Here is a 144,179-nt window from a genome sequence, read left to right as displayed (position 1 = left end):
AACGCAAAATTTACTGGTATATATACATCTAATACATTAAAATACACTCCTGGAAATTGAAATAAGAACACCGCGAATTCATTGTCCCAGGAAGGGGAAACTTTATTGACACATTCCTGGGGTCAGATACATCACATGATCACACTGACAGAACCACAGGCACATAGACACAGGCAACAGAGCATGCACAATGTCGGCACTAGTACAGTGTATATCCACCTTTCGCAGCAATGCAGGCTGCTATTCTCCCATGGAGACGATCGTAGAGATGCTGGATGTAGTCCTGTGGAACGGCTTGCCATTTCCACCTGGCGCCTCAGTTGGACCAGCGTTCCTGCTGGACGTGCAGACCGCGTGAGACGACGCTTCATCCAGTCCCAAACATGCTCAATGGGGGACAGATCCGGAGATCTTGCTGGCCAGGGTAGTTGACTTACACCTTCTAGAGCACGTTGGGTGGCACGGGATACATGCGGACGTGCATTGTCCTGTTGGAACAGCAAGTTCCCTTGCCGGTTTAGGAATGGTAGAACGATGGGTTCGATGACGGTTTGGATGTACCGTGCACTATTCAGTGTCCCCTCGACGATCACCAGAGGTGTACGGCCAGTGTAGGAAATCGCTCCCCACACCATGATGCCGGGTGTTGGCCCTGTGTGCCTCGGTCGTATGCAGTCCTGATTGTGGCGCTCACCTGCACGGCGCCAAACACGCATACGACCATCATTGGCACCAAAGCAGAAGCGACTCTCATCGCTGAAGACGACACGTCTCCATTCGTCCCTCCATTCACGCCTGTCGCGACACCACTGGAGGCGGGCTGCACGATGTTGGGGCGTGAGCGGAAGACGGCCTAACGGTGTGTGGGACCGTAGCCCAGCTTCATGGAGACGGTTGCGAATGGTCCTCGCCGATACCCCAGGAGCAACAGTGTCCCTAATTTGCTGGGAAGTGGCGGTGCGGTCCCCTACGGCACTGCGTAGGATCCTACGGTCTTGGCGTGCATCCGTGCGTCGCTGCGGTCCGGTCCCAGGTCGACGGGCACGTGCACCTTCCGCCGACCACTGGCGACAACATCGATGTACTGTGGAGACCTCACGCCCAACGTGTTGAGCAATTCGGCGGTACGTCCACCCGGCCTCCCGCATGCCCACTATACGCCCTCGCTCAAAGTCCGTCAACTGCACATACGGGTCACGTCCACGCTGTCGCGGCATGCTACCAGTGTTAAAGACTGCGATGGAGCTCCGTATGCCACGGCAAACTGGCTGACACTGACGGCGGCGGTGCACAAATGCTGCGCAGCTAGCGCCATTCGACGGCCGACACCGCGGTTCCTGGTGTGTCCGCTGTGCCGTGCGTGGGATCATTGGTTGTACAGCCCTCTCGCAGTGTCCGGAGCAAGTATGGTGGGTCTGACACACCGGTGTCAATGTGTTCTTTTTTCCATTTCCAGGAGTGTCGGTAATCCTCAGCAAGAGGCTTGCAGAAATTAATTCTAAGCACTCTTTAACACCGTAAGGCAGACACGGACCAGCTCTACTGACCCGCGGACCTGATTCACATACCTGTGTAAGCTCGAGGGCTGCATCGTTAAGACGCAACAGCAGCGCTCCTAGCGCATGAAGTCGAAACTGTAGAGTTCGTGCCTGTAATGCTCATGCGGTAAGGCACTGATAACAATGATACGCCTTTCCCGACACACCACGCCAACAGAACTCGTGTTTTTGAGGAAACGTTCGTTATAGGTTGACTCGGAATTTCTTCAGCTGGCAGGATTAAAACCAATCGCGGGTCGGATGCGGCCCGCGTGCCGGCGGCTGCCAAGCTGTGCTCTTTAGCGATGAAATGTCCTCATGCATATTAATTACAAGTTCGCAGAAGTGTCCAGGCAGAGATTTAAGTCACAAATATTAGAGCTGTATGACAAATTTTCATCACCAAAACATAACCAACTTTTGCTAAAATAATAAAATCAAACTGACCCCCGCAGCCTAATACGAAGTGCGTAGTGTTGAAGCGAATATGGAGCGCATACACTGAGATGACGAAAGTCGTGGTATAGCGATATGCACGTACGCAGATGGCGGTGGTGTCACGTACACACAGTATAAAAGGGCAGTGCATTGGCGGAGTTGTTATTTGTACTCAGGAGATTCACGTGAAAAGGTTTCCGACGTGATAATGGCCACACAACGTTCATTAACAAACATTGAGTGCGGAATAGCAGTTTTAGCTAGACACATGGGACAGTGCATTTCGGAAATCGGTAGCGAAGTCAATATTCTGACAACCACAATGGCAAGATTGTGCAGAGAATACCAAATATCGGGCATTATCTCTCTGCCTAGACACTTCTGCGAACTTGTAATTAATTTGTTTGAGGATATTTCATCGCAAAAGACATTTCCAGGGACAGATGTGTACTCTGACCACAATCTATTGGTTATCAACTGTGGGGTAAAACTGAGGAAACTGCAAAAAGGTGAGAGTTTAAGGAGATGGGACTTGGATAAATTGAAAGAACCAGAGGTGGTACAGAATTTCAGGGAGAGAATAAGGGAACAATTGACAGGAATGAGGGAGAGAAATACAGTAGAAGAAGAATGGGTAGCTTTGAGGAATGAAATAGTGAAGGCAGAAGAGGATCAAGTAGGTAAAAAGACGAGGGCTAGTAGAAACCCTTGGGTAACAGAAGAGACACTTAATTTAATTGATGGAAGGAGAAAATACAAAATTGCAGCAAGTGAAGCAAGCAAAAAGGAATACAAACGTCTCAAAAATGAGATCGACAGAAAGTGCAAAATGGCTAAGCACGGATGGCTAGAGGACAAATGTAAGGATGCAGAGGCTTATCTCATGAGGGGTAAGTAGATACTGCCTACAGGAAAATTAAAGAGACCTTTGGAGAAAAGAGAATCACTTGCATGAATATCAAGATCTCATATGGAAACCCAGATATAAGCAAAGAAGGGTAGGCAGAAAAGTGGAAGGTGTATATAGAGGGTCTATACAGGAGCGATGTCCTTGAAGACAATATTATGGAAATGGAAGAGAATGTAGATCAAGATGAAATGGGAGATATGATATTGCGTGAAGACTTTGAGACAGCACTGAAAGATCTGAGACGAAAGAAGGCCCCAGGAGTAGACAACATTCTATTAGAACTACTGACAGCCTTGGGAGAGCTAGTCGTGACAAAACGCTACCATCTGGTGAGCAAGATGTATGAGACAGGCGAAATTCCCTCAGACTTCAAGAAGAATATAATAATTCCAATCCCAAAGAAAGCAGGTGTTGACAGATGTGAAAAATTACCGAACTATCAGTTTAATAAGTCACAGCTGCAAAATACTAACGCGAATTCTTTACAGACGGATGGAGAAACTGGTAGAAGTCGACCTCGGGGAAGATCAGTTTGGATTCCGTAGAAATGTTGGAACACGTGAGGCAAGCAGTAAAGGAAACAAAAGAAAAGTTCGGAGTAAGTATTAAAATCCATGGAGAAGAAATAAAAACTTTTAGGTTCGACGATGACATTGTAATTCTGTCAGAGACAGCGAAGGACTTGGAAGAGCAGTTGAACGGAATGGACAGTGTCTTGAAAGGAGGGTATAACATGAACATCAACAAAAGCAAAACGAGGATAATTGAATGTAGTCAGATTAAGTCGGTTGATGCTGACGGAATTAGATTAGGAAATGAGACACTTAAAGTAGTTAAGGAGTTTTGCTATTTGTGGAGCAAAAGAACTGATGATGGTCGAAGAAATGATGATATAAAATGTAGACTGGCAGTGGCTAGGACATGTCCTGAGGCATCAAGGGATCACAAATTTTGCATTGGAGGGCAGTGTGGAGGGTAAAAATGGTAGAGGGAGACCAAGAGATGAATACACTAAGCAGATTCAGAAGGATGTAGGTTGCAGTAGGTACTGGGAGATGAAGGAGCTTGTACAGGATAGATTAGCATGGAGAGCTGCATCAAACCAGTCTCAGGACTGAAGACCACAACAACAACAACTCCATCAAAGGAAAAAAGAAGCCAGAAGTCAAGAGCAACAACGGTCACCTACTGGAAAAGTTTTCCTACCGTTCATTAATAAAGTCACGGACCGTATCGGGAAAATTCTGGCCAGGTAAGGGATTGAAACAATCTTCAGACCCACCAAGAAGATTAAGGAATATTTAAGAACTGCAAAAGACGCCCGACACCCCATGGCAACACCTGGGGTATACAAAATTCATCTACATCTACATCCATACTCCGCAAGCCACCAGACGGTGTGTGGTGGAGGATACCTTGAGTACCTCTGTCGGTTCTCCCTTCTATTCCAGTCTCGTATTGTTCGTGGAAAGAAGGATTTTCGGTATGCTTCTGTGTGGGCTCTAATCTCTCTGATTTTATCTTCATGGTCTCTTCGCGAGATATACGTAGGAGGAAGCAATATACTGCTTGACTCTTCGGCGAAGGTATGTTCTCGAAAAATCAACAAAAGCCCGTAACGAGCTACTGAGCGTCTCTCCTGCAGAGTCTTCCACTGGAGTTTATCTATCATCTCCGTTACACTTTCGCGATTACTAAATGATCGTGTAACGAAGCGCGCTGCTCTCCGTTGGATCCTCTCTATCTTTTCTATCAACCCTATCTGGTACGGATCCCACACTGCTGAGCAGTATTCAAGCAGTGGGCGAACAAGCGTACTGTAACCTACTTCCTTTGTTTTCGGATTGCATTTCCTTAGGATTCCTCCAATGAACCTCAGTCTGGCATCTGCTTTACCGACGATCAACTTTATATGATCATTCCATTTTAAATCACTCCTAATGCGTACTCCCAAATAACTTATGGAATTAACTGCTTCCAGTTGCTGACCTGCTGTATTGTAGCTAAATGATAAGGGATCTTTCTTTCTGTGTATTAGCAGCACATTATACTTGTCTACATTGAGATTCAATTGCCATGCCCTGCACCATGCGTCAATTCGCTGCAGATCCTCCTTCATTTCAGTACAATTTTCCATTGTTACAACCTCTCGATAAACCACAGCATCATCTGCAAAAAGCCTCAGTGAACTTCCGATGTCATCCACAAGGTCATTTATGTATATTGTGAATAGCAACGGTCCTATGACACTCCCCTGCGGCACACCTGAAATCACTCTTACTTCGGAAGACTTCTCTCCATTGAAAATGACATGCTGCTTTCTGTTATCTAGGAACTCTTCAATCCAATCACATAATTGGCCTGATAGTCCACATGCTCTTACTTTGTTCATTAAACGACTGCGGGGAACTGTATCGAACGCCTTGCGGAAGTCAAGAAACACGGCATCTACCTGTGAACATGCCCTCTGAGTCTCGTGGACTGATAGCGCGAGCTGGGTTTCACAGGACCGTCTTTTTCGAAACCCATGCTGATTCCTACAGAGTAGATTTCTAATCTACAGAAAAGTCATTATACTCGAACATAATACGTGTCCAAAATTCTACAACTGATCGACGTTAGAGATATAGTTCTATAGCTCTGCACATCTGTTCGACGTCCCTTCTTGAAAACGGGTTGCAGTTGTGAACAACGAAAAGAACTATAAACACCCACTTAGCCGAACATAAAAGAAACTTTCACTTAGGACACATCGACAAATAGGCCGTGCCTGAGCAAATTTTTCGAGATGGGAACCACGAAATTAAATTTAATGAGACAAGCGTTCTAGCGCGAACATCCCATTATCATGCACGCATGTACAGAGAAGCAATAGAGATTCACAAACACCATATTTTGTCCAAAGTTGGACAAAATATGGATGTCCACGCCGTGCCAACAGAATGACAATTTATTACTCTTAATCGAGAATGATGACGCCTTCCACAGATAGGCATATCGTCGGCATCACGTGACTAATGGTGGTGGCCTCTACAGATGGAGACGAAACGTTAGGTGGAAATTTTATACATCGACCACGGCCTCTCAGCCAGGAAGTTTCAACTGAAGACAACAAGGCCGTGAAAGCCTACGTTGTATGGTCAGGTATGGACGGTCACTGCACAGTTACCTGCGAGACAGGCTAAGAAAGGAAAAGACGATAAAGAGTACGTATTAATCAGTAACATAATCTTCTGATGGAATAGGACGTTTGAGAAGATAATTTTAAGTTACACAGAAAATGACTTAAAATGCAGACTGTTTTGAGACCACATATGAGAACGCAACAGAGGCAGACCATTGTTTGGTGTACCATCGTGTTTTTCTTTTCTTTTTCTAGGTGTTATTATTAGCATTTTAGGCACCCGAGAAAGAATGAGATTTTCACTCTGCAGCGAGTGTGCGTTGATATGAAACTTCCTGGCAGACTAAAACTGTGTGCCGGACCGAGACTCGAACTCGTGACCTTTGCCTTTCGTGGGCAAGTGCTCTACCAACTGAGATACCCAAGCACGACTCACGCCCTCTCCTCACAGCTTTACTTCCGCCAGCTTTACTTGCTCGCGAAAGGCAAAGATCCCGAGTTCGAGTCTCGGTCCGGCACACAGCTCTATTCTGCCGGGAAGTTTCATAAGAGAAGGAGATGATGTGCTTTGCGTATTCATGAATAAGCATAAAAATCTGTAAAACCTTGTAATTCTTATTTCAGTTCAATAAAAGATTTAATTAAAAAATGAGATTTGAATCGGACTGTAGAACCTTGCAAAATGATACCAGGTTTGGAGAGAGACTGGTTCGTCTGTATTTTAGTCCATAACCGACGAGAGCGTACTGTCGTCCTATGTGCAGTGCGGTGATGTTGCTCTCCAAATGAACCAACGAAAAGGTATGCAGAGAAGCGTGCCAGATGCAGTGTGCGTGGCGTTTCAAAGCAAAACATCCACCTGTTGGGTATGGGAACTGTTGAGCCTTTCAGCTAAGCAGTACTTAGCAGGTGGATAAACTAGAGACAGTTCTGTTGTTCCCAAGAAAAGACTTATCTCCCCGTCTTTTGAAATAATTTTACGAGTCCGAGGTGAGGAGCTTTGCTGGTGATGGGCGACTGAGAAATTTACGTGACGCACGGTGAGGGTTTGGCCTATGAGGAGGCAGCAGTCGTGACCTATCCGTCCTGCCTGTTAGCATCCAAGTGCAGACGGGCTGTGAAGGACGCTCAAGGTGGAGCGCACGCGACAAACATGCACGTTGAGGATGACGCGGCTATTTCCATAGAGATGCGCCTTCTCCACTGCGCCGCCTGAGTTCCTACTATAAAGGGTGCCCGCACACACTCAATATCTATTGCGGAATAATCTACAGAATCGATACAAATAAATACATGGGTGCGAGTAAAGCGGAGCGACAATGCTGTAGCTCATCCCTTGCGCTGTTCAGTATTTATGCTGACAGTGCAGTTCGCAAAAGGAATTCTACAGGGTGTTTAAAAAATGACCGGTATATTTGAAACGGCAATAAAAACTAAACGAGCAGCGATAGAAATACACCGTTTGTTGCAATATGCTTGGGACAACAGTACATTTTCAGGCGGACAAACTTTCGAAATTACAGTAGTTACAATTTTCAACAACAGATGGCGCTGCAAGTGATGTGAAAGACATAGAAGACAACGCAGTCTGTGGGTGCGCCATTCTGTACGTCGTCTTTCTGCTGTAAGCGTGTGCTGTTCACAACGTGCAAGTGTGCTGTGGACAACATGATTTATTCCTTAGAACAGAGGATTTTTCTAGTGTTGGAATTCCACCGCCTAGAACACAGTGTTGTTGCAACAAGACGAAGTTTTCAACTGAGGTTTACTGTAACCAAAGGACCGAAAAGCGATACAATAAAGGATCTTTTTGAAAAATTTCAACGGACTGGAAACGTGACGGATGAACGTGCTGGAAAGGTAGGGCAACCACAGAGTGCAACCACAGAGGGCAACGCGCAGCTAGTGCAGCAGGTGATCCAACAGCGGCCTTGGGTTTCCGTTCGCCGTGTTGCAGCTGCGGTCCAAATGACGCCAACGTCCACGTATCGTCTCATGCGCCAGAGTTTACACCTCTATCCATACAAAATTCAAACGCGGCAACCCCTCAGCGCCACTACCATTGCTGCACGAAAGACATTCGCTAACGATATAGTGCACAGGATTGATGACGGCGATATGCATGTGGGCAACATTTGGTTTACTGACGAAGCTTATTTTTCCCTGGACGGCTTCGTCAATAAACAGAACTGGCGCATCTGGGGAACCGAAAAGCCCCATGTTGCAGTCCCATCGTCCCTGCATCCTCAAAAAGTACTGATCTGGGCCGTCATTTCTTCCAGAGGAATCATTGGCCCATTTTTCAGGTCCGAAACGATTACTGCATCACGCTATCTGGACATTCTTCGTGAATATGTGGCGGTACAAACTGCCTTAGACGACACTGCGAACACCTCGTGGTTTATGCAAGATGGTGCCCGGCCACATCGCACGGCCGACGTCTTTAATTTCCTGAATGAATATTTAGATGATCGTGTGATTGCTTTGGGCTATCCGGAACATACAGGAGGCGGCGTGGATTGGCCTCCCTATTCGCCAGACATGAACCCCTGTGACTTCTTTCTTTGGGGACACTTGAAAGACCAGGTGTACCGCCAGAATCCAGAAACAATTGAACAGCTGAAGCAGTACATCTCATCTGCATGTGAAGCCATTCCGCCAGACACGTTGTCAAAGGTTTCGGGTAATTTCTTTCAGAGACTACGCCATATTATTGCTACGCATGGTGGATATGTGGAAAATATCGTACTATAGAGTTTCCCAGACCGCAGCGCCATCTGTTGTTGACAATTGTAACTACTGTAATTTCGAAAGTTTGTCTGCCTGAAAATGTACTGTTGTCCCAAGCATATTGCAACAAACGGTGTAATTATATCGGTGCTCGTTTAGTTTGTATTGCCGTTTCAAATATACCGGTCAGTTTTGAAACACCCTGTACGAAAAACACTGGGGTACAGCCATGCAATTCGGCAAAGATACAAACCAATCCTATACGCTGATGGTTTTACACTGATTTTCTTTTCAAGAGACGATTATCTACAAAAGGAATTTATGAACTGAATAAATATGTACAGAATAAAATGTGAAACTATCTTCTGGTTAATCTAAGTCAATGGATTTCTGTGAGAAATATTCAGAGAGAACTAACTCTGTAGTTAATAAAAAAAATGATTGAAGTGGTAAAATATTTTAACTTTCTTGGACGTAAAATATCGTATGAATATGAACAAGGTAGTCATGGACTGTGCGGCTGGTCCCGGAGGAGCTTCGAGTCCTCCCTCGGGCATGGATGTGTGTGTTTGTACTTAGGATAATATAGGTTAAGTAGTATGTATGCTTAGGGACTGATGACCTTAGCAGTTAAGTCCCATAGGATTTCACACACATTTTTTACGAACAAGATATGGAGTTTAAGTGAATAGATTTGAAAGTATTGATAGAATTTTAAAGTATAAAGCATTGAATTACAGTAATACGACTGCAGTTTTATAAAACTTCGTATAGCCAACCCCATTATATAGAAGTGAATCGTGGATACTGAGCAAAGAAAGAAAAAAAGAGAAAAGAAAAGAAGAAGAAGAACTGTACGAGGAATAGAAGTGAGATGACTTAGAGCGGTGAAGGAATGTAAAAGAACAGATAAAATACGAAACGAAGATATTCAAAAAAAGTCGAAAATATGAGTTCCGAAAGAAAAATGGGATGAAAAGAAAACGGAATTAAATGATTATCTACAAAGAACGGATCCAGAAATACTGCTACGTCATTCAGTGTACTTTATTCCAAAAGGGAAAAGAGATCTTCGCAGGCCGACAAAAACATGGGAACCATAACAGGCCTAACACTGAAAGTACGGAAGAAGAAGAAGAAGAAGAAGAAGAAGCATATTGGCTGAGATCGGTATTGACGGTTTGCGAAATATTCTGAAGACTACTGCAGAGTCTCAAAATTATTGAAGCTCGTTCAATGTATTGCGCAATATATTGCAACGTGTAAAGGTGTATTGGGCAATAGGTGTCAGTCGCTGTCTAGACATACAGTTCACTCAGAACGAATTTCCGCAAAGAATTGAAAAAAGTAAATGACAAAACTCTGGAAGTGGTCTGGAAAGATGTACGAGTACATGAAAGCACCCACCATGTGATACTCTGAAAAAGTTTCTGACTGATCAGGGAATGCCAGATACGACGTTGTCCACAATAGCCACAATAGCAGATCGTAAAACACAAATAGCTCTTTACTCACACGAAGTGTTGATTGCTATCGACAAGCGATTTCAAATTGATACCGTATTTCTAGATTCCCAGAAGGCTTTTGACACCATATCTCACAAGCGGCTTGTAACCAAATTGTCTGCCCACGCATATCGTCTCCACGATTGGCTTCGTGATTTCTTATCAGAGAGGTCACAGCTCGTAGTAATTGACAGAAAGTCATCGTGTAAAACAGAAGTGATTTCTGGCGTTCCCCAAGGTAGTGTTCTAGGCCTCTTCTGGTGGTGGTGGTTAGTGTTTAACGTCCCGTCGACAAAGAGGTCATTAGAGAAGGATTGGAAAGGAAATCGGCCGTGCCCTTTCAAAGGAACCATCCCGGCATTTGCCTGAAGCGATTTAGGGAAATCACGGAAAACCTAAATCAGGATGGCCGGAGACGGGATTGAACCGTCGTCCTCCCGAATGCGAGTCCAGAGGCCTCTTCTGTTTCTTATCTATGAAAACGATCTAGTAGACAATCTGAGCAGCCGTCTTAGGTTGTTTGCAGATGATGATGTTGTTTGACATCTATTGAAGTCATCAAAAGATCGACACAAATTGGAAAACAATTTAGAAAAGGTACCTGTATGCTGCGAAAATTGGAAGTTCACCATAAATAATGAAAAGTGTGAGGTCATCCAAATGAGTGCTAAAAGGAATCCGCTAAACTTAGGTCACATGATAAATCAGTCAAACCTAAAGGCCGTAAATGCAACTAAATATCTAGGAATGACAATTACAAATAACGTAAATTGGAAAGAACACTTAGAAAGCGTTGTGGGGCAGGCGAACCAAAGACTACGTTTTATTGTCACAAGACTGAGAAGATGCAACAGACCTGCTAAACAGACTGACCTTCCTCTCTGTGTTGAACGGAAAACATCAGTTGGTGTTGAACTCGCTTGAGGAGTGAATATGATTTTGATTTTGTTGCAAGCTTTCGTGTGCAAACATAAACAAAATTCCATACTATTTAACAATGATCTGTTGCTGTAATTATTAATGAATTTGCGTTATTCATTTTGAAAAGCTTTTAAACTTGTAACTATGATACAAAATTTCCATCTGCATGATGAAACGTTATGCACGTGTAGGCGAGCTAACTGTCCGCCTACAACTGCTACGATGTGAAGTGAATTTATGTTTGAAGCTGAACGTTGGTAGACAGGGTCGCCAAAGGGCAGCATCTGGCCCTGCTGCAGCGACCATTACTCTCGAGCCAAATTGAGGACAGAAAGGCTTGGCCTGAAATGGGGAAAACACCGGTACAGGTAATCTGGACTACCCGTCGATTGTTTAACATGACCAGCTTGCTCCAGCAATGGCGAAGAATCAAACAAGCAGGAAGATAGCTTCTTACATTTCTTTGAAATTCGACAATAAATCACAGTTTTATAATTAAGCAAATCTGAACACATCATCTCAGAAAAATTACGTATATCCAATGACACAAGAGAACATCTATAGCTTAAAAACTACGGAAGTTAATATTTTACAATGACTAAACATTATCACAATGAACATCTGAATTAACAACTTTTAATATTTCAAGTGATTTCAACAAATGATATTTCAGGTGATAGCACTGTACGATAACTGTCATCCTTGGAAGCCGCTCATCTGTGTTTATCTTTTTTATCGACTTTTTATTTTGAAAATGTCTGTCAGAACATCATATTCTCTGCACTAGCACAGCAAATGAATGCAGCATGAATAATGGCTCAAATGGCTCTGACCACTATGGGACTTAACTTCTAAGGTCACCAGTCCCCTAGAACTTAGAACTACTTAAACCTACCTAACCTAAGGACATCACACATATCCATGCCCGAAGCAGGATTCGAACCTGCGACCGTAGCGGTCGCGCGGTTCCAGACTGTAGCGCCTAGAACCTCTCGGCCACCTCGACCAGCGCAGCATGAATACCTCATAACTGATCATACGTGTGCATTTACTTAATGGATATTTTACTATTTTGCCAGTAACTTTATTTAAATATTAGTTAAAGGTTGCTTGTGTTCGCTGACACCTCTGTTAAAAAGACTGCCACAAGTCACTTATGTCAAGCAGGCATAAATAATTGTTTGAACAATATTTAACAAAAATTCATTGTTACTTAACATGAACATACTTGCTCAAGAATACTAGCTTATTAATTTATGAACAAACCTTTATCTGTAATTATTGTATACGATCTGAGTGTGGCTGAATATTTATGATATTTCTTTATGTAAATATTGTTTTAATATGTTACTTTTGTGTGGGAAGTGATCAAATTTAGTCAAATCATGTCTGTAGAACTTAGGAACCATGTATTTGGGTGTGGATAGCCATCACCCAACGGAAAACCAGACAGTAGTGGAACACCAGTGGAATAAAATGCAGAAAGACACTTTTACGAGTGAAGAGCTCAAGGGAGCGAATGAAAACACTTTTCGCTGAGATCTTGAAGAAGAGACCTTCATGAAAGTTCTGGAAGAAGGCAAACCTGACTGTGGTAACAGGTATTATTCAGGCATGAATGTGACTGATTCTGGGCAGTGAATGGCCACTAACATACTTTGAGAATATATGATGATATATAGAGCAGAAGTTTCTACTCAGCATCTCATGTGCGTTAATTTGTAACTCATCATGCTGAATCTGAACTGTTGTGAGCTGGTGAATATTTCGTGTAGTGTGATCGTGAAATGGACTTAGTTTTGCGAGACTTTGATGACCATTTAGCTTTGGGATTTTGCTACCATTCTCGTAATTCTCTCGATGCAACTCTACTGCATGTGATAAGGTTAATTTCTATCTGTATTTCAATTAGAGATCGTAGGACCGCTTTCTGTTTATTTGAGATGTATTTTTTCAATAAATATTACCCAGTATCATTCTCTTTCATGAGTTACAGATGTCAGAATAGAATCCTCTTTATTAAATTATTCATTTACCTTTTATTTTATACTTCTGTATATTTTATTAATTCGCAATTCTAGCTAATGCATAGACTACTTCATTGCAGGGTTACACCTACAGATTATTATTTGATGCAAGTTAGCTGCTGGGCATGAAAGCACACGTGCATCGCTCGACCTTGTGACTACATCGTGCTATTATTTTTGACAGAAAGCCAAGTGTAGCCCAACTACCTAAGATGCAAGTAATGTAAGGTAAAATCGCAACTGGTTTGCTCGTATGGAGTGCTGGTCAGAGAGAAACCACTCAGCAGAAGAAAACAGAGGTAGCAACATAAGGACGTTCATGTTAAGTTGTTTTACACTGCTGGTACAGTGTTTAAATACCTGAAATTAAAACAGGTCTTGTTAATACAATTGCAGGATATATTAGAATAAAGACCATACCAGAGTAGATGGGATGCTACACCGCTCTTATACCCATGATAAAATGGAGTTACATTTAAAAGAAACACTTTAAAAAAAGCTGAGTGAGTGAAGGGACTACAATTAAAGACTGAGCGTGGTGGCGCAGTGCTTACCACAGTGTATGTGTGTTCGGGAGGATGATAGTTCAAATCCACGTCTGGTCATACTGATTAAGGTTTTCTGTGATTTTGCCAAATTGCTTTCCCATCCTTGAAACAATCCAGTCTCGTGCTCAGTCTCTAATGGGAGATGTAAAATCTTAATCTTTCTCTGTTCCTTACAGTTAAGAATTTAGTCAATTTTGGCAAATCTGGGGTAGAAGTGAGTTGCATAATAAGAGTTGAGAAACTATGGATTCGGTCTAAATAAAGAGATAATCTTATTTACAACAAATCTGATGTAGTTTGGAAAATTCAATGGCCATTTAAGGAATTATATTCTGCAAAAGAACTTCAAGATGTGTGGGGGCGAAATGAACAATTGTGTCACTTATTTCTTTAGCTATCAGTATCTGAATTTCATAAATTGTAAAATAAATATATCAAACAAAGTTTTCTTTCATTTCCTACCCAAATAAATAGACATTAGAACTGTAACTATGAGCCACCAGAATCTATGTGAGAAGGACCATAGTTAGGAACATCAACACCTAATGGTGGTACAATTTTTAATATGTAATATCTGTTTTGACAATAGATGAAATGAAAAACAGGAACAACAATACTTATCGTTTCATTATACTAAACATTTGAAAAAAGGAAAACAATTAATTTGAATGTATATAATTTCTTCACGCATACCTCCCAGTTTTTTTTCCTTTTGTTTTAAGAAGAATTTTTAAGACCTGTTCTGTTCAATTTGATGACGAGGAACCCACGCCGCAGTAGCTGAGAAGTTGTGTCACGCTGCTATGTGGTGTTTATTACTGCTTATGTGTGTTCCTGACTGCTGTCATACTCGAAAATGAAATTTTCGCTCTGCACCGGAGTGTGCACTGATACGAAACTTCCTGGTAGGTTAAAGCTGTTTGCTGGACCGAGGCTCGAACTCGGGACCTTTGCCATTTGCAGGCAAGTTTTCTACCGACTGAGCTACCCAGGCACGGCTCACAGACCGCCCTCACCACTTTACTTTCCTTCCACCACTACCTCGTCTCCTGCCTTCCAAGCTACACGAAAGCTCTCCTGAAAAATTTGCGAGACTAACACTCCAGCAAGAAAGGAATCTCCGGAGATGTGGCTTAGCCACAGCCAGGGAGGATGTTCCAGAATGAAATAACCACTTTGAAGCGGAATAATGAATTCACTTCAGTTAAGAGTCTCGACATACTGAAAAATTAAGCATAGAGTTAGATTTCTGAAATAAGAATACTTTTCAGAATAAGATTATCACTCTGCAGCGGGGTGTGCGCTGATATACTTCAAGATTACTTTTTCTTGGCATTCGAACACTTCCTATCTTCACGCCAAAGAGATAAGAAAAATCTTAAGGTGACATAATAAAGCGGAAAGCGAAGTTAATGTAAGGTATCAGTGGATTATTAACAGACAATAGCAGTGAAACATACCTATGAGCAGTAATAAACAAGACATAGTGACATGACACATTTGCAGAATAAGCCACCTGCAAGACTGTGTGGTGCCCGCTCGTATTGTGACTGACCCCTACTTATGTCGCAAGTGATTAAAGGAAACCGTGGGACAACTACGGGGTGCTTTAAACATGTAAAGCAACACATTTTTCTCGGCCAGTATCGGAATTTGTTGTGGGACCTTGAGGAATATTCCCGTGTAATTTCATGAAGTTCTGATATATGGCGGGTCTATACTCGTATTTAGCATTTGTACCGGAGGTGCATTTCAAGCAGAGAGTTGCCATTGAGTTTCCTTCGGCAGAAAAGCAGAACGTCTCAGCGATTGATGGGTGCTTGCAGAATCTCTAAGGAGGCCTGGTAGCGAACAAAAGCACAGTGACTCGTTGGGTGATGTGTCTATCATAATCGCAACAAGGTTGTGCAAACCTGTTCGATCGCCATGTGAAGGAGGAGTAGGAGATTAGTGTTCAACGTCCCGTCGACGACGAGGTCATTAGGGACGGAGCGCGTTAGGGAAGAGTGGGGAAGGAAATCGGCCGTGCCCTTTCAAAGGACCCATCCCGGCATTTGCCTGAGGCGATTTAGGGAAATCACGGAACATCTAAATCAGGATGGCCGGAGACGGGATTGAACCGTCGTCCTCCCGAATGCGAGTCCAGTGTGCTAACCCCTGCGCCACCTCGCTCGGTTCCGTGTGCCATCGACTCCTGCAGTGCTGGGACGTGTGGACACTCTCATTTGAGGTGATCGACGGATTAAAACCAACACAAGGTCTCACACAAGTGTGCACATCCAAGATGAGCTCACAGAACTTCATTGGACTGTTCTTCCTCATTGTCCTACGGCCTGGCTCTTGCACCCTCCGACTTCCTTCTGTTTGGCCCAGTAAAGGATGCCCTCCACAGGAAGCAGTATATGGGGGCTGGGGAGACGGGGAGGCTACTGTCGCAGCAGACGTTGGCTCCAACGCCGACCAGTAGAATGACACCATGTGGGCATTAACGCTCTGCCAATAAGGTGTCAGGCCCTAGCATTTAATGGAGATTATGTTGAGAAACAGGGTTGTGGGCTATGGGTTATGTAGCCAAAAGTGTGGGTAATAATATAGTGTACTGGAATCATGGATAAAACCAACCTGCTTTCAGAAAGAAAAATGTGTTGCAGTTAGTGAGTAAACACGATCCTGTGTTGTCTGAGGAGCTGGATGGTACATCAAGAAACTGATTTTTCTTAACATGGTTTTGAAGGATTTTACAGAACTTCAGGAAATGGATCACTCCAGATTCCGACTCATGGTTATATCCTACTTGTTTCTTTCCTGTGCTGCATTGTTCACTGACAATCAGACAGCAATGCGTCCTTAAATTCCCTGTCCGATGTACATTATATTGCTATTAGTCACATTCTCGTCACTGTTTCGCCCTCTAGGTATCTGCACAGGAATTCCAATCGTTGCCTCGGCCGCCACGTAGGAGGCATTAAGTGTCAAACTGCTCAGTCCCGACTTTCAGGAGTTATGCAGTCACTTATCCCTAAAGACTTGAAATTTCTGCTGTGTTTGTAGTCAAAAGACTCATCTTATTGTGACCACATTTGACAGTTGCTTGTCGTATGCCGTTCATCCTCACACCTGCGCGATATGGAATAATATTCCTTTCCACGGCTTGTTTCTTGATCAACACGTTCCGTCTTACGTGCACATTTACCTGAAAGCTGCATACCCTTACGTGCACCATTCGTCTTCTCACCAGCCATTCACATTCATTTTTCTACGCCCTCATCGCGTCTCTCTTGCTCCTGTTGCCATTTTGCTATATGTTGATTTGTTGCTCCGGGATTTTGTTCCATTTGAGTCCTAGTTTCGAGAAAAGGCGCCTCTACGTGTGTAGTGAAGCAATGAGTGTTTCTATCGATTTGAACTGATGATATTAATTGCTGAATCAGTGTGTGAGTAGATTTATGTAGATGTTGGTTAATCAAAATCTGAGGATACTTTTTTATGTTTCGAAGGTAGAAGTATTTTGATGGGTGTTGTGTGGTTTTTACGTTCGTCATGGCCATGATGTACTTTTGTCTTCATTCTCTGTGTCTAGAAACCTATTTCTTCTACTGTTATGCCAATTATAATAAATGTCTTGTTAATTAGATGAGATGTTCATGTGATTAGTTCTGGGTTGTATAGTTGTGGATTTGATAAATAATGTGATTTTTCTTGCTTAGGCATTAATGGCAATTTGTGGTGAAGAGTGTAACATAAGAGCGGTCGAAACAGAGTCAGTTGTTTCCTTTACATCATGCTGTGTCCGTCGCATCAACAGTACGAAACCTTTTGCTGAAATTAAAGCCTTTGAGAGTGTGGGAAAACAAAAGCGAAATATTTGATATAAATACTACCTGTCTTTAGCGTTTGGATTTTTTTGTGGTTTGGCGGGTGGAGGGGGGAAGGAGAGGTTGAGGACTCTTGTAATCAATTTGTATTTGTGGCTCTGTGACTGAAAAGGTGGAACTTTATTGTGCGTTTTGATAAATCATTGAGATACGAATTTTTGCCACTGCATTTTCTGCCCTGTGCATCTTATGGTGCTTTCTGCTAGATCTGTGTCTTCTGGTTACGTCAACTGGAGTGTCATGATGCATTAATGAAGAGCCCAATTTTCTCTTATTTTTTGGTAAGGTTGGTAGGTGAATAGAGGGTCGAGGGAAACAAAGTGGGATGGACGACTACGAGCTCAGTGCCTAGTGAATATTATGTTGACGGATGATTTCACGAAAAAAGTGAAGATCTGCTGTGATTTTGCTGTTTTTCAGATGGATTGTCGGTGTGGTGAGGTAGTTTCCATTTTTCAGTATGGTGCCAGGCTACAAAATTTCTTTGTCTGTGATATGCTTAGATGTAGGGAAGAGTTATGTTACGTTGTCATTGTTCAGAGAATGAAGTGAGGCTCAGTTTTATTAATGTCCACGTCTGATGAGCATTTCGAACTCCTATCATCAGATGAATTACACAGCACGTCCCAGATCCGTCAGGACTGTGGTTGTGAAAAATACAAGTCATCCATTATGTTCGCGAAATCATGGTATTTATTCAAAATGGTCTCCCCTGAATCAAAATACAACTGAAATCGCTTTTTGGGATGTGGTGCCGCCATGGAGGAACATCCAGGAACATTGCACTCAGTATTTGGGTCGAATTCGACGAATTCTCGCCCAGAAACGGTGGATGACTCAAAAAACTTGATGTTGTCTCAGTGCTCCAGTGCCCTTTTCCGACGACTGTTAGACATGTACTGTCACATTCGTGGCCAGGATGTCTGCTGCAGCAATGCTAGCGCTTTGACTTTCTACTTCAAGGGCATCGTGGTGCTATGTTTTTCACCCACTAGCCCTCCAAGAAAACAGGGAAGCCGAAATGGTGAGAGATAGCCATCTCGTTGCATTCGTGTAGGAAGTTATGTACAATCACTGTTAGAAAAACTTTATTCTCTTACTTCTGCAGGAGATTTGGCGACATCCAAACACCACACCACGTGGATTGCAAATATCTCTCTCTCACAATGCGGGAAGACAGCACATTAGTTCACTAAAAAAAAATGTCAACTAGGTGGGAATTTTGAACTCTGGTCCAAAAAAGTTTATGCACAGGGAGGCGGCTAATTGAGTGACTAAAATGATACCCGGTAGTTGGGGTGTTTGAGCACAGTTTAGATAAATGCTATTGATTAATCATTGGATCAGCCATTCCCATTGGTGGAAGCTCATCTGCGCAGATTTTTTGTGGAGCAGAGAGGAAATGTAGAATTTTTAAGACTCTGTGGAGAGGGATGCGGCAGAGGACACTGGTTTGAGGCATGGGGTCTCGTGGTGGTCAAGTGGAAGCAGACAGACTTGGCAGGGAACCACAGCAAGAACTGTAGCCTACACTATCTAGACAATCAGCTCATCATATCATTACTGAGAGGTTGCTACCACTAGTAGGGTGTAGTAGGTGAAGTTGTTGCTTCTGATGAATGTAGCTTGCAGTGTGGGTTATCATGGGAGAGTCATGATAGGTGCTTTTTGTTCATTTCACACTAAGTACGGTTGGGCAACATTGTTGAATCTAGTCTCATAGCTAAGAGCTCTCCCATGACCAAGTGGTTGTAGGAACTTTTATGTGGTACCTACATCTGGTTTTTTCTGGTTTGTTCAGTGCAGTCATTGCACGTCCACCTGTGATTATGAATTTCAGTCAATGACCTGTTGCAATGATGGTCACTCTCGCATTCCCCGCTCTCCCTTGAGCGCCATGCCAAACAGATCTAATGTTCAGTCAAATCATACCTACGTTCTCTGTTTGTCGATATTTTTGTTTGTTTTTATCCTTGCAATTCTTATTAATGTGTAGACTTTCCCTTTTTCATCTGTGTGCTCAAGAAGAGTGAATAACTTTGCGGGTATTTTGGATCGATTAGATCAGTAGACTGTTGACTCCTTCAAATTAATAATCCTGGATTATTTTGCGAGAACTGACACCCACGACTCATTTACAATGGCAAAATATTTCTCATTATTCAGTGCGGTCGCACAACAGGTCCATTTTCATATTTGAGTTCATGGGGTGCAATCTGTCTCTCAACTGGTCCAGCTGAGACAGGCTATAAAAGCGACCAAAAGGATGGCTATCTTGAGTATGTGTCTTGCAATATGTTCTGCAAACAAAATGAAAAAAAAAACTGTGTAAATTGGACCGTAGATATGGGAAATTACTGTATGAACAATTGCTGTCGAGTCTTTTCTACTAACAACGGGGAAATATGGTCCTAGAAGCTTGTTGCTGGTTCATGACGACCATTGCCAGCAACTTGTGAAACTTACGAATAATCTGTCATATATCTTTTCCCTCTCTTCAAACACTCTGTGACGTTATTTTAGGGCCAATAAAATCTCCCAAAGGTGACATTGGTGGTCTAACGACACCGTTGGAAACGTGATATATTGTAGCATCAACTCACCAACTAATCAAATTTTGACCTGAGGAGTCCGCCTCCGTAGCTCAGCGGTAGCGTTACCGCCTACCACGCAAAGGAGGGCCCGGGTTCGATTTCGGGCAGGGGTCTGGGTGTTGTGTCCTTCATCATCATTTTCATCGTCACTAACGCGCAAGTCGCCGAAGTGGCGTCAACTAAAAAGACTTACAATACGTCGGCCGAACCCCGAAACTGATATCCCGGCCAATAAATGCCATACCATTATTTTATTTATTTTTTGGCCTGAGGAGGGCTGATTTGGACGAAAAGTCGGTTCATTTTAGTATCACACTTATTTTAGTGTTCTAAGTACTTTATGAGATGATGTGGCAGTACATAGTAGAGAAATAGCTTGAAGGTTGTTCAATGAACCCACTGCCAGGCACTTAATTGTGAATTGCAGAGTAGTTCTGTAGACGTAGATGTACACTCATAAGGATTTTAATGGAACTGACTCTGGCTGCCGAAACCTATGTATTTATATGAAACAGTTCGTAGTGCTGACAACGAGACAGAGTGTTATATGGGAGCATAAAAGTTCATGTTATTCCCAAAGTGGGGACTGCACAGGCTCCTTAAGTGGAGACTGTGGTATATGGCAGAGCGGGTCTAGGCACTTCAGTCTGGAACCGCGCGACCGCTACGGTAACAGGTTCGAATCCTGCATTGGGCATGGATGTGTGTGATGTCCTTAGGTAAGTTAGGTTTAGGTAGTTCTAAGTTCTAGGGGACTGATGACATCAGATGTTAAGTCCCATAGTGCTCAGAGCCATTTGAACCACCACCATCACCATTGCTACCAGCATCACCTATCACCATCATAAACCATTTGACAACCAGTGCTGGCTGTCATATCGATCCTTTGTTATTACACTGAATCCAGCTGACACCTACCTTGGCCCACCAGCAATCGTCCACTTAATAGCTACAAGTCTCGCCCACCTCACTTCCATTTTCATTTGCAGATATAATCATTTCTTGCACCCCAGTCTGTTCCATGGTACACCTTTCTGTGTTCACTCCTCTCTCTCAGTTACTCTTAACATGCTACTGTGTGGTGCTCATCAAGAAACCTCCATGATATGGTCCTACTCAAGTCTAGATTTATCGTTAATTAGGAATGGGAGTGGGAGGGCTAGACCAAATTCCGGGGGATCAAGCAATACAGGCCCCGACAGAGAAAGCGAGTGGCGCGCCTCAGAATAGGCAACTCTCTCTCAACATAAATACGCGCCCAAGATACCGGGTACAAGATCACGATTGGGTGCAGAACATCGGAGACCATTGTCGGCTCTGCAATGATCATAAATACCAACGTTTCTTGTCTTCCCAAACCGTAAGTCGGAAGAATGTATATAAAAGGCTATACCAAAATTATGGTCACTACGCAATCAAACCAACAACAGGGGCACAATGCTCAATAATGAGAGATTCATTCTCAGACCTGTTGCGACCAAACATACACTCCTGGAAATGGAAAAAAGAACACATTGACACCGGTGTGTCAGACCCACCATACTTGCTCCGGACACTGCGAGAGGGCTGTACAAGCAATGATCACACGCACGGCACAGCGGACACACCAGGAACCGCGGTGTTGGCCGTCGAATGGCGCTAGCTGCGCAGCATTTGTGCACCGCCGCCGTCAGTGTCAGCCAGTTTGCCGTGGCATACGGAGCTCCATCGCAGTCTTTAACACTGGTAGCATGCCGCGACAGCGTGGACGTGAACCGTATGTGCAGTTGACGGACTTGGAGAGAGGGCGTATAGTGGGCATGCGGGAGGCCGGGTGGACGTACCACCGAATTGCTCAACACGTGGGGCGTGAGGTCTCCACAGTACATCGATGTTGTCTCCAGTGGTCGGCGGAAGGTGCACGTGCCCGTCGACCTGGGACCGGACCGCAGCGACGCACGGATGCACGCCAAGACCGTAGGATCCTATGCAGTGCCGTAGGGGACCGCACCGCCACTTCCCAGCAAATTAGGGACACTGTTGCTCCTGGGGTATCGGCGAGGACCATTCGCAACCGTCTCCATGAAGCTGGGATACGGTCCCGCACACCGTTAGGCCGTCTTCCGCTCACGCCCCAACATCGTGCAGCCCGCCTCCAGTGGTGTCGCGACAGGCGTGAATGGAGGGACGAATGGAGACGTGTCGTCTTCAGCGATGAGAGTCGCTTCTGCCTTGGTGCCAGTGATGGTCGTATGCGTGTTTGGCGCCGTGCAGGTGAGCGCCACAATCAGGACTGCATATGACCGAGGCACACAGGGCCAACACCCGGCATCATGGTGTGGGGAGCGATCTCCTACACTGGCCGTACACCTCTGGGGATCGTCGAGGGGACACTGAATAGTGCACTGTACAACCAAACCGTCATCGAACCCATCGTTCTACCATTCCTAGACCGGCAAGGGAACTTGCTGTTCCAACAGGACAATGCACGTCCACATGTATCCCGTGCCACCCAACGTGCTCTAGAAGGTGTAAGTCAACTACCCTGGCCAGCAAGATCTCCGGATCTGTCCCCCATTGAGCATGTTTGGGACTGGATGAAGCGTCGTCTCACGCGGTCTGCACGTCCAGCACGAACGCTGGTCCAACTGAGGCGCCAGGTGGAAATGGCATGGCAAGCCGTTCCACAGGACTACATCCAGCATCTCTACGATCGTCTCCATGGGAGAATAGCAGCCTGCATTGCTGCGAAAGGTGGATATACACTGTACTAGTGCCGACATTGTGCATGCTCTGTTGCCTGTGTCTATGTGCCTGTGGTTCTGTCAGTGTGATCATGTGATGTATCTGACCCCAGGAATGTGTCAATAAAGTTTCCCCTTCCTGGGGCAATGAATTCACGGTGTTCTTATTTCAATTTCCAGGAGTGTATATATATACGTACACAAAACTAGAAAAATGTAATCAACCAAGCAACAAGCCCAGGATACTACAGCTGATGGCTGTAAGCTACCAGATAAACCTGCTGCGGGTAAGATTATTAAAAGCCCAGAATTATTTCACATTTTAAATATTAACAGACATAGACAAAGGACTACAACAAGATAATCGTTGAAGCAACAAGTAGCAGGTGTTACAAACAACAGTAATACTTAGTCGCCAGACCTGCTGTGACCCAGCATATAGATACATTAAAAATAAGGGAGTTTAAATCAGTCTCCATACCAGACCTATATATGTTACAAAAAGGTACGGCCAAACTTTCAGGAAACATTCCTCACACACAAAGAAAGATAATATGTTATGTGGACATGTGTTCGGAAACGCTTACTTTCCATGTTAGAGCTCATTTTATTATTTCTCTTCAAATCATATTAATCGTGGAATGGAAACACACAGCAACAGAACGTACCAGCGTGACTTCAAACACTTTGTTACAGGAAATGTTCAAAATGTCCTCCTTAGCGAAGATACATGCATCCACCCTCCGTCGCACGGAATCCCTGATGCGCTGATACAGCCCTGGAGAATGGCGTGTTGTATCACAGCCGTCCACAATACGAGCACGAAGAGTCTCTACATTTGGTACCGGGGTTGCGTAGACAAGAGCTTTCAAATGCCCCCATAAATGAAAGTCAAGAGGGTTGAGGACAGGAGAGCGTGGAGGCCATGGAATTGGTCCGTCTCTACCAATCCATCGCTCACCGAATCTGTTGTTGAGAAGCGTACGAACACTTCGACTGAAATGTGCAGGAGCTCCATCGTGCATGAACGACATGTTGTGTGATACTTGTAAAGGCACATGTTCTAGTAGCACAGGTAGAGTATCCCGTATGAAATCATGATAACGTGCTCCATTGAGCGTAGGTGGAAGAACATGGGGCCCAATCGAGACATCACCAACAATGCCTGCCCAAACGTTCACAGAAAATCTGTGTTGATGACGTGATTGCATAACTGCGTGCGTATTCTCGTCAGCCCACACATATTGATTGTGAAAATTTACAATTTGATCACGTTGGAATGAAGCCTCATCCATAAAGAGAACATTTGCACTGACATGAGGATTGACACATTCTTGGATGAACCAATCGCAGAAGTGTACCCGTGGAGGCCAATCAGCTGCTGATAGTGCCTGCACACACTGTACATTGTACGGAAACAACTGGTTCTCTCGTAGCACTCTCCATACAGTGACATGGTCAACGTTAACTTGTACAGCAGCAACTTCTCTGACGCTGACAGTAGGGTAATCGTCAACTGCACGAAGAATTGCCTCGTCCATTGCAGGTGTCCTCGTCGTTCTAGGTCTTCCCCAGTCGCGAGTCATAGGCTGGAATGTTCCGTGCTCCCTAAGACGCCGACCAATTGCTTCGAACGTCTTCCTGTCAGGACATCTTCGTTCTGGAAATCTGTCTCGATACAAACGTACCGCGACACGGCTATTGCCCAGTGCTAATCCATACATCAAACAGGAATCTGCCATCTCCGCATTTGTAAACATTGCACTGACATCAAAACCACGTTCGTGATGAAGACTAACCTGTTGATGCTACGTACAGATATGCTTGATGCAAGTACTGTAGAGCAATGAGTCGCATGTCAACATAAGCACCGAAGTCAACATTACCTTCCTTCAATTGGGCCAACTGGCGGTGAATCGAGGAAGTACAGTACATACTGACGAAACTAAAATGAGCTCTAACATGGAAATTACGCGTTTCCGGCCACATGTCCACATAACATATTTTCTTTATTTCTGTGTGAGGAATGTTTCCTGAAAGTTTGGCCCTACCTTTTCGTAACAAATGGTTCAAATGGCTCTGAGCACTATGGGACTTAACAGCTATGGTCATCAGTTCCCTAGAACTTAGAACTACTTAAACCGAACTAACTTAAGGACATCACACAACACCCAGTCATCACGAGGCAGAGAAAATCCCTGACCCCGCCGGGAATCGAACCCGCGAACCCGGGCGCGGGAAGCGAGAACCCTACCGCACGACCACGAGCTGCGGACTTTTCGCAACACCCTGTATATATACAGGGTGTCCCAGCTATCTTGTCCACCCAAAATATCTCTGGAACAATAACAGCTATTGGAAAACGACTTTCACCGGTATCAATGTAGGGCTGGGGCCCATGAATGTACATATTTGGAAACATTCTAAAACGAAAGCATATGTGTTTTTTAACACAAACTTATGTTTTTTAAATGGACCTCCTATATTTTTTCTTCAGCAATGCATAGCATGACAAAGCACATACACAATGGCGTTGATTGCATCGCAATATTCCCATTACATCCCGAGATATTGAGACGCGAAGTTGACGCTTGAAATACACGACATGCGCTGCTAGCGTACGTCCTGAGGCTCAGGCGTGAACCCCATGCTGCCCGTAATCGCGATGTGATTGTCATGTGTAATCACACCTCGATACTTATCAAGAGGTCCGAAACGAATAATACGGTCTGCTGTCATCAACTCTCATAAGCACATGATGGTTTCCCCTCTCGCACGTTTTACGTATCTACGTACACAATATGAACCAGTACCGATCGGTGTACACCCATCAGGTTATCTTATTTATCCTGCACACCCAAAATGAGGTTTATCTAATGCGTTATATGACCCACTGTGCCTGTCGCGCAGGGCCTGGCTCTACCTAGTCAAGTGTCCAACGTAGTTCCCACTACTGCCACAGTTACCACTTCCCCTTGTTTATGATTTGCGACCCATGCAAACTCCTGTACTCCACCACCCTCCGAGCATCCCATTTGTTGTTGCTTTGGCGTGCAGTACACCGCTAGCCAGTGTAGTCGTGCATCAGAGTAATCTAGTGACGACACGGAGGTAGTAAACATTGTGAATAAACGTTGTGTTGTGGAACTTAAACTGTACAGTATAATGTACACACATGAAGATATGGTAGAAATGCTGCTGATGTATGGAGAATGTACGTTGACGGGAAATACGTTATGACATTGCTTGTTTGTTGATAGTACTGTTAGCGAACATTATGACTATTAAGTAAATATGTCTGTTTTCTATCCTACTCTACATACCTGTACTGTACCCTGTTGTAGGTGGACGAAATGCTGTTCAGGCAGAACGACTGTACAGAAGACGGTTCCCTGACAAGCCATCGCCTTCGCGCCGGATGTTTGGTCGTCTCACATCTCGTCTACGTGAAACGGGAAGCTTAAATCCAAGACCTCGACATCGTCCTAGAACACGCACAGATGAACGTGCTGAAGTTGATGTGCTCGCTACCATAGCTGTGAATCCTCAAATCAGCACACGTCAAATTGAACGTGAAGTTGGTGTGTCGAAATCAAGTGCACAGCGTATTCTTAAACGTCATAAATTTCATCCTTACCATGTTCATTTACACCAGGATCGTCATGGAAATGACTTCCGCAATAGGGTAACATTTTGTCGGTGGGCTCAGCAAAATCTTCTGACTAATCCATTTTTTTTTTTTTTTTTTTTTTTTTTTTTTTTTTTTTTTTTGCGGATGTTCTCTTTACCGACGAGGCATCATTCTCTCAACAAAGGAATTGTCAATATGAGGAGTATGCATTATTGGTCCGCAGACAATCCAGAATGCCTCCGTCAGGTAGAGCATCAACGTCCGTGGATCATTGGAGATACCGTTATCGGACCTTTCTTTATAAATGGCATCCAAAATGGCAGACAATACTCCAGATTTATACGACACAATCTTCCTGTTCTCTTGGACACCATACCTCTGAACCGGAGAATGGTCATGTGGTATCAGCATGACGGATGCCCTGCACATAACGCCTTACGAGCACGACGACTTCTGAACCGTAAGTTCCCTGGTAGGTTGATTGGACGAGGTGGCCCAGTTAGATGGCCTGCCCGATCTCCGGACCTTACACCGCTGGTTTATTTTCTTTGGGGAGCAGTGAAGGATGCTGTTTACCAACGTGAACCAACAACACCAGAGGACATGAAACAACGCATTATTGATGCTTGTACAGCCATCAAAGAGGAAACAGTAGCACGAAGTAGGGCATCCTTCATCCGCAGAGTGACCCTATGTATGCAAGCCAATGGGCATCACTTTGAGCATGAGATGTGAACGCTATGTGTATGTACTGCTGGTATCACAGCGGAAGTTTGTACAAAGGGCCATTTTACCCAGTGATGTTAAGAAACATTAGTTTGCAACAATTTGTCATTTAACGCATTAGATAAGCATAACATTGATTATTATGTGATAATAAAACTAATTGGTTAATATGTTTACATTCATCTTCTATGTCCTACCTGTACTTCCCAAATCAAAACATTTTTACCTGAACAACGGCAAAACTTTTAGTTCACTTGCTCGCTTCACTAAAACCATCAACATGAATTTTACTATTACGAGTGAATTATTAACTGTCACTTGCGCTAGATCTACAGTAAACTAAAGTTTTAACGTTGAACGGCATTACCTTTTTAGTAACGGATTAACTATAAGCGAAGTTAACTTTGTGACTAACGTTGCGGTACACAGATATGTTACAGAACCGCATCACCCCTTGCCTATGGGAAAAATACCTGCTGGAATGTACGACGTTAATGCAGGATGGCAGCAGACCGTATTATTCGTTTCGGACCTCTTGATTAAGTATGGAAGTGTGATTACGCATGTCAATCACATCGCGATTACGGGCAGCATGGGGTTCACGCCCGAGCCTCAGGACGTGCGCTAGCGGCGCATGTCGTGTGTTTCAAGTGTCAACTTCGCGTCTCAATATCTCGGGATGTAATGGGAATATTGCGATGCAATCAACGCCATTGTGTATGTGCTTTGTCATGCTATGGATTGCTGAAGAAAAAATAAAGGAGGTCCATTTAAAAACCATAAGTTTGTGTTAAAAAACACATATGCTTTCGTTTTAGAATGTTTCCAAATATGTACATTCATGGGCCCCAGCCCTACATTGATACCGGTGAAAGTCGTTTTCCAATAGCTGTTATTGTTCCAGAGATGTTTTGGGTGGACAAGATAGCTGGGACGATATATATATATATATATATATATATATATATATATATATATATATATATATATATATATATATATTAAAACTATGTAATCAACTAAGTCACAAGCACACCGAGCGAGGTGGTTAGCGCACTGGACTCGCATTCGGGAGGACGACGGTTCAACCCCGCGTCCGGCCATCCTGATTTAGGTTTTCCTTGATTTCCCTAAATTACTCCAGCAAATGGCGGGATGGTTCCTTTGAAAGGGCATGGCCGACTTTCTTCCCCGTCCTTCCTTAATCCGATGATACCGCTGACCTCGCTGTTTGGTGTCTTCCCCCCAAATAATCCAATCCAATCCAATCCACAAGCACGGAGTACAACTGCTTGTGGCTGTAAAACATTTGGTAATAACAGTATTTTCAACTGTACACTGATTGAACACTCAACGGTGCTCTGTAGAAAGGCACTTCTTGGAGCTTGCCGTTAAATAAATTGTGATTCAACGGTAAATGTTAACAACAACAGGAAAATTCGGGGAACACTACAAGAAAGCCACGACACGAATCCGCAAGATGCGAACTTGCGGATCAAGTTGACAATATACCATTTAACGGTGATCACACACACACACACACACACACACAGACACACACACAAACACACACGACCACAGGCAGATTCAAACTCGTCGCCTCGCCGCCCTTCTCTCTGCGAAGGCCGCCAGCGATTGCACGCTAAGCACCGTGACCCCCTCTGGCGATGCGCCAGAGGAAGGAGAGCACGGCTCACTCCGGTTCTTAAACGGTTTATTTCAATTAAAAGAGCATTACCACTACCATAAGTCTGAACTGGTAATACAAACCTGGTAAAAGTGCAATTAATGGTTTCCACAGCCTTTGTGTAGCGAGCTGCTATTAGTAACAGTTTGCGTGATAAATGATGGAAAGTGAACATGACGAATCATGAGTCGCCTATGGGTAGCTAACCACATTGCATTTTCATAATTTCTTTTGATTCATAAATGAATTTAAGTAGTATCTTGTTTCGTTTTCAGCACTTTAAGATGTGCAGTTGGATCCCAATCTAATCAAAACCTCCAAAATCATAATATATTTTAACACCAGAAAAACAGCCTAGGATTATGAATACTGTATCTGCCTCCCTAATCAAAACTACAGAAATGGTGACATATTCCGAAAAAACAACAAAATATTTCCAACAAACAACGTTATAGGACTGAGTGATTCTCATAGCTTGCTGTATATTATGACATAATTGCCCACAACTGACAATAATGAATCGTCAACAGCTGCATGGAGAAGCTGTGGATACTGTAAGTGGACTTTGGCCTATACACAAATTATCCTTTAGTCTTCAGGCACGATGGCAGCTTCATTCTGAAGAAGTTATTTGATTTCCAAAAAATCACTCCAACCTGTTTTTATTCTTCTGTTTTGTTTCATTTACTGCATCTCCAGTAGATGTCTTTAGTTGCCTCTTTCTTCTTTTTCTTTTTATTGCGCCTTTGTCACACATATACATGAGGTCAGAATGGTTATTAACGGTTTTGGCATGGGTAATTTAAGGGTTGATCAGATGCCACTCCTGTTGCCATTCTGTTACACTTCGGGACGTAATGTGTATGTCCCAACTGTCTTTTGTTGTATTATTCATGTGGAAGTGTGTGAAATTTTTCTAAATGTTTGTGAATCGTGTAACTCAGTTGGACATTGGGAACCACTTCAGTATTCACCCATCAGAGGTGGGTAACCATCTAAAAGCTACATCCAGGAAAACCAGCACACTGATCCTCATCACTAATCTGCTGCACACATTCGGTCTGGAGCCAGCCAACCTCATCATCCTGGAAGTGATGCTTCAACATGGGTCAGCAGATGCCTTAAGTTGCCATAAACAGAAAAAAATGTTTATCAACTATTTTAGTAATTACATTCATGAGGAGAGGAATTTTCATTTTGATGTGCTGTTTATACATAACTAGCGACCCACCCCACTTTCACATGGGTAGTGTTAAGTATCTACGTTTGGACAAGTTCTCTCCCAAGGCGGTAGTTGTATTCATAGACTACCGTGGAGAATTGTGATTAAAGTTACGACAGCAACCTGTTGTAATGACCGTCATCACGTTCTGTGACACAAATGATGCAATCAGTGCCCATCGCGAAAGTTCTTGGGAGGGACAAGCATTACCTGTTCGATATGTAACTGGTGCTTGGATTGACATCTCATGACTCTGATGAAGCCTGGAGGTACTGTAACTCCTCGTATGCCCTGTACCAGTGTACCTGTTAGTGAGAAGTGTGTCAAAATACCTAAAGCATTTCTTGCAATGAGCTTGAATACCCAGACAGAAACTGTGGTGCTGGACTTTAATTTTTAATATGTGTCGATGGGAAAGTTATGTACAGATTGTGGTGTAATAGTTTCAAATGACCCAATGGCTTTCACTTCATGTCCTTAATAGACAAAATTGACTTGTGAGACCTCAGTTTCTCTCAGCATATAATGTTTCCAAATAACTTATCGGAATGTAGCCAGGTGACACCATCGATAACTGCCGATATTTCGACAGGAGCACACCCTTCCATTTTCAAAGCACAACTGCAGCAAGTAAGCGCTGTGCAAGCATTTCACTTGATCCATGAAGATGAGCAGACACCACAAAATGTATTAACTGCATAACAGAACATGACAATAGGCCACACAGCCACATTAATGGTGTCTGGAAGTGAGCAGAGAATCATCACCACCACAGGAAACGGCAAAGAACAACCCATCACACTTTATTGTGAAGCAACAGTCCTGCTGAGAGAGATGTCAGTCGACGCTGCTCTCACTCTTCTCCACTTAGCAGTCTTGATGCAGGGGCGTGGTGTGCCTTCTGCCATTCCGACACCCATAGCGTCACTCGTCAACTATCATGAATAGGCAGTACCTACCCCAGAATTCTACTGCATTCGGAAATGCCAAAACTATAAGCAGCATTAACACAACAGCTGTTACAGGATATGAACAACGAATTCTGTATGATGAAAAAAGGGGTGGTTTCATCTGAGTAAGGTCAAAAGTGGCACAGTCACCGAAAATATCGGTAGCTTTCTGCAGAAGACCTTTCCGAATAGTAACAAATTTCCAGATGAAATGCTTGAAACAAAGGATCTGAATAACAATTTCAAAGTTAGTGTCAACTTTGAGCAAAAAGATAAAGTAATGGATGACAGTATATTACCCACAAATATTATGATACAACATCTTTTGTTCCAGGTAATTGACAACATTCCAATAAAATAGGCTCTGCACTGAAAAATAAGCAGAAACAACAAATGCCAAACAGTAAGTGCCAATGTACAATTACTGAGAACTAAATTTGATGCATTGCTATTCTTTATAGAAGAAGTGAAACTAGATGTGCTGTGTCTATGTGGGTGCTAGTTATCAGCACAGAAAGGTGAGTACTACAAAAAAGGGTGAGTACTACAATTGTATTGAATTCCATAAAGCAGGCTGACCTTGCACTTAAAAAAAAGTTCTTCTAGAGAATCGATTTTGACCAATTCTGAAGGTGTATATATGGTGAACATATGGCTCAACCATTAAACTTAACACTATTTTCCTGGAGTACACTGCCTACCAAAAATAACATTATAAATTTGGTACAAAGTCACCCTGTAGGGGAGGGTGACTTGTGTCATTGTCTTGTTCTTGTTTTTTTCCTCCAGTGCTAAACAGTAAGTGGCCTACGTGACAGCCTAGCTACAAGGAAGCTATGTGAGGATAAAAAGTAAATACTCCAAAAGAATTAGACTTTCTTGAGTATTTAATGTTTTATTACAAGTTTTGCTTTAGAAGCTTAGTGATCCCAAATTCTTTTTAACTCAAGAATACAAAAGCATTCTCCGTAATTGTTATTCACCATATAGAGAATACTTTCAGTTGCAGACCCGGCACAATAAAAAGACTGCTGTGCATTTAAACTTTTGACCAAAAGGCCCTCTTCACCTGAGCACGATCCACACTCAAGACCACTGTCTCTGGCTGCTGTGGCTGTCGTTATTGCATCCTGAACTTTCCACTGTTTGAAAGAGTTTTTTTACTCTAACTTTGGAATTTCATTTTTTGGAGATAGTTTGTGTATGTATAAAAAATTTCATCTTTTTATTTTCGCCACTTCCAAAACACACAACTTTTTTGTAGAACACTCACCTGAGCAGAGCCAGTTTCATTTCCTGTGATTTACCCAGGGTGAAACTCTCCCTCATGTTGGACGATCACACAGTCTACTGTAGACAGAGTTATAGAAGAGAGTACAGATAGTGCAGCATTACTGTAGGAGTCGTGCACAGATGGCAGACTGTCCAGTACCGGCTGTTTCAGTTTCACTATCAATGAATGAGCCACTATTCCTGTCCTGGCATGGAACATCTTCACTACTGTCACTAGAGTTGCCTGTTTTTGTTGGTCTCTTCTTTCCAGTTTTTTGATATTGGTGTGTTAGATACTGAAGCTTCTGGTACGAATGACGATTTTGTGTCTCTTACACTACTTTGCTGAACCCTGACCAACGCTAAGTATGAAATGCGCTTACCAGGAGGAACATTCAAGCGTTTCTGCATCTTCGTAGTTTGAATTACTACGATCTTGTATTATACAGATGTTCTTTGAAACTTTCTACCACCAGGCTACGAATGTTATCACCCATCAAGTCAGAAAGCACACAAGTCAGCACAACATTTCTGTCTATTGGCAAATAACAATCTTTTAGAAACCATTTTTATATTGTTACATCCAGACTCTTTCATCTTTTGTACATGTTTGCTCAAAAAGGAACAAAAGGTCTCCTCTGGAATAGCATTACATCTCAATCTTCTTGTCAAACCTTTCTGCTCATCTAAAATTTTGCTCCACTGACGTTTTAATGTCCTAAAGAAGGCAACGACAAGTGGTTGTAGAAAGTGTGTATAGAGTTGGATAGTAGAGCAATGGAAGCTACCTTATTTTCTCTGCACAACCTTAACTCATTATATCCCATCGTATACGCTTGCCCTTCTCAGGCATATGTTATTTCCGAAGCTCTTTTTCAACAACTGAAATAGTTCTTTTATGTTTTATTGTTAGTTTGAAAGTCCATCGTTGAAACTAACAGCAGCAGGGTAGTTTATTCTCTGGTGGAAAGCATTTCTTCTAGTGCTATTGACTCTGCTACTTCTCGTCATCGACAGGTGCTAAATAATAATTAAATGATGATCTCCAGGTTCATAATCTCGCTCATATTATTAAGGATTAGTAATTTTAATAGTGAAATGCAATATATAAGCACAAATTGGAAAAGAGTACTTTATTTGCTGTGTTGTGGTTCTGGCTTATATCTTTGTGTATGGAATATCATACTGCGGGCAGTAATATGTCATTTTCTCGCAGTTGGTCCGATTTATAAGTTTCTGGGACAAACTGTAGAGGTAATATCATTAAATACTGAAGGCCTTGTTGAAAATGTTACATCTTTATCCACTCAAGAGGAAAATTCCTGCTGTTCCAAATCACGATAGCGGTCTTGAGTTAGGAAAACAAGACACTGGATAGAAAGGAGACTAGACTCTCCACAAAAATTTAAGGTATATCGTGATCTAACACCTGATACAATAGAACATCTCCGCACATCAAACTCGACTCCTATACATCTTCTACATAAAGTTTTTGATGCTGATTTGGTTGAGATTCTGACGAGAGAGACAGCAAAACATGCTGCTCACAAGAGACACAACACAGAAATAAGTCATGATGACATGTACAAATACATCGTTATTTTGGTGTTATCTGGATATTGTAAGATCATGCATAGACGTTTCTACTGGAAGACCAGACCAGACACAAACAGTGCCCTTGTTTCGAATTCTATCTCCAGAAATACGTCTGACAAAATTCGTAGATTCTTCCATGTCAAAGATAATGACAGCATTGAAAAAGAAGATAATGTTTATAAAGTTTGACCACTAATTTTACATCTAAATAAGAAACTTCAAGACATCACAGAGCCTCTAGGATCAAATTCCTCCTTGGATGAGACTGTGGAGCCTTATTATGGCCACCACTTTATGAAACAACTTATAAGAGTCAATCCAATACGATATGGTTAGCTACATCTAGTGGATATCTCATCAAATTTGAGCCATACATTGGAGCAAGTCAAAGAGATTTCCATAAGCCACTGGGACATTCTGTAGTTGAAAAGCTCTGTGTGGGCTACATCTCTCACAACACCACCATGTACATTTATAGTTACTTTGCCCCTACTTGAATCTTTTACTTCAGATGGAATCAAATGCACAGGAAACCTGACAAATGACCGCTTGGGAAAGGCACCTATGCCAGATATAAAGAAGGCACCACGTGTTACATGATATGGAGAATTCTAGGACACTTGTAAGGTGGAATGACAATAGTAAACGAACTCTGGGGACAGATGTACTAGATGAAGGTCTACTAGGTGGAAGTGCTTGAGGTGAAATAGAGAATCAGGAAAGAGGGATTCCACGCCACAGCCTTCCCTTGTACAGGAATATAATCATCACATGGGAGGGGTAGATCTTTTTGACCATCTACGAAGTGTATAATGCATTCGAATAAGACCAAAGAAATGGTACTGGCCAATAATCAGGTTCTATGTAAATGGTGCTGTTGTGAATATGTGGACCCTATACTGGCAGCTGAATAACAATGTAAGCTTACTGGAATTTACCAGACGTATTATACTTTCAATTCTAACTTCGCCCAACATTGAAAAGCCGAGAAATGTGAGGTCAAGATTTCTGTCACAGGTTCAAAAGACATAAGATTTGATAATGCTGGACACATGATTGCTGAGCAGAGCATGCACAGAAGAAGTGGACAGTGTGATAAATGCACAGAATTTCCCTGTGTAAAATGCAATGTGGGACTCCATCCAAAGCGATATTTCATTTTGTATTGTCAGCACTAAGAAGACTAAGTTGTCTAATAAAGTATTATTTTTGTCATTTGTCTTTTATTATTGCAATGTCTTACTTTATTCATGTAATGCAGTACAGTTATTTTGTTGGTTCTACTACATAAGTTTTCCATGTACAATTAATGTATAAATAAATAATGTAACCTTAAAATAAAACGACTATTAACATACCTAGATATTATTATTGTATTTCTTCTGGATTTATTCGTGTAATGAATGAAAATCACGAAGAATTCAACATCTTACTTGTGATAAAATTGGGTAAGGAAATCTACCCCTTAGTGCCCATCGTATGATGTATCATACCTCATTAATTTTAATTCTTACTGCCCACCATGTGACACGTCATATGAAAAGAAAATCATGAAATTAAGGCCACCATCATAAATTAACATTCATAATGTGATTATTAACCCATGTGGATAACGGATCTGAAATTTTAATGAAATCTAAAAAACTGTTAATTCTGGTGTATAATGCGCTAAGACCTCTACCTACCACCCTGTTTCTTTAAAATTGACGAAATGCGAAAACCAACCCTCGAAACATCCATAATCGAACCATGAACCATCCTGATTTTTTGTTTGTTTTGTTATATCTGACATCAAATGCGCCGTTTTTTGCCTGGGTGGTCCATTGTTTCTCCAGTTTGTACACGGCTTGTGGAAGTGCTTGTTTCCCTCAGCGTTAGTCCACATCATTAGCAATGTACATGACTTTGTGTGTTGTATATCCTTTCAGGATATTAACACCATATTTGAGGACGACTCTTCTAGGTCCTTGATCAGCTACTAACTTTATCGTCATAATTCCACAAACGTGATGGAGGAATGCCTACTATCTCCCTTGACAAGTGATCAAAATACTCATTGACCATCCCCTCATCAATGGCTGCTCTAGTTCTTGTGACGTTTTGAGCAAATCTATTTCTTGTTTTTTCACAGTGTTGTACGAGAAGTGAGCCAGTCTCTGCCTGGCAAGCTATTTTGGAAGAATGACCATCTGCTACCATTTCGGTAGAGATAAATGTAATCAGGCAAAGAAAGTGGGAATCCATAAAAAGACATTGTCAAAATATGTGCAGCGAACTTATCCTCCTCTCCTTTATTGAATACAGTTTCTCCATCCACTGGTACATGAGATTTTCTAGGCAATTTGTTCATGACGGTATTTCTGTGAATATAATATTTGTTAGCTGCTGCACGAACTAATATTTTCTTCTCACGAATTTCTAGAAGCGTATTTTCCAACAAATCATCTATTTAGTTGGCGTAGGGACTAGGGATGGCAATTTGCTACTTTTATTACATGTTCGTAGCGTCGTCTGCATTACAATCGTATACATCAAATCAGTAGTATGAATACCGGTACAATATGAATAGGATGAAAATTCTTTTGTGTCAGTTTGCAACATTAATGTTACTTGCTCTTGCTATTAATTGCCGCAATACTAAGTATCTCCTTCTTTCTCAGACAAAAATTCCAAGTAATATTGAAAAATCTTTCAGTTTTCAACAGCCCTTGCTAATGTATAAAAACCATCAGTGAGAAAACACTCATATTGTAGCATCAGGCCAATGAATAATGTGACTAAACATTTTAATAACTTGAATTTGCTTATATTTTTCCTTCCGTGAGACACAACAGAAGTTTTCTGACAAACACGCTGCAACAGACGATTGGCTGGAATACCCGAAGTAGGACATAAATGGTGAAGACACTTGCAGATGGCAGCACTATCAAGCAGTTTTTGGCGCTTCAACGCTTCTTGTGAAGACATTTCGAACTGCTATGACGCAGCTGTACGAAAAGAAATTCGGCTTGCTCAAAGTCACCAATACTACACAAGTCGCTCCGATCATGCTAAGTACAGAACAGGTGCTGTCTTTGGTGATGTATCTATTACATGCCAACTGAGCACTCATTATCACAGAAATTGACTTGTGTGGACCTAGATTTCGAGTTGGCTGCTTTGGAGATATTAGATCTTAATGTTATTATTGTCTACTTATACCAGTGTCACATGCAAATCTCAAGGCTTTTAATCCTTCTCTGTGCACTTTAAATTTTTTTTCGTATTTCTTCTCAGTTTCTGACACAGCTCTTTCTGTGTGACACCGGGGATAGACTACATCCCTTTAACATTCCGTTCATAACTACTGCTCCTCTTTAATGTCTTTCAATCCTTATAACTTCAGTCTGATTCCTGTGTACGCTGGGAATAACATTTTGTTCCATATATTTTATCACTGCTACATTGAACATTTCAAAGAGTGTAGTTAAGTCAACACCGTCAAAATTTTCTCTAAATCTATAAATGTTATAAACATAGGTATGCTATTCTTTAACCTATCTTCTAAGATAAGTCATAGGTTTATGGACTTGGGTGTTTCTGTAATTATATTCTCAGAATAATTTAGCTCTTTTTGAGACTAAAAGCCTATAGTTCCTGAGTTGTACTAGATATTTCTGTTGGTAAATATAACACACTGTTATACTCAAGAGAACTACTTCATTCATAATAAGTGGCATCACACAACATGTGTACAGTAGATATAGTAAGGTCTCGAAAACCGAAGTACTTGTTATCTCTGTCTCCTACAAAGGCCATGTAAATACAAGAGACCAAACTTTTTGGTTGCGCATTAATCTTTCCCTCTCTCTACCATGCTTAGGTCGATCTGGAGGTCTTACTACATACTCTGCCTTTTCGTGTGACACATCATCCGTAAGACAAAAACCGAATTTCGTAAACCATTTTTCGCTGTCGCGTTTACATGTTAAGGTTTGAAGCGGATTTGCTAACCCAGCTTAAACATGGCGCCAGGCAAAGAGCACTTACAGTTTATGATTTAGTCAGCACAATCGCAATTTCTCATCAATTAGACGAGGTGTAAAAAGGTTCAGTCCTTCACTGGACAAAAAGCCACAAAATCCATATTAGCTGAAAATTTTTAATTGCAACACGAAATCTGACAGCCCAAGCACATTTCAAAACCGGTTGCGTTTACATGGGTTCAAAATGGCTCTGAGCACTATGGGACTTAACATCTGAGGTCATCAGTCTCCCAGAACTACTTAAACTTAACTAACCTAAGGACATCACACACATCCATGCCCGAGGCAAGATTCGAGGCTGCGACTGTAGCGGCCGCGCGGTTCCAGACTGTAGCGCCTAGAACCGCTCGGCCACACCGGCCGGCCGTTTACATGGGAGCGAAAATCGGTTGCGGAATTGGAAAACCGGCAACCAGAAGCGGATTCCCAGAACAGATTTTGAAGTGTTTACACGACCACCCAGAAAGCGGCATTGGGAAATCGATTTACGAAATCCGGTTTTGGGAGCCACATGTACACGAGGTGATAAACATCAAGCCCTCCAGTGGACTTGTGGTGATGCAATCCGTTTACATGCGGCTCCCAAAATCGGATTTCGTAAACCGATTTCCCAATACCGCAACTCTATGGTTATGTAAACACTTCAAAACCTATTCTGGTAATCCGCTTCTGATTGCCGTTTTTCCAGTTCTGCAATCGATTTTCGCTCCCACGTAAACGCACCCGGTTTTGAAACGCTTGAGCTAGCAGATTTCATCTTATTTTTAAAAAAATCGGCTGATATGGACTTAGTGGCTTTTGTCCAGTGGCGGATTAGTAGATATTTGGACTGAAGCTTTTTACAACTCGTCTAATTGAAGAGAAACAGCGATTGTGCTGACTAAATCATAAACTGTGACAGCTGCTCTCCAGGCGCCGTATTTACCTGGGCTAGCAAATCTGCTTCAGACCATAACATGTAAACACGACACCAAAAAACGGTTTCTGAAATTAGGTTTTCCTCTTTCAGAAGATGGGTTACATGTAAGCGTAGTGATGGACGCACACAAACTTAAAAACTTGCAACATTTGAGGTCTTTGTATATGAAGGCCAAGAGCAAGCCATGTGAGTGAGTGAGTGAGGAGGAGGAGGAGGTACACGAATGTAAGCAATATACTTTTTAATCTTATGTCCTACATCTGGGAATGCTGGAATTTGAGGAACATCTGTCTGCCCCCCGAATTCCACAGGTAAAATCAACTGCTGCTCATATATGATTTGTGCAAGTGTTGCCCCAAGATTCTCTTTGAAAGTGTAATGTACTCTTAGCAATACCCATGTAAGGTACCTTGACATTATCCACCATGGCACATCATCTGCACTGTGGTGCCACCGCTTTACCAACTCATTACTTTGAGGGTGGTAGGTGGTGGTGGTGGTGAAAATTCGTTTTGCACCGAACATTTTGTGAAGGTTGGCAAACAGTGCAGATTCAAACTGTCTGTCCTGGTCTGTTGTTATGACTATAGGGTACCCAACGCCATAAAGGCTTTTGCCGTCAATTCTGCATTAATATCTGAAAGTGGTGTTGCCTCTACTGATCGAGTAATAAAGCAATGGAAGCCAACAGACACTGATAGCAGTCCCATTAGGTCCACATGAATGTGTTGTAGCCTCCTAATTGGGATATCAAACTTGCCTAATGGTGGGTTCACATGTCTTCCCATCCTACTCCTCTGACAGTCTACACACAGCTTGAGACAATTGTCAGCAATCAGGCTTCAATCCAGGCCATACAAAGCGTTCAGTCATTAACTGAACCAATGGACACATACAGGGATGTGCCAGGCTGTGCGAACATCTGAATATAGTCGAACTCTATGGCTTAGAAATAAATGGCCCTGCACAGTCCTGCGATGTGTCACACCACAATTTACAACTCATAGTAGGTACTTGGGAATATTGAAACTTAAGAGTACTTGCATTGTCTGTTAACAATTGTCATAGTTCAACATGATTGTACTAAACTTTTGTGATTTACGCCATGTCAATAGGGTTTGACAGGACATTAATCCTTGACAGGATAAAATGACTAAATTCTCAGTCCCCTTAATTTGTTTCATAATTGTTGAAAATTGTACAATAAAATGAGTTTTCTGAAATGGCAGGGAGGGTAGTCTCTCCTTGGGTTTCTAACTGCCTCTATCAGTGGCCGGCGATCCGTATAGATCCTGAACTCGCATTCCTCTATGTCTAGTTTGAAGTACCAAATTGATTCATACAAGGTTAACAAATCTAGGTTAAATGATGACAGGTTTTGCTGGGAAGCTTCAAATTCTTGGAAAAAGCTAAAGGGACAATGTTGTCCCTGTATACTCTTATGAAGAATTCTGCCTATTGCCTTGTTGCTTGTGTTAGCTGTGAGGGTCAATACCTGTTGCATTTCTTCGATCCATTTTAAAACCCTCTTTCCTTCTGTATCCTTACCAACAAATGTATCTCTTAGCAGCATTTGTACCTGTGCTGCTAGGGGTAAGTGTTTTCTGTAAAATTTATTGTACTGAGAAAATAGTGTAATTACTAGAAATTCATGGGACATGGTATTTTAGAGACAGTTTTCATCCTCTCTGTAGTTGGTCTGATCCCCTTACTACTAATGAAGTGGCCTAAAATGTTACCTGCTCCTTAAATAAATTACATTTTTCTTTATTTACTAAAACTCTGTGTGAGTGTAGTGTGTAAAGTAATATTTGAATGTTTCTCGTGCTCTTCTGCCAACAGGGAAAAAAACCAGAATGTCATCTAAAAACAGAAACATTGAACTGATAAAATGCTGCTATGTTTGGGCAGTGTTTTTAAACCTGTATGTTATTCTAACAAATTCAAACAACCTGATGGGCAGAATGATTGCTGCCTTATCTATGTCAAGTGGTAACAAAGGAACCTGGTGATATGCATTTGTGCAGTCTACTACACTGAAAATTATTGCACCTGCTAAGGCATGGCAGAAGTCAAGCAGGTTCAGTATCATGTACCTATCTGGTACCATGTGGGAACTGAGTGCTCTGTAATGCCCCCAAAGCCTGAATGACCCATCCTTTTTTAGGACTAAATAGATTGATGAAGACGATGTACTGGATGGAGGACTCATAATTCCTAAATTTAACAGGTCTTCTGCCATTTTCTTAGCCTTTCAGAGCTTGTCGAGCAGCAGTCGGCATGCTCCAGTGAAAACTGAAAGCCTGACCACAGTTTGAATGTGACACCTTGTGTTACGTAAAACTCTGCTGCCATCCTCTATGTCTGTCCTAGCCTTGATGGCTCAGTGTTCACCCTTCTGACCTTTTACTGTTGTTGTCAATGGTTAGAAGTGACTTCTAACACTTGTGTCTCCAGTAGTTGCTGTTTCGGCCTTTGATGTGATGGAGAGCATTGCTGGCCCTGCTGAAATATTTACTACTACTGTAAAGGAGTAGGCTGCCATTGGTGGCTAGCTGCTTGGGGCACCACCAGCAGTGCCTGTGGTGTTGCTAGAGGATCTGGAGCTTGCCTCCACTGATAAGACTTGTGATGTGTTCGTAGGAGTTGTGGAAACTACTGTCTTCTGTGCTGATGTGGTGATTAATGTGACTAATGGAAACATTGCTGCTGTATGCCTTGCCCTTTGTCTTGTGATTTTTGTTGGCTAAGCTGCTGATGACTGTCAAGATTGTCCTGATCTGTGATGTATTTTAGTGCAGGTGTGGCCTTTTTCAAATCTTGCAACTGCAATTCTCGCTATAACACATCAGGGTGCGTTTTCTCAATATAATGATGCTACTTCGTGATTAACAGCCCATAATTGTGAGCTCTTGTCAACAGTGCCACTTTCTATTTGGCACATGGAGTCCATCAAACTGTTCCTGCTGTCTTGTTCTGACAGTGTATCGGTGGATCCAGCACGATTTCTTGTGTGCATTGATTTTTTGTATTCCCATCGCTCATTTCCAAGGTACCAAAGTTTATTGACAGTTTATAGTGACTAAGGAAGTCTGCACCTACAATCGAAACTGACATTTCAGTCACACAAAAATTCCACACAAAACTGAGTTGCAGTCCCAGGTCGATCGTTAAAAGTTTGTAGCCAAAATGCTGCACAGGTATGCTGCTAACAGCCCATAAGGATATTACCCCACATTTATTGCCTCCACATGACTGTCCATAGGGGATAGTGTTAATTGCTGAGCCTGAGTCAATCAGAAATTATCTTTGATATTGTGGTGTCACCTCCAGTCACCACACTTGCTAGGTGGTAGCCTTTAAATCGTCCATGGTCCATTAGTATACATTCGACCCACGTATCACCACTATCAGTGATTGCAGACCAAGCACTGCCACACGGCAGGTCTAATCTAGAAAGACTCCCTAGCACTCGTCCCAGTTACACAGCCGACTTTGCTGGTGATGGTTCACTGTCTAGATACGTTCTCATTTGCAGACATGACAGTTTAGCATAGCCTTCAGCTACATCATTTGCTACGACCTAGCACGGCGCCATATTCAGTTACTATAATCTGAACAGATAATATTGTGAAGCATGTACCGTCAAGAGTGACGTTCATCATTAATGGATTAAAGTTAAGTATCAAACTAAGTACGTCCACTTTCTGAATTCTAATTTCTTGTCACGTTCCAGACCTCACATCAGTATAGTTCTTCCCTCCTCACGCCGTCCTACGTGAGCTAAAACGCGTGCCTTTCGGCCTCCACTAGTAACACGGTTTTGGCTCTTCTGCCAACACTACAGATATACCCAGGCTCACACACAATTTCTCAGGGTCTTTAGGTGATTAAGCATCATGCGTGATTTAAGCATCATATCCTGGTAATTTGGAGTCCCATGCTGTCACATTGTCCAGTGTGTCTACATGTGGTGGTTGCATCTGGTGCAAAAAAATGCAGATTGGGTAGCATTTGTGTGCAGATGCACTAAACAATACATGGAACCAACAGAAGCATGCTGAGTGATGTTCCTCATTGTACTGCTGAGTGGTGGGTCTGGTCCCTGCAGCCAACACCCTGCATTCTAGGTCTCATACTCTTAAAGCTTTGTCTGCCTCTGGCAGTACTTGTGTAGCCTGTGTCCAGTGAACCGATCCAGCTTTGTGTGTATTTGGGAGTGGTTGGGTAACTCTTGGGCCACACCCTCTCCATACCTTGATGCTTGCACCATATTGGCGTTACATGGAATAACACGGCTACCTTAATCTTGTCTTTTTTGAAGGGCAAACATCCTGTCTGCTAAACCAAGTTTGTTGTTGAGAGAATTTCCCTGACTGATTACTAATGGTTTTTGCAGAGCCAATGGCAACTCCAGAAACCAGATCCTTAATAAAGCGGCATTGGACAACATATAAGTTTTCATAGACAGCCAAAGGTACCACCATTACTTTGACAATGCCTTATTGTTGAGCATGCTTTTGTAATGTATCTGATACACCTGTAGTTTTGCTGACTTTGATAAATGAAGTAATATGATTTTTTTTAGCACATTCATCTTGGTTGATGACAGGGGTGCTGCTAATACATCACTAACTTTATGAGGGTGTTGTGCTAAACCATTTGACGCTGTCATGAACTTATTGTCTTCAGTGATACTGTAGTTTTTTAGAATTAATTCTATTATGCAAAGCAATTTTTGTGGTTCTGAAAGCTCACAGGATGGGAATTTGGATATACCTTTCACTTTATGTTGCATTTACCCACCCATATTTTTCCTGAGATATTGGCAAACTCTCTTGAGACACTTACAGGATGGTTCAAAATGCAGGGCAACACTTATTCATCTGTGTCTGCTGTAGATATATCTTTGGACATATAACTTGTGCTTTTCTTGGTTGTACAGATACTGGAAAACCTTGGGACATTTCTTGACAATGAAAATTGAAGCTTGGCACGGTAGATCTGATGAACAGCATTCACTGATTGTGTACATAACCAGCACTGTCACAATCATACACAGTTCACCACCCGATGCCTGCGATAAAACACTAGTTACAGCTATCCATACTGGCTAAGTCAATATGTTGTATGTTCACGTCCCTATAACTGCTACACACACTTTTTTCTTGCACTCTCGAGATTCGAATTTCTGCAGTTCATACATATCTTTGGAATTCTGGTAGGTGAGATCCCTACCTTATCATAGAAGTTGATGAATGTTCTTGTGGATAGCTTACAATACCTGTTTTGTGCACTCATTGGGGTTACCAGTACAGTAAACTAATGTCCTTATTGTGTATATGCCTTTCAAGAAGCCACATTTTTTGTTTGTGTGAGGACCTTTCCCAATATCGACTACGTTTGGATTGATCATTAAACAGTTATTGCTTCATTGCTATGAGGTGTTCTTCACTAAGTGAGTTATGTAGATACAAATTCTTTTCACAGAAGCTCTGGAAGTAATCTTTGTAACTGCATACAAACTACTCGACAAATTTCTTCCCTGAAAGATACTATTCCTTTCATTACATTGTGTACTGTTAGACCAATATTTGCGTAATAATTCTTTAATTAACTCCTTATGTAACTGGCAATACTGTCCTGCTATCATTTTCCATGAGAGAGCATGCACTCCTGTTCTACCGGGACACAGTCTATCTTTCTCCTGTCATCTCATTTCTCTGGTAACACACCTTGAAACCTTTTTACAAACACCTTGGGATGTAGACTCTCTTGTGCTGTAAAATTGTGGAACATACACACCTCTAAATAGTGGTCCTCATTGCTACTGTTTTCACTGTTATTGTTATAACATGCTTTCTTAATTTTTAGTCTAACATTTCTCCTAATCTTTCACCAAAGATGTCAGTGGCCCTGGCAGTAAAATCACTGGCCTCTTGCCAAATAGCAGCTACACTGTCAAATATCTCTTTAGTATAAACTTTTACAAAATTCTGCACTGACTCTATTCTGTTAAAAAAACACTGACCCAGTTCATTGAATTTTCTGTTTAACTTTGAGACTAACACATAATGTTTTTAAATCTCACTTTTGAAATTTTCATTGGAAGTTTTAGTATTATGTTTGAGGTCCTTGCTACAGTTATCATGATTTTCAGCCTTGGTTACTCCAGAAATTATTCAGTCCAACAAATCCTTCGCTTCTGCCTCTGTTCCTCTATTATGTCCCTTATTCTCTCATCCACTTCTGTAAATCTTTTGTCAGTCTGTCTGATTTATTCCTCTAATTTATCAGTGGATCTTTTATTAGTTTCCTGAATGAATTTTGTCAGCTGTTGGTTAGTAATCCAAACAATTTCTTCTATTTTCTTATTAGTTGCATCCACCTTATCTTCTCAGTTTCTTCTAATTTCTTGTTAGTTGCTTCTAGTTTCATGTTATTTGCATCTATAGTCGTATTTAATTGTTTCTTAGCATTCCTATAGTTTCTTCCATTTTCTTTATTACAACTGTACACATTTCCTGCATATTAAATTCTGTGTACTTACTCCACATTTTCGCACAATGAAGACTTTCTTCCTTGAAGATGGGTTACCCCAGAAAATTATTCCATGTGACATTATGGAATGAAAATATGCAAATTATATAAACTTACTGATTAGTCTCTCCCCAAGATTTTCAATGATTCTAAGTGCAAATGTGGCTAAAGTAAGTTGTTTTGGGAGTTCCAAAATGAGTTTTTTCCAATTTAAATTCTTATCAATATGAATCCCCCAACTTTGCAGAACTGAATATGTTGTATCCTTTTAAAATTAAGTGTGAGACCATTCACAGAAAACCAGTCAATGATATTTTTAAGAATTTTGATTATCACTTCTGTACCTGTGCTTGCATTGATTATAATACTAGTGCAATCTACAAAACAACTAATTCTGCTTGTGGTAGACTAGATGGAAGATCTTTTAAATAATATGAGGAATAGTGATGGACATAAGATTGGTCTTTTAAGGACCCCCCCCAGTCAGAATTAAGTGCTGTTGATAAAATATTGATATATCAGTACTAACAAAACATTGATATTCAAATGGCAATATTAAGTGCTGATACAAGTGTGGTTTGAAAAGTTCTCAGAACAGAATAGAAAAAAGTACTTACATCACTGAAACTTTTTTTTTACTTTTCAATGTAGTCTACTTGTAGATTAAAGCACTTGCTCCAATGTTCTTCCAGTGTCTTGATTGCATCTTGAAAATGAGTTTCCTCCAGGCCTGAAAAATAGTTGTCAATTCCAGCTATCAATTCTTCGTTTGAAGTGAATCTTCATCCACCAAGAAAAATTTACAGTTTTGGGGAGAGACTGAAGACTGACAGAGCTATGTCAGCTAAATAAGGTGGGTGTGGCAACAATTCATACCTTAGTTGTGTAATTTTGCCGTGGTGATGGCACATATGTGCGGACACACATCAAGAGTCGCGGCACCCATCTTGCAGATAATTTTTTCATTTCTAATCCTTCAGTTAAAATGTGATATACCCTTCCAGATGATATCTGGAAACCATGAGTAATTTCACGCACTTTCAATCGGCAATCCTCCATGACCATTTTGTGCACTTTTGCACTGATTTCAGGAGTAGTGACACATTTAGGCCAACCACGAAGTAGCAGAGTCCACCAGTGTAGTCTGGAAATCAGCATGAATGTCCTTTGCTTTCATACCTTTCATTACAAAGTACGTAATTACTGCTCAAATCTCTGTTTATTCCATGTTCACAAATCAGTATGCGGAAACAACAACAGAGCCATGTCTTGCCACAGTTCTCTTCCAAGAGCATTGATGTGGCACGTGTTTGCAGGCAAAATCCTAGTGAGCATCATGCAAATAACTTGTTGCACTAGTGCTGACCTCTCGTGGTGATTCTGAGAACTTTTCATACCACCTTGTACTTTTAATTCACTTTTTTTTGTGAATATATAGAAACTGTTCTTTTTAAATTGTAGTAGAACACAATTTTACTTTCACTGAGTGAATGAGTCTTATTACTTTTTGAGCTTTCATCACATCCAGTCTCTCTCTTTGACTGTGTGAAGCAAGTATATGTGGCACAAAGAAGAAATCTAATTGCACTTCCAGATGGCAGTGTGAATTGAATAACAAGATTTCCAGTGTGAAGGAATGGCACACCAGTGTGCTCTTTCTTTACATCAATATTCTTCAAAAACAGCTGCTGAAAATGATGAACAAACATCTAAATGACAAGATTTGTCTTTGCAGTGAGTGTACGTGCATGAGGGGGAAATGCTGATACAATCAGCACTTGGCACTACCAACAGAAACCACATTTAACTTCACGATACAATTTCAACACTATGACAGCTGGGTCGCTGGTATTTGCAGAAATGAAGATACAGGAAGTCAACATGAATTGCTCTGGACAAATCCAGTTTGTAATGAAACCGAACGATGGATCCATCGGACACCTTTCATCGTGCAAGATACACACAGTTAACATTGTTAGTAAAGTGTTAATCGCCAAGCGTGAGCATGTATTGTCTTCCTTTCAGTTCTTGCTTTAAGAGGGATAAACTGGCTGCTACCTTGTTGATGAACAGAGTATCTAATAATAAATCAATACTTAAGTATAATGCTCTAGAACTGGCAATATATTTACAATCTGCAGGTGATATATCTTTAGACTGATACAGTCTCTCTGGAAAAATGCCCTGAGTTAGTGGTGCATTACATGTTGCACATAAGACTGACCTTGATACACGTCAGTGGTGCCATCTCTCAGAGTTTGCATGGATATTTCAAATGCCCCTCATAAGTTACATTACATTAGTAACTGAAGTCTTCGAGCCAGCAAGGGGGACAGATGGTCCTGCCTGCCTGGGTGAATCCTCGTACAGCAGACAAGGGATCTCAGGAGAGGACAGTGGGTTGTGAGAAGCCAGGGTAGTGGACCTGAATGCCTGTTGTGGTACGTGGTACTTTTAGTGCTGATGGATCAGTACAACAGGCAAGGGGAGAAGATTAATGTGGGTTAAGTTGCCATTGGGGGAGCTGGCTCATTTGTACAAGATACACACATTATCTGGCTGCATAACAAAAAACACTTTAGAGCTACTAATAAAATCTTTATTGACATTTGCTACCACTTCCGTATACAGGTTGATAGAATCTCCACACGAGTTGTCATCACTGACATCACAAGTTCCTAGGCTGGTCCCTGATATGTCACTGAATTCTAACGGGAGAGGCGGGGGGCCGGCTGCAGGAGGGGGAGTTGTCACACACATGACTCTGTATCGGGAATGACGCATGCACCTGTAGCACGTGTAGCAGGGGGCCGGGGGTTGGGGCTGACTGGGTGCTGTATTGGGCAGTTCTCTCAGAGACCACGCCGGTTTGAGGCAGCAGACAGATACCGTTTGAGGTGTGCCATTAATGAGCACTTCAAAGGTGTTGGTATGCCGCGATATGACTCTGTGTGGGCCCGAGTATGGAGGTCTGAGTGCCGGTTGGACAGTGTCATTGCACACAATGACGTGAGTGCATGACACTAAGTCCTTATGCAGAAATACCGGAGGGACCGAGTGCGATTGAGGTGGAGGCATGAGAATGTTAGCGATTAGCTCCTTAACATGCGTGATGAATGTTGAGTCACAGATTTGATCTGGAGGAAGTGAAGGCTCGACTACCTCTTCTGGGAGTGTGAGGGGTTCTCCATACAGTACTTCTGCCAGGAATGCACCCAGGTCCTCTTTGTACATTGCCTGAATGCCTAACACTGCAAATGGTAAGGTGATGACCCACTGACCTCTGTGGCACATCAGGGATGCTTGAAGCATTCAGTGCCAGCGTTTGACAAGCCCATTGCTCTGAGGGTGGTATGCTGTAGTCCTAAATCATTGCACCCCAAACAGTTCACAAAGCTGTTGGAAGAGGGCAGATTCAAACTGGCGGCCCTGGTCAGTAGTGATAGAAACTGGGCAGTTGAAGCGCCAGATCCACATTAATAAAATGGCTCGGGCCACTGCGTCAGCTGTGATAGTAGTGAGCGGAATTACCTCTACCCAGCGGGTAAACCTGTCAATGGCAGACAGTATGTAATGGAAGGGGCCCGAGGGGGGTAAGGGTCCAACAATATCGATGTTTGCATACTGGAATCTTCTTTTTGCCACATTGAACGTACCCAAGGGAGGGAGGGGGGGGGGGGGGGGCTGTGCATGACGTCCTACTTTCGTGCACTGACAAGCCACACATGCTCGCACCCAACTCCGACACTGTTTTATCACTCTGGTCCAAACAAAACATTCAGATACCAGATGTGTGGTGGCACGAATGGCAGGGTGTGCCAAGTCATGGATACTATTAAAAATGTCCTGGCGGAGACGTGCAGGAATCACCAGATGTATGTGTCCTGTTGAAACGTCGCACCAGATGGGTGATAAAAACCCAGGAAGTGTTCATAACTCTAGTTTGCATCCTGTTTTAACATCAATGCGCTGAGTTCAGTATTCTCTGTCTGCAATTTAGGGAGTTCACTGAGGTCCAGTTGTGAAGATAAAACCAACACATGAGATAGAAAATCGGCGATGACATTGTCTACCCCTCTGACATAACGTATGTCATTCATAAACTGACATATGATGTCCATATGCCGATAACGTCTCGGTGATGAGTCCTTGTCTGGGTTACAGAAAGCATATACCAATGGCTTGTGGTTGGTAAATACCACAAGATGGCGACCTTCGATATCGTCTTGGAAATATTTGATAGTGACGTAAATCGTAAACAGTTCCCGGTCGAAGGTCGACCATTTACGTTAGGAAGCGGACAGTTTTGGGAGAAAATTCTGAGCAGCTGTACAACACAACCCATGGATTGCTGAAGTACCACCCCCACTGCTGTATTACTCGCATCTGTAGTAAGCAAGATGGGAGCATCAGGAATAGGGTGAGTGAGTGTAACGGCTGTCTGTAAGGCTGACTTTAGGTTATCAAATGTGCAACGCAGTTCTGGAGTCGACGTGACTGCCTGAGACACTGAATTGTTTTTTCCTGCGAGAGCATCCATCAACGGAGCTTGTATGCTGGTGGCATTGGGGATGTGCTTGCAGTAGTAATTTACCGTTCCAAGGAAGTGGCAGAGGCCCTGAAAATCTTTGGGCAAAGGCACAATACTAATGGCCTCAAGGATCCTTTATTGTATGATTATATAATAGCAGAACAAACACTGGTAGCAGTTACTTCTGTAAAATACCTGGGAGTATGTGTGCAGAACGATTTGAAGTGGAATGATCATATAAAATTAATTGTATGTAAGGCGGGGTACCAGGTTGAGATTTTAGAAAATGTAGTCCATCAACAAAGGAGGTGGCTTACAAAACACTTGTTCGACCTATACTTGAGTGTTGCTCATCAGTGTGGGATCCATACCAGGTCGGGTTGTTGGAGGAGATAGAGAAGATTCAAAGAAGAGCAGCGCATTTCATCACAGGGTTATTTGGTAAGCATGATAGCGCTCCGGAGATGTTTAACAAACTCAAGTGGCAGACTCTGCAACAAAGGCACTCTGCATCGCGGTGTAGCTTGCTGTCCAGGTTTTGAGAGGGTGCGTTTCTGGATGAGGTATCAAATATATTGCTTCCCCCTACTTACACCTCCCGAGGAGGTCACGAATGTAAAATTAGAGAGATTCGAGCACGCACAGAGGCTTTCCGGCAGTCATTCTTCTCGTGAACCATACACGACTGGAACAGGAAAGGGAGGTAATGACAGTGGCATGTAAAGTCCCCTCCACCACACACCGTTGGGTGGCTTGCGGAGTATAAATGTAGATGTAGATGTAGATGTTTGGGTGGGGGGGCGGACGTCGTCGACAGAAACCCCATGGCCCAGAAAAGTGGCACTAGTGCAGCAGCATTGTTCACTGCAACACCATTTGCTTTTAATAGCTGGAACACTGTATTTAAATGGAGTTCATGTTTCTTGAGGAAGGAAGAAAAAATTAACAAAGTCGTCCAGGTAGGCATATGCAAAGTCCAGTTTTCAGACCAACAAGTCGATGAACCGTTGCCACATCTGTGCAGCATTTTTAAGGTCGAACAGCATAAACAAATACCCAAACAACCTGAATGGGGTGATGATAGTGGTTTTTTCGACGTCCTCTGGTGCCATTGGTAGTTGGTGATACACCTTGTGACAGTCAATTACATGGAAAATTTGTGCCCCATGCAGTTGGGAAGCAAAGTCTTGAATATTTGTGATGGGATAATTATCTAGAATTGTTCTGGTGTTAAGCACCCAATAGTCACTGCAGAGGTGGAAAGTGTCATCTTTCTTGGGCATCAAATGAATGGGTGATGACCAACTACTAGAAGAAGGGCAAATAGTCTTATTATCTAAAAGTTCTTGAATAATAGCTTTGGCGTGTTTAAGTTTTTCTGGATTTAAATGCCTAGCCTTTCCACGTAGTGGTGGGCCTTCTGTGGTACTGATTCTGTGGACAGTACTGTTGTTGACCGTGAATACTGATGGGGATGACGGACCCGCACCCGATGTACTATGACTAGCCTGTAATGCACACGCTTGTGTGTCCCAGGTCAGCGTAATTGGCTTGGCTGCAGTAGCGGTGCACCAGCTTCCGGCACTATCAGTGCCACTTGGCACAGTAGATGCAGCTGGCTTGGCCTTGGTCAAGAAATCAATGAATTGTGCATTCGAAAGAGTAACGCCAACAGGCATAGAATGGACCTGCGTGGAAGAGTTGACCGTAGTTGACCGATGTGTGGAGAATGACGGAGTACAGCTTCCGGGTCCCTCCCCTACAGGTGCATTAAAATTGTTAAAATCACATAATGTTTGTGGAACACATGCGATAGGCACAGCAGGGATGGCATATGCCATCGGAAACACTCCTCATAATGCATGCACCGGTAGTGTGTGTGTGTGTGTGTGGGGGGGGGGGGGGGGGGGGGGGGGGGGGGGGGAAATCCAGAGTTCTGGGATAAACATGAAATTTCCCGACTTCAGCATCCAGCTCAATTAGTACCGCCACTGATTCGGGCAGGAAGTTCACTCTGGCATTTGGGAAACCTGTAAACATAGTCACTGGGGTTTGAGCACATTGCTGAGCGCTCGGAACACGTGGAAAGTTCATATTTTATGTAAAACGTTTGCATTCAAAGTTTGGTGTGCTAAAAACGTTCTGTTGCTGCAGAACACTGCCACACGACTGCTGACTCATGTACGGTAACGGAAAGTTATTGTTCATACCTGATGCCAGCACAAATGGCTGTGGGAATGCAGAAGCACTGTCTTGTTGAATACAGCTAGTGGGTGTGTTCATGAACTGTATTAAACTATTGCGAACACAAGGTGGATAATTGGAAAACCATGCCGAAGTGTCCGTTGGGAAACTTAGTTGGCACATGTGCGGTGTAGTGGGTGGTAAATGATCCATTGTGTATGGCTCAACAGTATGACAGTTTGTTGTAGCACTCACATACAAAATTCTGGGTCACCAGTATGGGTTTTAGTGTTGTATGATTGTCGAATCCAATAATGCACACTATACCACATGTAATAAGCACTATTTTATTACTCGGAAGCACACATATACAGTTATATACATTCTTTATTCTACATGCTTACGCTTGCTCGTGCGGCCACAGACTGCCACAAAGAGTGTCCCAAAACAAAGATATTACACATGACTTGGTCGATAGTCACCACATAGTAATGGAATAGATTGAATTTTATGTTACCATTTTGTTCATTATATATTACAACTCATGTCATCTCCTGTAAACTATTCGTAAGAACATTTGTCTTGGGAGTCATTAATTATTCTAATTGATTTACACTGAGGACCATCCATACTGTAAGGTGCTATGTTATTTATCATAACTGTATGTCATTATCAGAGAGAGCATTTGTTAGTGGGTGAACAGTATTTTTGTGCATTGATCTTCATCAAAGAAAACAATATCAATTAGTGTCCTACTGTTTTTGTCCACCGTTGTTGGAAAGTTAATTACTGGGACCAAATTGTAGATGCAAATAAGGTTTCCAGATCATTTTTCCTATCAGAATCCTTTAGAAAACCTACATTGAGGTCATCACAGACTATTAAGTGCTTGCTGCTGTCTGATAGACAGCATAGTATGGCATCCAGATTCCTCATAAATAGTTCAAAATTTCCCACTGTGAATCTGTGTACAGTTACAATTAAAAGTGAACAATTTTCAGCATTAATTCACAAGCACTCACCTCTGTATGCTGGTCACTACAAAATCTACTCGTCTCATTGTTTTTGAACTTGTGTTCTGTCTTAATGTACATAATAACTCATCCTTTTCCTATGTTATTTCTGCATGACTAAGCTCCAATAGTGTAACCTTTTATATGTAAATTATCTAACCCTGATCAGACAGGCACAGGATGTCTATCTTTCCGGAGCTCTCTAAATTTTCCAAACAGACATGAAGCTCTTCTACCTTATTACTCAGTCCTCTAATATTTTGATGAAATTATCTAAGCTTACTTTTTGGAGCATTATCAAGCATTTTGTGGGGCTCTTATGTTATTTTCACTTCTTTCAAAACATTGTGCTTGAATTCTGATTCTAACCCAAAAAAGGTGCCCCTCTGACACCAGTAACCATAGGGATCTTGTTATGTGTGATGGTGGCCCTCCATATGTTATCTGCAACCTATCTTTCCCTCTCCTGTTCAGGTGTTTGCCACAACCAGCAGCAGCCTGCTCAACTCAGTGTTCAAACAGTTCACAGCAGTATTTACTAAGGGCTGGTCATGACACTGCAAGATCTACACAAATCCCACATTTGTGGGTGTAGTTGCTATTTATATTTCATTCAGGTCACTCCTAATGCTGTACTTACTGTTCTTATCCAGGCTTTTCCCTGGTGCACCAATTATAATAACCTGATCCTCTTTGATAAAACCTTTGCACAAATTTCCTATGTCCTCCACCACCTGGTTAAGACTAACATTTGGCTTCACAATACTGTGACCTGGTACGCTGTGCCTAATTTTTCCTGTGCCATGTGGCCTACAGTGCTCCCATGACTACTGCCTAAAAGCAAGACTCTTTTCTTCCTCCTCTCTTTCACTACTGGCCTACATTGAATTTCTAGCTAGAAGTCTGTTGCATGCTACTGTGATTTACAACTGGTGAGGCTCTTCCCCTCTTACTTCAGGTAACAAGCCAAATTTGTTTGATACTGTTAGCTAAAATGTAGATGAAGTTAGTTAAAGAGCTCTTCTGCTTTCACCCATTGGTTGTTATCTTCGCCAAGTTCCCAAAACCTCTTTCCCCTTTCAACCTATCTAGTTCAAATTTCGCATGATATAATTCAGCCTGAAGAGCACAAATCTTTGCCTTTTGCTCATCATTTCTCTTGTGTTTTTTACAAAGCGTACAGTTACCTGTGAGATCCTCATTGAGTTTCTCATTCAGTTCCCACTACAGTCACACCACTGAAATTCCAACCCACATGCTACACATACCACTCTCTCTTCAACTCTCCTACAGTGACAGTCACTCTTCTCACACATTGTAACACAGATTACATGCTTAAAAATAGAATTAAATCACTTAAACTTTACACTACATAAATTTTCAAAACTTGTGAGCAGCAAAAATTAGACCTACATGTTAAATAAGTGCATATAGTTCTTAGGCAAATCCATTTTATTTCCATTTTCAGATTTTTCCATTACTCTTAACATAGTTTGTTTACAAAAAGTGTAACATTTATTTTTAACATTGCTTTATTTTGTTATTTTTTTTCTTCTCATACTGAAACAGGTAGTTTTACTCAATGTGCTGCAACTGAATGTTGCATGTACAGCAGGTAAAAATGTTCTAGTTTCTAAGAGGAGTCTCCTACAAAGAATATTAGAAGAATGTCTCCAGTATTATTTACTGTCATAAACACACTGAAAAGTAGTTTCACAGGAAAGCATTTCTCCACAAACTATTTATGGTAGTTGACTCATCAAATATATTTTGCAATGTGCAATCTACAAGTTTACATGAACTCTGCAGAGAAATAAACATAGGCAGGAATTTAATTTTAAATGGTCTTTCATATAAAGAATGCTCAGTCAATATGAGCCCTATAAATCTTCATGAACAGATCACATTATCAACCCAAAGCTTTTGGCAAGTGATATACACAAAGAGATGCTTATCTCCATGTCATTAATACTCTTGCAGTCTGCTGAATAAACAGAAAGCTGTACTCTTGAGAGCATATGGTAGCTCATGAAGAGTGATACAGTGCATGTTAGATTTTACCAGTGAAACAGCACAAGGTCAGAACCATGTTTAACTTAAAATCTAAACTCCCAGTCTAGAGTCTTTTCCACCCTATGATGTGATTTTATACTTAGCGATGGCAGTGTGACTATGCTGCACTAGAAGCCAGAACTAATTATGAACTAAGACATCTTGTTTAATAAAGAAACAAGCAAATCTAGCAACTTGAGTAAACTTCTTACAGATGCAAACACACAAGACCATCAAGAAATTATGCTACTCTGGCATAGTTCCTAGACATACTCAGCCTACCTCTTTCAGAAGATATAACACTCATGCACGGTTAATATCTTGAGTTCGGGAACATTACCATGAAATAATTTAAACAGTTACTGATGAAGTAGTACCTGAGACTTCAGTAACAGTATGTAACTTACTTCCTGGCTTCAGTGTGCTGGATTTTTGGATTTTTTTTCCACTTTGTCAGCAGTACTTTCACTCCACTGTTCTACGACCACTGTCAATAGAAATAAAAGAATGTAATTATGCTGTGATACATTCACTGACACACTATGGCAGTCCATTTCTGTGGGTGTTGTGCCTGGACTGTTGACTATCCAGGACTCATCACTGTGTTACCAGCTTCTGGAAGCTGAGCAGCAGTGGCCCTAGTGGCCTCCGGAGGAAGGTTTTGGGGTCCAGAGGCAGAGGAACTGGTGTATGCACTGTGGGGCCAACAACGAAGTTGCTGAGGATGTGCGCAAGGCCAAGACGCACCTGCATCAGACCCATCCTCATTCCTGTAACAAAAACGTGTTTGTAACGGCATAGCACACAGTCATTACAGAACCTCTTGTGTAAACTGTGTAATAGCATATAGTTTGGTCCTATGTGGCATATGTGGAACTTAAGAGTGGAATGTCGCCAAAAGGCAAAGCGTAGTATGGTAGCTAAGGCAGACCACCCCAAATAAATTCAAAATGAATAAATGTATCAAGGTGCACATTTTGTAAACTACAGTGGACAATTTTGTAATGTACACAACTAATGACTCCAACTTAAAAAAAAATACTTTTTTCATTGGAAAATGACTTCAAAGTGGAAGTAAACGACATAAAGTGTGGAAGACAATCAAATAAAACAAATTAATAGCACTGAAAACCACTGTCCCACAGCCACGAGAAGCGGTGCCACCAGTATCTGCTCTAGTGTATCAAATGCAAACAAATACCTAATGGAGGTACAGTTCATGTGTTTACATTTACGCTAGAAGCCCAACAGTCTGTGCTCACCTGTTGTAGCAATCAGACAACTTGCCCTTGAAGCTGTATAGACTTTAACAATTATACGACATTCAAAAAAGTGTTTGTGTTCTGGCACCACTTGGTGAGCAGATTTTTTTATCTATCCAGTTAGATTATTTTGTGAAAAAGTGGATATGGCTTTTATTTTGGATGAAATCATAAAACTCTCAGTTAGTGGTGAAGTTGTATGCTGAAAGGTATCCTGATCATGCCAGACCTTTGCAACCAATCCTTGCAAACACAATTTTTAAAAAAATCAAGAAACTGGAACTGAATAATAAAATACACTAACATAAAAGAACAGCAACTAATGAGAAAAATGCCACTAAAATTTGACAATGGTAATATGTAGTATACACATCACTAAGAGGCAGCTTGAATGTGCAAGTGCAATCAGCCAGAGGGGTGTTCCCTGAATATGATATTCCAATGCATTTCATCCTTTTCATATTCTGCTTCATCAACAGCTCCATGTCAATAACTTCAAAAACCTGTTACGGTTCAGGGGCAGGCTTTTCAGGAATCACATAAGTGGTCCGTGTATTATTGGTGCAACTTAAAATAACCACAAGTATCCACAGTTAACAGATATGCTGCCACAAATATTAGAGGACATCCCACTGTGGTTCTAACATGACGTGCATCACATTTACTCACACAGATAGTTGCAACAGATCTTCTTAATAGAAGATTTGGATATTGGTTGCACTGACTGTTCTGGAAACACAAAATGATTCGTATTCTCATCAGACTTTACAGCTAGGAATTTTCATCTGTGCATTAAATTAAAACAAGAGTTCTACAAGCAAATACTGAAGAATCATTGAGATGTGATGCAACAAAGGCCTGTGCTATGATAAGTCCAGTTGAAATTAAGCTCGAAGATGGATGTAGTTATGTATACTGTGATACCAGCTGTCATACTGGAATAAAATTCACGTTACCTAAGCAACTCTTGATTATGACAGCTAAGCTTTCGGTTATTCTTCAAGCTCTTCAATATGCCAAGAAGCACTTGGGCTCTGAGTTCTTTACTCTTTCTGATTCCAGATCAGCATTGGAACTATTCCAAGGCATCTGCACTGTGGACAGACCAACCAGCCAATAGCACAGATGCCATGAATCTGAGGTTACAGATGATAAGCAGGAATCAGGAAGTTAAAATGTGCTGGGTAAAAGTCCACTGTGGAATACCTGGCAATGAAAGAGTAGATAAGCTAGCCAAAGCAGCTGTCTATGATTGAGTAAAAGGATACATCAAATAATCAGCCACAGAGCTTTTAAACATAATTAAATCATCAATCTGAGAGAAATGTAATTCTGGATGGCAACAGACCTTTAAATACAAAGGCACAGAAATCATACCAAAGTGAACCCACTGCTGATTCCAAGTTTCTGGCACAAGAAAAATAAGTGCTCCCAAAGACTGACAAACACTATTAGACACCTCACATTGAACCACAGCTATTACAGGAAGCGTCTACACCATATTTGTCTGGTGACATCTCTGTTGTGCATTCACATTTTTGACTTCGCAAACAGATGCTGTCTACAAGTTACCTCCTACATTGTCCGGTTGCTTGGAAGACTTGACAATGTGTCACTCTTCATGGCTTTTCATTGGAGGAACAGGTCAACTTCTAAGATGATTCTACTGTAATTTTATGGTTATATTGATGCATAATGTATTAAGTCCAATGTTTGATGTGTTGAACCTTATATATATGCTGACACCTGATCCTGGTCAGATGAAAAAATTGCGAAGACTCTACATTTTGAGCACAGTCAAACACATGAACTGTACCCAAGTTACATGCTTGTTTGCATTTGGTACAGTAGGAGAGATTTGGTGCAGTAGGAGAGACATTTGTAGGACCTCTTCTCTTGAAGGCAGAGGGGTTTGTTTTGCAGTGCTGTTACTGTTTCACCAACACCCACACATATTAAGTCTTTAAAATCCTCTTTAAAGGGTATTCTCAATGACACAAAAGGTACATATTATCATTTTAAAATATGAAAGATTTGTGTCATATTTTGGCAGCTATAAAAGTTAAAAATCACTTGCCTACATCAGAGAATTTACCACATTGTCATCTATAACTTAGCAAAATCTGCAACTCAACACGTTTACTCGTTGTGATTGCATTTGAGCTGGCCTGTCTTAGCTGTCTCACCCCTTACTGAGGTTACAGCAAAACTATGATCCTTTGCAGTGGTGCCCATTTTTGCAGTTTATGAGACAACATAGACAGTTCTTGTTATGGACCTACTGTTCATAGCCACAGGGTAAGTTTGTAGTTCCAGAAACCATACATATGCAACTCCACTTTTTAAAGTTCTAAAGCATAATTTCTCAGATACAAATGGACAGAGCAAAATAAGATTGTTACCAACATTTGAATTGAATTTTAGCTTCTCCTTTTCATACATTGGTATAGTATTTTTAAAATAATAAATAGCAAACTCAAACAATGGAAAATCCAGGATGGAATGTAACAATATTAGAGAAGGAAAGTTGCTACTCAACATATAGCGGAGATGCTGAGTCACAATAGGTACAGCAAAAAGATCCACACAAGTATAGCTTTCGGCCATTAAAGCTTTTGTCAGCAATAGACACACATACACACACACACTCACGCAAATGCAACTTGCACACACGTCTGCAGTCTCAGACAACTGAAACCACACTGCAAGCAGGAGCACCAGTGCATGATGGTAGTGGCAACTGGATGGGGGGGGTAAGGAGGAGGCTGGGGTGGGGAGGTGGAGGGATAGTATGGTGGGGGTGGCAGACAGTGAAGTGCTGCAGTTTTCGGAGGGCAGGAGAGACGGTGGGGCAGGGGGGGGGGGGGGGGGGGGAGGTGGAGGGTAAGTAGCAGAAAGGCGAGAAATAAAAATAAATTAAAAGACTGGGTGCGGAGGTGAAATGATGGCTGTGTAGTGCTGGAATGGGAACAGGGAGGCAGTTGGATGGGTGACGACAGTGACTAATTAAGGTTGAGGCCAGGAGGGTTATGGGAACATAGGATGTGTTGCAGGGAAAGTTCCCACCTGTGCAATTCAGAAAAGCTGGTGTCGGTGGGAAGGATTGATATGGCACAGGCTGTGAAGCAGTCATTAAGATGAGGGCTATCATGTTTGACAGCGTTTTCAGCAACAGGGTGGGCCACTTGTTGTTTGGGCACAGTTTGTCAGTGGCCATTCATGTGGACAGAGAGCTTGTTGGTCGTCATGCCTATATAGAATGCAGCACAGCGGTTGCAGCTTAGCTTGTAAATCACATGACTGGTTTCACTGGTACCCCTGCCTTTGATGGGATATGTGATGTTAGTGACCGGACTGAAGCACATGGTGGTAGTAGGATGTATGGGACAAGTCTTGTATCTAGATCTGTACAGGTGTATGAGTCATGAGGTAAGGGATTAGGAGCAGGGGTTGTGTAGGGATGGACGAGTATATTGTGTAGGTTTGGTGGATGGCAGAATACCACTGTAGGAGGGGTGGAAAGAATAGTGGGCAGGACATTTCTCACATCAGGGCATGATGAGAGGTAATTGAAACCCTGGCGGAGAATTAATTCAGTTGCTCCAGTCCTGGATGGTACTGATTTACCAGGGGAATGCTCCTCTGTGGCTGAACTGTGGGAAACTGGAAAGATAAGGCATGGGAGATTTGTTTTTCTACCTACCCAGCAAACCAATAGCGGATTATCATTTCTGCTTTCAAAAATAGAACAGGCATTAGAAAGGACAGATATAACCAACAACAAACTGGCTATAAACAAGGACTAAGATTTGGAACATTAAATATACTAACATTGACTGGAAAGGTGGAGGAGATGATAGAATGATGGACAGAAGGAGTTAGCTGAAACGAGATGGAAAGGAGAAGGAAGGAGACAACTGAGGAAAGGCTACCGACTGTGCATGATGGTAGTGGCGACTGGATGGGGGGTAAGGAGGAGGCTGGGGTGGGGAGGTGGAGGGATAGTATGGTGGGGGTGGCAGACAGTGAAGTGCTGCAGTTTTTGGAGGGCAGGAGAGACGGTGGGGCGGGGGGGTTAAGTAGCAGAAAGGCGAGAAATAAAAATAAATTAAAAGACTGGGTGTGGAGGTGAAATGATGGCTGTGTAGTGCTGGAATGGGAACAGGGAGGCAGCTGGATGGGTGACGAGAGTGACTAATGAAGGTTGAGGCCAGGAGGGTTAGGGGAACATAGGATGTGTTGCAGGGAAAGTTCCCACCTGGAAACGAGGAGGGTAGGGGAAATGGGGTCAGAATAGTAGTAAGAGACAGATTAAAAGAGGAAGTAAAGAGAATAAGTGATAGGATGATGATGACCAAAATATCACTCAAGGGAATGACCATGGATGTAATACAAGTGTACATGCCTCAGTTGGGTTCCAGTTTTGAGGAGAGGCAAGGGTTTGAAGAGGAAATGCATGAGCAGATGGGAAGGAAGAATATGATAGTAATGGGGGATTTAAATGCACACATTCGAAGAGAAAGACAAGGCTGTGAAAGTAAGCTTGGACCAGATAGTATGGGCTGCCGAAATGTAGAAGTTGAAAGACTATTGGTGTTCTGTCAAATGAATGGCTTGCTGGTTGGGAGCTCTTGGTTCAGGAAAAACAAGAGCCACAAGATTAACTGGTACAGTCAAGACTTAAAGAGAAAGTTGATGGTTGACTACTTCCTGTTCAATAGTGAGATGAATAGGAACATCATTGACATTAAGGTAATACCATCAGAGGCCTTGGATAGTGACCACCGTTTGTTGGTAATGAACATGAGAGGGACTAAGGATGATAAAGAGACAGAAAACCAGGAAAGACATAAAAGAGTATGGAAGTTGAAGGAGGAAGAAAGCATGCTGCAGTACCTACAAGTAGTAAAGGAAAGCATCCCAAAGGATGAACCAAAAATGGTAGAAGAGGAATGGGGTAGATACAAGGGAACATTAGTAAGTGTGGTGGAAGCAATATGTGGGAGAACAAGCAACAAAAAGAGATGGAAAGAAACACCCTGATGGAATGATAAAACAAAGAATATAGTACAGAAGAAAAATAGAGCCTTTAGGGCATGGTTCCAGAAGAGAACAGTAGAGACAAGAGAATCAGGCAAGAAAGAAAGAAGCAAAAAGAGTGGTGGTGGAGGGAAGAAGAAAGTGGATGAAACAGTGGACCAGAATGATGGAAGAGGATAGTGAAGGTCCAAAAGAGGGTGTTATATGGGTTGATTAAAAGTAAGAGGAAGAACCATATGACAGATTATGCTCAAATGGCAAAAAAAGGTGGACAAGATGTAGAGAATAGGGAGGAACTCAAGAATATGTGGAAGGAGTATTTTGAAGAACTCCTGAACCTGAATGAGGACCTGGATGAGGAGGGATAAACTGAGGAGATAAAAGAGGAGGAACAACACATAGAAAAAGACCTTCCATGGGGAGAACTGGAGGAGGCATTAGGCAAGGTGAAGGGAGGGAAGTCACCAGGTCTGGACGAGCTAAGTGTAGAGATGGTGAGAGCAGCAGGAGAGGCAGGGATACAATGGCTACATCGAGTAATGAAAATTGTGTGGAGTCAGAAGATGATTCCAGAAAACTGGAAGAAGGGAATAATTGTCCCAATCTTTAAGAAGGGAAATAGAAAAGAGTGCAAGAACTATGGGGGGATAACACTGATGAGTCATTGTGCAAAGATTTTGAGAAACTTTTGGAAGCACAAATTTGGGCATAATTAGAAGGAAGAATGAGAGAAGAGCAACATGGCTTCAGAACAGGAAGGTCCATAGTGGATCTAATTATTGCTGTAAGACAGCTGCAGGAACAGCACTATGAATATGGAATAGATCTACTAATGACCTTCCTGGACATTGAAAAAGCATATGATAGTGTACATAGAAGCAAAGTGTGGAAACCCCCGGAGAACAGAGGAGTAGCAAAACAGATTATTTGGAGGGTAAGGGAAATGTACCATGGCAGTGTGAGCTGTGTGAAAGTGGGAGGAGAGAGATCAGCTTGGATTTAATGGAAGAATAGCTTGAGGCAGGGAAGTGCACTTTCACCATTACTCTTCATTGTAGTAACGAATGATATAATGAGTACAGTAGCACAATTAATTGGTGAAAGGAAGATGAAAGCAATGGTGTTTGCAGATGATCTGATGATTTGGGGAAATAAGGAGGAGGAAGTAAAAGAGCAGTTGGACATTTGGGAATGAACAGTACAAGAATATGGGATGAAATTTAGTATAAGTAAGACTGAGATGTTTATCACAACAAGAAAGAAGGAGAGAGGAACAACCGGAATAAGAATTAGTGGGGAATGACTGAGGAGAGTGGAGAGTTTCAAGTACCTAGGAAGCCTTATGCAGGAAGATGTAAAAAACAACAGGGAAATAAACGAATGGGGGAGAAAAGCAGAAGCATTTTGTAAGTGTCAGAAACCTGATATGGAGCAAGGATGTACCCCAAATCAATAAAAAGGTTATATACCAGTCATACTATGATCTGATACTGACATAAGCATCAGAAACCTGTGTTATGAAAAGAAGAGAGAAAAGCAAAGTAGAAGCTAGTGAGATGAAATTCTTGAGAAACAGTATTGGAGTGACAAAGATAGACAGGTTAATAAATGAGAGGATCAGATAGTTAACAAAGGTGGAACCATTACAGGATGAGATAGAGAAATCAAGGCTGAGATGGTATGGACAGGTTAAGAGAATGGAGAAGAGGATACCCAGGGGGATACACGAGGTGAAACTGGAAGGAAAGATACCAAGAGAAAGACCAAGAGACAGATGGCTGAAAGGAGTAGAGGAATGCGTCCCGAAGAAAGAAGAAGACTGGACCAAGGTGAAGACAGAGAGATGGTGGCAAGACCGAAGATGATGCAGAGGCCTATGTTCCACACAGGCCCGGTCAGAGGCTGGAAACTGTTCAAGACGATGATGATGATGATCAGCTGTAGTGGTTCCCATGGCTGTTGAACATATACAGAATTTCTGTTAATTGAGCGCTGCATTGTAAAACTGATTTAACCCTGCATAATAAACCTGCACATCAAACTTTTTACATCATTCAACATCCACTAGTTACTAAATTTCATTAACAAGATGTTTTGTAGCTTCTATTGAGGGAGCTATAACACACTTGATGCTAAAATTTTGTTCGATAGTAATTACAGTCTTTGCAGGAAAAATACTGTGCATCAGGGGAAGAGGTTATTTAAAACTACAACAGAGCTGCCTCTTCTCTTGACATATTCATCAATTTATGCACAGTGTGAATTCTAATTGCTCTAATTTGCTTTAAAATGATATTTCAAACTATTTTTTGAAAGGTTCTTAATTAAATACCTTGCACTTTGGTAACTTAGTTAGCTGCAGCTACCTTTTAATGATTTTATGTAATGACTCAAACTTTCTGGGAGCAGTTCATATAATGCATGCAATTTTTTGTGTAGGTGACTGAAGTACAGTACTTACCAATGCACTGTCTTGGTCCATCACCAAAGGGCAAGTAGGTGTAGTTAGGCCGCCCCTTTGAGTTCTCCTCACTGAACCTGTCGGGTATGAAGTGATGCGGCCGTTGCCAGTACCTCGGGTCATAGTGCAGACCCAGCACCGAGATCACCACCCCTGTGTCTTTGGGTAGCACCACAGATGTGCCGGGGATCTTGTAGTCCCGAGTTGAGCGCCTGTCCAGGAAGTTGACCACGGGATACATGCGAAGAGCCTCTGTGAGCAGGTAAAGTTAAGGATCAGTAGGGCTGTGACATAATTCTGTTTAATCCTCCATTTTTTATGTCAGTTATGAACTGGGTTCGAGAACTTTTTTGACACAAGTGACATATCATTTGCTCCCCAACCACCCCTCCCTCCCTCCCCTGCTCGGTCAGCATTACATGGCTCTATTACCTTGGATTCTTGGTAAGAACTTTAAAAATAAATATAAAGCTAGACTTAGTAGAAATGGGTTATTTCCCCTTAAAACAAACACTACACATACATTCCTCTGTAACAGGAATAAATTTCTAAATTTTATTCCAGTGCTAAATCTTAAAAGAAAAAACAATTCATATTTATTTAAGGTAAATCTTGACAGTTTTAAAAGCTTTTAGTGAAAGCAAAAAGAACTATACCTACAGTACTGTTCTAGCTTCAGTATTAATGTGCTACCAATATGGCAAGAAAGAATGGAAACATAAAATTTGTTATCATTTTTAGTTTGATAACTCAGGTTTGCAATTCTGTAACTTGCACATTATTTCACTTTCAGTCAGAACATGTGGGGCACAAGTATAAAAAATATCGTATAATTTTATACTGAGATGTTAAACATAAGACACTATTTAACTCAGGAAAACTTACCAGTAAGCAGTTAAGTGTTAGGGAATTTTTCACGCAAATAGTAGAAAATTGACAAATATGGCAAAAATTATTCCATATGCAGCCAGAAAAGATAACACAAATTTGTGTGTGTGGTATGAAACAAAAATCAATGGGAGGACCTGGATTTGACTACTGATGACAGGACCAATTTAAAGTGACATGCTTTTCACTCAGACGGCAGTGACTAAATATTTGCACCTAGATCTGAGGTGCAAGAGATTTATTATAATAAAGATTTTGTTATTATATGTGCAGGATGGGTCACAACTTATAACGAAAAGTCACACGTGTAAAAGTATATAATAATAGAAGCAAAAAGTCTCATGTGAAAGTAGACATAGTAATCAACAAATGTTTATCATTTGGTGCTTCCCACAATTCCTGAAACTGGCAGAGATGGTACCAGTTCACAAAAAAAGGTGACACATGTGAATTGTCCAGTTTTTGATCAATTTCAATAATTCCAGTTTGTGGCACTAACACTCAGTGACCTAAGCAAGACATCTGACTGCATCTCACACAAGATACTGCTTAATAAGCTAAAGTGTTATGTTACTGAAGGTATTATACTGGCAACTCTTCAATCATATCTTGAAATCTGGAGGCAGGCAAAGTAAATCCATGGAGTAGCCTCCAAAAAAACAAAAAGTCAAGCCTTGTGGACCTCTCCTATTTCTTATTTATGTCAATGATATCATGATGAACCACCCTTTTGTAGCAAAGGAAAAACTGCTGTACTCTTTGAAAACTTGAAATAGTGGTTTATCAAAAATAAAATGAAAATGAACAAAGAGAAAACACACCAATTTCATGTGCAGCCTTAGCCAGATTGGTTTCTAGGATAATAGGGAGGCTGTCAAACTGGTGGACTTCATGTTTGATAGCAAACTGTCAGTGAATGAACCCCACAGTGTATGTGTACTCCAGGCTCTCCTATTGTTAAGTGACCAGTACCTTATAACAGAGTGTTATGTACTATTTAATAGCCATATTATGGCCTGCTGTTATGGGGACATTCTTCAGCTTGCAAGGGCATGTAAATGATACAAAAAAGCTGTCAGAATAATCACATCAAGCAAAAGACTGGAGCACTATAAGTCTAAATTCACCCAGTTAAGAATAATGAAAATTTTCAGCTAGTATGTGCTTTTATGCCTCAGTGTAAAAACCTAAAAAGGCTTTCAGCATGAGGCAAAAAATACATAATTATTACACATACAAGAAGAGGAAAATTTAATTGTCTGGAACACAACAAAGTTTTCCAATGATTGCTCTAAAAATGTTCATCACGCTGCCTTGAGAAATGCAATGACTGGCAACAGAATTATTCAAAAGGAAAATTTCACAGAATTTGAAACAAGTTCCATTGTACTTTATTGGAGAATTTTTCAACAGTGAACAATGTGAATGGATAAAATAATAGTGCTTTCATCTGGTATGTATCTCATCACTGTGAACAACCCTCTTTATACGTTATTCAAAAATTGTAAACAACTTGTATGTCTGTATTATTCATGCAGTCTGTCCAGTCATAACTGGTAAATGATGAAGATCTTGTAACAAAGTATACTATAAAAGAAGCACAAAGTCATTCACATGAAACTTCATGTATTTTTAGACTATCCTACTTGGTCACTCTCTAACACAGCTTCAGTGCTAACTAGCTCAATATTTCATATGCAGTCATTTTGTGAATGGGTCATTTGTCGATCCATGTTTCTTAGAATGTATTTGCTTCTATTATTCTTTACTTTACTACTGATTATGATGTAATTGTACACAAATTTGGTGCTTGGGTATCTCTGGTGCCTTTCTCAGCACAGCACTCCAAATGGCTGCATGTCACTTGCGTCTTAAACTGGCCCTGTTAAGTTTGACTGGAAGCTCTCAACCTGTATCTCATTGACTGCTTCAGATGGCAGGCTCTATGTTACTCATAACCTAAATTTTGATGTGGTAAAAGTTTATTCTGTTGCAAGATAACTGCCACTTGCAGTTACATAATAAAATGCTTGAAATTATCTGTCTCTCCTTATGCCAATCATTTTACACATATTTACTTTACCAGCTCTTGTCCTGCAATTCATGTTTTTGCATTTGGTTTTTCCTTTTTAGCAGTTACCCTCAACATTAGTATCATGCATTTGTAGGCAGAACCACAGTGACTTAATGGGTTTTATGGGAAACAGCTTCCCTGAACCAGTCACACCAAACCTGTTATAAGTTGTTGTTGTTGTTGTGGTCTTCAGTCCTGAGACTGGTTTGATGCAGCTCTCCATGCTACCCTATCCTGAGCAAGCTTCTTCATCTCCCAGTACTTACTGCAACCCACATCCTTCTGAATCTGCTTAATGTATTCATCTCTTGGTCTCCCTCTACGATTTTTACCCTCCACGCTGCCCTCCAATGCTAAATTTGTGATCCCTTGATGCCTCAGAACATGTCCTATCAACCGGTCCCTTCTTCTTGTCAATTTGTGCCACATACTCCTCTTCTCCCCAATTCTATTCATACCTCTTCATTAGTTATGTGATCTACCCATCTAATCTTCAGCATTCTTCTGTGGCACCACATTTCGAAAGCTTCTATTCTCTTCTTGTCCAAACTATTTATCGTTCATGTTTCAACTCCATACAAATACTTTCAGAAATGACTTCCTGACACTTAAATCAATACTCGATGTTAACAAATTTCTCTTCTTCAGAAACACTTTCCTTGCCATTGCTAGTCTACAATTTATATCCTCTCTACATCAACCATCATGAGTTATTTTGCTCCCCAAATACCAAAACTCATTTACTACTTTAAGTGTCTCATTTCCTAATCTAATTCCCTCAGCATCACCTAACTTAATTTCAACTACATTCCATTATCCTCGTTTTGCTTTTGTTGATGTTCATCTTATATACTCCTCTCAAGACACTGTCCATTCCATTCAACTGATCTTCCAAGTCCTTTGCTGTCTCTGACAGAATTACAATGTCATCGGCGAACCTCAAAGTTTTTATTTCTTATCCATGGATTTTAATACCTACTCCGAACTTGTCTTTTGTTTCCTTTATTGCTTGCTCAATGTACAGATTGAATAACATCGGGGAGAGGCTATAACCCTGTCTCACTCCCTTCCCAACCACTGCTTCCCTATCATACCCCTCGAGTCTTATAACTGCCATCTGGTTTCTGTAAAAATTGTAAATAGCCTTTCGCTCCCTGTATTTTACCCCTGCCTCCTTCAGAATTTGAAAGAGAGTATTCCAGTCAACATTGTCAAAAGCTTTCTCTAAGTCTACAAATGCTAGAAATGTAGGTTTGCCTTCCCTTAATCTTTCTTCTATGATAAGTCGTAAGGTCAGTATTGCCTCACGTGTTCCATTATTTCTACGGATTCCAAATTGATCTTCCCAGAGGTCGGCTTCTATCAGTTTTTCCATTCGTCTGTAAAGAATTCGCGTTAGTATTTTGCAGCTGTGACTTATTAAACTGATAGTTCGGTAATTTTCACATCTGTCAACACCTGCTTTCTTTGGGATTGGAATTATTATATTCTTCTTGAAGTCTGAGGGTATTTCACTTTCCTCATACATCTTGCTCACCAGATGGTAGAGTTTTGTCAGGACTAGCTCTCCCAAGGCCATCAGTAGTTCTAATGGAATGTTGTCCACTCCCGGGGCCTTGTTTTGACTCAGGTCTTTCAGTGCTCTGTCAAATTCTTCACGTAGTATTGTATCTCCCATTCCATCTTCATCTACATGCTCCTCCATTTCCAAAATATTGTCGTCAAGTACATACCCCTTCTATAGACGCTCTATATACTCCTTCCACCTCACTGCTTTCCCTTGTTTGCTTAGAACTGGGTTTCCATCTGAGCTCTTGATATTCATACAAGTGGTTCTCTTTTCTCCAAAGGTCTCTTTAATTTTCCTGTAGGCAGTATCTATCTTACCCCTGGTGAGATAAGCCTCTACATCCTTACATTTATCCTCTAGCCATCCCTGCTTAGCCATTTTGCACTTCCTGTCGATCTCATTTTTGAGACGTCTGTATTCCTTTTTGCCTGCTTCATTTACTGAATTTTTATATTTTCTCCTTTCATCAATTAAGTTCAATATTTCTTCTGTTACCCAAGGAGTTCTACTAGCCCTCGTCTTTTTACCTACTTGATTCTCTGCTGCCTTCACTACTTCATCCGTCAGAGCTACCCATTCTTCTTCTACTGTACTTCTTTCCCCCATTCCTGTCAATTGTTCCCTTATGCTCTCCCTGAAACTATGTATAACTTCTGGTTCTCTCAGTTTATCCAGGTCCAATCTCCTTAAATTCTCACATTTTTGCAGTTTCTTCAGTTTTAATCTTCAGTTCATAACCAATAGATTGTTGTCAGAGTTCAGATCTGCCCCTGGAAATGTCTTACAATTTAAAACCTGGTTCCTAAATCTCTGTCTTACCATTATATAGTCTATGTGATACCTTCTAGTATCTCCAGGATTCTTCCACGTATACAACCTTCTTTCATGATTCTTGAACCAACTGTTAGCTATGATTAAGTTGTGCTCTGTGCAAAACTGTACCAGGCAGCTTTCTCTTTAATTTCTTAGCCCCAATCCATATTCACCTACTATGTTTCCTTCTCTCCCTTTTCCTACTCTCGAATTCCAGTCACCCATGACTATTAAATTTTCATCTCCCTTCACTACTTGAATAATTTCTTTTAGCTCATCATACATTTCTTCAATTTCTTCATCATCTGCAGAGATAGTAGGCGTGGGCTTCATGTCTATCTTGGCCATGATAATGCTTTCACTACGCTGTTTGTAGTAGCTTACCTGCACTCCTATTTTTTTATTCATTATTAAACCTACTCCTGCATTACCCTAATTGATTTTGTGTTTATAACCCTGGATTCACCTGACCAAAAGTCTTGTTCCTCCTGCCACCGAACTTCACTAATTCCCACTATATCTAACTTTAACCTATCCATTCCCCTTTTCAAATTTTCTAATCTATCTGCCCAGTTAAGGGATCTGACATTCCACGCTCTGATCCGTAGAACATCAGTTTTCTTTTTCCTGATAACGACGTCCTCCTGAGTAGTCCCCGCCTCAAGATCCAAATGGTGGACTATTTTACCTCCGGAATATTTTACCCAAGAGGACGCCATCGTCATTTATCCATACAGTAAAGCTGCATGCCCTCGGAAAAAATTACGGCTGTAGTTCCCCCTTGCTTTCAGCCGTTCATGGTACCAGCCCAGCAAGGCCGTTTTGGTTAATGTTGCAAGGCCAGGTCAGTCAATCAACCAGACTGTTTCCCCTGCAACTACTGAAAAGGCTGCTGCCCCTCTTCAGGAACCACACGTTTGTCTGGCCTCTCAACAGATACCCCTCCATTGTGGTTGCAGCTACGGTACTGCCATCTGTATCGCTGAGGCACGCAAGCCTCCCCACCAACGGCAAGGTCCATCGTTCATGAGAGCACTGCTTAACTCGCTTTTTGACATTTCCATTATAAAGCGTTTTGGAACAACACAGGTAGCTCAATCAAAGTACAAGGTCAAAACACAGTGATGCAAGTAATTTGTGTCCTCTAAATTTTGTTAAATGTTTTGGCCTTCCAGCCACATCAAGTGGTTAAAATACCACCTAGCACTCCAGTTATTTGTAAGTGACATGGTCGAGTTTTTTGTCACACTCTTACATTCTCTTATTTTCTATACAGAGGCCGTATTATGATCAGATGGTCAGCATTGTGATTGGAACCCTCTTTACAGAGAATTTTGAGGATATTGCCTTAGACAGAGTCCAACTGAAGCCTAGTTGTTTCTTCTGAAACACTGATGACACTTGTATCATTTGGCCCCGTGAATGGAACATATCAACAGCATTGATAGTAATGTCCAGTTTTCTGCGGAAGTAGAAAAAGCTTCTTCAACACCTTCATCCACTGCAAATGAAATGGTTGTCTTGTCCACAGCATCTACAGAAAACTTATGCATACCAAACCATACTTGTATGCTATCAGGCATCATCACCCAGCACAGAAGCACACTGTGTTACAAACATTGGCACATCAGGCACATCAGAATGCTATCAGATGTCAATAACTTGCCCCATGTGCTGAGCACAAAGTCTACAGGGACAACAGTTGCAACATTTAGCAAATAAATGAAATGATCTCAAGCAAGAATCACTATGAGAACACTGAGAGGTACTGGGAAAGAAACTTGCTTTTTTGCTATTCTGTGGCTCATTGTCAGGCAAGATACACCACCTGCTGAGAAGTCACAAAATCAAATCAATAGTCAGGTCCCCAACAAAAATCTGGTAATTACTGAGAAAAGTTAAAAATGCAACAGGTCTCAGAACATGTTGAATCTAATAGATACCTTGCGAGTGTGGCCAGTCTTATGTCAGGCCAACAGTGGGATCCGTAGAAGGAGTCAAGGAGCATGAAGTTTTATCATCTACCTACCCCAAAAAATCAACTTCAGCTGAGCATGGTCTAGAAAACCTCTACTGTGACTCACTCTAACAGCTTCTGCAATTTTGTAATTAAAGAAGGGATCAAAATAAAGACCTCTTATAACATCCTTAATAGAGATGGCAGTCTGCAGCTCAGTGTCATGTGGGATCCAGCAATCACGAGGTTAAAGCTGATGCATCAAATGCCAATTCAACATATGCCTGTATATGGTGAGGCCATAAGCAGTCAACAGCTACACACACACACACACACACACACACACACACACACACACACACACTTTCAACATGACAGACAATTTACGAAAAAAATAATAAAATTTTGCTTAATGAGAGATAATACATCACAAAGTTTAAAAAAAAAACGCAACCCCCATTTAAAAATAACAGAAGTCTACTAATAAGGTGACATACACACTATACACACTACAGTCAAATAGCACACTGAAGATTACTCAGCCTCTGCTCTGGAGGATTTCTCCAGCAATTCCTTCCACTTTGAAGCCATAAATTACACAATTTAAAATATGTTCTATAATTTGAAGATCACCATACTCACAGAAGAGCACACAACAGTAGCCCATCAGTAGTCATTGGCAATGGCCAAGGACAGCTTGCCTGAAAGCCCAGCAGAATTTTAACCATCTGACACAGCAGGAATCTTGAGATCATTTTATTCAATGTTACCACCATCACTCTGCATTCTTACACCAATAAATTCCATTGACAACTTTTGAAATATCTTGCCTTGGCAAAATCTAATTCCAGATTTGTAATCTATTAACCAAATGCAATCATTTGCTGTACATGTCAACCCCTATTCTGTTAAATTCTTATTTTTAGCTGTTTTCAGTAATTTTCTTTTTCCTGCTTTTAGGCCATCTAACTCCATGTCAGTCCAGTTCAGCTAGTATACAGCAAACACATTTAGCATAAAACACAGACACATAATCTGTGAAGGTCCCTGAATTCTCTGCTTAATCTCTGTGTCATGCTTAAAATTGGCCTTTGGTGTAGTTTGAATCTGTATAAATAATAATGTTATTGTGTGATTCCAATGGATGGCTTTGTTACTGAGACAATGCTGACACATGCTACAATTATAAAATCAGCTGCCTCCACTGAGGGTGGACAGGAGTTGGCCTGACAGCTTTAGCTGGTGAATTGTATGTATATACCTTTATCAACAAACAATGGTATGGTGACAACACCTGGACTCAAATCTTGAGCCCTTTGGCTTTTGCAGGCAAGTGCTCTACTGAGTGAGCTATCCAAGCATGACCTGCCCTCAGAGTTTTACTTTTGCCAGTACCTCATCGCCTACCATCCAAACTTACACAAGTTCCCTCTATACCTTGCAGGAGTAGCACTCCTGAAAGAAAGAAAACTGAGGGTACTTGGCTTAGCCACAGCCTGGGGAAGTGTTTCCAGAATTAATATCCACTCTGCAGTGTAGTGTATGCTGATATAAAACTTCCTGGCAGATTAAAACTGTGGGTTGTAACTGGAGCAGAACCTCGGACAGGTAGAGCAAAGAAAGGCAAAAGACCCATGTTTGAGTCTCATTCTGGCACAAAGTTTTAATCTCCCAGGAAGTTTCAAATCAATGCATACCCTGCTGCAAAGCGAAAATTCATACTGATTACATAAACTTTGTCTGTTATTAAACCTCTAAGATCATTTCAGATATATGAAGCTGTTGATCCAAAACCCTGTATGAAACGATAACCACAAGATGAGAACATTGCCAGAAAAAAAATTAGTGCACCTGGAAAGATGAGATCAATTTTGATACGATGACAGCATATGCCACCTGTGGGTTAGTAGATGTGCTGATAATGGTTTCAACTTTGTGTTCCAACAGACAGTGTGGTGGCATAGCTACCTGAGTGTCATCTGTGTCTACCTTTTAATATGGCTCAGTATAGTGCAAATGTATGAAGCAAGCAGGCATCCATGCCACAGAGTTGCACTCGTGCTTTCTACAGCCAACTGAGCACATCTAAAAGGTGTCAAATTGTTGCCTTCCAAATGGTGGTGGGATTGTATTTTTGGAGAATTGTCACACAAGCTGGAAGTGCTGCATTAGCTGTGCAATGATTCTGATATAGTGGATGCATGAACATTCTCACACCCTTAGATGAAGTTCTGGACATCCACAAAGCACAGATGCCCACAAGGATTGTTGTATTGTACAGCTACCACATCACAGGTAAAAGGGCTTGTGTGCCCAGATGTCTCAATATGAACTGTTGCAAACCGGTTATTAGCAGTGGGTCTATGGACACACACAGCTCTAGCTCATCTTCTCATGCCACAAAATTGATGTGCATGGCCTGACTGGTGCTTTCTAAGGATCACTTGGAAGATGGAATGGTGAGCCATGATATTCAACAATGAAAGCAGATTATGCCTCCATGCAAGTTACGGTTGTTTGCATGTATGCCATAGATCTGGTGAGAGCTGTCTCACAGTGTGCAATCCTCCAAGTCACACTGTCTCCACCCTACACGTTATGGACTGGGGTGTGATAAGCTATGACACTCTTTCACCTTTGTGCTTCTGGAGGGAGTGCTAACTAAAGCTCAGTACATGCAGAATGTTGTTAGACCCCTTCTTTTGCCATTCTTGCAACAGGAAGATGATATGTCATTCCAGCAGGATAATGCTCACCCACACACTGCCTGTGAAACTCAATGTGCTCTGGAAGACATGCAGAAACTTCTCTGGCCAGCACAATCTCTGGACTTGTTCCCAAACAAGCATGTGTGGGATATGATGGAATGAGAAGTGACTTGGCTGACCCATCAACTAACAACTCTTACAGCTTGAGCAGGTACGGTATAACAATCCCAAGAATTCACGATCTGTATGCAATTGGAGAGATAGTGCCTGCATTGCTGCCCACGGAGGCTACACCGTGTTCTAATATGGGTATTTCGGCATGGTTCATTACTGGGTACGTCAAAACTGATTGTGTTATTGATCTGTTAAAATAACAATTTTATGTACTTTATATTCACTGTTGCAACAATAGATCTTCAGTGAATCAGAAATCTCTAAAAGAATGTACTAACTTTTTTTTTCTAGCAGTGTATATTCAAGGGATTGTGGGTTTAAGAAGCTACCGATGGGGGTAACAGCACTTTCAGGATAAAAGATGTACCATGGCTTCCTCTCTTACTAAGAAATTTCAGAAACTCCAATTGAACTTGCATCTCCAGCTCTGATAGTTTTTAAATGGACAACTTTGTCAAAGGTGTTGGTTCAGAGTTTGAACTTTGGTCCCCATAATCTGGAATAGCAGCATCAACATTGACAGCTGATTTCCCTTGACAGCCTAAAGACTCTGATGTCTCCTGATCTGCCTCAGACTGTTCAAAGGAATGCCCCTGTTCGCAAATCAGCTTATGCATATTCACTGCAGGGAGGATTAGTGATGTTTGCTAAGAAACTTCCATAAAACAAAAGAGTAATTCTGGATGAAGAAACTTTAAACATCTGAAATTGACTTTCAGTGATGTTCAGAGGTCCAAACAGTCTTTTGGAGTCAGTGTTTTAAATGCAATCTTTTGTGTACTTGGCAGTTACTCATGTACGAGGCACTTTGTATTCATCAGCTAGTCTTGAGCCTAAAAAGTCTGTAGGTGGTCATTCAAGCAACTGCAAGCTTGACAAGCCTATATCAAGCACTTTGTCATTCCATGCTGATTCATTTCTCCACCAGAGTTCACCAGTCATAGCAACTGGTGAGAGGTGCTGTGCTGGTTTCTTGGTGACTCATCAGTTATGACCAGATGTTTTCAGCAGCTGAGAGATTTGGATAATGTGCTGTGGTTGAATTCCCTCTGTATCAAGGTACATGGACAGCACAGGGTGCATGCAGCCTTGAGTTATCTTATTGGAAGTTAACATGTGATTGAAAGTTAGCACGATGGAGACCTCAAAGACAGGGCACAGCTACAGTCCTTAACATGTCAGAAATGTGACACCTGCTTTCCAAATTACTGGCTATGTAAGTCAGAGGTAATTGTGCTTAGTACCCATCCAGGGTCTGTATGATAATGTATCCAATTTGGTTATACTCATTTTCCTCTGGGCCTCAATACATGGATACAGCCATCATGATGCTGCATGCAGAACTGGGAATTGTCTGAAAATACAACATTGCACCACTTCTGTGTGTTCAGTATTGTCTTTGAGCACACCTCTCTCTGCTGCTGCATCAAAGGAAACCTCAATAACACTCAAAATACTCTAAAATGTCCTGTTTCAGAGATCACATGGCTTAAGCTCCAGGAGATGTTACGGACAGAATTCTCATTTGGCACATATGAATGCTACTCTGTAGATATTTATGCTCTATAAGTCTAACATAACAGTTGTGACAAAGCATCTTATTTTTGTTAGCCACTGCAAGAGCAGCACTCTATGAATCCAGCAAGTTATACTATTCAGTTCAGCAAAAGCGAACCATAATTGTTTATATAGGTTTATAGAATGGTTTTTGCAAATGAGTGTATCATGTATCACAAAAAATTCAGAAACAGAAAAAAGAAGACACAATATTTGTTTTTATTTCCTAATGACCCTGGGAAGGTAAAAAACAGTATATTACATGGCACTTTATTTACAATTTTCTTATAACCTATTGATATTTACTCAATATTGTCATTTTCCTTTAAGAACTGAAAATGGCTAGTAAACACCAGAAGATCTGACCTTTTGCTGAAAGACATCATATATCTGCTCAACAAATGAAGTTTTGTTCACTATACTTCTAGACAAATCAGTGAATTTAGAACATAGGAAACTTATGGAATGTGGAACCCACATTGTTTAACATACCAAAAAAGCCACAACAACTGTAGCTGAAGGGAAAACCACACAGATGTGATAATGAAATGTTAAAAGGAAGAAGACCTTTTCCCCACACAGAAGAAACCCATTTCATAATTGCTGCTACGTCTGAGCCACAAATGGCAAGAGCTGTATAATGGAAAGTTGAGTGACATGTAAGAAAATGTTCTTTATTAGACACCACAGGAAACCGTTACATTTCAAAAAAAAGTGCACATCATAATAAGAACAGACAGCAGCAAACATTAATCTTGCAGGTTGCTCTCTCACCATTAGGGGTGCTAATGGTGTTTCATCTGTCAAGATGGTAATAACTTTCACAGCAGTGACTGTAGTGACTGTATATGTTAGTGTGGAGACATCATCTGAAACCTATTATGGAATACACAGTGATCTGCTGATGATCACCACTGGGAGCAAAGATTAGCAACTAACTCTGAACATAAATAAATCTGATGTAATGCTTGTAAATAGATGAAAAGGTTTCATTTCCTGTGGTTACTTGATAAGCAATCAGTTGCTGGAACCAGTCACTATTTTCAGTTGTCTAGGCATTCCTGTCTGAAGCAATTTAAGGTGAAATGACAACATAAACCTAGCAATGGGAAATGCAGATTTCAGCCTCAGCTTCACTTGGAGAAATCCTGAGGAAGTGTAATTCCAGCACAAAATAGGTCGGTTACAATACCTTCTCACGATCAATTCCCAAGTGTTGTTCATCAGTCTGGGATCCTTACCAAGTTTGAATTAATGGAAGAAATTCCATGAAGATATGCTCAATTCACCCCCATGTTTCTGTTTAGTCAGCACTATCACAGGAGTGCTTAACAAACTGCAGATGGAGACGCTAAAAGAAATACTATACCTTCTGAGAGATCTTTCCTCAAAAACTTCCTAGTGACCATATATCAAAATGAATCAAACAATATACCTCTATCACCAAGAAATAACTGTCTCCATGATCACGATCCTCTTCCATAACTGAGTGGCCAGCGTGGCTGAGTGCCATGCATAGGACCCAAGGTCAGTTCCTGGAACTGCAACGGATTTTCCCTTGGTGGGAGGACTAGAATGGAATCCGCTCATTCTCGTGATGCCAGCTGAGGAGCTACTTGGATGAGAAGTAGTAGCTGCAAGGTTTGGGAAGCCAAAAACAGCCAGGAGAGTTGTGTGCTAACCTCATGCCTCTCCGTACAACATCCACATGAGGCCCTATACAGGACGACGAGGTCAGTTAGCATTGCATGCTCCTCTCAACCTGATTGCAGAACTACCGTGATCACAATGCTAAATGTAGAGAAATTTGAGTCCATGTGGAGGGTTATTGAATATTTCTTCCCATGCAATACAAACATGAAACCTGGAACACAACACTGCTACATGATATAAACTACAATGCAGGCTTTTACGGCTGGTCTAGTGTCCTTGGTGGCTTTTGTTTTATGGGCATGGTCCAAAGCATATTTCTGTGGCTGATGTTTCATCACCTAATGCTGGATTCATCATCAGAGGCTATAAAGACTAAGATAGGAGTTTCAAACTTAAACTAGCTCAGTAAGCAAAATTGTTTATACATAACCATGCAATAGCTGGATCACCGGACAGCTGCCTGAGATCGCAGTTATGCCGACTGGTGTTATGGAGGTTGTAGGGGGGAAGAGTTGGTTCTATTTGCCCTATTTAGCACTAAGGCTCACAACAAGAACAACTGTCATTGGCGAAACATCAGTAGCAGATCATGCATGGGGACCACCAAATTAATTTCTATGATACTAAGATTATCAGTATTTGATCATTACTATGCTAGAATGCATAGAGAGGGCACAAAAATTCAAAAGCACAAAAGCAATCCCCAAAACTTTGGAGCAAAGCCTGAAAATAGCTCAGGCCACAATGCTGAGTTCAAAAGACCACACCCACGTATAGCTCGGACTGTGATTTTCTCGATGTGCAAGCCATCTGTAATTTGAATACTGGGCTCATTTAATATGAGAACAATGTATGACCCTCTTGCTGTCTGTGCCTTACACATACTATGTTCCTTTGTCAATTTATAGAATTATTTCAAAAGTAACATTATCAAACACAACAGCTGCTCTCACGAATGGCTGAGCCAGTATATGATCATGATGTAATTTCACAGAATGCACTCACAGTTTGCTGTAATTCTGCTACAAATATGTCATGTTTGTTGAGTGAGCAGGAGATTTTGGAAGCTCAAGTGGAATAAATTGCTCAATAACTCATCTTGTACTATTTTTGGAAGGCTAGTTATACTTTGTCATCATTGCTTTAAAATTTGTTATCTGAAAAATAAATCTTTAGGCTTGGTCTTTTTTTCTCTGTATTACTCCTGAAAATATTTTAATTTCATGTATGTCAGTAATGCTTTAAATAATGTCATGAACATCCAGTTTTCTAAGCTATACATGCTTCCAAGTGGGTGGTCTCCAAAGTGTTAAACAAAACAGAACAACAACCAAAATTAGACATCTTAGGCAATGTCCCTGATTCTTTATAACCCCCTATGAGGTCTCCCGCAGTAACTGACAGAAAGCTTAGGCACAGGTACATGCCTTGGACCATGGCCTAATGCCCATAAAAGAAAATTCATCAAGGATGCTATGTACCCTACCACAACACTGCATGGTAGATTGTGTAGTACAAAAGTAGGTGTTGAAGTCATATATTCACTTGTAAGTATGTGTTTGCAGCTAAAAATTTGTACATTTCCATCTATCGTCAAGATGATAGGACAAATGATGAGAAACTGACCACTGACAGCATTGTTGAGGTCGGTCATCTCTGCAACAGCTTCGTATGTGATGCTACCATGCTTGGCGGCCACCTCCTTCACCTGCTGGCGGATGCGCTGCTGCAGCTCCTGGTTCAGAGCCAGCTCATACAGCGTGAACACCATGGTTGATGCGGAGGTCTCGAAGCCGGCCATTAGGAAGGTCAGCACCTGTGCCACCACATCTTTCTGGTCAAATCCTGGCCACAAAAAGAAACATGGGTTAAAAATAATGCATTTCATTAAGTGTAGTTGTGACCCATGACAATGGCCAATAATTGTTTATCTTTACCATCACAGACACAGATGACATACTGAGAGAGGAGGTGAAATGGTAGAACACTGAAATCATGTCTGGATGGATGACATTTCAAGTTCTTGTCCAGTTACACATTTATTTTTTTCTGTGTTTCCCATAGTGTCATATCGGCGCAGCATGCTACAACATGCGCGACACACAGGTAATACCGCTGGCGCCGCACACGATGTCAACAACTGGCGCAAGTAAATGCGTCATTGCAGGGTTAGCGACAGCGTACACACCACTATCGATACGGGTTACCCTGGCGGTGCTGCCCTTGCCACCAGAGTGAGCAACCGTATAAGGGTGCCATTTACCAACACTCTGATTGGCCGGACCTATGGATTTAAGCGAGCTCCCTGATCCCGTTTAACCAGTTCAATCTTCGCCAATGACTGTGTTACTACCCGGCTGCTGGATTCATGACTGCCGAACCGTACTGTGGCCTCCCTGGCTGGAAACTTGTGCCACGTCAGCATCGACTGGTTGGCAGTGGTTTGGACTTGTGTTCTCTACTAGTGACTCTGATTTCTCCTTTGCGCTACAGCGAGCGAAGTGTTGTGTAGTCGAACCTAAGTTTTGTTTAGGTGACAGAAGGTCAAATAAATTTGATTATCATGGAATATTTGTTGTGTTATAGTGCAGACATAACACAACACATAAACTATTCACGGAAAACACTAGGGTGGTTTCTTTGAAAGGACAACTGCTTTTCTTACCCATCATACTGTAAACCAAGTTTGTGCACTAACTCTGACAACCTCATAGTTGACTGGAGGTTGAACCCCAACCTTCATTATGTGCAAATTTTATACAACATTTACAATAAAACCTAGCAACTCATCATAATACACTCTAAGGGAAAATGAAAGAATGCACAATGAAGGAATTATCTGAATGCGACAGAAATTTGTAGGTTTGACATAGATGTACTGGCAAGCAAATGATTACAATTTCAGAAAAACTGGATGATTTATTCAAGAGAAAGAGCTCCACAAATTGAACAAGCCAAAATATGTTTTTCTACATCTGGTCCTTATGCAACCAGTTATTTGACTTGGCATAAAATATTGTGCCAAATTCTGTCCAGTTGGTGCATTAACTCATTGAAATGCCAGGCTGATTGGAGGTCTGTCCTCACAATGCTTCAAAAATTCTCAATTGGGTAGAAATCTGGCAAACTTGCTGGCCAAGGTAGGATTTGGCAAGCATGAAGAGAAGCAGTAGAAACTCTTGCCATCTGTGTTTGGGTATTATCTTACTGAAATGCAAGTTCAGGACGGCTTGCCATGAAGTGCAACAAAATGAGGCTTGAATATTGTTGACGTACCACTGTGCTAGAAGTGTGCCATGTATGACAAAGGCGCCCTGCTACAAAATGAAATGGCACCCCTGAACATTGCTCCTCTTAGTAAGACTGTATGGCAGGTGACAGGTAGGTTGGTGTCCTGCTGCTGTTTGGGGATCTCCAGACACACCTTTGCTGGTCATTGAAACAATACTCATCAATGAAGACTATTCTACTACAGTCAACAAGATTCTAGGCCCTGATGACCAGTAAAGACATGTCTAGAGACAACCGAGGCAACAGGGGATACCAAACTGTCACTCGCCATACGACCCAACTACTAGGAGTGATGGTCTGGGTTGTCATTTCATTTCATTACATCTGTGGCACTCTTACAGCATGGCCATACATTGATGATATTCTATTGTTGCTCTTCATGGCAAACTACCTTGGGCTTTCATTTCACAACTTAATGCTTGCTTGCTTACAGCAGGAGTATCTACTGCTTGCCTTCATGCTTGCAAAACTCTGCCTTGGCCAAAATGTCATTGGATCTCTCCCTAATCGAGGATGTCTGAAGATTTATGGGCAGGATCCTCCAATCAGCTTGGGTTTTTGACAGTCTGACCCACCAATTAGACAAAATTTTGGATGATATCCGTCTGGAGACATCCAGCCACTCTGTGAATTAATGCTGAGTCAAATAATTTTTTCATATGGGCCAGAGGTGGACCAACACGTCAACACATTGTTGACTTGCTCAATATGTGAAGCTCTTGCTCTTCGAATAAATCATCCAATTTTCTGAAATTATACCCACATGTTTGTTTGTACACGTACATCACATCTACCTGTTTTAGTATCATTCAGATAATTCCTTCATGGAGAGTGTGTTTTTATTTTTTTAAATTTTTGTAAAGTGTACATACATAGTGTCTCAAACCTTTAGGATGAAAATTACAGAAGCAGTAGTAGATCCTAATGTTACTATTTTGAAATAGGGAACTAATGGCCAAAATGAATATTTTGTTTTACATCTACATAAATATCAAAATGTGTACCCCCAGTCTCATACCTGCAGTTAAAGGCACATAAAATTTTTCCACTGTCTCACAAATGGGGAACTACAAATTAGTTTCTCTTCTGAATTTCTTCTGGATCCATGCAACTACTACTACAAGTAATGCCGTGTAACTTGCAAAGTTACAAAGGGACGTCAAATGTAATGAGCGCATAAGGCCATCTGTAATGAAGGTGAACGATCAACTTCAGTTTATGGACAATTCTAGGAAAGTGTAGCTCACCTATAAAAGAGACCAAGTAAAACTCATTCTTGAATACTGCTCGAAGCTTTAGAATTCACACAAGGCCGATTTAAAGGAAGATATCAAAACATTTCAGAGATATGCTGCTAGATTTGTTGCCAGCAGATGTGATCAACACATGAATATTGTGGAAATGTCTTGTGAACTCAAATGGGAATCCCAGGAAGTGAGAAAATGTTCTTTTCACAATTTACTTTTGAGGAAATTTAAAGTGCATTAGGAACATACTGCAGAACACCCTTACTGCCATCAACAATTATCATGCATAATAACGGCAAAGACAAAATGAGAGATAGGGCTTGCATGGAAATGTACAAACAGTCCTTTGGCCCTCACTCCATTTGTGAGTGTGACACGAGAAAGAATGACAGCAGTGGTGCAAGGTACTCCTCTACCATGCACTCTATGGTTGCTTTCAGAGTATGTATGTAGATGTAGACATAGACCATTTGAATTCAGTGATTGAAGACAGCTCACTGGAACAAACGACCTATCAAATGTTAAAATGAATAAGTTGCTTCCTGAAAGCAGATATGTAAGAAAGTGAAACATAGACCTTATTAAAAGTTGGCATGTTATTTGGATATCCACCAAGACACTTACGCACAGTTTAAGTCACATTGACTGTCGAGATATTAGGCATGTTATCTAAGAGGGCTATTCAGAAAATAAGGTCCGATAAGTCACGAAATGGAAACAACAGTGAAAATCTAATGAAGTTTTGCACAGATGTGTTGGGCAGTGTCTCTAGTATGCCTGTCAATCACATTAAGTTGCTCTTTTCAGTTCTGAGCACGACAGTGTCTCCCGCCAAGTATGGGTGTCTGTTGAGAGATTCCGCCTGATATGCAACCCCATGTAAAGTACCTATCATGCACTTTCTTAGTATGACAATTCTTGGTTGCCCACTCCAGGGCCCTGTAGCATCTTTGATGGATAGGTTTGATCATCCAACATACAGCACAGACATGGCTCCCTCTGATGTTCACCTCTGCTCACATGAACCACTGGCTATGAAGACAACATTCTGGCACAGACAACAAACTGCAGAGCAGCAAACAGCAGAGGCAGAAAGCACAGGTGGCTGCCTTCTGTGACAAGGGTACTGGAAAGCTGGTACAATGCTATGACAGATGTCTAAGTCGAAAAGTGGTAACTACATAGAAAAGTAGCTGACAGATGTTACAAACTGTTGCAAATAAAACATTTTTGATTCTCACTGTGATTTCCATTTTTCAGTCGATTGGACTTTACTTTCTGAATAGCTCTCATACATAGTAAGTTAGGAGAGTAAAGAAAGAGAGTGAGGTGGCATCACATTTGTGTCCAGAGTGTGCACTGGGGAGTGAGAGTGAGAGTGAGAGTGAGAATGAGAGTGAGAGAGAGAGAGAGAGAGAGAGAGAGAGAGAGAGAGAGAGAGAGAGAGAGAGAGAGAGAGAGAGAGAGAGAGAGAGAGAGAGCGACAGAGAGAGACAGAGAGAGATCTGAAATAACAGCAGAAAGAATAGGCCAGGAGAGCTCAGAGACTTTGAACATGGTCTAGTCATTGGATATTGCATGAGTCCATCAGGGACATTTCAACACTCCTAAAGCTGGCTGCCTATTGGTGATGTGATTATTAAGTGGAACGACCACAGTTAAATCAAGACCAGGGATATATTATGTACAGCTGGAAAGGGACTGTCGAGCATTGCAGAGGATGGTTGTACAAAATCACATCAAATTAGTGGAATAAATTACTCACGAGGTCCAAAGTGCTGCCACCAGTCCAACTAGCACAATGACTGTCTGTAGGTAGTTAAAAAGATGAGGTACAATTGTTAGGCAGCTACCCATAACTCACACATTTTTGAAGTCAATGCTATGTGATGCTTGCAGTCGTGTAAAAAGCAATGCCATTGGGCAGTCAGTGACAGGAAATGAGTGTTTTGGCGTAATGTGTCACTATACACAATGGCAATCTGATGTAACAGTTTGGGTTTGGTGAATTTCTAAAGAACTTTACATGCTATCATGTGTAGTGCCAGCACTGAAGTACAGAGGTGGAGGTGTTATGGTCTGGAAGTGATTTTTGTCATTGTGATATAGTCCTCTCCTTGTCCAACAGAATGCTTAAGGACATGAAAACATTTTCCAGCATAGTGTACTGTGTACAGTAGAGGAACAGTTTGGAAACAATGATTGTATGAGCATAAGAACGAGCCCTGTAGTAAAACAGCATGTCTGAGGCAATGGTTTGTTGACAATAATACTCCTGAAGTGAACTGGTCTGTCCAGTCTTGACCTGAACCCAATGAAAACATTTGGGATAAGTTAGAAACGTCAACTTTGTTAAAGACTCCAGAGTCCAATATCACTTATTTCCCTGGTTTCAACACTATGGCATTCCTCCACAAACATTCAGTCACTTGTCTGAAAGTGTCCTGAGCAGAGCAGAGCAAAAGCTGGACACATACCATATTAATGTCCCCTGATAGCTGTCCAGATACTTTTGCTTAGACAGTACAATTGGAGTGGTGGAACAAAGAACCTTTGCTGACCAATCAGTGGTAAACATATACCCTTGGTGAGTTTTGCAGATTGCTGGGGAAGAGAAGAGATTTAGAGGCAGTACAACTGTTGGGGACTTACTGCCACATCTGATATGAGTCACTTTTATGTCCGCTAGGAGACTGCCTTGTGATAAGTATAAAGTGATGATGATCAGTGAATCATTACTGTTAGACATGTGGTTCCACCTAGATGGGCTGGAATCATACGAGCAACCAGTGCTTTCTGCCATCATGCACTCTGATAGAAAGCAACAAGATGCTTTACCATCAACACACACCACCTGGTAATAAACGCGCTAACATATCTGAGAAAATGTCAGCCTGCCCATGCTCTATTGATCTCACAGTAAAAGTAACATTCAGGATGGTGACACAGATTACCATAAATTCAAGAGAAATACTGCTTTTTTAAAGTTTAGTTTGTCAATGAAAGATATTGCTATGTTCAGATGCTGCATAATAAGGTATTAAATCATTTTTATAGGGTAACCACCACCACAATCCAAAATCAATTATTCATGTGGACGTAGAAGCAGTTGTTGAGGTACCTAAATTACGTTCTTGCTGCTAGCTCACCTAAGCCTGCTTTTCAACTGATTGCAAATACCATACTAAGTAACATTCTTTTAATAACTCTGCCTAATTACAACGTGACACATAAAAGATTTTAATTTAATTTCTGTAAATAAACTCCTCAAGTTTAAAAGCATAATAAATCTATCACCACAAATGATTTGCCTATAGTGCTATTAATGAAGATTGCCACATTAAATAACTTCCCAATGTGGAGATGAAAAAACTGTTCAAAGCTGTACAAGGTATTTATAAATTAATTGAACAAAAGTAACCTTTAACTGTGAAGAGGGTAAATAACTTATAGAAATGTTTGATACAGTGCTGAATGTATATCTACAAGTTTTATTCCTGCCTAACACCATTAGTTCCTGAAGTTCCCTCTAGATAGCATGCACAAATGAGTTACTGCACATCATCATAGGGTCATATAATGGTCAAAGTATGCACAGTGTTGTTTATGTTCCATGAATCCAAGTCCGCTACTACAGGTGAGACACAATTCAGGACAAAATATCGCAAGTCACTGCCTCAAAGGCAAATGGTTAGCAATTGGTGCAATCATTTCGCCAAAATTGTCGGCACATCACATAGGATGCTGGGTCAGGGTCGGCCAGCAGTCTTGGATGATGCTATTGTAAAATTTCAACAGTGTTACAAGAGGTAGCCACACCGAATATTTGTAAATAAAACTTGAAGATATACTTCAGTTAGTGCTCTACCATAAATCTTTAAGTTATGTACCTTTCCCACAGTTAAAGATTACTTTTGTATAACTAATTTATAAACACCTTGTGTATCAGCAAAATGCTATGTCATCCGACCATCTCAAATGACAAAGTTAGTGCATAAGTAGTTATCCAAGGCACTAAATGTGAATTCCAACTTACTTCTACATAATAGGAGTAGTGGCAGGGTGTAGAATGTAACTACAGTACATACTAAATTCCTGGCCAGTCTCGTCTCGCAGGCGCGTTGACGCATCTGTCTGTCCATCACGGACACGCATCAGCATGTCGATGGAGTCGTCTCGCACTATGCCATTTTTCTTGCGGTAAGCCATTGTCTGTAAACAATGAAAGCCATCATAGAGCAGACACTAACTTTTAGGAGTTCATAACTGGAGAGTGGTTTGCTAAAGAAGAAGTTTATGGAATGTAGTTGTCGCAATAAACACACTGAGAAAATTTTTAAAGCACTTCAGTACAACCAGCATGCATGTGACAGCATGTGTACCTAATACATTCCAAAACATCTGGTGCTCATACCTTAGGTTCTACTGGTGATAAAAGCATTTTGGATAGCCCTTGGGCTAGGCAGCATTTGTATACCCACTATCCTACAATACAGGGCCAAAGAATGAATATTATGCACTTTTTCCTTCCTAGGCAAATGGAGCAAATTGGCTTGTTGGCTTGTTCTTTTTACATTTAATTTAGTCTATGGTGGGCTTGAAGGGACTTATGGAGGCATTAGTTCGTGGGCAGTTACCTGGAAAACTCAACAAAAAGGTTTTTTACTATATTGTCACCATTACAAGCTTACCAAAACCCAGCCGAGCATTCGAAAACAGCTATGCATACAAAACGGCTGAAATTTTTATGATTTATTTCTATGATCCTTTTCCTTGACCAGTTTTGAAAATTTTCTTGATGTCTTTATCCATTTCTGAGATACAGAGGTTATCCTATTTGTACACATAAAATAGACACGTGAAATCCGGTGTGGGGTGAAAACACAGTTTATAGAGTGACGTTTCTTGGAGAAATATGCTGAAAAGTGCCTCCATTATCAACGCAGAACCCTATGTTGTAGTACTGAAGTGCACAAATTATTTTGAAGATGAAATACCGTCTGAGGTGTAAAATTTACTTTGCATTATTTAAGTTTCACATAAGTAAACTATCCAAATTTTATTGACCAACACATTTCTTTTCATATGAGTTACATGCCCTGATCCTGCATGGAAAAGAAGGGAACCAGCGGAAAAATGCTCCTATCAGAGCACAAAAAAAGCAAATATGTTCCTTTTTATTTAAGAGAATGACTGAAAAGTGAGGTACCAGGTGCCTCATTCTATCTTCCTCAGCACCTTTAAAAATTTTCCCAATAGTTTTGACATGCAAACATATTCACACCACTTTTTTTCTGAGGTGGGAATACATAGGTAGAGGCAAAGAGATGGGAAAATAATAAATACTGAGAGACAGTAGGCAGTGGTTGTGTTGTACAGAGAGTGAAGGAAACAGTGCAGGGACACAGTGGCAGTGGAACATAGTTGGTAGTGAAAGAACAGTGCTGTGAAAAGAGTGAAGGAGACATGGAGACATTGCCGAGGGAGGGGGGAGGGGGGGGAGAGAAAGTGAAATGGGAGGGAGAAAATGATAATGAGAGAATATGTGACAATGACAATAAGGAAGATAGAGATAGTGACAGTGAGAACAGACAGCAGCAATAGGAAGGAAGGAAGGAAGGAGATATTAGGAGTGAGAGAGAGCAAGAGGGAGGCAGTGACAGTGAAAGGTGACAATAGTAGTAGGACAAAATGAAGGGGACTATGGCTGTGATACAGGAGACAATGACAGAGATTATAAGAGTTGAGCTGAATTAGTGAGTGAGTGAGAAAGGGCAGCTGGAAATGAATAGGTATGTGCAACTTACAGCAGTGAACTGGTGGGTGTGAGTGAGCTACAGTTAGAGGAACTTGTGAGAGTTTGAATATGTTTGAATGCCAAAATTTTTGGGAAAATTTTTAAACATGCTGAGGAAGGAAGAATGAGGCAGCTGGTACCCAATTTTTCTGTCTGAGTCTTATAAATAAACAGGAACATAGTCAATTTTTTTGTTGTTCTAATAGGACCATTTTTCCACTGGAACCCATTGCTTGAGATTTGTGCATAACATATCGGAAAAAAACTTTAGGTGCTGCGCAGTTGAAAACTAGAGGTTTTTTTTAGGTAGTCATACCTCTTCAGTAGTCTTATAAAGGAATTCCTCGAACTCCTTCCTGATGACGCTGATGTTGAGCTTCTCAAACAGCTTGGGTGCCAGGAAGCTCATGGCCTGAGCCAGCTGCCCCACCAAGTCATCGCGCATGATCCTCTTCAGGCTCTCTCGCATGGGGGCCTTAGGGTCTTGCAGAGCGCCACCCTTCGTGCCCACAAATGTCGAACACACCGCATCGGTCGTGTAGCATGCCATCAGCTCCTGCACTTCCACATTGCTATCTGCAACAGCAAGTTTTAATCTTCAGTCCAAACACTAGTCTGATGTAGTTCTACACACCACTATCATCTCTGCATAACTAATGCAACCGACAACCATTTGAATCTGCTTACTGTATTTAGACTTTGGTCCCCCTACACAAAACCCATCCTTCACTCCACCATTTCCCTTCTTTACTCAAATAACTGCTTTTTTATGCAGCAGGGTGGTCACCCGATTCCGTGTTTTAGGTTTGTGATATTTCTCCTCATTCAATTCAGTACCTTTCCATTAGTTATCCAATCTATCCATCTAATCTTCAAGTCTCTTATGTTGCACAACATTTCAAAAGTTCATGTTCTCTTCGTATCTGAACTGTTTTTTGTTGCAGCTAGATAACAAAGCAAGATCATGCAAGTCCGCTTCTAAGTGTCCGTTTATAGGTTCCTTTCAGATACCTTAGAAACCAAAGCAGGGGCACCCATAGAGGCGGCTAGTGGCGGCACCAGTCCGTACTTAAACCCATTTAGTTTATGAACATGAATAACGACATGGAGTTTTTGACCTAAAATATCTAGAAAATTATCACTAAAACGACCTGAAAATATAGATAAAACGGCGTAAAAGTGATACACTGTTAACGTGATTTGTAAATATAAAAATAGTTTCAAAAGTATCGTTCAAATGTTTTGTGATACACTGTCTTAAATTAAGAAATAAAATAGATCAGAGAAACATTTGACGCATTTCATTTGCTGTACACGATTTTGGACATCATTCAAAGGTGCGCCAAATGTTTCTCCAATTATTTTTCCTACTGTTACGTAAATCATTTCACAAAACTTTTGATCTACTTTTTAAAATTTTTTTATTTCTTAATTTTCCAATTTTGTTTGGGAAGCGGGATCTTATTGACGCCATATTTTCTCCGCCAGAGTATTCTGGTCTCGAAAAGTCCTAAATTTCATTTGAATGAAATCATTTTGACAGTTAAGTGTCACACCAATGTAATTTCTTATGCGCAAAATAGAAGATTAACACCTCAGTCGTCTTCCTAGTTTCTGTTATTCTCGAAATGTCGCAAAATTTAGTACTTGTTTCGAAAGAAGTCATTTAAAAAATCCTATATGACACCAATGCAACTTTTTCGAAGCAAACAGACAGGTCCTAAAGAGATGAACTTTTTGACACTTCATTTACGTGGCAGCTGTTCGTGAAATATTTCAGTTTTCCTTCAAATCACTAATTAAGTTTTTCTTAATTGCCCTGATTATTTTCAAACAAGTAAACACTTTCTTAGAAAATTAGACCTCAAGACAGTCAATTTGGTACTCCATTTCTCCGTTTCCAGCTCTTAGTTGAGCTATGAAACTCTGCACAAAAGTTCATTTAGTCATTTATGGGGCATCTAGTTTTCCCTCATCCCAAACACTTGACCAAAAATGAACTTCAGCAATGAAAAACTATATTGGGGGTTAGAACTGAAATCACAAAAAATTTAAAATCGGAATGTTTTCTTTAACTCATTCTGTGAAGATATACGAAAATTGTTGTATAACCATATATTCCACTGTATACTGAGGTGACAAAACTCGTGCGAAACTTCTCAATATCGTGTTGCATCTCATTTTTCCCCGCGCAGCAACTAGATTTCACATGGACTCAACAAGTCGTTGAAAATCCCCTGTAGAAGTACTGAGTGATGCTGCCTCTATAGCCGTCCATAGTGCGAAAGTGTTGCCGGATCACGATTTTGTACACGAGTTGATCTTCCGATTATGTCCCATAAATGTTCGACGGAATTCATGTCGTCTGATGTGGGTGACCAAACCATTCTCACGAATTGGCCAGAATATTCTTCAAACCAACCACGATGAATTGCGGCCCAATGGTATGGCGTATACCCATCCATAAGAAATCCAACGTTGAAACTTCCTGGCAGATTAAAACTGTGTGCCGGACCGAGACTCTAACTTGGGACCTTTGCCTTTCGCGGGCAAGTGCTCTACCAACTGAGCTACCCAAGCACGACTCACACCCCGTCGTCACAGCTTTAATCCCGCCAGTACCTCGTCTCCTACCTTCCAAACTTCACAGAGCTCTCCTGCGAACCCTGCATAACTAGCACTCCTGGAAGAAAAGATATTGCGGAGACATGGCTTAGCCACAGCCTAGGGGATGTTTCTAGAATGAAATTTTCACTCTACAGCGGAGTGTGCGATGATATGAAACTTCCTGGCAGATTAAAACCATGTGCCGGACCGAGACTCGAACTCGGGACCTTTGCCTTTCACGGGCAAGTGCTCTACCGACTGAGTTACTCAAGCACGACTTGAGGACGGGGCGTGAGCCGTGCTTGGGTAGCTCAGTCGGTAGAGCACTTGGCCGCGAAAGGCAAAGGTCCCGAGTTCGAGTCTCGGTCTGGCACACGGTTTTAATCTGCCAGGAAGTTTCGTATCATCGCACACTCCGCTGTAGAGTGAAAATTTCGTTCTATAAATTCCAGCGTTGTTTGGGAACAAAGTCTATGAATGCGTGCAAATGGTCCCCAAGTAGCCTAACACAGCCATTTACAGTTAATGATCGGTTCAGTTGCACCAAAAAGGACCTAGTCTATTCCATGTAAACACAACTGACATTGGGACTCATCTGATCAGGCCACTGTTTTCCAGTTATCTAGGGTCGAACCGATATGGCCACAAGCCGTGGAGAGACGCTGCAGGCGATGTCGTGCTGATAGCAAAGACAATCGCCCATCAACGACAAATTTCTCCTCGCTGTCCCAACGGACACGCTCGTAGTACGTCTCATACTGATTTCTGCAATTATTTCGCGCAGCGTTGATTGTCTGTTAGCACTGACAACCTTACACAAACGCCAGTGCTCTCGCTCGTTAAGCGAATGCCGTCGGCCACAGTTTTCCATGGTATTCTCGGCATACTCTTAGATTATTATTAGTACTTGTTCCATAGACTATGAATACGACACTTCGTAATTATGTGAAACGTGTCAGGTTAATAAAAGGTGCCTATACAAGATATTACATTACACAAAATATTACATGACACTCAATAATTTTTTGTGGAGTTTGGGAAGTTATCCACTTACTATCCAAAAATTCATCTAATGAGTAAAAGGAGTTGCCATTAAGAAATTCTTTTAATTTCCCTTTAAATGCTATATGGCTATCTGTCAGACTTTTGATGCTAGTAGGTAACTGACCAAAGACTTCTGTGGCACCATAATTTGCCCCCTTCTGAGCCAAGTTAGATTTAACCTTGAGTAGTGAAGATCATCCTTTCTCCTAGTGTTGTAGCCGTGTACACTGCTATTACTTTTGAATTCGTTCCTGTTGTTAATAACAAATTTCATAAGTGAATATATATATGGCTGGTTCAAATGGCTCTGAGCACTATGCGACTTAACATCTGTGGTCATCAGACGCCTAGAACTTAGAACTAATTAAACCTAACTAACCTAAGGACATCACACACATCCATGCCCGAGGCAAGATTCGAACCTGCGACCGTAGCAGTCGCGCGGTTCCGGACTGAGCGCCTAGAACCGCGAGACCACCGCGGCCGGCAATATATACACTCCTGGAAATGGAAAAAAGAACACACTGACACCGGTGTGTCAGACCCACCATACTTGCTCCGGACACTGCGAGAGGGCTGTACAAGTAATGATCACACGCACGGCACAGCGGACACACCAGGAACCGCGGTGTTGGCCGTCGAATGGCGCTAGCTGCGCAGCATTGGTGCACCGCCGCCGTCAGTGTCAGCCAGTTTGCCGTGGCATACGGAGCTCCATCGCAGTCTTTAACACTGGTAGCCAGCGTGGACGTGAACCGTATGTGCAGTTGACGGACTTTGGGCGAGGGCGTATAGTGGGCATGCGGGAGGCCGGGTGGACGTACCGCCGAATTGTTCAACACGTGGGGCGTCAGGTCTCCATAGTACATCGATGTTGTCGCCAGTGGTCGGCGGAAGGTGCACGTGCCCGTCGACCTGGGACCGGACCGCAGCGACGTACGGATGCACGCCAAGACCGTAGGATCCTACGCAGTGCCGTAGGGGACCGCACCGCCACTTCCCAGCAAATTAGGGACACTGTTGCTCCTGGGGTATAGGCGAGGACCATTCGCAACCGTCTCCATGAAGCTGGGCTACGGTCCCGCACACCGTTAGGCCGTCTTCCGCTCACGCCCCAACATTGTGCAGCCCGCCTCCAGTGGCGTCGCGACAGGCGTGAATGGAGGGACGAATGGAGACGTGTCGTCTTCAGCGATGAGAGTCGCTTCTGCCTTGGTGCCAATGATGGTCGTATGCGTGTTTGGCGCCATGCAGGTGAGCGCCACAATCAGGACTGCATACGACCGAGGCACACAGGGCCAACACCTGGCATCATGGTGTGGGGAGCGATCTCCTACACTGGCCGTACACCTCTGGTGATCGTCGAGGGGACACTGAATAGTGCACGGTACATCCAAACCGTCATCGAACCCATCGTTCTACCGTTCCTAGACCGGCAAGGGAACTTGCTGTTCCAACAGGACAATGCACGTCCGCATGTATCCCGTGCCACCCAACGTGCTCTAGAAGGTGTAAGTCAACTACCCTGGCCAGCAAGATCTCCGGATCTGTCCCCCATTGAGCATGTTTGGGACTGGATGAAGCGTCGTCTCACGCGGTCTGCACGTCCAGCACGAACGCTGGTCCAACTGAGGCGCCAGGTGGAAATGGCATGGCAAGCCGTTCCACAGGACTACATCCAACATCTGTACGATCGTCTCCATGGGAGAATTGCAGCCTACATTGCTGCGAAAGGTGGATATACACTGTACTAGTGCCGACATTGTGCATGCTCTGTTGCCTGTGTCTATGTGCCTGTGGTTCTGTCAGTGTGATCATGTGATGTATCTGACCCCAGGAATGTGTCAATAAAGTTTCCCCTTCCTGGGACAATGAATTCACGGTGTTCTTATTTCAATTTCCAGGAGTGTGTGTATATATTGTGGGGCTACAGTGAAGATTTCTAGCTCTTTAAATAAGTTTCTGCAGGATGATCTTGGATGAGCTCCAGCAATTATTCTGATTACACGCTTTTGTGCAATGAACACTCTTTTACTCAATGATGAGTTACCCCAGAATATGATGCCATACGAAAGCAGAGAATGAAAATAGGCATGGTAAGCTAATTTACTCAGATGTATATCGCCAAAATTTGCAATGACCCTAATAGCATAAGTAGCTGAACTCAAACGTTTCAGCAGATCCTCAAAGTGTTTTTTCCTGTTCAACCCCTCATCAATGCATACACTTAGAAATTTTGAATATTCTACCTTAGGTACCGATTTCTGATCGAAGTCTATATTTATTAATGGGGTCATTCCATTTACTGTGTCGAACTGTACATACTGTGTTTTCTCAAAGTTTAATGAGAGCCCATTTGCAGAGAACCACTTAATGACTTTCTGAAAAACATCGTTCACAAGTTCACCAGTTAATTCTTGTCTGTCGGGTGTGATAGCTATACTTGTACCATCGGCAAAAAGTACCAGCTTTGCATCTTCGTGAATATAGAATGGCCACTGTGGATCTCGAAATATTGACTTCCCTAACGATTTCCGATATGGAATGTCCCATGGGCATAGCTCCAATTACTATTCCACGTTCATTGTCTGTTGAGTCTCGCCGCATAGCCATAGTCACGTCCGAAGCCTTTTTACATGAATCGCCTTGAGTACAAATGACAGCTCCGCCGATGCACTGCCCTTTTACACCTTGTGTACGCGACACTACCATCTGTATGTGTTCATATTACTATCTTATCTGCGTGATACCCAGTGTGCTGAGGTGGTCTCAAAAGTTAGGGCACGTCTGTTGTCGGACAATACATGCTTGTAGGTAGAAAATCTTTGTACATTTACTGAAACAAGTGGAGTTTGCACTTTGATATTTTTCGTTTGTTTTGTAAACGAATCTCAAAAATACGCACACGAATACTGATTTTTCAGAAATGGGTATAATGTTTGCTACAAGGTAGATATTTTTGTTTTAATACCTTTACATAGTACAAGTTTACAACAGCAAGCAACGCGACAATGTCAATAAGCAGAAAAGTCACCAATTTATTTACTACATTTACGAATAGGTTCCTGAACAGATACGTTTTTCCTAGAGATGTGTGCATTGACGGGTTTTGGCAACATTAAAAGAATGAACTGTTTCAAGAATGGACGTTAAACACAAACATGTAAAAATGAAATAAAATCTTAAAACTATACAGTTTTATGTTAAGCATTATCCTACAGGTTGTGCATGGGTGGGAACACGATCTAGTTCCCATGTAAATTGAGCTGAACATCGATGTTAAAGCATATGGTTTTGGTTCAAAAGAAAAAAAAGGTGAAAATGTTATCCATACAAAATTTTTAACAGGAAGGAAACAATTAATTGAGAGAATAGGGCTTGCGATGGTACTAACAAAAAATAACGAAAATTGCGCGAAAACGTACAATATGAGGACGTAAAAACAGGTTTTACTACAATTACTATACTGTTAGCTAGTTAATGACTATAACATTGACCAGGTACTAAAGTGCACTGTAGAAACTAAAGAAGTAAATGATGAGCAGATAACTCTTTTCCACAAAGTTTCTAAATCACAGGTATGGGGGAAATGTTTTATCCCTACCGACGTGATGAAGTGTGGGCATTCTTGATTCAAAGCATCCACCAGATTCATGGCTGCTGTGTCTCGCCGACAAAGTGATTTAGGTAAGAAAGAAGTGAGCATGTGGCAAATTGGTGAAAAGAAATACTTGACTCTTTTAAATAAACAATATGAACTGTGCCTTTTCGATAACAGAAGTAAAGATTAGCTCAACAGAAAAAATGTAGTACAGTATAAAGCAAAAGAAGCTGAATGTTAGATTGTAGACATCAGACAACAGCAGATGAAATTAAAGAAAATAAAAACTCCGCCATTGCAGTACTGCAGAGAAACTCATGCCACTGAAGCCTCAAAAGAAATCGGTGCTAGCAGTTGTAACTTAACCCGTATGCTGCTGAGAATTTGGCCAGATTAAAGTTTGAGAGCTGCAATGTACGAGTTGTCTTGGCTGAGGCATGGAGGTGAGGCATATGCATATGACAAAAGCGGCTTTCTCTGTCATTCACGCGCTCGCCTACAAAGGAATGACCAGTGGCAGATAAACGATGGTTTTTCTGGAGAAAGTTGATGGCTAGGGTGCAATGTGTAAGACGTGTGCAACGGCGGCGTTTGCTTCATTTTGAGAGATGGCGATAACGAAATATTTCTTAACTCTATAATAATTTGATGGTTCATCATAGGACAGGCACAAAGGTGAAAAGAGTACTCACGACACTGAGTCCCACCTTTAGAGACATTACTATTATAGTAATAATAAAAACTATAGAAGTTAAGTGATCACCGTAAACAAATATGAGTGTTCTTACAAATGTCGTTAAAATTAGTAACTGCTGAACTTTTCATATTACTGGGCTATACCTTAGGGCTTTAGCTATCATTCCTGAAAGCCAAAAGTTTATACATATTTTATTTATAGATTTTTTCGTTTTTATGTATATTTCTTATTACCGTATGTGAAGATTTCAGACCATCCTATTCTCCAAAGTTAAAAAAAATGAATGCAGTATGGCAATTCTCATATCTCGCCATTACATTACCTTATTGCACTTGTCTTGATTATTAACTGTTTGCTGATTTATTTGACTAAAAGTTAGTTTGGGCAGTATTAAAGGTAGTTGCAACTTAAAAATGGGGTATTGTCCACAAAATTTGATACCATTGGATAAGTTTTAACGTATATTCTTTGTTATTTGTCGTAAATGTATATGCACCAGATCTGTGATTATTTATGACTACAGTTTTATGTACAGAATATTGTGTTTGGACTCTACAGAACCAGGAGTAGCTCTTGGGAGCAAGGAAGGACTGAAGGAAAGTTGAGTTTGCAGACTTCGTCGAGCTGGCAGATGGGTTCAGTAGTCAAGATTTGTGCAGGACAGTCTTCAGCTAACACTTGGTTTACCTGATGACGCGGTAAAAGCTTTATTTTGGGTGGAAAGTGACCACGCGAATACTTTAAGATTCGTTCGTACTTAAAAAAACTTCTGAGCCAGTGGGTCAAATTTTGAGAGCTGACTGGAACTTTGACATTATTGTGAGTATTAGACGATGTTCAGGATTGAACTTTATAACTTATTTCGATTGCACTCTTGGAATTCAAATCAAATAGAATGCGAGGATCTACTCTTGAATTCACACATATTAATATGTTGAGTGCCATAAGTGGCCTTTATGAGTTGGCGTGCAAATTGTGTTTAGTTAATGAACTGAGGCTCTGTTTTTTGTGCACTGGCGATGTATGGATAGCACCTGGGGATTATGCTACGGTTCTACACTTAAGAGCCAAAGCAACCTGCCTAATATCGTGTAGGGCCCCTGCAATCACGCAGACGTGTTGCAACATGATGTGGCATGGACCTGACTAATGTCTAGAGTAGTGCTGGAGGGATATGACACCATGAATCTTGCAGGGCTGTCCATAAATCCGTAAGAGTACGAGGAGGCTGAGATCTATTCTGAACAGAACGTCGCAAGGCATCCCACATATGCTCAATAATGTTCATGCCTGGGGAGTTTGGTGGCCAGCGGAAGAGTTTCAACTCAGAAGAGTGTTCCTGGAGCCATTCTCTAGCAATTCTGGATGTGTGGGGTGTCGCCTTGTCCTGATGGATTTGCCCAAGCCTGTCGGAATGCACAATGGACATCAACAGATGCAGGTCGTCAGACAGAATGCTTATGTATGTGTCACCTGTCAGTGTCGTATCAGGGGTGCCCTATCACTTCAACTGCACACACCCCACACCATTACAGAGCCTCCACCAACTTGAACAGTCCCGTGCTGACATGCAGGGTCCATGAATTTTTGAGGTTGTCTCCATACTCATACACTTCCATCCTCTCAATACAATTTGAAATGAGACTCTTCCGACCAAGGAACATGTCTGCAGTCATTAATAGTCCATGTCGGTGTTGACAGGCGCAGGCGAGGTGTAAAGCTTTGTGTCGTGCAGTCATCAAGAATACACGAGTGGGCCTTTGGTTCCGAAAGCCCGTATTGATGATGTTTCGTTTAATGGTCTGCACGCTGACACTTGGTTGATGGCCCAGCATTGAAATCTGCAGCAATTTTCGGAAGGGTTGCACTTCTGTCGTGTTGAATAATTCTCTTCAGTCGTCATTGGTCCAGTTCTTGCAGTATCTTTTTCCGACCGCTTCGATGTCGGAGATACGATGTTTTACGGGTTTCTTAATATTCACAGTACACTCGTGAAATAATCGTACGGGAAACTCCCCACTTCATCGCTACATTGGAGATGCTGTGTCCCATCACTCGTATGCCGACTGTAACACCACGTTCAAACTCATTTAAGTCTTTATAACGTGCCATTGTAGCAGCAGGAGCTGATCTAACAGCTGTGCCAGACATTTGTTGTCTTCTATAGGCATTGCCGACCACAGCGCCGTATTCTGCCTGTTTACATATCTCTGTATAGTTTCTTTGGCGCTTCAGTGTATTTACGCATATACGCAAGCTTCACTGCATTTGAGAATTATTTTATTTCACAATTTAATGTTTTTTTTGTAGGATCACCATTTTTAACAGTTTCTATGTTTGTCTGACTGAATAAAACAGTTCATTCAATTTAAGCCTTTTGCTGCCAATTATACCGGGTGATCAAAAATTCAGTATAAATTTGAAATCTTAATAAACCACGGAATCATGTGGATAGAGAAGTAAAAATTGACACACATGCTTGGAATGACATGGGGTTTTATTAGAAAAAAAAAAGTTCACAAAATGCTTGACAGATGGCACTGGACAGCAAAACTGCTACCGTGACAGGTGAGAGGTACATCGATATGTTAAAGAAACGTATCATCCCCAGCCTGGCTGATAAACACCTACTGGAACGTACGATTTTTATGCAGGATGGCGCTCCACCCCATATTGTTAGACGCGTGAAAGATCTCTTGCGTGCGTCGTTTGGCGATGATCGTGTGCTCAGCCGCCACTTTCGTCATGCTTGGCCTCCCAGGTCTCCAGCCCGTGCTATTATTGGCTTTGGGGTTACCTGAAGTCGCAAGTGTATCGTGATCCACCGACATATCTAGGGATGCTGAAAGACAACATCCGACGCCAATGCCTCACCATAACTCCGGACATGCTTTACAGTGCTGTTCACAACATTAATCCTCGACTACAGCTATTGTTGAGGAATGATGGTGGACATATTGAGCATTTCCTGTAAAGAACATCATCTTTGCTTTGTCCTACTTTGTTATGCTAATTATTGCTATTCTGATCAGATGAAGCGCCATCTGTCGGACATTTTTTCAACTTTTGTATTTTTTTGGTTCTAATAAAACCCCATGTCATTCCAAGCATGTGTGTACCTCTCTGTCTACATTATTCCGTGATTTATTCAGTTTTCAAATTTATACTGACTTTTTGATCACTCGGCACATTAGAATAAAACTTTTTTATTATTTCTATTACTAAGTTTCATTGCATTTTGTTTGACTTAACAAATTGCATTACCTGCCAATGCTTAGATATTTAGACATCAGGATCACTGGTGCAAGCCTTTTGCTGCGAGTTTAGCTACTGGGCATGAAAGCAGACATGTGCGCCCTGACCCTACGACGATATCGAGCCGCGCGTTGCTCAAGCACTGCCGATAGAGGCATGTAGCACACTCACAATGTTACGTATGCTTTCCTGACTCATGCTGGACGGATAGGACTACTGTGTCTAACATACAAATAAAATTGGATTTCTAAACGTACCGGTGGCAAGGAATTTTGAAATGGCCGTTAACATCTCGGGAGGTGTAATTGATTTTCCCGTCACTGTGTCGTGCTTCGTTAATTCATTTTGCACAAAGGTCCAATAAGAACTTGAACCATCTCTGCTCTTCCTCAGCTAACTCTGATACGAATATTCGTCGCTAAAGCTTTTCGAAGAAATGTCAGGCATCCTCACTGCTCCACCAGCGAATCCAGTTTCCTCTCTAAATGACCGTTTTACTCTTTCCGTACCGTTCATTGCCATGGTGCGGCCACAGAGAAAGCAAGAAATACTGATTTCCTTTTAGCACTCACCACCGCGACAGTTTGTTCTCTGTACATTCAGTAGTGACGTGCACTTTATGGTACGTCTGACCGCAAGCGTTTTTTCAGTTCGGTTTAGCATTAACGAAATTATAAACGAGCACAAGTATGCATGTGTCTGTCATTAGGATAACCGATCTCAATCTGGCCATTTCGCTCTCCTAGCAGGTATTTTCACTTCTTGAGCAGGTGACAGAACAAAAAGGTGTGGCAGGGAGGGGATACATGCTTACTAAATGTTAGTACAATTATACATGACATCTGAAACCAATACATTTTAAATACGACAAAAATAATTTAAAACACACAAGAATGAAAATGTTTGCAAATGAATTTTTTGTATCAGTTAAACTCTTTGACAAGCCGTTTTCAGAGGCCGGCGCACGAAGTGAACGAATTTGGACTGAGACAGAGTCATGACACGGGTTTCTGCGAACAAATTCTGCATGGACTACACGTCTCCACTGTCTAACAATACCACCACTTGCAAAGTACTTTAGAAATCAGATTAATGATGTTGCTCACGCAGCATATGTTCGCTTTATCGGGCAACAACAAATTTATTGACTGTGGATGGTATCGTCAGAATGGAAATGATGAAGTCACTGTAAAAAAAGTCATAAATTTTGGCACTTACATTGAACGGATTCCCACGTAGATTTCGTCGAAGTTGTTATGGCTCATCTTGTTGATTCTAGGGTGATTCCACTTTGACTGCTAGAAGGTCCAGATCTGTATTTTAGCAATATTTGAAGACCTAACAAATGCGTTTTTCAGGAAATTCTTAATGATCAAACAATCCCAGATCAGAACAATGGTATGGTAGAAATAATTTTTGACTTGGTCTTCACGACCCACATTTTTATTAAACTTCTTTTAAATTCACATATACTTCTTCTTAATTGTCACATCACCAAGAAAACAGTTTTGTATCAATCTTCATATATTTAATTTCCACTTTAACCAAACACAAGACTTGACTGTTCTATTACAAAGCGAAATAACAACCTAACTTCTGCAAAGTGAAACAAAGACTATTCTGGGCGCATACGCGCCTAAACGGTTACAAGTAAGTCAAATATTGTGACAGTCTCACAGAAATGAATACACACAAGAACGATATCACTGTAATACATCGATTCATCGGAGTACCTATCCATTAACAAACCCAAATGTGAATATTTTCACAAAAATATGTCTGTTACATAGTAGTACGATATTACTGGTATCGAGAACTGGGGATGGAGTGCCGTAATGGTCACGTGAATAAAGGACCATTACAACTGCCTGATAAAAATGTTAAGCACCCATTAGGGGAGACGGAAACGAAATGAAACATTACGGGTTGAAAGGGTGTGTGATGTTATTTCGCCGGCCGGAGTGGCCAAGCTGTTCTAGGCGCTACAGTCTGGAACCGCGCGACCGCTACGGACGCAGGTTCGAATCGTACATCGGGCATGGATGTATGTGATGTCCTTAGGTTAGTTAGGTTTATGTAGTTCTAAGTTCTAGGGGACTGATGACCTCAGCACTTAAGTCCCATAGTGCTCAGAGCCATTTGAATCATTTGATGTTATTTCAGTGATTACAATATCCAGTCACATGTACAAAGAACTTGGCCAAACGACCCCATTTATCAGTATGACGTTGCACCCTCTATGATATGGATCCCTGCACTAATTGGGGTAGGAAGGTTGTCAGAAAACAGTTTTATCGTTTTCTGAGGCAACCTGGCCCAAGGCTGTTATGACTGGTCCTTGGTATTCTCGATACTTGCAATGGGATGGAGTTGACATCCAAGCTGATACCGCACGTTTACTACCAGAGACAGATCTGTTGACCTTGCTGGCAACAGAAATGTCTCAACATCATGCAGACAGTTTACAGGAATCCTTGTCATGTGTGGACAACCACTTTCCTGTTGAAAAATGGCATTACCATACTGTCGCGTGAAAGGTAAAACATGAACACGAAGAATGTCCGACATTTACCATTATGTCATCAGAGATCCCTCAATTACTATCACGCATGATCTGCCCCATTGCTCCCCCCACCGTGACACCAAGAGTAAATCTTTGTGCCTCTCCAAAACAGGAAGAACGTGACCTCTCACTTGGTCGCCACCATACTCACCAATGACGGTTATCTGTAGTACAGCAGAACCATGATTCATCGCTGGACACATTGCAACACTATTCATCAGCAGTCCGTGTTTCCCAGTCACAGCATCATTCCAAATGTACGCTACACTGGAATGGTAATTCCATATTCCGGAAGCTGCTAGTGTGAGACCATTGTTGTGGGATGACACAGAATGCTCCGGGGAATCGATTACTTGTTCTTTAATGTGAGGCGCTGACGTGAAGGGACTACGACTTTCTTGGTGCACAGTACGGCAAATCTCCCCTGTGGTCAGACTTGGTCGACCGGAACCTCAGGGACGAGTATACCTGTCCTCGCACTTCCATCAAGTCCAACATCGCGCCACTCTGATCCCCACAAATCTCAATATTGCACGAATTGACCGTCCAACCAAAAGCAGACACAGAATGAGGCCCCCTTTCAAATTCTTTCAGGTGCTGGAAACACTGACTCCATGTCCTTCACAGTAATCACACAACGTCTGACGCTGTTCACGCAACTTGTACACTCCTGGAAATGGAAAAAAGAACACATTGACACCGGTGTGTCAGACCCACCATACTTGCTCCGGACACTGCGAGAGGGCTGTACAAGCAATGATCACACGCACGGCACAGCGGACACACCAGGAACCGCGGTGTTGGCCGTCGAATGGCGCTAGCTGCGCAGCATTTGTGCACCGTCGCCGTCAGTGTCAGCCAATTTACCGTGGCATACGGAGCTCCATCGCAGTCTTTAACACACGTAGCATGCCGCGACAGCGTGGACGTGAACCGTATGTGCAGTTGACGGACTTTGAGCGAGGGCGTATAGTGGGCATGCGGGAGGCCGGGTGGACGTACCGCCGAATTGCTCAACACGTGGGGCGTGAGGTCTCCACAGTACATCGATGTTGTCGCCAGTGGTCGGCGGAAGGTGCACGTGCCCGTCGACCTGGGACCGGACCGCAGCGACGCACGGATGCACGCCAAGACCGTAGGATCCTACGCAGTGCCGTAGGGGACCGCACCGCTACTTCCCAGCAAATTAGGGACACTGTTGCTCCTGGGGTATCGGCGAGGACCATTCGCAACCGTCTGCATGAAGCTGCGCTACGGTCCCGCACACCGTTAGGCCGTCTTCGGCTCACGCCCCAACATCGTGCAGCCCGCCTCCAGTGGTGTCGCGACAGGCGTGAATGGAGGGACGAATGGAGACGTGCCGTCTTCAGCGATGAGAGTCGCTTCTGCCTTGGTGCCAATGATGGTCGTATGCGTGTTTGGCGCCGTGCAGGTGAGCGCCACAATCAGGACTGCATACGACCGAGGCACACAGGGCCAACACCCGGCATCATGGTGTGGGGAGCGATCTCCTACACTGGCCGTACTCCTCTGGTGATCGTCGAGGGGACACTGAATAGTGCACTGTACAACCAAACCGTCATCGAACCCATCGTTCTACCATTCCTAGACCGGCAAGGGAACTTGCTGTTCCAACAGGACAATGCACGTCCACATGTATCCCGTGCCACCCAACGTGCTCCAGAAGGTGTAAGTCAACTACCCTGGCCAGCAAGATCTCCGGATCTGTCCCCCATTGAGCATGTTTGGGACTGTATGAAGCGTCGTCTCACGCGGTCTGCACGTCCAGCACGAACGCTGGTCCAACTGAGGCGCCAGGTGGAAATGGCATGGCAAGCCGTTCCACAGGACTACATCCAGCATCTCTACGATCGTCTCCATGGGAGAATAGCAGCGTGCATTGCTGCGAAAGGTGGATATACACTGTACTGGTGCCGACATTGTGCATGCTCTGTTGCCTGTGTCTAAGTGCCTGTGGTTCTGTCAGTGTGATCATGTGATGTATCTGACCCCAGGAATGTGTCAATAAAGTTTCCCCTTCCTGGGACAATGAATTCACGGTGTTCTTATTTCAATTTCCAGGAGTGTATATCAAGCAGGCCTGGTAACAACACTAAACATGAACAACAGGAATAAGTGACTGCACCTTGCAGGATACAAAAAAGGGCTGATGGATATGTAACACTGAGATGTACTCACATTGAGTACCTCTTGTGGTGGAAACAGGCCTTTGGCTAGAACAGAGCCTAACTCAAAAGGTATTGTTTCTTCTATACACATGTTTTGGGACATTCCAGTTTTGACCAGTATGTACTATTGTCTGTGAGAGCATGGGACGTTTAGTGTGTCGGTCCTGCAGCTTATCTTCATGAACATAAGGCAAACACACAGAGACAACATTATAAAATATGCTGGAGAAATATGGATATCTGCAGCTGAAAATTGTTAAGTCATGCAAGAGTCCTTCATTCAACAGGGGATCTCAAAATAGCTGTTGAATATTGATATTGTTCGTTTTGGACAACTATAGGTCACATGCACATTAAATTCCATGTTTTTCTTTATTCATTCATATCATAGCAATCTTCAAATACGGTAATATAATACAAACAACAGTAGTGATAACATTGAAAAAAGCTGCCATACCTTCTTTCGTAGCTGCTGTCAGATGTTCAACCAAGTCCCGTCCACACTCTTCAACCAGCTGGAACATGCGCTTCATCTTACCGGAGGTGAAACCTGGTGTCATCACACTACGTAATGTCTTCCACCTGTAGAAGGAGACTCATCTTTACTCCACTTCCATATGTACCTCATCAGATTGTACAGGGAGCTTCAAAGTGGGTATACAGGTTTCAGGGCTTTGCAGCATTCGTTACTTTCACTTTATAATGTTAAATAATATGTCAAATGAAAGATCAACTCAAACAGTTTTTCTTACAAGCGTTCAATGTGATCACTATTTTTCACACATCAAATCGACAGGCGAGTTCTTCCCAAGCAGTGAGCAGTGTGTCTGGACTATTGTTGCGACAATGCTATTTCTAGAGTCTGGTAGATCAACTGGTGGCGGAGGCACATACACATGATTCTTTGTGAATCCTCAAAGATAAATGGATGTGGAGGTCATCCGGCCCCTTAAGGCCAATACAGCAGTCGGGTACAAAGTCGTTTAACCAAACGCATACTGAGTTATGCCAGGGACCGGCGCACCATCTTGCTGCCAAATTAAGTTCTGTTTCACCTTCTTTCAGATGAGGAAAGAGCCATAGTTCTAGCGTATCAAGATGAAAAACAACAGTTACAGTTGCTTCACCGGAAAAGAAAGGTCCATAAATTGTCCAGGCCGCGCGGTTTGAAGCGGCATGTCACGGACTGCACGGCCCCTCCTGCCGGAGGTTCGAGTCCTCCCTCGGGCGTGGGTGTGCATGTTGTTCTTAGCATAAGTTAGTTTAAGTAGTGTGTTAATCTAGGTACAGATGACCTTAGCAGTTTGGTTCCTTAGGAATTCACACACATTTGAAATTTTCCGCCGGGATATGGCCGGAAACACATTCGATTTAGGAAGGTCTCGTTGCAGTTGTAGGCCTACTGTCTCATGGCGATTTGCTGTCTCTCAGATGTTCACATTACGTGTGTTTAGATTTCCACTTAGGTGAAATGTGCATTCATGATTCATCTCTGAAGACGACACGATATATATATCGCCGTGCAGCAATATTTCTTTTGAAAAGTTGGCACGTCTTTAGGCTCTAGAGATTGTAACAACTGGAAACTATAAGCACATATATTAAAAAACTAAAAATCTGCCTCGATTGCGAATAAAGCACCTAGTGTTAAGCCAGGTTCCGGCGTAGATAACTACACCTACTTCAGAACAACAATAAAACCCACAAGTGCCTAAGAAGACCTTTGTCAATGATTAAAAGAACACCGTAGATATACATTTATAAACGAAAAGAAAAGGAAAACACAAACAGTACATGTGTACGAAGCCAAAACTACTACTAAACTTAATAGTGTACGCTCCACCTCACACCGGCCTATGTTCGATGGGCCATGACCCGCCATAAACTACAGCTACAAATGGTCGCTCACTTACAAGTCCGACCCGCTACCTATGCACATGCGCAAGACAAGGGAAGTTACTTGAATGCGAATACGAGTACGAGAAAGTTTATACGTGGGTCGAGGCTAAATAGCCCATATATTCCCAACCATGGATCAACGTATATCAAAAAATGGAATGGATAGAATAAGTGACGAGCTAAATAGGAGATGAAACCTAAAAATAACCGCACACGGTTGCTTATGCTAGGGAAGAAACATATATGAAGTTACCTATGACAACAGGAGGAACTCTTAAAAACTATACCTAAAGCCAGTAGTTAGCCGGGGGAGGGGGGGGGGAGGGGGGGGCTGAGGGGACGTAATGACGTAATCTAAAGACGTCGTGGTAATAAAGATATAGGGATAAAACGTGAGGTGTTCAACGGGCTAAAATCACCTTCATCGTAAAAGGAAAATGAGTATAAAAGAAATGAACAGCTTGACCAACCGCGCTCGCCAATCAGCGCACGCAGGTGAAAATCCCCAAATCATCAGATTTACAAGTATGAAGAACGAATTAAAGATGTGAAACATTCAAAAAAAATTCTGTTTCTTAGTAGAAGTTGGTCCTTTTAATCATTGACAAAGGTCTTCTTAGGCACTTGTGGGTTTTATTGTTATGAAGAAGGTGTAGTTATCTACGCCGAAACCTGGGTCAACACAAGGTGCTTTTTTCGCAATCGAGGCGGGTTTTTAGTTTTTTAATATATAACCAACGATTGCTGACGCGCTGCGATATTGAAGGCTCTTACATAATGACACAGCTGTAAGCATCTCCTTAAAAGTCTGCACACAGACATCACTGGAACTGCTATCTTACGACTAGCCCTCCGAACAGATTTATTGGGACTACGCATGAAAAACTCACTCGTTCAACACGTTCTTCAGTCACTCTTGGTCGTTCCATGATCTTTCTTTTGCGTGCAGGTATACATACGAAACTGAGTTGCCCTTTCATTTGATGTATCATTTATAACTGTAAGTTGAATGAGATACATACTGCAAAGCCTCAAAACCGGTATTTTGATTTTGAAACACCATGTACTTCTGAACAAATAACGAGGAGGAGGTGTCAAAGACACTCACCAGCATTTGACCCGTTTTGCCTTATATTCAGTTCACTCTTCTATATTGCCATGTATAGCTTCAAGCATTGACGCGAAACACTTCACGAGCTCGTGTGTCAATGTTTAATTTGCATAACAAAATATAGGAAACGCTCTAGGCGTTCAGAAATATGGAGCACATACTTATCGTTATTTTTACATAGGATAAGTGCACTATTTGTACTGTCTTAGGTGCCCCCATTCCTCCAAAAGCAGTGTGGCTACGTGGAAGAAGGATAGGAGGGAGAGAGGGAGAGAAGGCATGAAGAAGCTGGCAACAGTTCAGAAGATGTGGCAAGTACACAGACTATGTCAGGAACAGAGTGTCACGCTGAATCACATTATCAGAATTCACGAAGAACAAGTAGTCTACACACAAGCTGCACTTAATGAAGATGCTGAAATGTGGACCACAGGAAAAGAAAAATAAGGTGTGGAAAGATTAGAGAGACACTTCATTAATTCTCTGTGTGTCTTGTATTTAAGATAATTATCTACATGTTATCCAAGAAACTTAACACCTACTTCTTGTATTTCATTGTTTGAGTAGACTATTTTTAAAGCTTTCGGAGCTCTGTAACAAGCACTAATTATATATTATACACAGTTTTGCCTAAATTTAACGATTCTCTTTTTTTGCCTTGACATATATATTAATGTTTTTAAGGATTTCATTAGCTTTCCTTTCTATGAGAGGGTCTTTTAACATCTACAACAGGCATAAAATTTACAGTTTCTGACAATTCAAGCAGAAGGTGATTTATGTATAGTAAACCAGAAATGACAGTGAACTCAGAATAGAACCTATGGTACACCAAATTCCAAGTGTTCAGGGCTTAGGTGGGAATTTCAGTGATTTTTGCGTTACAAAGTCATCTTCGTCATTACAGTCGACAAGTACGCTGTATTAAATTGAAAGTATATAGAAACACACTGAAATTAAATGCATTAGCGAAAGGAAAGTCTTTTTATTGTTTTAATTATGAAAGTTGCAGAAAATATAACTTCAAAGAAACAGAAAAAAGTGCAGTGCTGTTCCACAGGGTAAAATTGAAATTCAAGTTCTTCGAAGGGTATAACTTGTCCCTCTTACATTAGACCTCTCATTATCTTATGCAGGGGATAGGCAAAATAATGTGAACAGTGGTAGTAATGGGATAGTTGTGTCTGACTGTCAACAAAGCAGGTAAGGCAGGTGTCGTGCTGGACACTGCGTGTTCAGTACGGACTAGGAATCAGTGCCGGTTGTTTACTAGTAGGGCACACTTGGTATTTGCATTCATAGGCCGAGGTCGACGTGCAATGAAAGACTTAACAGAGTTCCAGAGAGGGAAGACTGTGGAGGCCCGATTAGCTGGAGCATCAGTAACCAAGAAAGACAACTTATTGAATGTTTCAAGAGCAACTGTTTCAACAGTCGTGACAGCCTACCCAAAACATGGAAAGACATCATCTTGTAAACGTTATAGTGGGCACAAATCAAAACTAAATGGCAGAGATGGTCGTGCGCTAACACGAATTCTGTCAAAACAACACAAAACTAGGGTGGCTAAAGTGACTGCAGAGCTCAATAGTCATCTTTGAGACCTCGTATCTATCGGCACTGTGCGCCCAGAACTCCATGAAACGAATATTCATGGACGAGCTGCTATACCACTAGTGACGACAACCAACGCAAACAAGGGTAAAACATGGCGTCAGGAACATATATGCTAGACGGCTGATCAGTGGAAACACGTCATATGATCCAACGTTTTCGTTATTTCCAACATCGGGACCCGTTTACGTCTGGAAAGCGCCAAAAGGAGCCTACAAATACTGATTGCTCGATTCAAGCGGTTAAGCATGGAGGTGGAAGTGTGACGATGTGGGCAGCCATATCATGGTACTCTGGTGGTCTTATTACTCTCAAAGGCCGTGTTACAACCAACGATTACGCGAACATTTAAGGTCAACAGGTGCGCCCCATGATTCAAATGTTGTTCCCCAGCAATGATGCCATATTTCAGATCGGCAATGCACTCATTCAAACAGCCAGAACAGTAAAATCGTGGTGTGATGAGCATGCTACTGAACTGCAATGTCTTCCCAGGTCAGCACAGTCCCCAGACTTTAACATCATCGAACTCTTGTTGGCGGTATTGAAGCAGAGACTCCAGAGCAGATATCCGCCTCGCTCGTCAGTACAGGAGTTAGAAAAGGTTCTGATCGAAGAGTGACATAAGGTTCCACTGGAGACTATACAATGTCAGTATTCCAAGAAGAATCACAGCTGTATTACAGGCGAATGCGGTTCCAACTCCTTCTTAATAAATCATTCCCACGTGAGCAAAGGTGTTCACATTATTTTGTCTATCCAATGTACATTTCAGAGCCTCGTTTCTCTGATTTTATTTTCCTATAAATACACTACTGGCCATTAAAATTGCTACACCACGAAGATGACGTGCTACAGACGCGAAATTTTACCCACAGGAAGAAGATACTGTGATATGCAAATGATTAGCTTTTCAGAGCACTCACACAAGGTTGGCGCCGGTGGCGACACCTACAGCGTGCTGACATGAGGAAAGTTTCCTACCGATTTCTCATACACAAACAGCAGCTGACCGGCGTTGCCTGGTGAAACGTTGTTGCGATGCTTCGTGTAAGGAGGAGAAATGCGTAGCATCACGTTTCCGACTTTGATAACGGTCGTATTGTAGCCTTTCGCGATTTCGGTTTATCGTATCGCGACATTGCTGCTCGCGTTGGTCGATAGCCAATGACTGTTAGCAGAATATGGAATCAGTGGGTTCTGGAGGGTAATAGGCACGCCATGCTGGATCCCAACGGCCCCGTATTACTAGCAGTCGAGATGACAGGCATCTTATCCACATGGCTGTAACGGATCGTGCAGCCACGTCTCGATCCCTGAGTCAACAGACGGGGACGTTTGCAAGACAACAGCCATCTGCACGAACAGTTCGACGACGTTTGCAGTAGCGGAGACCGTGGCTGCGGTTACCCTTGACGCTACATCACAGACAGGAGCGCCTGCGATGGTGTACTCAACGACGAACCTGGGTGCACGAATGGCAAAACGTCATTTTTTCGGATGAATCCAGGTTCTGTTTACAGCATCATGATGGTCGCATCCGTGTTTGGCGACATCGCGGTGAACACACATTGGAAGCGTGTATTTGTCTTCGCCATACTAGCGTATCACCCGGCGTGATGGTATGGGGTGCCATTGGTTACACGGCTCGGTCACCTCTTGTTCGCATTGACGGCACTTTGAACAGTGGGCGTCACATTTTAGATGTGTTACGATCCGTGGCTCTACTCTTCATTCGATCCCTGCGAAACCCAACATTTCAGCAGGATAATGCACGACCGCGCGTTGCAGGTCCTGTACTGGCCTTTCTGGATACAGAAAATGTTCGACTGCAGTCCTGGCCAGCACATTCTCCAGATTCCTCGACCAATTTGGGTTGAAAGAATGCGGATCTTGTTGTGGGACATCGTGGAATATTCCCGCTTTAGTAATTGTTGTTCGATGAAGTTCCGATAGGTGGCGACGATGTACGTATCCTTCAAAATGGCGTTTGGCGGAAAACAAGACCATCGCAGATATTCATAGACTCTTGCAGAATGTCCACGTAGACCTGGCAGTGAACAAAAGCACGGTGAGTCGTTGGACGACGAGTCTGTCAACATAGCAACAAGATCGTGCAGAACTGTCCATACCCTTCGTGCCGTCCGGCCGCACACAGCTGTGTGGCTGCTTCAAAGTTTGGACGTACGGAAACTCTAGTTCGAGGTGATGCAAACGAACTTCTCCATGAGATCGCAAGGCCTCATACAAGTCTGCGGCCCGAGAGCGACTCACGAGCTTGTTCTTCCTCATCCACCTTGCAACCCGGATCTCGCACCTTTCGACTTGCGTCTGCTTTACCCAATGGAGAATACACTCTGCGGGAAACAGTACGTTGGTGAAGGAGAGGATAATAATGCAGTAAGAAATTTGCTCCAACGTCGACCAGTGGAGTGGCACCATGCAGGCACACACGCCCTCCCAGTAATGTGGTGGAGAGCCGATGCATTGAACGGATATTATGTTTTCAAAATAGGGAAAATAGGGTCTTGTGGCCAAAAGAGTGGGGAATAATATAGTGTATTATTATCCCGAATAAAACCCACCTGCTTTCAGAAAAAAGTGTTGCATTACTTACTGAGCGCCCTTCGTAATTCAAAACCGCAACCATTGGTTCCATCAATATGAATACCTCCACTATGATACTTTTCAGCATTTCGGCTTGAGAACTGTTCGTAACAATGAGCACAAAGACTTCTTTTGCGGGGAGTGATGCCTTAGGCTACTTAGATCTTGTAGTTTGTAAAATAACACACAGAGGTGACCGCTTGTATTGATACATTTTACTTTACGTCTCGTGACATCTGAACGTGAATTATTGTGTTGCTGAATGTTACATAAGCCGTTTTTGCTACCAGATGGATTCTCTCTAACTTAGAAGTAAGAGAAGTGTCTTACTTTGTCGTTACTGCATGGAGCTGAACTCTGTTGATATTTCTTTCAGTTTTCGTCATGCCTTAATGACTTCCAACATTCTGATGACCCACATGAGTAGTCAAATATTGATTTTGCAGCTACAATCTCCAGTCTTGGTCACTTCCTTGCTGCTAGAACAGACACGTAGTCTATTTTATTACACCCTTGCGATTTCATGTGGCTTAAGCCCTTACTTTCAAGTACACAATGCCCTCAACGATAGTATACAAAGAAATGCCATGTGACACCTGAAGTACAGGGAGTTTCAGAAAGAATGACTTGATTTTGGACGATAATTATTACGAAATATGACGACAAGGAAATGTGTGTTGTCTAATTGTACGTGGCCTAGAGTTTCACAAAATCATCGTTAGATGTAAGTCAATGCGTCTTCTAGGTTTGCAGTCAGCCAGAAGTAAGACGGTGTCCGCTCAACAAAAGACATGTTGTGTGCTGCGGTTTGCAAAGAGTGACTCAATTATTTAGGTCCAGCGTGCTTTTCGTCGGCCGTTTGGCACTGATCTGCCTGCACACAAAAATAATCGTCGTCGGTATAGCCAGTTTGAAGAAAATGGTTCAAATGGCTATGAGAACTATGGGACTTAACTTCTGAGGTCACCAGTCCCGTAGAACTTAGAACTGCTTAAAACTAACTAACCTAAGGACATCACACACATCCATGCCCGAGGCAGGATTCGAACCTGCGGCCGTAGCGGTCGCGCGGTTCCAGACTGTAGCGCCTAGAACCGCTCGGCCACCTCGGTCGGCCCAGTTTGAAGAGACAGGATACTTGTGCAAAGGTGAGTCCGGGCCGACCTCGCACTTCTGATGACATGGTGGAAAATTTTCAGCATACGTTCAGACGCAGCCCACGAAAGTCTACTCGCCGCGCAAGCAGAGAACTGGCAATACCTCATACGACCGCCTGTCGAACGTTAAGGCGTCGTTTGGTGTGTAAACCGTATAGACTACAATTCGTGCAAGTTCTTCGGGTTGGTGATAAAAGGAAACGGGCTGACTTCAGCAATGCACTGCTAGAGAACATTTTTACCACTATTAATTTTCAGTGATGAAGCAACATTTCATGTTAGCGAGAAAGTAAACTTACATAACGAGCGCATATGGAGACTCGTGAAACCTCATGACATTATTGAGCTCGAAAGAGACTCACCTAAAGTGGACGTTTTTTGTGCCAGTTCCCGCGAAAAAGTGTACGGCCCCTTCTTGTTTGAGGAAAACATAGTGACTGGAATGAGCTATTTTCAAATGCTGCAAAATTGGCTTTTGGGCTTCAGGGGTACGATAACTTCACTCGCCAACAGGGTGGAGATCCACCACGCAGGCACAACAACGTACGTCAGTTTCTCAATGACACCCTGTCTCAACGCTGGATAGGGCGCTCGGGACCCCGAGACATTGCCCTGCAATCTTTGCCTCCGAGATCGCCGGATATGACCCCATTGCGATTTTTTCTTGTCGGGATGTGTGCAGGAAAGCGTGTTCGTTCCCCCTCCCACACCTTTACTTCATGACACAGAAGAAGTGAAGAACAGGATAACAGCCGCCATAACTCCTGTAAAGGCAGACCCGTTGCGTAAAGTTTATGACGAATTTAGCTATCGTCTAGATGTTGCTCGTGCTGCTGCTAGTAGACACATAGTGCATTTGTAATATCATAGCTAAAAGTTTAAGATTTTGTGCGTATTTTACAATTTGTCTTATGTTTATAGTATGTTTTTATCAGTAATTATGGAGTTTTGAAACCAGGTCATTCTGTTTGAAACACCTTGTATAATACGATCCAGTTCTTTTACGATTCAGTTATGTTTCATTCAGTTCGCTACATCCAGTCCCTGAGTTTCTAGAAAAATGCAAATCAGTCTGCTCTGACGCGATGTCTCTACGGTTAGTGACCAAAACAGCATTTCTTAGCAGTGGCCGAAAGAACAGACAGCGGACAGTTTATTTTATTGCTGCAACTATGCTCTGATTCATATATGTTTCCTACATGACAGATGAAATTATAAATCTGTTGGGGATATATGAATAACATTCGAGGTTTGCCCGGAATATACGTATAAAAGTTGAATAATGTCTTTATGTTACAAGTTGCAGTCACCTCCAGGTGAGACTACAGCTGTAATCAAACCAATCAACGCTCAGTTCGAGTCAGAGCACTCTGGTGGGAGTGTGCGGGAGCTTGTTGACAGTTACCCTTTTTCACCTGCCGTCGGCATGGAGCTCTCTCTGATTGAGGAACAACGTGTCAACATCAAGTTTCTTGCAAAGCTAAGCAAGAATGTCCGTGATACATTTGAGTGTTTGAAACAGGTTTACGGAGACAATTCTCTGAAGAAACCAACCGTGAACAAGTGGTTAAAAAGGTTCCGGGATGGCCGAGAAGAAGTGAACGATGACCCTCGCCCAGGACCCCCGTTGACATCGAGTTCCGATGCAAATGTTGAACGAATTCGGGCTTGTGTTCGTAAATACCGTAGATTGACAGTCAGAATGATTGCTGACGAGCTGTCAATCCCCAAAACAATCGTTCACGAAATCCTGACACAAAAACTTGAAATGAAGAAATTGTGTGCGAAAATCGTACCGAAGCTCTTGACGCCAGAACAGAAAGCAAATAGGGTTGAGTGCTGTGATGATTGGTTGGAAGCAGAGGAACGAGGGGACTTTCTCAGTCGAGTCATCACTGGAGACGAGTCCTGGTTTTACGAATTCGATTTGGAGCTCAAATCTCAAAGCAAGGAATGGAAACCAGCAGGAGAACCGAGAACAAAAAAGTCGCGAAAATCAAGATCCTATGTGAAGACAATGTTGATTGTTGTCTTTGATTCTAGGGGCACTGTTCACAAGGAATTTGTCCCTCCCGGCCAGAGAGTGAACGTAAATTTTTACGTTGAACTTCTGACACGTCTCAGAGCTCGTGTGGCCCGAGTTCGACCGGAATTGGCAAAAGGGGGCAGGTGGATCCTTCATCACGACAATGCACTCGCTAACACGTCACTCGTTGTGCGCTAGTTTTTGGCCCGAAGCTCAATCACCGTGACAGACCACCCGCCTTACTCACCCGATTTAGCCCCGTGTGCCTTCTTCATGTTCCCGAAATGCAAAATGGTGCTTCGGGGGCGGCACTTGGGAGATGTGGAAGCCATCGAGGAGGAAACGACACGGCAACTGAAGACTTTCAGCAATGTTATCAACAGTGGAAACGGCGTTGGCAGAAGTGTATCGCGTCTCAGGTCGAGTACTTTGAAGGAGACCATATTGTAATACCTGAATAATTGTAAAATAAAGTTATTATTCAACTTTTATACGTATTTTCCATACAAACCTCGTACACTCTTGTTCAGAAAAACGTAACACCTAGGATGGCTACAGACAGGACGCTCATATTCACAGGACATATACGTAGCAGAAATGATTATCATTTGGAACATGTCGGCCCGCGGGTTCAAGGTCAACACTGATATCGCGGTGCCTGCGGTGCGGCATTAAAGATAGCATGTCTTATTCCTGCTTTTTCGTATTTAGAATTGCTTATTTTGCTGCTCTAGTTCCAACAGTTTTGGGTGCAGGTAGGAGTAAATGCCTATGCATTCCGATATACAGAACCATGGACCTTGCCGTTGGTGGGGAGGCTTGCGCGCCTCAGCGATACAGATAGCCGTATCGTAGGTGCAACCTCAACGGAGGGGTATCTGTTGAGAGGCCGGACAAACGTGTGGTTCCTGAAGAGGGGCAGCAGCTTTTTCAGTAGTTGCAAGGGCAACAGTCTGGATGATTGACTGATCTGGCCTTGTAACACTAACCAAAACGGGCTTGCTGTGCTGGTACTGCGAACGGCTGAAAGCAAGGGAAAACTACGGCCGTAATTTTTCCCGAGGGCATGCAGCTTTACTGTATGTTTGAATGATGATGGCGTCCTCTTGGATGAAATATTCCGAAGGTAAAATAGTTCCCCATACGGATCTCCGGGCGGGGACTACTCAAGAGGATGTCATTATCAGGAGAAAGGCTTTCTACGGATCGGAGCGTGGAATGTCAGATCACATAATCGGGCAGGTAGGTTAGAAAATTTAAAAAGGGAAATGGGTAGATTAAAGCTAGATATAGTGGGAATTAGTGAAGTTCGGTGGCAGGAGGAACAAGACTTTTGGTCAGGTGACTACAGAGTTATAAACACAAAATCAAATAGGGGTAATGCAGGAGTAGATTTAATAATAAATAGGAAAATTGGAATGCGGGTAAGCTACTACAAACAGCATAGTGAACGCATTATTGTGGCCAAGATAGATACGAACCCCACACCTACTACAGTAGTACAAATTTATATGCCAACTAGCTCTGCAGATGACGAAGAAATTGAAGAAATGTATGATGAAATAAAAGAAATTATTCAGGTAGTGGAGGGTGACGAAAATTTGATACTCATGGCTGACTGGAATTCGGTAGTAGGAAAAGGGAGAGAAGGGAACATAGCAGGTGAATATGGATTGGAACTAAGAAATGAAAGAGGAAGCCGCCTGGTAGAATTTTGCACAGAGTACAACTTAATCAAAGCTAACACTTGGTTTAAGAATCATGAAAGAAAGTTGTATACATGGAAGAACCCTGGAGATACTAAAAGGTATCAGATAGATTATATAATGGTAAGACAGAGATTTAGGAACCAGATTTTAAATTGTAAGACATTTCCTGGGGCAGATGTGGACTCTGACCACAATCTGTTGGTTATGACCTGTAGATTAAAACTGAAGAAATTGCAAAAAGATGGGAACTTAAGGAGATGGGACCTGCATAAACTGAAAGAACCAGAGGTTGTACAGAGTTTCAGGGAGAACATAAGGGAACAATTGACAGGAATGGGGGAAAGAAATACAGTAGAAAAAGAATGGGTAGCTTTGAGGGATGAAGTAGTAAAGGCAGCAAAGGATCAAGTACGTAAAAGAACGAAAATGGTTCAAATGGCTCTGAGCACTATGGGACTTAACATAGATAGTCATCAGTCCCCTAGACCTTAGAACTACTTAAACCTAACTAACCTAAAGACATAACATAACATCCAGCCATCACGAGGCAGAGAAAATCCAAGACCCCGCCGGGAATCGAACCCGGGAACCCGGGCGTGGGAAGCGAGAACGCTACCGCACGGTAAAAGAACGAGGGCTAGTAGAAATCCTTGGATAACAGAAGAAATATTGAATTTAATTGATGAAAGGAGAAAATATAAAAATGCAGTAAATGAAGCCGGCAAAAAGGAATACAAACGTCTCAAAAATGAGATCGACAGGAAGTGCAAAATGGCTAAGCAGGCATGGCTAGAGGACAAATGTAAGGGTGTAGAGGCTTTAGCTCACTAGGGGTAAGATAGATACTGCCTACAGGAAAATTAAAGAGACCTTTGGAAATAAGAGAACCACTCAGATTGAAACCCGGTTCTACGCAAAGAAGGGAAAGCAGAAAGGTGGAAGGAGTATATAGAGAGTCTATACAAGGGCGATGTACTTGAGGACAGTATTATGGAAATGGAAGAGGATGTAGATGAAATGCGAGATACGATACTGCGTGAAGAGTTTGACAGAGCACTGAAAGACATGAGTTGAAACAAGGCCTCCGGAGTAGACAACATTGCATTGGAACTACTGACGGCCTTGGGAGAGCCAGTCCTGACAAAACTCTACCATCTGGTGAGCAAGACGTATGAAACAGGCGAAATACCCGCAGACTTCAAGAAGAATATAATAATTCCAATCCCAAAGAAAGCAGGTGTTGACAGATGTGAAAATTACCGAACAATCAGTTTAAGAAGCCACAGCTGCAAAATACTAACACGAATTCCTTACAGATGAATTTAAAGAACTAGTAGAAGCCGACCTCGGGGAAGATCAGTTTGGATTCCGTAGAAATACTGGAACACGTAAGGCAATTCTGACCTTACTACGTATCTTAGAAGAAAGATTAAGGAAAGGCAAACCTACGTTTCTAGCATTTGTAGACTTAGAGAAAGGTTTTGACAACGTTGACTGGAATACTCTCTTTCAAATTCAAAAGGTGGCAGGGGTAAAATACAGGGAGCGAAAGGCTATTTACAATTTGTACAGAAACCAGATGTCAGTTATAAGAATCGAGGGGCATGAAAGGGAAGCAGTTGTAGGGAAGGGAGTGAGACAGGGTGGTAGCCTCTCCCCGATGTTATTCAATCTGTATACTGAGCAAGCAGTAAAGGAAACAAAAGAAAAATTCGGAGTAGGTATTAAAATCAATGGAGAAGAAATAAAAACTTTGAGGTTCGCCGATGACATTGTAATTCTGTCAGACACAGCAAAGGACTTGGAAGGGCAGTTGAATGGAATGGGTAGCGTCTTGAAAAGAGGATATAAGATGAACATCAACAAAAGCAAAACGAGGATAATGGAATGTAGTCGAATTAAGTCGGGTGATGCTGGGGGAATTAGATTAGGAAATGAGACACTTAAAGTAGTAAAGGAGTTTTGCTGAAGCCCACTGAGCAAAATTACGCAAATACGGATCGGTTGATCCAGTGAACTATATATACATAGTTTTGGCGGCCACAGAAGTTTGGGACACATTACGGAACGCCTAGGAAAATGGTAGCCTTACAAGTAAAGTCAGATTACTCTGTAAATAACCACTCGGCTGGGTAGGTGCAAGAACGCGGACGAGTGCGTTAACAAGGTAAGATCTATATCGAATCGTATAAGGAATATTGAGTTTGAGACTCCAATGAATGGAGAGACACATTATTGCTAGCAGGACTGGCGAAAAATATGTACCCATGGGTATGGTATTAGAAAGCTCAGGCATAACGATTACAGGAGACAGCGTGAAAGTGAAGATCCTGCAGGATGTGAAAAATATGTTAGCGTCCCTTACTTCGGAAAAGGAAACAATTGCAGCACATTAGCAAGAAAATCAAGACACTAGTCAACTGCTACAACTGCCAGGAGATGGGTCACACCGCATCCCAATGCCACCAAAGGTCAAGTACAAAAGAAAAAGGAATAATGCCAATAGTTCAGGGAGGAGAACGGTTAATCAAGCTAATGCACTCTCCATTTATTATTTTGGAGAAGCGAGTGATAGAGAACCAGAATAGATATTAGTTTCAGGAGCATCAGTGCTTATTATTAGAGGCAACACAGATCTTTATGATGTTACTAACGAAGCATATGTGTGTACACCTCCGTCCCGATACTTGAGTGGTCAGTGCGATGGACTGTCATGCCAAGGGGCCTGGGTTCGATTCCCAGCTGTGTCGAGGATTTTCTCCACTCAGGAATTAGGTGTTGTGTTGTCTTCATCATCTCATCCCCATCGACGCGCAAGTCGCCGAAGTGGCGTCAACTCTAAAGACCTCCCGACGCGAGGCCCTAACCACACATTTCCATTTCCAAGTGCCGAGTTTTCTGGGGTACTCTAGGAAATGTTTCCCCTTTAACCTTTAGGTTCTCAGAGGAAGAAAAGCTACATTTTATTTATAAATACACTACTGGCCATTAAAATTGCTACACCAAGATGAAATGCAGATGACAAACGGGTATTCATTGGACAAATATGTTATACTAGAACTGACATGTGATTACATTTTCACGCAATTTGAGTGCATAGATCCTGAGAAATCAGTACCCAGAATAACCATCTCTGGCCGTAATAACGGCCTTAATACGCCTGGACATTGAGTCAAACAGAGCTTGAATGGCGTGTACAGGTACAGCTGGCCATTCGGCTTCGACACGATATCACAGTTCATCAAGAGTAGTGACTGGCGTATTGTGACGAGCCAGTTGCTCGGCCACCATTGACCAGACGTTTGCAGTTGGTGAGAGATCTGGAGAATGTGCTGACCAGGGCAGCAGTCGAACATTTTCTGTATCCAGAAAGGCCCGTACAGGACCTGCAACATGCGGTCGTGTATGCTGAAATGTAGGGTTTGGCGGGGATCGAATGAAGAGTAGAGCCACGCATCGTAACACATCTAAAATGTGAGGCCCACGGTTCAAAGTGCCGTCAATGCGAACGAGAGGTGACCGAGACGTGTAACCAATGGCACCCACCCCATACCATCACGCCGGGTGATACGCTAGTATGGCGAAGACGAATACACGCTTCCAATGTGTGTTCACCGCGATGTCGCCAAACACGGATGCGACCATCATGATGCTGTAAACAGAACCTGGATTCATCCGAAAAAATGACGTTTTGCCATTCGTGCACCCAGGTTCGTCGCTGAGTACACCATCGCAGCCGCTCCTGTCTGTGATGTAGCGTCCAGGGTAACCACAGCCATGGTCTTCGAGCTGATAGTCCATGCTGCTGCAAACGTCGTCGAACTGTTCGTACAGATGGTTGTTGTCTTGCAAACGTCCCCATCTGTTGACGCAGGGATGCGGATAAGATGCCTGTCATCTCGACTGCTAGTGATACGAGGCCGTTGAGATCGAGCACGGCGTTCCGTAGTACCCTCCTGAATCCACCGATCCATATTCTACTAACAGTCATTGGATCTTGACCAAAGCGAGCAGCAATGTCGCGATACGATAAACCGCAATCGCGATAGGCTACAATCCGACCTTTATCAAAGTAGGAAACGTGATGGTACGCATTTCTCCTCCTTACGTTTCACCAGGCAACGCCGGTCAACTGCTGTTTGTGTATGAAAAATCGGTTGGAAACTTTCCTCATGTCAGCACGTTGTAGGTGTCGCCACCGGCGCCAACCTTGTGCAAATGCTATGAAAAGCTAATCATTTGCATATCACAGCATCTTCTTGCTGTCAGTTAAACTTAGCGTCTGTAGCACGTCATCTTTGTGGTGTAGCAATTTTAATGGCCAGTAGTGTATATAATATTAAAATCATACATCAATGACATTACTAGCAAAAGCACATAACTATATTAGATTTCGTCTATATCTGGGGCATTTATAAATGGTCTATTGGTATTCCTTTCAGGTGCATTGCAGCCAATCCTACATGACTAAAGTAACGACCGTATAATATTATTGAAATCGTTCCACATATGAATGTTAACAGCCACGAAAATATATCTACACTGGATGGTTCCATGTTACAACGTCATCTTGCTAGGAAATTTTATCTTAATGCAACTGTAAATGGAGAGCCAGAAAGTATTACCGCGCTTGATGTATAAAATGTAAAAAGTGTTGAACTAACTTATCTGTATTATCTGTAAGTGAAATAGTCAAGAAGGGCAACTGAGTTTCATTCGATATAAATGGAACAAAAATCGTTATCAATATGGGGAAATTATAGCTACAGCGACAAATGAAAGGGGAATTTTCAAATTAGATACTGCTAAAGACAAAGCTGAAGATGTAAACCGTTCTGTGTACTCTGCAAAAGATTGCTTATGGCATAGAAGGCTCGGGAACCTAAACAGAAAAGACATGTCATTATTAAAGGATACGGTAACAGGATTGTGGTAAATGCAAGGAATTCTGTGAAATCTGTATATAATGGAAAAAGACTAGATTACCCTTTAAACCTAGTAAAAGCAGAACTACAAACGTCTCGCAGTTAATACACACGGACGTTTGTGGGTAGGTGGAGTGTGAGTATATAGCAGGAAGCAATTATTTTTTTAGCTCTGTAGACAACTACTCGAGATATAGAAATTTTTATTTTTTTAAGTTCTAATTATCAAATCAGTGATGTCTTTGAGAACTTTCGCAATCTGGGAAAGAAGTTACAAATTGTCAGATCTGAAAATGGGGCTGAGTATACCAACCGAAAATTCAAGAAATCTTTGACAGGAGTGTATCGCAGTATGGAGTTGTTGAGAGAGCAAATTGGACTATTGCTCAAAAAGAAAGAAGAATGTTAACTGATGTTGGGTTACATAAATGTTTTTGGGCAGAGGCGGTGTCGGCAACTGTATGTTTGATCAATTGAGCACCTATCAAAGTGAAGAATAGAACTCCATACGAATTGTGGACAGAGAAGAAGCCAAATCTAAGCATTTTAAAAAGTTTTTGGATGTGAGGCTGTGGTGTAGCTCCTGAAACAATCGAGGGGAAAACGGGACCCAATGTCTAGGAAATGTATTTTGGTAGGTAGTTGTAAGGACGCAAAAGACTACTGACTCATGAAACATACGAATATAAAGATATGATGTATTCCTTGAGAATAACAAAAGTGAAATAAAAGAGGATCATCAAGAGAGTACTTCATTAACGTCCTCAAGTTTAAATATATGAGTACTAGTTCTGGAAAAAAAACTGAAAAAGAAGATGGCAATGAACACACATATGCATTCTATGAAGATGAAGTTGTAGAGGATGAAGAAGAGGAAGAAAATATTTTCAGTCCTTCCTCTCTTGTACGAAAACCTAAAGAACAGAATGATTATGAAATGCAGCCGAACATTTTAATGTGACCCTACAACAGTTGAAAAGGCTATGTGGAGTCTGAATTTTTAACAATGGAGAGACATTATGGAAAGAGAGCTTGAGTCACCTTATCGAAATGAAACTTTCAAATGTGGTGATATGCCACAAAGGAAAAAGACCAATAAAAGCACGATGAGCGTTTAACGTAAAAATCCTGGGAGTGTGACACCAAAATATTAGGACTGTGTTTGCTGATAAGTGTAGTGTTTCTCAGAAATGTCAAATTGTACTGAACCACACATAACCTTCTATTACGCATTGTCTGAGAGTGACAGCGTTAATAATGACGAAAGTAGAATCACAGAACAGGAAGTGATGCACACCATTCAAAAGCTCAAAAACAACAAGTCAGCAGGCGAGGACCAGATATCAGCAGAGATGTTAAAAGAGGGCGGAAGCAAACTACACAAAGAAATTTAGAGCGTTATCACAATGATCTGGAAAAGTGCCTGAAGATTGGAAAACGGCAATAATTTGTCCTATACACAGAAAGGAAACAGAATGGAATGTGGAAATTACAGAGGAATCAGTTTGCTTAACAAAACATACAAAATCATGTCAATGATCATTCTGGAAAAACTTAAACCTCACGCAGAAAATATTATTCAAGACTACCTGGCTGGATTTTGAACAAACCGCTCCACAACTGATAATTTGTTTACTATACGACAGATCTTTGAGAAATACTAGGAATTTAACAAAAACATCCACTGTCTTTTCATTGACTTCAAGCGAGCCTACGACAGCATCCACAGAAGTAGCCTCTACAACCCATTACGAGAATTTAGTTTACCCAGTAAAATCATTAGGATGATACAACTGTGCATGGATGGCTCCCAGGCGGCAGTGAAGTTCATAGGATCCATATCCCCAACCTTTCCAATTAGAACAGGCTTACGACAGGGAGACGCTCTTTCATGTGTCCTCTTTAACCTTGCATTAGAGGAAAAAGTTCGGGAGAGTAATTTACATCTATACAATGATCTCCGATTGGAACACAGTGAAATAAAACTCCTGGTTTATGTGGATGATATAGTGTTGCTGACTGAAACTGAAGAAGAACTGAAAGACATGTACAGATCTCTCAGGCACAGTGTCAGCCAAATGGGGCTTCTGATTAAAAAAGAGAAAACCGAACACATGGAAATAGGTCAAGTCATAAATCCAAATCCTTATTTTGAAATTGACCAACATTCTAAATTTAGAAAAGTTCTCCACTTTAAATACCTTGGATCACGTTTTAAAGTAAAAATATCATAACAATGGATATAAATGAAATAATAGCCTCAGGGTCAAGATGTCTGTACTCACTAAGCAACCCACTCAAAAGTAAAACTTTGTCAATCACCACAAAGATGGATATACAGCACTCTCATCTGCCCCATAGTACTGTACGGTTCAGAAAGCTGGACGCTTACAAAGAATGAAAGAGAAAAACTGAATGTTTTCGAAAGAAAAGTAATGAGAAAAATCTGGGGACCTGTTTTGGAGAATGGCGTATCGAGAATTCAAAGAACAATGAAATTTATCAGTTAATGAAGCAACCCACTATCATCAAGAAATTAAAAAGTAGGAGACTGCAATGGACTGGACATGTTGCCAGAATGGAAAACAGCAGAATCACCAAGAAAGCATTTGAAGGAACTTTCCAGGCAACAAGACCATTGGGCGGACCTCGTATAAGTTGGAAAGATGACATAGAGAAGGACATCGCAGCATTAGGAATTTCCGCAGGGTGGAGAGAGGCTGCGAGAGATAGAAGGCGGTGGAAGCAGATCGTTGATGCAGCGCGTGGTCTACAGGGCCTGTGATTGCTGAGAAGAAGAAGAAGAAGAAGAAGAAGAAGAAGTAAACACAACAGATGCCAATAGTAGAGACTTAAGTCATCAATAATGTATTCTCTTTCACTATTTGCAACAGTCTGCCAACGCTGAGGTAACTTCCCGCTTCCAGTGACTGTAGAAGCCATATTCGGAGTGCAGTTTCATCCGGAAAGGAAGTTACTTGAAGGCTGTTCTACAGAGAGCGGAAAAGATGACAATCTGAGGGCGCAAGATCAGGTGAACAAGGTGGCTCAGGAATGACTCCCGAACCCAAGTCCTGTATAGTGCTTTTCGCCAGTCTAGCAAAATGCGGGCGGGCGTTAATGTGGGATAGCATCACTTCACGCCATCTTCTTAGTCGTTGTTCTTGGACTGCACCTGCGAAACGTCTTAGTTGTTGACAATGAATGTCAGAGTGATGGTTGCACCTCGAGCAAGCAGTTCGCAGTACATCAGACCATCGTTGTTCCACCAGATGCGTAACATACTCTTTTGTGGACGCGCTCAAGTCTTTGTACAGAGAGTTTGTACTGTGTTTGGGCTCAGCCATTCATTTCTTTTTGAGCTCAACCATTCCTTTCTTTGCCTTATGTTAACATAGACACAATTTCTCGTCACCAGTTACGAGATAGTATACGAATGGTTGTTGGTGTTCATGAGCCAACTCATAACGAGCAAGCAGAGGTGCACATATGAGCACCAACTGATTCCTGATATTTTAGCTTAGCGCCTGCGGTACCCATTCACCCGGGTTTTGAATCTTCCTCATTGCATACAAATGTCGCACAATGGTGGAATGAACACAGCTCATCACATCTGCCAGTTCTCGAGTACACTAACGTGAATAATTGTGGATTACTGCGTTTTAGCGATCTTCATCAAACCCCAAAGTGCTTCCTGAGCGAGGAGAGTCGTTCATGTCATATCCATCCTTTTTAAAACGAGACAACTATTTTCTTGATGTGCTCTGTCCAATGGCATTATCCCCATTCACGCTGCAAATGTTCCTAACTGCCTCCGCTGCTGTCACCCCTCTATTGAACTCAAACAGAATAATAAGTCGGAAATGTTCCGATTTCTCCACTTGTCACTCCGTTTTCTAGCGTCCACAGCTCCACTCACTATATCCAAATGGCAAAATGACAATACGTAAACTCGAAGAGCTTCAGTGAACTACAAATAAAAAATGAATCGATAATTAAACCCATAGCAAAATCGGAGTTCCAACGAGCAAAACGAAAACGCTACGAACTTATGAACCTGCCTAATATATATGGATCTTAAAATATAGCTTGCCTTATTCCTGCAGTCCTTGTTATCCAGAATTACTTATTTCGTTGCGCCAGTTTCACCAAAACCTGATTAAACTGTTGTTGTTGTCTTCAGTCCTGAGACTGGTTTGATGCAGCTCTCCATGCTACTTTATCCCGTGCAAGCTTCTTCATCTCCCAGTACTGCAACCTGCATGCCTCTGAATCTGCTAAGTGTATTCATCTCTTGGTCTCGCTCTACGATTTTTACCCTCCACGCTGCCCTCCAGTGCTAACTTTGTGTTCCCTTGATGCCTTAGAACATGTCCTACCAACCGGTCCCTTCTTCTTGTCAAGTTGTGCCACAAACTCCTCTTCTCCCCAATTCTATTCAATACCTCCTCATTAGTTATGTGATCTAACCATCTAATCTTCAGCATTCTTCTGTAGCACCACATTTCGAAAGCTTCTATTCTCTTCTTGGCCAAACTAGTTATCGTCCATATTTCACTTCCATACATGGCTACGCTCCATACAAATACTTTCAGAAACGACTTCCTGAGACTTAAATCTATACTCGATGTTAAAAAAATCTCTTCTTCAGAAACGCTTTGCTTGCTATTGCCAGTCTACATTTTATATCCTCTCTACTTCGACCATCATCAGTTATTTTGCTCCCCAAATAAAACTGTATGCCACACAAAATACACAAATGTTTCTAAAATATGTACACCCCTAAATGTGGAACGAGACACATACCTTTCCTGGATGTGCCGGTAATACGTTTTCCGTCCAATTATTTTTGTAATCTCAGGTCTTTCCGCACACTGTATAAAAATGGCTCTAAACACTATGGGACTTAACATCTGAGGTCATCAGTCCCCTAGACTTAGTACTACTTAAACCTAACTACCTAAGGACATCACACACATCCATGCCTGAGACAGGATTCCAACCTGCGACAGTTGCAGCAACGTGGTTCGGGACTGAGGTGCTTAGAACGTAATGGTACGGCCCTACCTGGGATTCAACGACGAGAGAAACTTTGCTCTTTAAACACACCACAAAAATTCAGGGACGTGAATGAGACCCAGGCGCTGGAGGCACACAAAAAAGACCACGTGCTCTACAAGGCGCCGGACGCTGAACAATGAGTGTTTCTGTCTGCTGCCTCGTATAGCTTCGGCTTTTCCTGTGAGAGAACTGGTCCGTGGAGCCGTAGTTGCAAGTCAGAGTCCAACTGTGAGGTAATTGTTTCAAAGATCTGATAAAAGATTACGCAACAAAATTTGCATTTATTATTGTGATTGTTCTGCTATTCGTATGGCAGCCAGAGTGGCGCACGTTTAGAAAGTTTATGTGAGCCTCACAAGTATTATGCCAGTGAAACGTTTTCGTGATTAGAGAGATTAGCGTCTGTGTGATGGATTATTACTATTCAACTCGGCAGAAGAACAGGAACTTACAAATTTACGTGTATTTCTCTACAAAAATTGTTTGATGTTTCATGTCGATGTTTATCAACATAAAAACCTGTTGGCCACTACTTTACGGGTTACCTGTGACTATTTATCTGGTGAAAGCTCTCCGTCACCACGTTTAACGTGCTAAAAGATATTAGAAGTGGAAGTGTTATGTGGGACACGATTATACAGGGTGCCCCAGGAGGAAAGGCCAATATCCAGGGATATGACAGGGACGGTAATTCGATTTTGTATGTAAATTACGCAAAATCATTGTACGAGTCTGCAATCATTATCACTACTTATTGTAATTGTCCATCTTGATCACTGTTAAGTTTTTTAGTGTTTCGTACCTCAATTGGTAAAAAAAGAACCCTTATACGATGTCTAACTCTCTCATGAAAACCTACAGTGTACTTGTTGACCTAGAATCATGAAACGGTGAGAATTAAGTTTTCACAACACAACTAAAGCAACAAAATATTGTTAATTTGTAAGTATATCATACGAAAAAAATATTTTGTTTTCCTTTGTTGTCCGGCTGTCTGTCTTCCCGTCTGTTAAGACACTTTTTCTCAGGAACGGGTGGTCATATCAAGCTGAAATGTATGTCGCATGCTTAGTATGTTTCCTTGGCGGTGCAATAAACGTAAGCTTCAAAGTTAATGCAATAAAAAGATTCAGCCATTTATATAATATATTTTGGTTCTCGCAAACTCAATCATTAAAACCTATAGAGTACTTACCTTTGACCCAGAATCGTGAAATTTGGCAAGAAACACTTTTGAGGAGGTGGAAGAAAAACTCACAATAAGTCTTGAGGCATTATCTAAGTACTACGATAGCAACTACCTGAAGCCAAACTCCTCCAAAACACAAGTGTGTGCATTCCACTTACGGAACAGAGAGGCACGGAGGAAACTAAGAATAACCTGGAGAGGTCAACAGCTGACCCACAGTGACAGCCCAAAGTACGTCGGAGTGAAGTTGGACCAGTCCCTCACCTTCAAGGACCACTGTACAGATACAAAAATGAAAGTCAATGCGAGAAACAGCATTATTATGAAACTGACCGGCAACAACTGGGGACCACACCCACAGGACCTCCTCACATCTGCCCTGGCTTTGTGCTTCTCTGCTGCTGAATATACAGCACCTGTATGGGAGAACTCCAGCCTTGCCAAAAAGGTAAATATTGCCCTAAATGAAACAGGATGAATTATAACCGGCTGCTTGCGGGCAACCCCTGTTGGCAAAATCTACCACCTCATGGGCGTATCACCTCCAGACATCCAAAGCAGAACAGCAGCTGAAGTGGAAAGAAAGAAGCAGGAGACGGATCAGAGACACCTCCTGTCTGGATGCGAACATCAAACACCAAGACTCTAGTCGAGAAATGGCTTTGGCCGAAACACATTAAGGTGCATTTTTTAAAATAAATATACAACAGCGACCAAAACGGACAAATATAATGACAGTCATTCGAAGCAAAAAGAGTTTAGCAAACATTGGCTCTGAATTGAATACCTTAACAACTGTGAGCACTCGTTCGTCTTCGATATTGTGAAACATCTCTTCTACTGCAAGCTCTCTGGTTTTCTTATATTTGGAGGCGGCATTATGAGTGCAGACAAGAAACAGATGTTCAGTAAACAAGGGTTCTATAAAGTGCATACCTGAAGAACTATGAGCACTTTTTATGTAGAAGACATGTGTTCCACAGTACAGAAGATGAAAAAGAGATGGTAGCTGGAGGTATGCCTTTTAGCACCCTCGTTAATAGGCTTGTTTGCTTCGAATCGTCGCCCTCGTCACATCTCAGAATATTGGCTATTCACCCTGGGACACCTTGCATATATCTAGTATGATAAAAAATAATCTTTGTTTATTTTTAACTGTTCATGTACATGTGTAAGTCTTTCATTTAAAGTACTAAAGTAGGGTATAACTTTTCCAGATAAAGTATGCTTATAAATTAACATGCATTATGGAGGATACTTTTTCTCATCTTTGTGTGGCCTCTTTTGTAAACTGGGACTGCTGATATTTTTAAAAATATCAGCACTCCAGTACGACGATATTTAAAAAAGCATCATTATCGGTCCTCGATTTATCTGAGAATAATATCGATATATAGCCGAGAAACATATCGATGGACTGTCTTATAAAAATATCGGATGCACATTGTAAATATACTGCCGGTTTTTCAGCTTTATATTTAATAATTGATTTATTGGTATTGGAGTAGGTATTAAAATTCATGGAGAAGAAGTAAAAACTTTGAGCTTCGCCGATGACATTGTAATTCTGTCAGAGACGGCAAAGGACTTGGAAGAGCAGTTGAACGGAATGGACAGTGTCTTGAAAGGAGGATATAAGATGAACATCAACAAAAGCAAAACGAGGATAATGGAATGCAGTCAAATTAAATTGGGTTATGCTGAGGGAATTAGATTAGGAAATGAGACACTTAAAGTAGTAAAGGAGTTTTGCTACTTGGGGAGCAAAATAACTGATGATGGTCGAAGTAGAGAGGATATAAAATGTAGACTGGCAATGGCAACGAAAGCGTTTCTGAAGAAGAGAAATTTGTTAACATAGAGTATAGATTTAAGTGTCAGGAAGTCGTTTCTGAAAGTATTTGTTTGGAGTGTAGCCATGTATGGAAGTGAAACATGGACGATAACTAGTTTGGACAACAAGAGAATAGAAGCTTTCGAAATGTGGTGCTACAGAAGAATGCTGAAGATAAGGTGGATAGATCACGTAACTAATGAGGAGGTATTGAATAGGATTGGGGAGAAGAGAAGTTTGTGGCACAACTTGACTAGAAGAAGGGATCGGTTGGTAGGACATGTTTTGAGGCATCAAGGGATCACAAATTTAGCATTGGAGGGCAGCGTGGAGGGTAAAAATCGTAGAGGGAGACCAAGAGATGAGTACACTAAGCAGATTCAGAGGGATGTAGGTTGCAGTAGGTACTGGAAGATGAAGAAGCTTGCACACGATAGAGTAGCATGGAGAGCTGCATCAAACCAGTCTCAGGACTGAAGACAACAACAACAACAATTGATTTATTATCAGATATTCAGTACACCAACAGGTTACCAACCTACTGATCCCCCTTGGAGCAAGAATTGAAAGGAAAATGATGCACGTTCACGCTTGGCGGTAACCATTTTGCTATTAATGGTAACTGTATGTAAGTGGCACAATATAAGGCGACCGATGCGATCGTACCATATCGGATTTGTCCGGAACACTTCATGTTGAGTTCCCTGTTTTTTTCATTTCTGCAAAAGACAGCGACCAGGCACTTGAAGTGTCGACATTACATGATGAAGTTAAACGTTGCAGTTAAATCTCATTTTGCTCTATATTGGTCGTTGAATTTGTTCGTGGCGGACGTCCGATGACAGCCGTTCAGGTTCTCTGTTGATCCGTTCACTCGGTTTTTTATTACAGAGGGTAGCTAACCCTGAGCTACCGTGCCGGCTCCCTCATCCGTCTCCGCCCGCCGCAAAGATCAACTTGTTATTTACATTTTTGTTCATCATTTTGAGCAACTGTTTTTGAAGGCTGCCAATGTGAAAAAATATCACACTAGTTGCAACAAAACTTGTTTTTTTAACGCAACAGGATCGCTATTTCTTCACGTTGGAAATCTCTTTGCTCCACTCTTGGAATTCTCTTTATTCCATTCACATTGCTAGTCCCCAGTGCAACAGGACCATTTCTTTGTGCCACCTGTAATTGCTTGACGCAGTCAAAGAGAAAGACTGAATGCTATGAAATCTCAAAAAGTAGTAAGACTTCTTCATGCAGTGAAAGTAAAATTATGTTCTACTACAATTTCAAAAGAACAATTTCAAATATTTACCGAAAATTGCGCAAAAAATATAATATGAAATATGAAACTTTCTAGCAGATTAAAACTGTGTGTTGGACCGATACTCGAACTCGGGACCTTTGCCTTTCGCGGGCAGGTGCTCCACCAACTGAGCTACCCAAGCACGACTCACGCCCCGTGCTCACGTCTCTAATCACCCCAGTACCTTGCCTCCTACCTTCCAAACTTCACAGAACCTCTCCTGCGAAACTTGCAGAACTAGCACTCCTGGAAGAAAGGATATTGCGGAGACGTGGCTTAGCCACAGCCTGGGGGTTGTTGCTAGAATGAAATTTTCACTCTACAGCGGAGTGTGCGCTGATATGAAACTTCCTGGCAGATTAAAACTGTGTGGTGGACCGAGACTATAACTCGGGACCTTTGCCTTTCGCGGGAAAGTGCTCTACCAACTGAGCTACCCAAGCACGACACACGGCCCGTCCTCACAGAGAGCTTCTGTGAAGTTTGGAAGGTAGGACGCGAGGTACTGGCGGAATCAGAGCTGTGAGGACGGGGCGTGAGTCGCGTTTGGGTAGCTCAGTTGGTAGACCACTTGCCTGCAAAAGGCAAAGGTCCCGAGTTCGAGTCTCGGTCCGGCACACAGTTTTAATCTGCCAGGATGTTTCATATCATCGCACACTACGCTGTAGAGTGAAAATTTCATTCTAGAATTTGAAATGTTTTGGGTGAAACTTATTGCTGTATACATCGATAATTTTTTGAAAAATATCGATATATCGATATTTTACCGATAGTCTAATTTTGTAGTCCTAACTGAAATAATTGTCTCTCTTACCTTGGACCGTTGGCAGCGAAGATTGACCGCCCGCCCACGGAGTCGTCAGTTTCCGGTAGGGTAAAATTCAGCCGGTAGAAGGAAGAAAAATCTGAGGCCAAGACACGACCCACGAGGTCGGGGTCCTTGACCATCAGGAGCGGCTGATCGAAGGCGAACATTCCCATGAAGGGCTCGTCCCCTGCCCGCAGATAGCACTCGTATATGGGCTCCCCCATGTGCTGGCGGCCCGTCACGACGCCGCCCATGTTTCCGACGACCAGCGTCGGCTTCATGTGGGGCACCCCGAGCCTCTTCCAGAGAGAGAAGTGGCGCGTCGTGTACCAGTAGAGCAGCGGCAGCAGCAACAGCAGCCCGTCCAGCACCCAGCTCCCGGTCACCAGCGCCATGCTTGTCCAGCGGCCCGGCTGCTGCTGCGGTCAAGAGAACACTGACGTGAATCAGCTCTGTAAGTGAGTCGTCACGATGCGCAGCGTCATCTCAAGGCCGTTTGCCCCTCCACTTCTGCAGGCCGGCTGGCGAGCGTTAGCGCAGCACTGTACGTCGCAGTCCCGACCAACACTCGGGACACTCCGGCTCGTTTTTGTTACCCACAGTGACAGCAGCGCGCCAAGCGGCAGCGCGCGAATTTCTGAATACAATACCGATTGAGTGCGAATGGGTCTGTAACATAGTAGCTATATTAAGGAGTGTATTTAGTGCCATGAAAATGGGCAATAACTAAAACGTGACAACACAATTGCCGTTATTTACACTACTGGCCATTAAAATTGCTACACCAAGAAGAAATGCAGATGATAAAGGGGAATTCATTGGACAAATATATTATACCAGAGCTGACATGTCATTAAATTTTCACGCAGTTCGGGTGCATAGATCCTGAGAAATCAGTACCCAGAAAAACCACCTCTGGCCGTAAGAACGGCCTTGCTACGCCTAGGCATTGAGTCAAACAGAGCTTGGATGGCGTGTACAGGTACAGCTGCCCATGAAGCTTCAACACGATACCACACTTCATCAAGAGTAGTGACTGGCGTATTGTGACGAGCCAGTTGCTCGGCCACCATTGACCAGCCGTTTTCAATTAGTCAGAGATCAGGAGAATGTGTTGGAAAGGGCAGAAGTCGAACATTTTCTGTATCCAGTAAGGCCCATCCAGGACCTGCAACATCCGGTCGTGCGTTATCCTGCTGAAATGTAGGGTTTCGCAGGGATCGAATGAATGGTAGAGCCACGGGTCGTAACACATTTGAATTGTAACGTCCACTGTTCAAGGTGCCGTCAAGAGGTGACCGAGACGTGTAACCATTGGCACCCGATACCATCACGCCGGGTGATACGCCAGTGTGGCAATGACGAAGACACCCTAGCAATGAGCGTTCACCGCGATGTCCCCAAACACGTATGCGACCATCATGATGCTGTAAACAGAACCTGGATTCATCCGAAAAACTGACGTTTTGCCATTCGTGCACCCAGGTTCGTCGTCGAGTACACCATTGCAGGCTCTCCTGTCTGTGATGCAGCGTCAAGGGTAACCGCAGCCATGGTCTGCGAGCTGATAGTCCATGCTGCAAACGTCGTCGAACTGTTCGTGCAGATGGTTGTTGTCTTGCAAACGCCCCCATCTGTTGACTCAGGGATCGAGACGTGGCTGCACGATCCGTTACAGCCATGCGGATGAGATGCCTGTCATCTCGACTGCTAGTGATACGAGGCCATTGGGATCCATAACGGCGTTCCGTATTACCCTCCTGAAACCACGGATTCCATATTCTGCTAACAGTCATTGGATCTCCACCAACGCGAGCAGCAATGTCGCCATACGATAAACCGCAATCGCGATAGCCTACAATCCGACCTTTATCAAAGTCGGAAACGTGATGGTACGCATTTCTGCTTCTTACACGATGCATCACAACAACGTTTCACCAGGCAACGCCAGTCAACTGCTGTTTGTGTATGAGAAATCGGTTGGAAACTTTCCTCATATCAGCACGTTGTTGGTGTCGCGACCGGCGCCAGCCTTGTGTGAATGCTCTGGGAAGCTAATCATTTGCATATCACAGCATCTTCTTGCTGTCGGTTAAATTTCGCGTCTGTAGCACGTCATCTTCGTGGTGTAGCAATTTTAATGGCCATTGGTGTACTTTCCTAAGGATCCTGGGAGGTATGGAACGGTACTTTGCAGGGCAGTTCATTTACGACTTTCTTGTAGCGTGCAGACATGTACCGAATAACGTCGTTTTCCTTTAATAACAAAAAATTGCTAGTGAATACCAGAATTCCGGACGTTATTGCAGAAAGACGTCATGTGTCTACCTAACGAAGTGGACTATTGTCGAGTAAACTTTCAGCCAAGATAGTGAATGTGGAACGTAGGAAACCTACACGTAATGTAATTCCTGCATAATTTAACGTACCAAGTAAGCCACCACAGCTGTAGCTGAAAGGAAAAGTACAAAGATGTGTAATAAATCGTCAAAAGCAATAAAACTGAATCCCAACACAGAAGAAATCAATTCCACATTTGTTTCTAACTCTGAGGCACAAACGGCAAGAATCTTCAACACATTCGCTTTTGAAGAAAAAGTAATTACATTCACAAAAATATGCATGTTTCAGAAAGTCGAGTGAAGTGTGAGAATGAGCGAATCATTAGACTCCATAATTTTTTGTAACTATCAAGGAAAGTGCCTGTGATAATAGAAGCATGGAACAACAAAAATATATGATCCTCATGCATGGAATATGTATTTAAATTCTTTCGCTTTCAGCAAAATAAGCTGCAAATATACACATATTCGCCGGCCGCGGTGGTCTCGCGGTTCTAGGCGCGCAGTCCGGAACTGTGCGACTGCTACGGTCGCAGGTTCGAATCCTGCCTCGGGCATGGATGTGTGTGATGTCTTTAGGTTAGTTAGGTTTAAGTAGTTCTAAGTTCTAGGGGACTAATGACCACAGCAGTTGAGTCCCATAGTGCTCAGAGCCATACACATATTCGGAAGTATTTCTTCATGAATAAGTCGTAGCTATGTCATGGAATCTATGTAATTTACCTGTTTTTCATGTCCCTTGGTAATTTATGAACGCGCCAAAAGCAAAAAGTGTGACCCCTGTTTCGTTATTTAACTAGAGAATAATTAAAAACAAATATGGTTCCGACGCATGTGTCTGTATGCTTTGTCACCGCTTTATAGTGTCGCTACGGCTGTCAAATGCCAACAACTTTCGCACTAGTGGATGTGGTTATTGGATTAGACTGTGGTGTTCACAAGCAGAGAGCAGAACGTGTACTCACAGTCTTAAGCCCGCTTTACAGCGAAGCGAACGACAATTCTTTCTGGCGTAAGCCGGCCGAGGTGTCGGAGCGGCTCTAGGCGCTACAGCCTGGAACTGCGCGACCACTACGGTCGCAGGTTCGAACTCTGCCTTGCGCATGGGTGTGTGTGATGTCCTTGGGTTAGTTAGGTTTAATTAGTTCTGAGTTCTAGGCGACTGATGACCTCAGCAGTTAAGTCGCATGGTGCTCAGAGCCATTTGAACCATTTTTGAAATATTTGAAGTTCTCTGTTTGCAAACCACCACTTGACCCCTCCTGCGGTGCCATGGCCATGTTTTATACTGACTACGGATCATTTCCTCCGCATCCTTGGCACACATCGGACCAACGCCTTTTTTCTTACCCTTGAGTGTCCGTAACGTCTGTAGAGTTACTGGCGCAGCGTTACCAAGCTTGTCAAAGAGCTTTACCAGCAGCGCACGACACAGACAGTCATGCGGAGCGTCTCAGACGCAAAGTGAAAAAAAAAAATCTTGTAATCCCGCGTCTTATTTTGCATATTATGCCGTTTATAGTGCGGTCTACTGATGGGAGTTTAGTTAAGTTTTTTGTTCAATATCGTTTCCCCCTTCCTCGATAGTATTCATTTCAAATTTGATGTTCGTTTTTTACATCGTTTTGAAATAAAACTTTAATTATATTCACCCTGTCTATCACTGAAAATACTTGGAAAATTGTATCACTGTACGACACATGGTTCATGACATGGTGTCAGAAACGTTGAGATGCACGAGCAACTTGCTTTTGCTTCAAATGGAACGCAGATTATTCAGCCTGTATTCATCCAGTGTTTCATATTGAGAGCACTTAGGGACTTCCAACAAATTCTAAAAATAATATCAAACCTTTTATAAAAATTTTCATACGGTGAGATGACAAAAGTCATGGGACAGCGACATGCTAATACACAGATGTGGACATCGCGTCCGCAAGGTGTAAAACGGCAGTGTACTGGCGGAAGTATCATCTGCACTCAGGTGAGTCATGTGTAAAGCTTCCCGACGTGATTGTGGCCGCTCGACGATTATCTGCAAGTTTGAACGCGCAACGGTAGTTGGGACTAGACGCATGGGAGATTCCGTTTCGGAACTCGCTGGGAATTCAACATTCCGAGACCCACAGACCTAAGAGTCTGCCGAGAACACTAAATGTGTGGAATTATTTCTCACCGGGGACAACGCAGTGGCCAACGACATTCACATAACAACTGATAGCTGCAACGTTAGTGTAGAAATATCAGTGCTAACAGACAAGCAAAAGCGCGTGAAATAATCACAGAAATCAATGTGCGGAAGTACGACGAACGTCTCCGTTGGGGCAGTGTAGCGAAATTTGGCTTTAATGGGCTATGGCAGCAGACGAGAGCAAACCACCTGCAGCGCCTCTCCTGGACTCGTGACCGTATCGATTGGACCCTAGATGACCGGATATCCGTGGCCTGGTCAGATCAGTGCCGATTTCAGTTGGTTAGAGATGCTGGCAGGGTTCGACTGCGGTGCAGTTGTCAACAAGGCACTCTGCAATCTGAAGCTGATCGTGGTTCCATAATGATGTGAGCTCTATGTGCATGGACTAGACTGGATGCTCTGGATGTTCGGCTACTTGGAGACCATTTGCAGCCATCAATGGACATTATTTTCCGAAACAACGTCGGAATCTTTGTGGATAACAGTGCGCTTTGCCACTGGGCCACGATCGTTCACGATTTGTTTGAGGAACATTCTGTACAGTTCGAGCGAATGGTCTGGCCTCCCAGATCGCCGACATGAATCTCATCGTTTATGGGATATAATCGAAAGGTACGTCCGTGCACAAAGTCCGCCATCGGTGAAACTTCCGTCATTACGGACGGCTATAGAGGCAGCATGGCTCAGTATTTCTGCAGGGCACTAGTAACGACGTGCCTTATGTTCAACAGGCGCAGCACACTGAACACAAAGATGTCGAGGTCCATGTACATGACACTTATTCGACCCCTGATGACGTACGCAGCCCCTGTCTGGGGATACGCTGCGCCCACACGCCTGCGCCGTCTGCAGATCATACAAAACAAAGTATTCAAAATCATAAGCAATGCTCCACGATACACACGCATCGCGGACCTTCACCGGGAATACCGACTTGTGATTCTCACATAGGTAATCCACAAACTCACCACAAGACTATACAGAAACTCCAGACATTCGCAGAACCCGTTTCTTCTGAATCTGGGGAACTACCACCACAACCATAGACGGAAACATAAAAGACCAAAAGACATACTTGTCAGGATCTAACATGGCCAAGTCCACGCAAACACAACGGTACAGGTGAGCCCCTGTTAATCAGCCACCACTACTGGATACCCAGCTGGAACACACTTGCCGAATAACTGGCACCACGCAGAGAAGCCGTAACGTACACTGCATGCAGACAAGCTTCACACATCCCCCACACAGTGAGATAATCTATGGCCGATCTCCCACTAATATATAACAATCCTGATTGTTCCAGGAATGCAGCGGCTGCAGCAAACTCGGATACATCGCCATCGCCTGCCACGGTAATGATGCATGATACCCATACTAAAAAATCCAACTTTGCATCAACTACCGCAGCTAGTAAGCCACTATTGCTCTTACTACCAATCCCACTGTCGCAGAGGTTTTTTTCCCACGGCACGAGCCTTGGCACTTTTTTCCCTCTGCCCTTCAAATTGCTACCCTCATCCGCGTTTCGTCCAATATCTATCACCTGATGGACCGTGTTATTGCGTAGTCTTACCCAGACGCACAGATAACATCACAGCCCAGCCTCCTGTGACCCACTTATTAGATAACTAACACGCTGACGGAGGTGACAGCAGAACTTTTGTTTTGGTCACCACGTTAGTGAGGGCGTGGAGGGGCCTCATCTCTATAAAACCACGTGCCACTATGCTGGGGAAAAGAAGGTTCGACACGATATTAGGTGATATTCTGTAACTTGTCATCTCAGTGTGTTTTTAACACATTAACTCATTTCTAATCAGGCGTTTGAAGCTGTTTTATACATTGGATTCTACTCCGTAAAGAATCGGAGGCTTACTGGTAACATCTGTATTACTAAATGGCTAAGATGGTGTACTGTCCGAGTTACAGGTTACCTATCTAATAGCTTCCAGAGGAAACAAAGATTTGATTTTTCAGTATTTCATAATTACCCAGACGTCACTCATTTTCCATTTGGGAAAGGGAGTTTTAGTGACTTCCAACAAACTTTACATACAATTTCGAAACTCTTTGACTGACATTCCACACAAAATAACGAAATGAAAAATATTTCTTGCTTCTTAAATTTTCGCTGTTCATGCAGCAAAACCTCAGTATCAGGCACGACAATTTTATTTATTACTTCTCTACCACTAATTCGTGACCCCGTGGTCTGGGGGTAGCGTCTTTGATTCATAATCAAAACATCTTCGATCCCCGCCACTGCCTAAATTTTTATAAACAATCAGCATTGGCGGCCGAAGACTTCCGGCATAAGAAGTCAGCCTCATTCTGCCAACGGCCTTTTCAAAGAGGGCGGAGGAGCGGATAGAGGTTCAGGGCACTCTCTTCTCCTAGGGGTGGGAAATTGCCCCTAAAGGCGGAAGAATCAGCAATGATCAACGACATGAGGATGCAGAAGGCAATGGAAATCACTGCATTAAAGACACGTAACGTGTATCCACGGGACATGTGGCCTGTAGTTGAAGAAGTGTCATGACGATCTCTCCACTGGCAAAAGATTCCGGAATAGTCCCCCATTCGGATCTCCGGGAGGGGACTGCCAAGGGGGAGGTTACCAAGAGAAAAAGATTGAATAATCAACGAAAGGATAATGTTCTACGAGTCGGGGCGTGGAATATCGAAGCTTGAACGTGGTAGGGAAGCTAGAAAATCTGAAAAGGGAAATGCAAAGGCTCAATCTAGATATGTTAGGGGTCAGTGAAGTGAAGTGGAAGGAAGACGAGGATTTCTGGTCAGATGAGTATCGGGTAATATCAACAGCAGCAGAAAATGGTATAACAGGTGTAGGATTTGTTATGAATAGGAAGGTAGGGCAGAGGGTATGTTACTGTGAACAGTTCAGTGACCAGGTTGTTTTAATCAGAATCGACAGCAAACCAACACCGACAACGATAGTTCAGGTATACATGCCGACGTCGCAAGCTGAAGATGAACAGATGGAGAAAGTGTATGAGAATATTGAAAGGGTAATGCAGTATGTAAAGGGGGACGAAAATCTAATAGTCATGGGCGACTGGAATGCAGTTGTGGGGAAGGAGTAGAAGAAAACGTTACAGGAGAATATGGGCTTGGGACAAGGAATGAAAGAGGAGAAAGACTAATTGAGTTCTGTAACAAGTTTCAGCTAGTAATAGCCAATGCCCTGTTCAAGAATCACAAGAGGAGGAGGTATACTTGGAAAAGGCCGGGAGATACGGGAAGATTTCAATTAGATTACATCATGGTCAGACAGAGATTCCGAAATCAGATACTGGATTGTAAGGCGTACCCAGGAGCAGATATAGACTCGGATCACAATATAGTAGTAATGAAGAGTAGGCTGAAGTTCAAGACATTAGTCAGGAAGAATCAACATGCAATGAAGTGGGATATGGAAGTTCTAAGGAATGACGAGATACGTTTGAAGTTCTCCAATGCTATAGATACAGCAATAAGGAATAGCGCAGTAGGCAGCACAGTTGAAGAGGAATGGACATCTCTAAGAAGGGCCATCACAGAAGTTGGGAAGGAAGACATAGGTACAAAGAAGGTAGCTGCGAAGAAACCATGGGTAACAGAAGAAATACTTCAGTTGATTGATGAAAGGAGGAAGTACAAACATGTTCCGGGAAAATCAGGAACACAGAAATACAAGCCGCTGAGGAATGAAATAAATAGGAAGTGCAGGGAAGCTAAGAAGAAATGGCTGCAGGAAAAATGTGAAGACATCGAAAAAGATATGATTGTCGGTAGGACAGACTCAGCATACAGGAAAGTCAAAACAACCTTTGGTGACATTAAAAGCAACGGTGGTAACATTAAGAGTGCAACGGGAATTCCACTGTTAAATGCAGAGGAGAGAGCAGATAGGTGGAAAGAATACACTGAAAGCCTCCATGAGGGTGAAGATTTGTCTGATGTGATAGAAGAAGAAACAGGAGTCGATTTAGAAGAGATAGGGGATCCAGTATAAGTATTTAAAAGAGCTTTGGAGGACTTACGGTCAAATAAGGCAGAAGGGATAGATAACATTCCATCAGAATTTCTAAAATCATTAGGGGAAGTGGCAACAAAACGACTATTCACGTTGGTGTGTAGAATATATGAGTCTGGCGACATACCATCTGACTTTCGGAAAAGCATCATCCACACAATTCCGAAGACGACAAGAGCTGACAAGTTCGAGAATTATCGCACAATCAGCTTAACAGCTCATGCATCGAAGCTGCTTACAAGAATAATATACAGAAGAATGGAAAAGAAAATTGAGAATGCGCTAGGTGACGATCAGTTTGGCTTTAGGAAAAGTAAAGGCACGAGAGAGGCAATTCTGACGTTACGGCTAATAATGGAAGCAAGGACAAAGAAAAATCAAGACACGTTCATAGAATTTGTCGACCTGGAAAAAGCGTTCGACAATATAAAATGGTGCAAGCTGTTCGAGATTCTGAAAAAAGTTGGGGTAAGCTATAGGGAGAGACGGGTCATATACAATATGTACAACAACGAAGAGGGAATAGTAAGAGTGGACTATCAAGAACGAAGTGCTCGTATTAAGAAGCGTGTAAGACAAGGCTGTAGCCTTTCGCCCCTACTCTTCAATCTGTACATCGAGGAAGCAATGATGGAAATAAAAGAAAGGTTCAGGAGTGGAATTAAAATACAAGGTGAAAGGATATCAATGATACGATTCGCTGATGACATTGCTATCCTGAGTGAAAGTGAAGAAGAATTAAATGATCTGCTGAACGGAATGAACAGTCTAATGAGTACACAGTATGGTTTGAGAGTAAATCGGAGGAAGACGAAGGTAATGAGAAGTAGTAAAAATGAGAACAGCGAGAAACTTAACATCACGATTGATGGTCAGGAAGTCAATGAAGTTAAGGAATTCTGCTACCTAGGCAGTAAAATAACCAATGACGGACGGAGCAAGGAGGACATCAAAAGCAGACTCGCTATGGCAAAAAAGGCATTTCTGGCCAAGAGAAGTCTACTAATATCAAATACCGGCCTTAATTTGAGGAAGAAATTTCTGAGGATGTATGTCTGGAGTACAGCATTGTATGGTAGTGAAACATGGACTGTGGGAAAACCGGAACAGAAGAGAATCGAAGCATTTGAGATGTGTTGCTATAGACGAATGTTGAAAATTAGGTGGACTGATAAGGTAAGGAATGAGGAGGTTCTACGCAGAATCGGAGAGGAAAGGAATATGTGGAAAACACTGATAAGGAGAAGGGACAGGATGATAGGACATCTGCTAAGACATGAGGGAATGACTTCCATGGTACCAGAGGGAGCTGTAGAGGGCAAAAGCTGTAGAGGAAGACAGAGATTGGAGTATGTCAAGCAAATAATTGAGGACGTAGGTTGCAAGTGCTACTCTGAGATGAAGAGGTGAAACGTCCCCTTAGAAAAATTGTACACGACTGTGCTTAAACTGAGACACAATATTTTTAGCGTAACGGAATCTGACTTTCAAAAATCCCTACGAAAGAATGGCCCTGACTAACATTAACCTATACGTTTCACAAATCACTTACCTCACAAAAATCTTCGTTACTCAAGCTACTGCAATACAGCGAGCGCCACTACTGCCAGCTAAATAAAAGATTCAAACTACTGAAGGCACTAACTACTGATAGGAATAGTTAGCAAATGAAAGATTTTAATAGAGAACAAACAATGTATTTACCTGAATAGTCATAATATATATAGCAGTTGATTACATCAATTCTTACAAATTTCAAAACTCCGCCGTCTCTCTCTCCACGTCCACCACTGCTGGAGGCTCACCTCCAACTGTGCAACGCTACGCGCTGTTAGCATCCAGCTGCCGCTGCCCAACACTACAATGGCAGACAACAATGCAAACCAGCCACAGACTGCACACAGCAGAGCCAGGGATTTTCTTACAGAGCACTACGTGGCGTTGGCGTTACCAATAAAAAAAACCTAAACATCCTACTTACAGAGGTTAGCACAGGAAAGGAATTCGTGGCGGGCCGCATCAAACCAGTCAGTAGACTGATTACACACAAAAAAAAAAAACTAATTCAAACCGCAACATATTTTGTAGACAGTATCCACACATACCAATGAATTTACCTGCAAAATTATATCATTTTACAACACATCGCCGGCCGGGTGGCAGAGCGGTTCTAGACACTACAGTCTGCAACCGCGCGACCGCTACGGTCGCAGGTTCGAATCCTGTCTCGGGCATGGATGTGTGTGATGTCTTTAGGTTAGTTAGGTTTAAGTAGTTCTAAGTTATAGGGGACTGGTGACCTCACAAGTTAAGTCCCATAGTGCTCAGAGCCATTTGAACCACAAGACATAATTCAGGAGATACGACGCGAGCAATGAGGCGCGTGAAACGGATTTCGAGTCTTAAAAAAAGTCGACAGTGGAGTGGATGTAGCAATTAAATACCAAACGCTTTCATAACGTTTTGCAAATTGTTATTTGTTTGATCAGGAATCGGCTTTCAGGTTCTTAGGGTACTGTCAGATAACAGCTGAATGTCGCATGTAACGTGCGACTAACGCAGTCATTAGTGATAAACAATACATAAAATTATGACATACACAGTGTTTGTAAGGAAAGTATTACATTTTATGATACAAATAATTTGTTACATTTAACCAGAAAATTAAGATTGCTGTTATGTGTGAAAGTCATTAGACTTAACAACATATTTAAAAATAGTTGACTTCGTTATCGTAATCTGACATTTTCATAATGCATTTAACGGAAGGAAAAGAGGAAATCGTGTTTGGCGATTTAAAACTAAGGCAGCATTCTGTGTCATACTTTAGTGATTTCAAGCATGTTTTAAGAAATGTGTTCACCTATAAGACACTTGGGCGTTAGAATCCATAATGGGCACTCGATGACCTGTATGAAAAGCACGTTTTGTGGAACGCCAGATAAGAAACAGGAAGCAGGAGACAGTTACACGAGTTCGCGACGTTAGGTCAGTTACTATTGTCACATGTAGCGCCCCTGTAGCATCCCTGCCGGCAATGGAGCACAAACACTCACCGTAGTTGACTGCGACTGTAGCTTGTGCACTGAAGCGATGAGATACTGTATTTCCTGGAGGCGCAGGTCTCGCCTTTATCTACCAGAGAGTGCGTGCAGATTACCCGCCTCACCTTGACTCTGCGGTTATCAGCTGTCCACTATCAGCGACATATATGGCTGGGACAGAGCTGGCACACTTTTCGGCACGTGTCGATGACAGAAATTAGTGCCACGTGTTTTACTGGAACGCACCCCCGTAGCCGTCTAAAATGTCTGTACTCACAGCAATTCGTACAACTAACTTCGCGAGCTGTTAAGTACTTGCGGAATCCGACGAGCTACTATCTTTCAGTAGCACACTACAAATTATTTACTGTATTTTACTTTTTGTTATACGTGATGCGGAAAAAACTAGCTGATTTGAAAGGTCAATAAAACAAACATTACATATTTATCATTTAATTACTTTTTATGTTGATGTTGTTGTTGTTTTCACTCCTGAGACTGGTTTGATGCAGCTCTCCTTGCTACTCTATCCTGTGCAAGGTTCTTCATCTCCCAGTATCTACGCAGCCTACATCCCTCTGAATCTGTTTAGTGTATTCATCGCTTGGTCTCCCGCTACGATTTTTACCCTCCACACTGCCCTCCAATACTAAATTGGTGATCCCCCGATGTCTCAGAACATGTCCTACCAACCGATCCCTTCGTCTAGTCAAGTTGCGCCAGAAGCTCCTTTTCTCTCCAATCCTATTCAATACCTCCTCATTAGTTATGTGCTCTAACCATCTAACCTTCAGCATTCTTCTGTAGCACCACATTTCGAAAGCTTCTATTCTCTTCTTGTCCAAATTATTTATCGTCCATGTTTCACTTACATGCATGGCTATACTCCATACAAATACTTTCAGAAACGACTTCCTGACACTTAAATCTATACCTGACGTTAACAAATTTCTCTTCTTCAGAAACGCTTTCCTTGCCATTGCCAGTCTAAGTGTCTCTTTTCCTAATCCAATTCCCACAGCATCACCCGAATTAATTCGACTACATTCCAATATAATCGTTTTGCTTTTGTTGATGTTCATCTTATATCATCCTTTCAAGACACTGTCCATTCCGTTCAACTGCTCTTCCAAGTCCTTTGCTGTCTCTGACAGAATTACAAAGTCATCGACGAACCTGAAAGTTTTTATTTCTTCTCCATGGATTTTAATACCTACTCCGAATTTTTCTTTTGTTTCCTTTACTGCTTGCTCAATATACAGACTGAATAACATCGCGGAGAGGCTGCAACCCTGTCTCACTCCCTTCAAAACCACTGCTTCCCTTTCGTGTCTCTCGACTCTTATAACTGCCATCTGGTTTCTTGTAAATAGCCTTTCGCTCCGTGTATTTTACCCCTGCCACCTTTAGAATCTGACAGAGGCTATTCCAGTCAACATTGTCAAAAGCTTTCTCTAAGTGTACAAATGCTAGAAACGTAGGTTTGCCTTTCCTTATTCTTTCTTCTAAGATAAGTCGTAAGGTCCGTAGTGCCTCACGTGTTTCAATATTTCTACATAATCCAAACTGATCTTCCCCAAGGTCGGCTTCTACT

The 144,179-nt window shown here is 42.2% G+C and overlaps 1 protein-coding gene across 2 annotated transcripts; it reads right to left on the bottom strand.

Annotated features, from left to right (window-relative positions):
* Positions 1–52,549: 52,549 nt before the first annotated feature.
* On the bottom strand, positions 52,550–142,688 carry LOC126284319 (cytochrome P450 6k1-like). 2 transcript variants are annotated; one of them, XM_049983158.1, is made up of 8 exons: positions 142,598–142,688; positions 130,973–131,385; positions 104,187–104,311; positions 88,090–88,349; positions 86,065–86,188; positions 79,065–79,283; positions 64,045–64,296; positions 52,550–56,051 (listed from the first exon to the last, which is right to left on the bottom strand). In XM_049983158.1, the coding sequence occupies exons 2-8, from the start codon at positions 131,359–131,361 to the stop codon at positions 55,879–55,881; spliced, it is 1,542 nt and encodes a 513-aa protein (XP_049839115.1). In that variant the 5' UTR covers positions 131,362–131,385; positions 142,598–142,688; the 3' UTR covers positions 52,550–55,878. The 2 variants fall into 2 exon arrangements, with proteins under 2 accessions (XP_049839115.1, XP_049839113.1); XM_049983156.1 differs by having other exon boundaries at positions 130,973–131,382.
* Positions 142,689–144,179: the final 1,491 nt, after the last annotated feature.

Source organism: Schistocerca gregaria, chromosome 8 (genome assembly GCF_023897955.1).
Source record: "Schistocerca gregaria isolate iqSchGreg1 chromosome 8, iqSchGreg1.2, whole genome shotgun sequence".
In the NCBI taxonomy this organism is placed as follows: Eukaryota; Metazoa; Arthropoda; class Insecta; order Orthoptera; family Acrididae; genus Schistocerca; species Schistocerca gregaria.
This window is presented reverse-complemented; position numbering and strand designations above follow the sequence as displayed.

Excerpts from the sequence above, each read along its gene's own strand:
- LOC126284319 (XM_049983158.1), bottom strand. The coding sequence starts at position 131,361 with ATGGCGCTGGTGACCGGGAGCTGGGTGCTGGACGGGCTGCTGTTGCTG. Across the intron at positions 86,189-88,089 it reads TTTATAAGACTACTGAAGAG|ACAATGGCTTACCGCAAGAA; the intron begins GTATGACTACCT and ends CATTGTTTACAG. Across the intron at positions 64,297-79,064 it reads CCTCAACAATGCTGTCAGTG|AGGCTCTTCGCATGTATCCC; the intron begins GTCAGTTTCTCA and ends ACCTGCTCACAG.